This window comes from Ovis canadensis, chromosome 10 (assembly GCF_042477335.2).
Source record: "Ovis canadensis isolate MfBH-ARS-UI-01 breed Bighorn chromosome 10, ARS-UI_OviCan_v2, whole genome shotgun sequence".
NCBI lineage: Eukaryota > Metazoa > Chordata > Mammalia > Artiodactyla > Bovidae > Ovis > Ovis canadensis.
This window is the reverse complement of record NC_091254.1, coordinates 39,359,724-39,481,619: the sequence shown is the minus strand read 5'-3', so window position 1 is coordinate 39,481,619 and position 121,896 is coordinate 39,359,724. Positions and strand designations below refer to the sequence as shown.

Here is a 121,896-nt window from a genome sequence, read left to right as displayed (position 1 = left end):
TCTTTCCACCGTCAAGTCTTTCTTCACCCTTCAGTTTGCAACTCTCAGCACTTTAATTTCCACCCCACTTACACAGTTACAGACTGAATCCTGTCATCAGTGTGGTTTTGGTTCAAAAGCCTTAATTTAAAAATGGCTGTTTATCTGAAACAGCAACCCACAAACAAGTGAACAGTATAGAATGAAGTGAAAGGGACAACTAGGTTTCTGTTGACAACCCAGCTTTGCTGACCTCTGCTTTAAGATAATTTTTTAAACTTCAGGCTCCATTAATTGTCATTCCATTTCTTAAATAAGGCAGAGACTGACTGAAAGCTACTTACTAATTCAACTTTATTTCCATTTCAACCAGAACATTATCCTTGGCCCCAGGAAAAGGCTCCAATTCTGTGTTTCTGAAATACAAGCCCATGAATACATTTGAGGCCAAGGAAATCAAAGACAGTTTATTCACAAAGTGCACTCTTTAGTTTCAAAGTCTAAGGAAGTAAATAGCAATTGGAGATTCAGAAATATCAGGAAGGACTATAGTATGAAAACCATCTTTTAAAATCAAGAAACAAAAATAAAATGCCATTAGCTATTTTAATTACATGTTTGTAGCTTACAGGTCTGTGAATATCCTGTCTTCTACCAAAGTGGACACCATTATGCCATCGTCGATGGAAAAATGCCTAAAGTCTTCACATTCTTTACCTGAATTATGAAAAAGTCTTTCTAATAATTTAATTCATTGGTTTTTTAGTATATACAATTTTAATCACTGAATCCCAAAATAAAAATTTTTCATACATTAACTCAACTGTTTATATTTTAGTTTTCACTAAATTTTAGCCTTTTGGAAAAACTTACAATAGAAGTGATTACATTTTTGTCTAACTGAACTGATAATAATCACTTTGAATTGTTACAATACCAACCACAGTCCCAAATTTCCTAGGCTCCTAATAGATCAGTAACAGGATAAATCTAGAAGACTTAATTCTAGAAGTTAAAAATCTGTTTGTAATCATTTAAAATCAAAAAGACTGTCCCATTTTCTAAGAGATAAGCTATCAAATTATTTTATAGACACTCATTTTAATTTTCATGATTAGTCTATTCCTTGTTTTGAAAAAGTCTTTTAAATGTTATGCAAGAATTCTTTTCATTTAGGATCACAGTTTTTGTTTAGCTTACATACTGACAATTCTGACAAGCACCCTAAAAAAAAATCCACAATTAGTGCAAAAAGAGGAAACATTTTAAGTCATTCCTTCCCAGTACACACAGAACTAAGGTTACTAACTGCCAATTTTATGTATATGTGAATATATATAATAATTTCCTACTTCATTTTCTGAAAGACAGCAAATACAAAAATAGTTTAACAATAGGTTTAATGAGGTTTATAGCACATCTATTATTAGTCTTATTTTAACTGCAAAAATATTTTAGCCACATTTAGAAAAAAATAAATTCACAGAGAATGTTAACTATATTTCTAAAGATCAGATGCAAGAATACTGATTCTTTTCCACAGAAGTAGAATACATGAAATAAAGCTTATGAAATAGTCACTCTGTAGGAATGAATACATTTTTAAAATCCTGGTTAGCCTGCGAGGATTACCACATTAGCATATTTAACAAAACTGCATCCGTCTGTAAGGCTTTGGTATAGGCAATGCATAGCACCTCCATCACTTATCTTTCTTCTTTGCTCCATTCTCCTCTGGTCCCTCTTTCTGCTCATCTTTCTCCCCTTTCAGGTCTGCACTTGCTCCTCCTCCTGGATTTTCCCCCTTAGAATTATCAATGATTTTATAGTCCTCAAGCAGTGTGTGTCCTGTTTGTTTTGCAGTTTTCTTCACCATTGCTTTGATGCCAATGTTGTCAATATTATAGGCAGTTACACCAACATTGATGGCAGAATCTACTGCGTTGTGCGTAGCTTCTCCTGCAGTATGTCCATATCTTTAAAGGAAAGATTAGAGAAAGCACAACAAAATTACAAATATAAATCAAAGTCTTCTGAATTACTGTTAAATAGGTCACATGATTCGTATGTTATCCTTGGAAGCAAAATCAAAGATTATGTTTCAATTTGATTAATAATGTAAAACAGTAAAAAATAAAATCACACTGTGCCAACACTATTTTCTCCTTCAGTAAAAATAATATGAAAATAAACTGAGGCTGAGATTAATGCAATGAAGACTGTTTATGCTGAAGAACAGAATGTAAATTTTAATAAAGGTTGTTAATCAGACATTATTTCCTTTTTTGTCTCTTTCTGGAAATACAAATTTTAACTGAAACAACTATCAGTTCAGTTGCTCAGTCGTGTCTGATGCTTTGCGACCTCATGAATCAGAGCACACCAGGCCTCCCTGTCCATCACCAACTCCCAGAGTTCACTCAAACTCATGTCCATCGAGTCAGTGATACCATCCAGCCATCTCATCCTCTGTCGTCCCCTTCTCCTCCTGCCCTCAATCTTTCCCAGCATCAGGGTCTTTTCCAATAAGTCAACTCTTCGCATGAGGAGGCCAAAGTATTGGAGTTTCAGCTTTAGCATCAGTCCTCCCAGTGAACACCCAGGACTGATCTCCTTTAGGATGGACTGGTTGGATCTCCTTGCAGTCCAAGGGACTCTCAAGAGTCTTCTCCAACACCACAGTTCAGAAGCATCAATTCTTCCGCACTCAGCTTTCTTCACAGTCCAACTCTCACATTCATACATGACTACTGCAAAAACCATAGCCTTGACTAGACGGACCTCTGTTGGCAAAGTAATATCTCTGCTTTTGAATATGTTATCTAGGTTGGTCATAACTTTCCAAGGAGTAAGTGTCTTTTAATTTCATGGCTGCAGTCACCATCTACAGTGATTTTGGAGCCCCCCAAAATAAAGTCTGACACCGTTTCCACTGTTTCCCCATCTATCTGCCATGAAGTGATGGGACCAGATGCCATGATCTTCGTTTTCTGAATGCTGAGCTTTAAGCCAACTTTTTCACTCTCCTCTTTCACTTTCATCAAGAGGCTTTTGAGTTCCTCTTCACTTTCTGCCATAAGGGTGGTGTTTCTGCATACCTGAGGTTATTGATATTTCTCCTGGCAATCTTGATTCCAGCTTGTGCTTCTGCCAGCCCAACATCTCTCATGATGTACTCTGCATAGAAGTTAAATAAGCAGGGTGACAACATACAGCCTTGATGTCCTCCTTTTCCTATTTGGAACCAGTCTGTTGTTGCATGTCCAGTTCTAACTGTTGCTTCCTGACCTGCATGCAGATTTCTCAAGAGGCAGGTCAGGTGGTCTGGTATTCCCATCTCTTCAAGAATTTTCCACAGTTTATTGTGATCCACACAGTCAAAGGCTTTGGCATAGTCAATAAAGCAGAAATAGGTGTTTTTCTGGAACTCTTGCTTTTTCCATGATCCAGCAGATGTTGGCAATTTGATCTCTGGTTCTTCTGCCTTTTCTAAAACCAACTTGAACATCTGGAAGTTCACGGTTCACGTATTGCTGAAGCCTGGCTTGGAGAATTTTGAGCATTACTTTACTAGCATGTGAGATGAGTGCAATTGTGTGGTAGTTTGAGCATTCTTTGGCATTGCCTTTCTTTGGGATTGGAATGAAAACTGACCTTTTCTAGTCCTGTGGCCACTGCTGAGTTTTCCAAATTTGCTGGCATATTGAGTGCAGCACTTTCACAGCATCATCTTTCAGGATTTGAAATAGCTCCACTGGAATTCCATCACCTCCACTAGCTTTGTTCACAGTGATGCTTTCTAAGGCCCACTTGACTTCACATTCCAGGATGTCTGGCTCGATCACACCATTGTGATTATCTGGGTCATGGAGATCTTTTTTGTAGAGTTCTTCTGTGTATTCTTGCCACTTCTTCTTAGTATCTTCTACTTCTTTTAGGTCCATACCATTTCTGTCCTTTATCGAGCCCATCTTAGCATGAAATGTTCCCTTGGTATCTCTAATTTTCTTGAAGAGATCTCTAGTCTTTCCCACTCTATTATTTTCCTCTATCTCCTTCCATTGATTGCTGTGGAAGGCCTTCTTATCTCTCCTTGCTATTCTTTGGAACTCTGCATTCATATGCTTGTATCTTTCCTTTTCTCCCTTGCTCTTGGCTTCCCTTCTTTTCACAGCTATTTGTAAAGCCTCCTCAGACAGCCATTTTGCTTTTTTGCATTTCTTTTCCATGGGGATGGTCTTGATACCCGTCTCCTGTACAATGTCATGAACCTCTGTCCATAGTTCATCAGGCACTCTATCAGATCTAGTCCCTTAAATCTATTTCTCACTTCAACTGTATAATCGTAAGGGATTTGATTTTGGTCATACCTAAATGGTCTAGTGGTTTTCCCTACTTTCAATTTAAGTCTGAATTTGGCAATAAGGAGTTCATGATCTGAGCCACAGTCAGCTCCTGGTCTTACAACTATAGGTCACTATAAATGGTTTTGAGTTCTAACTTACTAGATTCTAGTTAAGCCTTTCAAACTACTGGAATCTGAGTTTGTCTCTAAACAGAAGTTCTGCAACTTTCTCTCTCACTCCACTCCACCTCACTGCAGACTCACTGGCCTTCCTGCTGTTCTTTGAGCCCACCAAGCACACATGTAGTGGCCCTATGACCTTTGTACTGGCCGGTATCCAGGTAGACTACTCTCACCCCAGGTATCCACATGGCTAACTACCTCACCTTCTTCAAGTCAGCTATAATCCTCTTAGCATTTAATCTATTTTAATTGCCTCATCCCACAGCCAATCAATCCTCCCTTAACAGCTCTTTCTTCTCTAACTTAATGCCTGTTTCTTCTACAGAACTGACTCACTGGAAAAGACCCTGATGCTGCAAAAGATTGAAGGTAGGAGAAGGGGATGACAGAGAATGAAATGGCTGGATGGCATCACCGACTCAGTGAGCAGGAGTTTTGGGCAAGCTCTGCAAGCTGCTGATGGACAGGGAAAACTGGCATGCTACAGTCACAAAGAGTCGGACATGATAACTACAGAACAACTTTCTAAACAACAAAACAAAAACGCCCATTGTTTTTCTTTTGCGTGTTTGTCCCACTAGAATATAAACCCCATTATAAAAGGATCTCTTTGCTTTATTCATTAATGTATCTTAAGTACTTAGAACAGTGTCTAACACCTAATATGTGTTGAATGAATAAAATAAGTGAGCCCTGCCCTAGCCATCTAAGAGTTTCCTGGGTTCTCAAGTAGAGCAAAGGACTTGGGAAATTGTAAAACATCACACAAAGCAGTTATTCCTGACCATAATCAATACAATTGATGGTGTTTAATACCATTTCCATAAGAAAATACAACTTGAGATGTACACAAGGACACTAAACCTTATTCTACTTTCTGTTTTACTCTTTACCTTTTTCTAAGTACCAGGCTTTAAAACCTTTTCCGGTCCATCAGTTCAGTTCAGTTCAGTCACTCAGTCATGTCCGACTCTTTGTGACCCCATGAATCGCAGCACGCCAGGCCTCCCTGTCCATCACCAACTCCCAGAGTTCACTCAGACTCACGTCCATCGAGTCAGTGATGCCATCCAGCCATCTCATCCTCTGTCATCCCCTTCTCCTCCTGCCCTCAATCCCTCCCAGCATCAGTCTTTTCCAATGAGTCAACTCTTTACATGAGGTGGCCAAAGTATTGGAGTTTCAGCTTTAGCATCTTTCCTTCCAAAGAAATCCCAGGGCTGATCTCCTTCAGAATGGACTGGTTGGATCTCCTTGCAGTCCAGGGATCCTGTCCATAGGTTTCCCCAAATAGAGGACTGCTTAAACAACAAACTAGAACAAAAAGGCAAAATTTTACAGTCTTTTTTCCAGAACATACTGAAGTTTCCTAGATGCTTTGTGACCAGTATCTGGACATTTTTTCTTATACTGGATCAGACCTCCAAATTAACAAGTCCTCTATTACTACTAGCCTGGCCTTCTGTGGTTTGTGACCCTATTGGTTTATTCATGTTTTCTGTTTTATTCCAACTTCAGTGCTAAAAATATGCAATAATCTTATAATTCTTCTGAATATTTCATTCAGAATGTTAATCAGAACCAGAGCACAGCAGAGCCTACAATCTGTCAAACCTTATGTCTATACCACTCTTGATTGGGGCTTTCGCAACAGTCACCCAATGGAAAAGCTCCTGACTGCTTTCTGCTAGTCCCTGCTGCTTTGCAACCCCTCATAATTCCACAGAATTGCTGATGTTGCAAAAGACATGGGGCCTTCTCACACTCAATTAAGCCTCAGTCACAAATACAGTCATCACGTGGCAATGGCTCAGGCTCAATGAGAAGAAAGGGGAGGAGGCAGTTTCAGCACTAGAAGGGTGCCCAAAACTCTTGGTTGAGCAGGTCCCTCTCAGGGCCTCTCTCTCCAGGCCTGGGTTAACTGCAGTCAAGTGACATGATGACTGAAGAATGTGGCCATGTTAGTGTTTGGAGAAAACTACTAAACTGGGAGTCAGGAAATTAAGATTCTAGTATCAAATGGGCCAACAATTAGCCACGTGACACAGGTGAAGTCCCCACCTCTTTGTACCCCATAAAATTTCCTCTCCTTTATCTTATGAGATATGTATGTGAAAGCACTTTGAAAATTCCATACGACTAAAGATATTTTTAAAGACCCTAAGAACAGTTTTTCAGAAGTTGTGTTTATTTTTTAAATATCTCCTCACTCATCACCTCTGCTTCTCAACATGCCCAGGAGCCAGGATTCCTGGCAGACATCCCTTTTTCCTCTCTTGCCTTAATAACTGTTCAGTTCTTCTCTTTATTCAGACTAAACTAATTAATTTAATTCAATTAAACTACATTGTTAAAGACTCCTAGAAAGCCTATCTCTGGCAAAAAAAAAAAAAAGCTTATTTTTTATTCTTCCTTTTAAAAAAGTTAACTATAATTAGCTAATTGAATTACATTTTATCTACTGAATACTACCAATTTAACAAAAATAAAAAATGAATATAAAGAATGCTCTAAATAAGTCAATGGGATTCAGATGTCAATTTGAATGAGACTTTTCAGGAATTTCTCCAGTGTATTCAGTAACATATAGCAAAATAGCACCCTGGCAGTGATTCCAGATTTTACTCATTATAGCAAAATATCATCACAACTTTCTAATAAATCTGCCTAAAATTCAATTTACATGCAACCTTCAAAGTTATTTTTAGAAATGTTAACCTTAAATATTTAAAACAGAAATATCTTCTTAATAGTTCTCAAATACAGATGGGTTACAAGCAACCTTACAGGTGAAGCTAAGGAGTTTAAACTTTATCTTGAAATCAGTAGGAATGGTATGACCAAATTTGCATTTCAGACGGATCTATCACAGGTTGCATTGTGAACTGAAAGGGTTTAAGACTGAGGAACCAGTTGGGAAACAAGTTTTGAGCTAGATGAAAAATGACGAAAATCTATTCTAAGGTAATGTTAACAAGGCTAGAGCTGAAGGGATTTTAAAAAAAAAGACTTGTGGACTGAATGGCTGCAGTGGTATGCAGTTGGGATGTATGAGCCTGTAGATTAAAAGTTAAGAGGAAATATAGATCTAAGAGTTGCTGAGATATAGGTGATAATTGTGGCCACGGGGGGGGGGGGGGGGGGGGGCGGAGGTAGTGATGGGTGTGTGAGTGTGTGTGTGTGTGTGTGTGATATCCACAAAGAGCAGAAAAGGGAGTACAGAGTAAAACCATAGGTAGACAGAACCATTATTTAAGAAATGAGTGTGGAAGACAAATCAGGAAGAAAGGCTACAGTAAGCATGTGATTTGACTTTATCCACACACACACACAAACACCTGTGGAAAAAAATCTCAAGACGTAAGAACACATCTTTCAACCTACAGGTAACTCAAAATGTAAGGCTAACATGGCACACATCAAAATCTGAAGCCAAAATGATAAGACAGAATTAATGATGAGTCAAAATCAAAATCAATGAGGTACAATTAAGCCAGAATAAATGTAAAGTTTTTATTTAGGTACAAACATCAACTACCTAAAAATAAGGCAAAGGTTCAGATTGTAAAGCAATTATAATTCAGTTAAGAAAAACAAGTTTGATATGGGTCAATAAAGTAACAGCTACTATAAAGACATACCCTTTGTCTTCTATTCCATATTTATCACATGCTAAATATGACCAAAACAAGGGAGACAACCCCACTGTATTCAAGCTGGTTACGATACCTCTAGAATATTAGATTCAACTCTGGGTTCCATATTTTGAGAACAACATTCATGAAGGAAAGATCTGGAAACCATACTATATATGGAATTGTTAAACTGGGAGTATTTAGTAGAAAAGAAAAAATAAGCGAAAGACATAATGATATTTAAATATTTATACAGTTACCATATTGAAAAGACAAGACTGATCCTACACAACTCCTGAGTAGATGTGATATAGTTTTATGTATAATATGACATCTGCTAAAGGGGATACCCTCAAATGGATTTGAATTTGTCCCTTCACCCAGTGAAAATTTAAGGGAAACTTTAATTAAAATTTACTAAATAAATCAGTTAAATATTACACCTTAAAAGAGTTAATTTGCTACAGGAAAATATTTTTACTAAGCTTATTCCTCACAAATATATGTTCTAAGATAAAATATTACTGAGGGGGAAACAAAAATGTACCTAACTTACTGAAGTTATATTATTTTCCTCTAAACAATTTAAAGTGGAAAAAAGGAACTTAAAGGTGAACGTTAGAAGCTATGTAGAAGAGTGATGAATTATTTAATAGATACTATACTGCAATTAGGTATAGTAGATTTAAAGTTACTCAATTGCTTTTTCTTTATTCCTGTAGGTCTTCTTGCTCCTAAATCTATATAACAAATGTAGTAATATAACTGACAAAAAATAAAGTCTTAACAAATTTTTCTTATATATTTACCTCAAAAAATTAGTAGGAGTGTATTTAATTATATAGGTCATTAGGTTGGAGAAGGCATTGGCACCCCACTCCAATACTCTTGCCTGGAAAACCCCATGGACAGAGGGGCCTGGTGGGCTGCAGTCCATGGGGTCGCTAAGAGTCGGACACGACTGAGTGACTTCACTTTCACTTTTTACTTTCATGCATTGGAGAAGGAAATGGCAACCCACTCCAGTGTTTTTGCCTGGAGAATCCCAGAGACAAGGGAGCCTGGTGGGCTGCCGTCTATGGGGGTCACACAGAGTCGGACACGACTGAAGCGACTTAGCAGCAGTAGCAGCAGGTCATTAGGTAAGTCATTCATAATGAATGAACACAGTCCTGAATCAGAATCAAAACCATAAAAGGCATGGAGAATATACTTATCTAATACAACCTGCCTTTAAATATACCTAAATTTTTTAAAAAAGAAATTCTTTGTATTTGTTTATATTACAAAAAACCTGATATGGAAATTTATGTAACATATTTTTCTCCTAGGCATAGTGCAAATAATTAATGCAGACTTGAAACAACTACTTGGGAAAGTAATTTCTCATAGGCAATAAGAATACCCATGTTCAAAAAATATTAAGTTTTCATTATACCATCATCAGTTGGATTAGAGTAGAAAAATACAAATGTTCCATGTATCAAATAGCTTTCATAGTGTAAACAGGTGTAAATTCATAAATGTAAACAAATATAAATTTATGTCAATTATGGAGAGCTAAACTATGGGAGAATTAGATTTTCCAATTCTTCAGTGATTAAATATGATTGAATTATTACTGGTTTAATACCTGCAGTTTCTTCTCCTAAAAGGCAATTTCTACTTCTGGGCAAGATTATTCTTAAGTGAGAAAACAGTATTACTTGGACAAAACCTGTTATTTCCCACTGTCCCCCCCATCTTTCCAAGTTTCTAATTAAGTTACTGCTAACACTAAGGTATCCTGATAACTGGAAATACAAATCTAATTAACTAAATCCTCACCTGCTTCTTTCCTGAAAAAAAGACCTGAATCTTTGGAGGAAAGGATAAAACTAGCAATATACACCATAACAGAAATAAATTAGCTCCAAACCACAGTAAAAATCCTCTAATATCATATTAAGTTCTCCTCACTAAGGACAAGAAATACAAAATCTACACCAAAACCTTGTACTTCCTAGTTAGGTGAATTTCAAACTTTTTAAAAGACTCAACTTAATTCAAGTACTTAGGTACATTTTTTTTTTTTAAAGGAGTAGGAAATGGACAAATCCAATAAAGCAATTCCTACTTACTCATGTGACCACCTACTTAGCCATGCTAGCACATAATAATCTAAAAATAATCCACTTTTGCTCTAAAAGACACCTGTGAGTTTCTCCTTCACTTGCAACAAAAAAAGAAGCCATTTTTCTAATGATGACTAATCCATTAAAAGTAACCTAAAAGGCATAACAAAAAGAGTATTATATTAGAGGTCAATGCCAAGAGTGACAAGAAGTCAGCTGGGAGACTTGGGTTTTACATTTCCATCAAAATTTCAGATCTACTCTGCATCTGCTTTTCCAAATCCTCTGGTAAAACTGACCCTGCTTGATGACATACCATGTTACTTTTTCTCAAAGGTATGTTTGCCCTGGACTGAGCAGACCAAACCAACTTAGGCTGGAAATTAAGTTAGTAATTTACTCGTTAGCTAATTTACTATGATGGGAGGGAGTCTCAACATATTGATGTAGTGCTGGAAAAGAATTCCAGATACTAAACTCACACAGATATCCCATCAAGGAGAGCGTTGGCCCAGCACTGTTCCCTGACACTGCATGACAAAGACCTGGCTTACATCTCAGCTCTACCACTTACTAGGGTGCAATTCTTAATCAGGTGTTTAATGCTCTATGGTTTTGGTTTCTTCATTTATAAAATGGAGATAACAGCATTAAAAATTAAACACTACATATGGAAAGCACTGAACACAATGTCTGATGCAGAAGTATGAACTTGAACGCTGTCAGTGGGTAAATAATTAACACATAACCAACAGCTGAGAACACGATTAATTTTTGCTTCTAAATAAACATTAACTATTAAGATCTAAACAAACTCAAAGTTAAAAAAAGCAACTCAAGTCCTTCATACTAAATTTGAGTTTAGCCTTCTAGTACTTATAAAGACAGAATAAAAAGCTAAAATCCTATTTTTAAGTCTCATCTTTAATACCACTTATCAGATGAACTTGGATAAATAATTCAGTTCTATGTTTGTTCATTTCTTAATGGCATGTCATACCATCTGTCTGTTCCAATACCTATGCACAGTGGTACATTCAAATAAGATGTGAAAATTTAATATTCTTTGTATATAGAAGGGGCTAGTACTAACAAAGTGTAATACTTTAAATATAATTCAACTTTTTCCCACCAAAATCACAGACAAGAACATGAAGGCATATAGAAACTCCAGGCATTAAAAATAACGTGAATCTATTCTTTCCACTGATGATGAACAAATACAACAATTAGTAATACAAGGCAAAGTCACAGTAATACTATTGATTTCTAGAATCTTTATTCTTCTATTTAGAAATAGCAAGTGAAAAAAAAACTTTTATCAGATATTTAATTAAAAAATAGCTATACAATCATTTTAATTATCCCCAGAGTTTAACAAATGCTATAAGAGATCTCATTATTAAAATGATAAAATTCAACTTACTTGTATCTGACAGTTTGTACAGTTTCTGCTGAAACATTATTAACAATGCATTTAGCTGCACATTCCAATCCTTGCCAGACAGTTGAGAATCCTGAAAATACATTCAAAAGTAAGTAAAACCAACCCTTGGCAAACAGACCATCCTAAGTTTTCAGAGTTTTATGTTACCTTGAACACTACTTGCTGCTACAACCATAGCGCCATCCAGGGTAGATTTTCCATTTCGGTCTTTTTTAAGAGATTCTGGAACAAGTTTGCTTCCGTGCTTCTTGACGTGTGGAGCTAATTCCTTTCCAACACAATTTGCCACAGTACAAACTCCATCAACTAGTATAACCATTTAAAAGAAAAAAAAAACTTAGAAAAACATGTATTTTCCCCTTGATTTTACCATTCTCACTAAGCGAAATTCTTTCATGAATATCTAAAGTTGTTTCATTGTATAATGTTACCATTCCTATTTTAAAAGGATGAAAACAAGGCTGGTTATTTTTTTAAACAAAGGCTATTGTTTGGTTTAAGGATGTGTTTGCAGAGCTTCAGTTCAGTTCAGTTCAGTCGCTCAGTCCTGTCTGACTCTGCGAGCCCATGAATCACAGCACACCAGGCCTTCCTGTCCATCACCAACTCTGCGTCTTAAATATAATGTTTCATCACTTTGCTTAGAAGAGAATCATTCACCTTTTCTATTTGCAGTGCAAGACTGGTAGATCCAACTATCATGTTTTCCAGCTAAGCGAATTTGTACTTTTTCTCCCTATCAGCAAATACTCAACTGAAATAGTAATACAGTATTTAAGTGTACATAAAAGTAAACACACCAAAAATCTGATTCAAATGCAGTTACTTGTCCTTCAAAGCATGTGTCATACTCCAGGATGGTAAATACACTTGGCAAATACATTCCCTTTCAAAGGCACAGATGCTCCACTCTCCAACCCATCAAAGTAACCTTTAACCAGTGCTTCTCAAGCTTTAATAAGCAAGTAAGAATCACTGAGACAGCTTGTGAACTGGAAATACCCAATCAGTAGGTGTGTCAGTGCCTGACGTACTTGTAAGACTGTCAGGTGGGTGCTGCTGATCTACAGATCCCACCACAAGTAGCAACGTAAAACTGCTTTGTGCGAATTCTTTACCCTCAAAGTTAAACCATCTAAATGAGATTAGATTAATCTGGACTAAAAGAAGATTTTTAATTTAAGTAAAAAGTAGTAAAGGAATCTAAAGTCACTTTACCCAGAAACTGACTGACTTTGGCTGCTCCTCCAGTCGCCTGCTTTGCCATGTAAAGTCCCTTGGTCACAGCTGGACTAACTTCCACAGGCTTTTCTTCTGGTTGAATCCGTTCTCGAAGTTTAGATGCTCCTTTCTGGATGGCTTTGCCAGTAAACTCAGCACCTTTGACCAAACCCCAACTCACCCAGGAAGCACCTTTTAAAGGGAAAAATAACTGGATAAAATTAGGACTGATCATCTGGGTTAGATCCCTGGGTTGGGAAGATCCCCTGGAGAAGGAAAAGGCTACCCGCTCGAGTTTTCTGGCCTTGAGAATTCCGTGGACTGTGCAGTCCATGGGGTCACAAAGAGTTGGACACAACTGAGTGACTTTCAATTTCATACTTTCATTGTATACATTTAATACCTATACCAAGATTAAGAGGGGATTTCCAAGGGGAAAGGAAAATAACTGATTTTATGTTTAGGGTTATTCTGAAAGCTTCGGATTTCTTGAAGCTTTTCACTACCAACTCTCCCAAGAGTAAAAAAAGAGAAAAATAAACCAAGAAGAACTTACACCAATATGACAAAATGCAACATTCGAAGAGATAAGTTCTATTTTTAAGTATTTATAAACTGATCATTTAAAACCAAAAGATAAAACAGTATCTTTCCAAGTATTCTCTAATGGGACCCACCCAAAAGCTTCACATCATAAGCAAAAAAAGTTATCATTACTGTAATACCTGACAAAATGTTGTGAGCCACTTTCTCACTCCATTCAGGTAACTCCTTTGCTTTTTCTTCTGAAACTGGCTCGCAGGGTACCATGTGACTCAGATTAACTTCTTCACTTGAAGTACCTTTGGTCTAAATGGTAAAAATGTTTCAAGAAGTGAAAATAATAAAAACTAAGATGAAGGAAAACCATAAGCATTTTGTAATAAAATACTAAGCCAATAAATACTAATGAATGAAAGTATTTCCAGCCAACCTAACTATTAGTACATTTTAGTACACAAAACACAATACCCACAACCACCATGAAGCTGAAAACTGTTCTGGTCTTATGTTAGGTCCCGCTGGTAAGTAAGATTTAAATACCAACATACCTCCAATACAGCATTTATCAGATTATATTTAAATTGACTTTTTTCTTTCCTTGACTAGACCGAGTTCCTTCAGAGGGCTATCATTCCCCTAAATACCCATACTCATACAGTCCTCACTAAGGTTAAAACATGTGTTAAATAACTCAATCAGTAATGAAGAATGCATCCAAATGAACTAGTTTTGATAGACTTCAAGTAAAAGCAAATAAAAATACATAAACACAGAATCTGCCATTCCATTTGAATGGAAACAGGAAACACAGAAATACTTGCTAATTCAATGGCTAGGGCCAACACTCAAAATGTCAAAGCTAAATTTATTTTTTCATTATAAATACTTAGCAGTAGGCTAACTCAGACCTCATAATATGATAAAACAACTTGAAACTCAAAATTTTACCCAACAGAAATATAACCTGATTTAAAATATAAAACATTAAAAACAAAAACTCCTACATGTGGGGAAAAGCTACTCATAAATAAAACCTAAAGACAAAATGAACAAAATACTTGCAAGTTCTATCTTTGACAATGGGCCAATGTCCATAATATATAAAGAGTTCTTAGAAATTGAGAAGGACTGGCAACCCAGTAATAAAAATGGACATGCCTAGACATCACAGAGGGAGAAGGCAATGGCACCCCACTCCAGTACTCTTGCCTGGAAAATCCCATGGATGGAGGAGCCTGGTGGGCTACAGTCCATGGGGTTGCTAAGAGTCAGACATGACTGAGAGACTTCACGTTCACTTTTCACTTTCATGCATTGGAGAAGGAAATGGCAACCCACTCCAGTATTCTTGCCTGGAGAATCCCAGGGACGGGGAGCCTGGTGGGCTGCTGTCTATGGGGTCGCACAGAGTCGGACACGACTGAAGCAACTTAGCAGCAGCAGCAGGAGACATTGCAGAGAAAGGATATGACTAGACACCACACAGAAAACAAAACTTGAACTACCCTTATACCTCTGCTCAACTTTACTCACAAAAAGAGCAATGCAAATTAATATATTCCAGTATATTTCTCTCATCATTGCACTGCCAAAATACAGAAAGCGCAACCATCCACTCTGCTAGCAGCCTGTGGGGAGACAGGTGTTCATTTACCCCTGGTAGCATCTGAACTGTGTAATCCTTAGGAAGGGTAATGCAGCAAGATCTATCAAAATCACAAATGCATTTATCTGTTGACAAAGTAACCCCACATCTAAGAAATTGATGAATTACCTACAGATGTATGAGTCAATAGCTCTACAAAGCTATTCACTGATGCACTGTTTGTAATAGCAAACAACCACATCAAATACCTCTCAATAAAAGGCTGATTAAATAAACTGTGATCTATTCATACAATGAAATACAATGTAAAAAAGACCGAGGAAGTTCTAGGACACTCTATATGATGCCACCTTTTGTATAAGAAAGAGAGAGAAACAATAACAGATTTTGTTTGCTTTTATCTACCTCAAAAAACCCAGAAAAGAAACAGAAGACACTAATAAAATTACCTACAATGGCAGAAGGAAGGTGTAGAAAGGGATGAAGGTGGAAGTAAAGCTTTTCAAAGGTATCTACCATCTTATGTAATTTGATTTTTTTAAATCAAAGAATTAAATTTTAAAAAATGAACTTCTAACTTCCATTTTGAATGCCCATGTCCTCATAAAGCTGGTCTAAGATGCTCAACATAACCCATAGTGACAGTTGGTGTGTGAAAGTACAATATTCATGTGACATTCATTAATTCCAAAGACAATTACCAAGCACTTATGAGTTACAACAATGAACAGTGCCAAACTGTTTACAATTCAATACTCACACAACGGTACTTTCCTTCCTCATAGGTTTGCTTACTTCACCTCAGGACTCATCTCAGCCATAATGCCCTCCGGGAGGAGCCTCCTCAATCGCTTCCCACACCACACATCTTGGAAGGTACAACTGAGCCTTCTATACAACTTGTGTACTTTCATCTAACCATCACGTTGGGTAGAAATTCTCTCTTTGCTAATCTATCCTCCCCACTAGATGGTAAATATTTGAGATGAGGAATTTCAACTTTTTTCTATTATGCTCAGTTTTCTCAGTTCAGTTCAGTCGCTCAGTCATGTCCAACTCTTTGCTATCCCATGAATCGCAGCACACCAGGCCTCCCTGTCCATCGCCAACTCCTGGAGTTCACCCAAACTCATGTGCGTTGAGTCGGTGATGCCATCCAGCCATCTCATCCTCTGTCGTCTCCTTCTCCTCCTGCTCCCAACCCCTCCCAGCAGCTTTCCAGCACTCAATAAATACTTACTGACCTCTAATCCAAATTCAACATTTGGTAAATAACACAGGATCTAAGAAATGAATGAAAAAAATGCTAAATATATATTTTTTAAAGCCCATTTTCTCTGTTCTGCTGACTACATGAAGAAATAAGGAACTGAATAAAAATGGCAATATAAGGAAAAGTACACCTAGACCCAAGATCTTGGTGTATATAGGAAGGTAGAAGATAATACAAAACAAAAAAGCATATTCATCATTAACGTGAATATAAAAATCTTTCCAATATTTGAAAAAGATGTATCCTCCAAACACAGACTATCGTTTAAGACAGTTTAAATGAATACCTGGAAAGGGAAACATTAACACTGATTCTAATGATCTGACCAGTGATCACTCTGTTATCTGCAAGCTGCTCTGCTTTAGTAAATGGGGATCTTATAAATAATTTAAACTGGTGAAAGGTACCTTTAGGCTAGAACACACCCTCATACCTTGTTGATTTTTCACTTTACTTACCTTTTTCCCTCGTTTTCCCTTATGACGCACATCTTTATTGCCCGGGTCCAGCTGTCTCAAGTCAGTGCCGCTGGCTTCCTTCAACTGGTCAGAGGCAGATCCTGATCCTCCAGGAATCTGGAATTCATTTTCTCCTTCTGCCCGGTCCCAGTTGGTCTAGGAATAAAGGACTCAGTTTAGTTCAAATTCACATTTCTTCTAAGCTATGGTATACATCATGCTGCAGTAATATACTTATTCAAATGTCAGTGTTTTACAACTACTTTTGCTAGTCTTTCTCTATATTTTTATCTCATCACCAAATCTCAAACCTTTTTGAGTTCTCTGGTTCACAGGACAGGGCCTAAAGTAAATTTCAAAAGACAAGAAGGTATTCGAGATAAACTTATAGCAGTTGCTGGTATAAGTGACCACAAAATCAGATGCAGACACATTTGAATTTAGTTAAATAATAAGTAAGTTTTAGGAAACACATATAGGACTAAATGAGTTTAAAGGAACTCATATCCGGTTTAATTACTCTGCATTGTTGGAAGGCTGCTTTTGTTTTTTTCACTTCTGCACTCAACACTCAAGGTAATCTACTTACATACACTTTGCTGAATGAATGCTTAAGAGTAAAGACAAGTCAAAAGTATAGCGAGTAACTAAGCTATTTTTTTTACTGTTGGGAGTTCTAGGACAATACAGAAAACAAAATAACACGCAACTGAAAAATAAAACTGAACAGAGGACATAAACAACTAAACTAAAGGTCAGTTTAATTTCTTGCCTAGAGCTTGGTAATACAAGTCAAATGAATGTAGGGGTGAAGAGTAACAGCTCCATAAAAAGTCTGGATCACTTAAGAATGTCACTGTCTTCAGCTAGGAAACAGCAAAGCTTAGATTTGAACCCATACCCATTTGACCACAGTGCTGTCTTTGTAAACTCTCCTGAGCATACTGAGGCTACACACACTTCTGTAGGGGGGTCATAGGTTTTGTTTGCCTACCTTACTGGCATTTTAGTTCATACTGATCATCAGGTCACTCTCATATACAGTTCTTACAATCTAAAGCTGAGATAACTCTCTGACCTATCTCATACCTGGTGATCTGCTCCCATCACCTTTGCCCTTAAATGTCTGACATACGTATAGACTGAAGATATATTCTACTTTCTGAGATAAAAGGAACAGATCTTTCATAACTGAACTCAAAACTATTTTGTGAAATCCTCCCTGACCTCCTTTCACTTTTTTCCATCATCGATTACACTATACTGTTGTTATTTAATGGACTATTAACATGCTCAAGAACAGAAGCTGTTATATATGTCTTTTTATAGCCCTCTCTATTCTTTCTTACCATCCCATCATTTAACACAGAACCAGGTTAAATAATGAATTTTAAATATCTGTTGATGGAAGGAGAAAATACAAGGTTTTCTATATATACTATATATATCTATTACCAGGCTATCAATCTTCTTCAAACTCTAATAACTGTCAATATGCACAATCAAAAATGGTTTCCTCCCTTGTCCTACATTAGGATGGGCAAGAACACTTCAAGAAAATATCTCCATTATACTCTATTTCAACTTCCTAAAACAGATCAGTATTGGGCAGAGAAAACGGGTTAAATGAGGCAAGTTCACAGGATGACCAACCACTTTTTAAATCACATTTTGCCTTCATTCATCATAAGAACAAAGACAATTTCCTCGGATAAAACCTATTCCTCATACCCCTAAAATGTCTAACACTATCCATCTGCTAATGCTGAAATTAACTTCCCTGGTGGCTCAGACAGTAAAGCATCTGCCTGCAACACAGGAGACCCTGGTTTGATCCCTGGGTCAGGAAGATCTCCTGGAAAAGGAAATGGTAACCCACTCTAGTACTCTTGCCTGGAAAATCCCATGGAACGAGCAGCCTTGTAGGCTACAGTCCATGGCGTCGCAAAGAGTCGGACACAACTGAGCGACTTTACTATCAATGCTGAATTACCTCCACTTCACCACTGAGTCCCATTTTTGGGCTCTTTGAGCCCAATTTTCCAACTGAGAAGTAAGACAATGGTCATAACAAGAGCTAATACCCACACTACTTGCTAGCACTGATATAAGTGTCTTAACGCATTAACTTTTAATCTTCATCATAGCCCAATAAAGTGGATGTTATTATCTTTATTTTATGATAAAGAAACTAAAGCATAGGGAAGATCAACATTAAGGTAACATTCAGATATAAATTAACTTGAATTAGACAGCTATTAAGTTCAAGAGTTCAAATTCAAACCGAGACAATTTGATTTCAGAGACCACCATAATCACTATTTACAGCCAATTCCCAATGTGTAGTAAATATTTGTGAAGACACAAGCAAATTATGTACTATTTCCTGCCGATCAAACTGGAGCTTATTACAATTTCTTTGAAAGCAGGAGTGATTATGTTAAAGTAGGTTTTCATCCTGAAGGCGTCACACAAGTTACCTGGAGCCGAAGGTCAGACATTTGTCTTAATAGATCCTCGAAGAGTTCTCTGTCATCTTCTGGTAATTCAGATGACAAGACGACCCCCACAAAGCATCCTGATGCTTGTAACATCGTATCAGGAAACATGTAGGCACCTACAGTACATTTAAGAACTGGAGACCTATCAGGAACTAGAGGATACAACCAGTCACAAACCTGAAAGGATTAATTGAAAATAAATCAATTAACAAAACAAGGTTTTCACTGAGGTTTTAAATATTGTTTCACTAGCAAATACACACTTGAAGGCTTGACATGCATTTTATAAGGCTTTGTAGAACCATCGGCATCAACAAACCCCCAATAAAAATCAATCATTTGCTAGTCTGATCCCCCTGCGAAACACAGGAACTGTGCTAAAAATCTTACTGCTCCTCTAATTAAACAGTCTTAAAACCAGTGCCCTGAAATAGCCCCCACTGTTAACCGATAATGAGTCTAGCTTTAAATAAATAATGGTCAAAGTAAATTAAGCTTTTATTATTAAACATCCTTTTGTGGAAATTAAATAAAATCAAACTGTTTCTAAGTACTCCACATATATTTACTGATTTAATCCTCAAAACAATTCCATGAAGTTGGTTAGTGTCATTTTTTTTGTTTGTTTGCCACTGTTCTTTTATTATTTATTTTTTTAAATTTTACTTTAATTTATAATACTGTATTGGTTTTGCCATACATCAACATGAATCCGCCACGGGTGTACACGTGTTCCGAATCCAGAAGCCCCCTCCGACCTGCCTCCCCATACTGGGTCATCCCAGTGCACCAGCCCCAAGCATCCTGTACCCTGCATCAAACCTAGACTGGCAATTCGTTTCTTATATGATATTATACATGTTTCAATGCCATTCTTCCAAATCATCCCACCCTCTCCCTCTCCCACAGAATCCAAAAGACTGTTCTATACATCTGTGTCTCTTTTGCTGTCTCACATACAGGGTTATCGTTACCATCTTTCCATATATATGCATTAGTATACTGTATTGGTGTTTTTCTTTCTGGCTTACTTCACTCTGTATAATAGGCTCCAGTTTCATCCACCTCATTAGAACTGATTCAAATGTATTATTTTTAATGGCTGAGTAATACTCCATTGTGTATATGTACCACAGCTTGCTTATCCATTCATCTGCTGATGGACATCTAGATTGCTTCCATGTCCTGGCTATTATAAACACTGCTGCAATGAACACTGGGGTAAACGTGTCTCTTTCAATTCTGGTTTCCTCTGTGTGTATGCCCAGAAGTGGGATTGCTGGGTCATAAGGCAGCTCTATTTCCAGTTTTTTAAGGAATCTCCACACTGTTCTCCATAGTGGCTGTACTAGTTTGCATTCCCACCAACATTGCAAGAGGGTTCCCTTTTCTCCACACCCTCTCCAGCATTTATTGCTTGAAGACTTTTGGATTGCAGCCATTCTGACTGGTGTGAAATGGTACCTCATTGTGGTTTTGATTTGCATTTCTCTGATAATGAGTGATGTTGAGCATTTTTTCATATGTTTGTTAGCCATCTGTATGTCTTCTTTGGAGAAATGTCCATTTAGTTCTTTGGCCTATTTTTTGATTGGGTCGTTTATTTTTCTGGAATTGAGCTGCAGGAGCTGCTTATATATTTTTGAGATTAGTTGTTTGTCAGTTGGTTCATTTGCTATTATTTTCTCCCATTCAGAAGGCTGTCTTTTCACCTTGCTTATATTTTCCTTTGTTGTGCAAAACCTTTTAATTTTAAGTAGATACAATTTGTTTATTTTTGCTTTTATTTCCAGTATTCTGGGAGGTGGATCATAGAGGATCCTGCTGTGATTTATGTCGGAGTGTTTTGCCTATGTTCTCCTCTAGGAGTTTTATAGTTTCTGGTCTTTAGATCTTTAATCCATTTTGAGTTTATTTTTGTGTATGGTGTTAGAAAGTGATCTAATTTCATTCTTTTACAAGTGGCTGACCAGTTTTCCCAGCACCACTTGTTAAAGAGATTGTCTTTAATCCATTGTATACTCCTGCCTCCTTTGTCGAAGATAAGGTGTCCATAAGTATGTGGATTTATCTCTGGGCTTTCTATTTTGTCCCATTGATCTATATTTCTATCTTTGTGCCACTACCATACTGTCTTGATGACTGTGGCTTTGTAGTAGAGCCTGAAGTCAGGCAGGTTGATTCCTCCAGTTCCATTCTTCTTTCTCAAGATTGCTTTGTCTATTCGAGGTTTTTTGTATTTCCATACAAATTGTGAAATTATTTGTTCTAGCTCTGTGAAAAATACCGCTGGTAGCTTGATAGGGATTGCATTCAATCTGTAGATTGCTTTGGGTAGTATACTCATTTTCACTATACTGATTCTTCCGATCCATGAACATGGTATATTTCTCCATCTATTAGTGTCCTCTTGGATTTCTTTCACCAGTGTTTTATAGTTTTCTATGTATAGGTCTTTAGTTTCTTTAGGTAGATATATTCCTAAGTATTTTATTCTTTTCTTTGCAATGGTGAATGGAATTGTTTCCTTAATTTCTTTTTCTACTTTCTCATTGTTAGTGAATAGGAATGAAAGGGATTTGTGTGTGTTGATTTTATATCCTGCAACTTTACTTATTCATTGATTAGCTCTAGTAATTTTCTGGTGGAGTCTTTAGGGTTTTCTATGTAGAGGATCATATCATCTGCAAACAGTGAGAGGTTTACTTCCTCTTTTCCAATTTGGATTCCTTTTCTTTTTCTGCTCTGATTATTATGGCCAAAACTTCCAGAACTGTGTTGAATAGTAGCAGTAAAAGTGGGCACCCTTGTCTTGTTCCTGACTTTAGGGAAAATGCTTTCAAATTTTCACCACTGAGGATAATGTTTGCTGTGGGTTTGTCATATATAGCTTTTATTATGTTGAGGTAAAGTTATGACCAACCTAGACAGCATATCCAAAAGCAGAGATATTACTTTGCCGACTAAGGTCCGTCTAGTCAAGGCTATGGTTTTTCCTGTGGTCATGTATGGATGTGAGAGTTGGACTGTGAAGAAGGCTGAGCACCAAAAAATTGATGCGTTTGAACTGTGGTGTTGGAGAAGACTCTTGAGAGTCCCTTGGACTGCAAGGAGATCCAACCAGTCCATTCTGAAGGAGATCAGCCCTGGGATTTCTTTGGAAGGAATGATGCTAAAGCTGAAACTCCAGTACTTTGGCCACCTCATGCAAAGAGTTGACTCACTGGAAAAGACTCTGATGCTGGAAGGGATTGGGGGCAGGAGGAAAAGGGGACGACAGAGGATGAGATGGCTGGATGGCATCACTGACTTGATGAACGTGAATCTGAGTGAACTCTGGGAGTTGGTGATGGACAGGGAGGCCTGGCCTGCTGCGATTCATGGGGTCGCAAAGAGTCAGACATGACTGAGTGACTGAACTGAACTGATGTTCCTTCTATTCTTGCTTTCTGGAGAGTTATCATAAATGGATGTTGAATTTTGTCAAAGGCTTTCTCTGCATCTATTGTGATAATCATATGGCTTTTATTTTTCAATTTGTTACTGTGGTGAATTACATTGATTGATTTGCGGATATTGAACAATCCTTGCATCCCTGGGATAAAGCCCACTTGGTCAAGGTGTATGATCTTTTTCATGTGTTGTTGGATTCTGATTGCTAGAATTTTGTTAAGAATTTTTGCATCTATGTTCATCAGTGATATTGGCCTGTAGTTTTCTTTTTTTGTGGCATCTTTGTCAGGTTTTGGTATTAGGGTGATGGTGGCCTCATAGAATGAGTTTGGAAGTTTACCTTCCTCTGCAATTTTCTGGAAGAGTTTGAGTAGGATAGGTGTTAGCTCGTCTCTAAATTTTTGGTAGAATTCAGCTGTGATGCTGTCTGGACCTGGGCTTTTGTTTGCTGGAAGATTTCTGATTACAGCTTCAAAATCCGTGCTTGTGATGGGTCTGTTAGGATCTTCTACTTCTTCCTGGTTCAGTTTTGGAAAGTTGTACTTTTCTAAGAATCTGTCCATTCTTCCATGTTGTCCATTTTATTGGCATATAATTGCTGATAGTAGTCTCTTATGATCCTTTGTATTTCTGTGTTGTCTGTTGTTATCTCTCCATTTTCTTTTCTAATTTTATTGATTTGATTTTTCTCCCTTTGTTTCTTGATGAGTCTGGCTAACGGTTTGTCAATTTTATTTATCCTTTCAAAGAATCAGCTTTTGGTTTTGTTGATTTTTGCTATGGTCTCTTTTGTTTCTTTTGCATTTATTTCTGCCCTAATATTTAAGATTTCTTTCCTTCTACTAACTCTGGGGTTCTCCATTTCTTCCTTTTCTAGTTGCTTTAGGTGCAGAGTTAGGTTATTTATTTGACTTTTTTCTTGTCTCTTGAGGTATGCCTGTATTGCTATGAACTTTCCCTTTAGCACTGCTTTTATAGTGTCCCACAGGTTTTGGGTTGTTGTGTTTTCATTTTCATTCGTCTCTGTGCACATCTTGATTTCTTTTTTGATTTCTTCTGTGATTTGTTGGTTATTCAGCACTGTGTTGTTCGGCCTCCATATGTTGGAATTTTTAATAGTTTTTCTCCTGTAATTGAGATCTAATCTTACTGCATTATGGTCAGAAAAGATGCTTGGAATGATTCCAATTTTTTTGAATTTACCAAGGCTAGATTTATGGCCCAGGATGTGATTTATCCTGGAGAAGGTTCCATGAGCACTTGAGAAAAAGGTGAAATTCATTGGGGTGAAATGTCCTATAGATATCAATTAGGTCTAACTGGTCTATTGTATCATTTAAAGTTTGTGTTTCTTTGTTAATTTTCTGTTTAGTTGATCTATCCATAGGTGTGAGTGGGGTATTAAAGTCTCCCACTGTTACTGTGTTATTGTTAATTTCCCCTTTCACACTTGTTAGCATTTGTCTTACATATTGCGGTGGTTAGTGTCATTTTAACCACAAGAAAATTGAGGCACTGAGAGGTTCATTAAGTTGCTCAGAGTCAACAACCAAAAAGTGAAGCTAGGGTTTAAACACATGCTATCTGCCACTGGAGAAGCTAAACAATTATTTTACTTAGAAACACAGTTGGTTTTTTTTTTTTACTAAGTCCAATCTGATCTGATAGAGCAAGAACATTAATTTAAATTTATGGATTCACTATCTATTGTGAAGTTAAACCAAAAGCTGCCCAGCAACATCATACGGGGAGGTCAGATTATCAACTAAGACTTAAACTCACCGCCTGGAGATCTAAATTCAGAAGAAATTAAGTTTAAATCAGAATATCCAAATGTATTAATTTCCATTATTTTTTGAGTAACCAGAATATAATTTTGCCCCTCACCAAGATATTCTCTAATATTAAGAAACTTGGAAGAACAATTATTATCAAATATTATGTGATGTATATGAGTCAAACAGATGAACAATTTTATATAAACAATGGAAAATTCTGGTGTACTATCACATCTCTGACCAACAGAATACAAATATGTAGAGATAAAGTGTGCAAGTCTGACTCTTTCCTAGAAAAGTGCTTAACATTTTCAAATTCTTATTTTAGTGGAGTCTTTGTTTTAGTCATTTCAAAAGCCACACTCCAGCTTTCGTAAAAATCAAACTTCAGACAAGTTACAATAAAACTGAAGGCTGTATTTTCCAAAGTATGATATATAACCATCTCTAGTATGTGAAATGACTTCAAGTAATGTACCAACTATTAAAATTTGAGTAGCTACATATTTCAATATGTATTAGGGAAAAATACAACATCTTTTCCTCAATTTCACAGTTGTTATTGCTTAGAATAAAGTTAAAAATGAGACATTAAAAAAAATATGAATAACAGGTGGTATATTTAACAAAAAAAAGTTGTAATGGTTACACTTAAATGATGAAAGTTAGAGAAAGGTTTCTTTTACTGTGTCATTATTTCTCTAAGATAAACTACATTCTGGTCACCTTGACTGAAATGGAGTATCCTCAAATCTTCTCAAATAAAACTTATAGACCTTTCTCAGGGCAGAGTATTACAGACTGGTGAGCTAACCTACCACAGGCTGACTTCTCCCAGTTTCACTTTCACAGAACAATTTCATATCCAAGTTCCATATGAATTGACTACAAATCTGACAGGTTTAAAAAGTATATTAAAAATAAATTCAAGAGAAAATTAGTTTTTGGAAGCCACAGAATTCTAGTCTGCCAATTTTAAATTAATTTCTAATTTCCTAAATAAAGCAATAGTGATTTCTAAGAGCAAAAAATTCAGTAAACACGTGGCAACTCTCTTTTAGGACACTGTTATAAATAACTGAATACATGTAAATGAGAGTCCCTTAAAAAGACTCAAATTTTGGGTACAATTTTACTTTTTTATTTAGGACTCAAAATAGAAGATACTAGAAAAACAAAATTAAATCTACAGAACAAATTTTTACTAAAGGACAAGTCATTTTAATGGTTGAACTCATGTAATCAATAGAATGTTTCAAATAGTCATTCCCTGCACCTCCAGTAGCCCAGGACCCAAAGGTTTTTTAAATTCCACTCTTACAATGCCACTTTATTACCAGTTCAGCAGAAAATATTTTACCTTTTATCAGACCCCTCAGAAGCAATAAGCTTACTCTTTTCAACCTTAAGGCTTCTTCTTAAAAAATAACTTATGATTCACACTATTCTTCCTGTTTATTAATGAAATCTTCCTTCCAACAACGCTCCCAGGTATCTCCTTCATACACTCCTAGTAAATCTCCAACTATCCGTAAACAACCTTTAAGTGGACTTCATAAAGTAAAAGCTGCATAAGAATTGAAAATATAACATATAATGAAAGAAAACAAATGTAGATAACTAATACTGTAGCTAAACCACATCACCTGGACTTGTGAAAGCACCTGCCTTGCTCAGTCATCTCCCTGCCATGCATATCCTTTTGTTACATCCAATGAATACTGAATCTGTATTTCCAGAAACCCATCTCCCCATACTAAAACAGACTGATACTGGACCATTACCTTCAGAATACCTCAGGAATTCCCTAACAGTGTCCTAACCTCAACCTTTATTTAGCAACAGTCTTTGCTCTTGGACCAAGGTGTATCCTGGTAAATGTATATGCTTGGAAAGTTAGAACTGCTTCTCAGATGATCATCATCAGAGTCTATACTTGTAGACCATGGTTTCTTAACTTTGGTATGACTGACATTTTCAGTTATTTTTTTTAATTGATAAGAGCTATCCTATTTAATGTTTAGCAGTATGCCTGGCCTCTACCCACCATATATGCCAGGAGCAACAGCACACACCCCAGTCCCAGCTGTGACAACCAAAAATGTCCCCACGACTGTTAAAATATCCCAGGGTGTGTGGAGATGGCAGGGGTGATTCCTACTAGTTGAGAACCACTGTTCCAGACACCAGGCTGCATCTAGCCCTGTCTGGCCCCTCAGTGGGGTCTTGACAACATTTGTGGAAATTTACAGTTACACATGCACACAAGAGTTACACAATTCCCTTTTGAAATTAAAGTTATTAGGGTTCTTGTTCAGATAAAAAACTAGAAGGATGAATATCCCAATCTCCTTCAGGCCCTGTCATCACAAATTTAATACTGAAACAAGACTTTATATATAAAGAAAAAGAAATGTTGTCAAATACAAACACAGATGCTGAAGGAGCATAAATTTCATGAATTTAAAAAGGAACTAGAAATTATAGTAACCTTTTTGCATTCACTGTCTTGGACACATCATAAATATTATCAAATAAAAGTAGTATGTTCTACACATATTTCAAATTTGTTTACCTCTTTCTTTGGCTTACCTGGAGAAATCCAGGAGGACGATTTAGAAAGGTATCAAGAGAATTATCCAAGAACCTCACGATTCGAAGGTACCCAGGATATGAAGGTGCACTAACCTCCCCTGCGGGATTTACAAAGAAAATTTGTACTCCGTTTGGTATCAAAATCAACTCATCTGCATCCAGCCCTAAGGTCTCAAGAGGAGGTGGCTGAGAGTGATTCCTATAGAAGTTCTCCCCAACTGACGAGAACTCCCCAGATTCTGTTCCATAGGATACAGTGTAGTGACCCTCAGCAGCCTGAGGAGTGTAAGCAGGGGGTGCTTCGGACGGATGACTCTGACACGGCAAGGACAAAGTAGCAGGTGTACTACTCGATTCTGCACTTGCAGCTGAAGTGCTTCCATTTACTTCACTGTGTTGAGGAAGTGAACTAAAGCACTGAGGCTCTGGTGACTTTTCAGACACGTCTTTAGGTGGAAATTCTGGATACAACTTGGGCACCTCCTGAAGATCATTCCGTAGAGAAGTGGCAAGACCCTTCTCTAGAATTTCCAACCTGGTACGTACATTCTGTAGCGTTTCTTTCATTTTCTGTTGCATCTGCCTAGCAGACTCCCACTCAGGACCTGTGTACTCAGGATCCGTTGATGAAATGCTGATTCCTCTAAGCAGGTGTCCTATTCCTTGCTTATAGTAGTTCTTTGCTTCTTCCTTTTGACCTAATTCATCTGTATTCAGTCCTTTATTAACAAATACAAAGGCTTTCTTGTATGCTTCCTTGATGATCTTAATTTCAATAGGTTCTCCATCCTGGGGTTTTTGTTCCATTTCTGCAAAACAGGAAATATATTTTTAATTACCTTAGATATTTGTTTACTTATTTAGTATCAATTCCTCCCACCTGAATATACTTCAGAGGACTGGAGCCTTGCTTGTCTTTGTTCACGGATGTATTTCCTAAGCCTATTTAGATGTGACATACAGAAAATACTCAATATGTATTTGTTGAATGGATGAATATTGCTCTTGCTCCTAACTATCTTTTTAATTAAAAATGTAAGAGAACAAGCCAGAATATAGCTACTGAATAATTTTCTTGTTCCAGTTTCTTAGAAGAAAGAAAAGTTTCCTCTATCTTTTAGGTTGGAACAAAAGAGTCTCATTCTAAAACTCATTATACTTCTGGATTACAGTAGCTAATTAAAAATGAAGTTGAATTACATACTGGAGAGGACAGAAACGCCGGGGGGAAAAATGTATCTGAATGAAGCTTTACAGTTACCTTACTTTCATTTAAAGGTGGCAGGTTTCTCACATGCAGTTAGCCCTTTTCCCTCCCCAAACTCCATTAAAGTGACTCACAAGATTATTTAAAAGGCATAACCATTCCTTTCAATGAGAAAGAGGCATGAACAGATACTTCACAAATGACCATGTGAAAAGGCATTCAACACATGATTCCTTCATGGAAATGAAACTAAAACCCAAAATATGACTACAGCTGACCCTTGAACAGTATGGATCCACTTATACATAGATTATTTTCAATAAATGCAGTACTGCATTTTCATTTTATGGCTCTTTAATTAAGTGTGGGAAAAGTTTGTGTTTGATTAGAGTCATCACAACACGTGGAATCAAAAGAAAGAGGGTCTGTGTCCTGATTCAATCCAAAGTGTTTCAGTTTTCTGCCCTTGTTATTTATCAACTCCTTTGTCTGAGGCAGAGACAGTAATACAGAGATTTTTAACTATGTGGTGATTGGCTCCTCTAATCCCATTGTTCAAGGTCAACTATATATACTTTTCAGGTGGATAAAATTGAATACTGGCAAATGTTAGAGAAGACGGAAACTGGAACTCTCATATACTTTGCTGGTGTGAGTGAAAAATGGTACAGCCACTATGGAAGTCTGGCATTTCTATCTAAGGTACGTTCACCCACTCTATGATCCAGCAATTCCACTTAGAGGTATATAACCAAGAGAAATGAATAAATACACACCAAAAATATGTACAATAATATTCAGAGCAGTTTTATTCACAAAGCCAAAATCTTGAAACAATCCAAATGCCCACCCACAGGAGAAGGGATAACAGTGGCATGTTCATATTTTGCAGTAATACACAGGATTTTTTTTTTAATTGATGCCTGCAATGTGGATGACTCACCAAGTCTTTACACAAAAGAAGTTACATACAAAAGATTTCATACTGAGACTACTATCCTGTATGATTTTGAGGAACAGGCAAAACTAGTCTTTGATGACAGAAACAAAAATAATGATTACAGGTGCTGGTACAGACTTGAAAGGGACACAAGGGGACGACCTAATAGCATATGGAAATGCTCTCTATCTGGATCTGAGTGGTGATTACATGGGTGTATGCAGATATTAAAAATCTGTAAATTTAAGATTAATGCTCTATATTTCACATTATATCCATTAATAAAACAAATAACGAAGCCAAAACTCACAAAAAGGGAGGACGGAGGGAGTCAACAGTGCTTCGTTTCTGAAAGATGTAGCAGACACAGCAACTCAGGAAACAGATCTGAGAAAGTGGAGGCCTACACTGTCAATCAAGAAACCAGAGAAGCAGCCCCACATATATTTCATGGTAGAACCTCCAAAAGGCACAGGGACTGATGGGATTCAGTCCTCCTTTGGAAGAGAGAGTAGAGGACTGAATAAGGGACGGAGTCAAAGCTAATTTACAAAGTAGACCCTCAGATCTCTCCTAACCAAGCCCTAGAACACTATTTCTCTCCAGCCCGGAAAGAAGAGTGGGTGCTTTAATTCAAAAGAGCATAAAAAAGAATACATTTGAATCAGTTCTAAGGAGGTGGATGAAACTGGAGCCGATTATACAGAGTGAAGTAAGCCAGAAAGAAAAACACCAATACAGTATACTAATGCATATATATGGAATTTAGAAAGATGGTAACGATAACCCTGTATGCAAGACAGCAAAAGAGACACAGATGTATAGAACAGTCTTTTGGACTCTGTGGGAGAGGGTGAGGGTGGGATGATTTGGGAGAATGGCACTGAAACATGTATAATATCATATATGAAACGAATTGTCAGTCCAGGTTCGATGCATGATACTGGATGCTTGCGGCTGGTGCACTGAGACGACCCAGAGAGATAGTACGGGGAGGGAGAAGGAAGGGGAGTTCAGGATGGAGAACACGTGTATACCTGTGGCGGATTCATGTTGATGTATGGCAAAACCAATGCAATATTGTAAAGTAATTAACCTCCAATTAAAATAAATAAATTTATATTTGAAAAAAAAAAGAGCATAAAAGAAAATACCTAATGTGTTCTTAAGTTTTCAGAAGAGATCTATATTAACTGTGGAAGGACTCAGGGTTTAATCAGCAATAAGTACACAGTAAACTAAGGAAATAAAAATCAAGACAATTATTAACTCCAAAGAAAACAAGATGCTGAGCTAGGAAGAAAAGTAATCAATGTACTGAATGTTTCAATTTTGATTAATATCATAATAATATAAATAATGAATCCTGATACAAGCCAAATTATAATACAACCATCTTGAGAAGATGGGAAGATGAATGGTAGAAAGTTTATGTGCCTGTGGTACAGCATGGGAGACCTAAAATTTCATCTTTCCTACTAGAAAGTTAACGGACAATGAATGCCTAACGCCTAACACTGAAAAATAAAGTAACAATATAAGCATCCTATTTATTACAGATTCAGACAGAAAGACCAGAAGTGGTAAGAAAATGGATATAAGCTTTGGGAGTAAGGGATGAGCCCAGGGTGGTGGGATCTCTGATTTTCACTGCAGGCCTTATAAAAATATTTAATTCTTTATAGGTGCAGGATAAAAACAATTACTAATTAAAAAAAAATTAAACTAAAGCTTTAGAGCAGCACTGTCCAACAGAATTATAAATGTTAACTACATATGTAATTTAAAATTTTCTAATAGCCACATTTAAAAAGTAAAAACTTCAGTGATAGCATTTTATCAAAAAACATCCAAAATATTATTTTACCATGTACCCAATATAAAAATTATTAATGAGATAGTTTTCCTTATTTTTGGCATTAAGTCTTCAAAACCTAATGTGTATTTTACACGAGGCATATCTCAATTTCAACTACCTTCATCTCAAGCCCTCAATACCCACATGTGTCTACTACAGACACTGTGGTTTTATTTTCCTGTGATTTCAGTAAAAATTATAATGATAGGATAATTTAAAGGACTTAAGGCTCTTTTAGCAACCATTTGCACTATAAAGGCATCACCAAACTAGCCTAACCATACTTTCTAACCTGAAAAATAAACCACTGGTCAGTCACATACAGGGACTTGACGGTAGTTGAGACAGAGTGTGTGTGTATGTGTGTGTGTACATTTACGTATATCTGTCCCCAATTTAGAAAACATCACATACAATCGACTATAATTAGAGATCTTACTTGTCCCACCTTGAATCCCCTGTGAAAACTGACAACCCCACACTGGAATCTGTCTTAAGAACAGAATGCCAGTAGAATGCTTTCTTTCCTCAGACATCATGGGATAAGAATTCTGCATTCCACCTTCCTTAAGATACAAGCAGGCTCAGAGTTCAGAAAGCAAGACAGCAGAGGTTACACAGGCGAGCTGACCCAGGAATTTAACCAGCACTCTTAAGTTTGTTCAAATGACTTGAACAGGGTCTTGACAACACTGTGACTTGGCATTTTTTGCTCTGTGCTATAGGATACAACATGTTCTTCCCTGATAGCTCAACTGGTAAAAAAAAAAAAATCCACCTGCAATGCAGCAGACCCCGGTTTGATTCCTGGGTTGGGAAGATCCCTTGGAGAAGGGATAGGCTACCCACTCCAGTATTCTTGGGCTTCCCTTGTGGCTCAGCTGGTAAAGAATCTGCCTGCAATGCAGGAGACCTGGGTTCAATCCCTGGGTTGGGAAGATCCCCTGGAGAAGGGAAAGGTTACCCATTCCAGTATTCCAGCCTGGAGAATTCCATGGACTGTAGTCCATGGGGTTGCCAAGAGTCAGACAGGACTGAGTGACTTTCACTTTCACAGGACACCATGACTACCAAGGACACCATTTACAGAGCTTTTAATGTGTGCTGGAGACCAAGCTAGATGTTCATTTCATTCAGTCCTTACAAACAACTCTTGAGACATTGTTACTGTTACCAGTACTTTGCAAGGAAAAATGAGGTTTAAAGGCCATAACTGCTTTAGATCACATGTTTCTGAAAGACCTTGGAGCTAAGAATTACTTTCATATTTTTAAAAGGTTATAAAAACAAGGATATCCAACAGAGGTTATATGTGGCCCACAAGCCTAAAACATCTTACCATCTACTATCTGGCACTTTACAAAAAGAGTTTACTAACCCATTGCCTTAGATTACAGAGTTAGATAGTCTGACTCCAAAACGAATCCTCTAAATCAGGGTTTCTCAATCTCAGTTGGATTCACATTTTGGGCTGGCAAATTCTTTGTAATCGGAGGCTGTCCTGATCACTGGAGGATGTTTATCCCTACTCTGATCTCTATCTACTAGGTGCCAGAAGCAGCGACCCCCTCTACCTACCACATGACGATCAAAAATGTCTCCAGGGCTTCCCTGGTGGCTCAGTGGTAAGAATCTGCCCGCCAGTGCAAGAGACACAGGTTTGATCCCTGATCTGGGAAGATCCCACTTGAGGCAAAGCAACTGAGCCTACACTCTAGAGCCTGGGAACCACAACTACTGAAGCCCAAGTGCCCTAGAGCCCATGTTCTGCAACAAGAGAAGTCACAGCAGGAACTCGAGAAATGCCAGCGAAGCAACAAGGACTCTGCACAGCCAAACATTTAAAAAATAAATAAGTAAAGTTATTTAAAAAAATAATCTCCAGGCATTGCCAAACGTACCCTGGCTGCAAAATCATCCCCTGTTGACAACCACAGCTCAAATGGTCTTTAAATGAGGGACTGTGTACCTAGGGGAACATGAAGATTTGTCAAGGAACATGTAACAACAACATATACAATTTTAAGAAAAAGGCTTTCAGATCCCTCCTGACTAAAACTGACCTATGGGCAACAGACCTGCAGTTTAGCTATCATGCTATTGCTTTTCCTCTTTCAAGCTCCTTTCACAGTCTTCCCAGTTTGCAAAACTTTACCAAATATACCACACTCCTATTTCTGTTTTTACTATGGTATATTTCCCAGCATGCAAAGGCAGAATTCATGGTAGAATGAAACAGCCCAAAAGTCACAGGTGTCGATTTCAATTTTAGGCATGACTCCAACCATTCATCTCCTTAAGATATAAATTTCCACTAAAATTCCATTTTTATATTGAATTATCCTTTATCAAAATCCATCGGGTATTATGCTGTTCTATTACTACTTCTAATAATTCAATCCAGAAGGAAAGTAACTCCTAGAGCTATAGTCAAAGAAAAATTTTAAAACTTAGTTTCAACTTACACAAGTATTTTTATTAAAGACATGTATGACAGAAAATAAAAAGCTTTTGAGTATAAATAAATGACATTAAGAGAATACTCAGGAGTGGGTACAAGTAGAAGTGATTAAAATCAAAATACAATTTCAAGAAAAGGACCCATGTAAAATAGCATATATTTTAAAACCTGATGGTGATGTATATATTATACCCCATGAGATACAGTTAGGAGTGATGAACCAATTTTATATTAAAATGTATCTATACTATGTGGGATACTGCATCCTTTCCAACCACCTGAGAGTATAATGCAAAACATTATAAACCAACTTAAACCTATGCAAGTGGAACTGTTTTACACAAATTATTTTGGGGGTTCACAAGTAAATTAAAAACACAGTTTTAAATCCACTCACTATGATATTATACTGCAAACATGAGACAAACATGGTCTGTGACACTTAGAAGCACCGTAATTTACTACCTTTTATTAAGCTCTCTGGATATGCTTGGCGCTGTTACATGCTCCATTTACTCCTCATATCCTTGGAGGGTTGTTCTGATTTAGAAAATGTTTAACAAATACTCAGCAGCTTGCTCAAGGACTAGTCAATGAGGTGGTAAATGGAAGAGATAGATTCAAAGAGTCAGGCTCAATAGGTATTTGTCAAGAAAATGACCTGTCTGACTCCAAAACTAAACCTCCTGCTATATGAACAAGTGAGCAGAGTGAAGGAGGTGTGAAGGGTAACTCAAGTGTTTCAGTTACTTAGACTTCAGGCTTAAGTCTTAAAGGGTAGATAGCATTTGAAAACAGAAAGAATGCACAATAAAGGAACCCTAGGTAGAAGCAGTATTACCTTGCAAATGTCTTTATTTAAAAACTTATTTCACACAGGGAGCTGAAAGATTTCCTAAATAATGTGTCACTGGAGGAAGGCGGGGGAGGTACTATTCACAGGGAAGACAGGTGTGTGTGCACACGTCCGTGTGTGTGCGTGTGTGTGTGGGGGGTGGTTCCATGGGTCAGCTGCTGCTGAAGAGCCTTCCTTGCTGTCTTCTTCACTTTGAAGAGGAAAATTATTTATATATATATGGCAGTGACAGCCTGGAGATCTAAAGGATGAAATGTACTTGGTAATCTCATCACAGAAAGAAGAAACTTTCTACTAAAATATTACATTTTTATTCTGTGGTTGTTACAGGATTTGCTTTTTCTCAGTACTCTCTGAGAAGATGCATTTCACAGAAAAAAGGACTATACGATGGTGACTTAAAACAAAGAAGTCTATCCTACCCCTAACCATAGTCAAGTGCTCATCAAGTGTCTTGAAAAGATAAAAACTATTGTTACATGACTTCACACTTTAATTTTTAAAGTTGAGAACAGAAAAAGTCTTTGAAACGTTAATCAAATATAAAACAATATCTACACCACTGCATTCATCTTCAATCACAAATCAAAACCTGGCTCCAGATACCAATGGCGCATTTAACTTATTTTTTAAACGTTCTAATAAAAGTAAAATGCATTTATTTGATAAAACAGTGTGTGTGTGTGCGCACGCGCTCAAGTGCGCTTTAAAAAAACACTAGGAGCAAAGAAGTTCAATTCTGAACCAAACACTTTGTCTTTATTAGTTCAATCTCATAAACACTTGGAGAAGGCAGTGGCACTCCACTCCAGTACTCTTGCCTGGAAAATCCCATGGATGGAGGAGCCTGGTAGGCTGCCGTCCATGGTGTCGCGAAGAGTCAGACACAACTGAGTGACTTTACTTTCACTTTTCACTTTCATCCATTGGAGAAGGAAATGGCAACCCACTCTAGTGTTCTTGCCTGGAGAATCCCAGGGATGGGGGAGCCTGGTGGGCTGCCATCTATGGGGTCACACAGAGTCGGGCATGACTGAAGTGACTTAGCAGCAGCAGCATAAACACTAAAAGTAGTAACAATCATGCTAACAATCAATATCACAAGAAGTCTTTAATAATATAACCATTCATCTCCCGAGAAGGAGGAGAAGCAGAAGCTGTTGGGATGCCCACCCATCTGGCCCTTTACAAAATAAAACCAAGCTAACAAACAAAAGGAGCAGGAACTTTCCCCAAGTAACTGCGTTCTGTAGCAACTCGCCCTATTTTCACTTGCTAGAGGAACTATATATAGTGACATTTCACAAAGCCTCCCAGATAAGAGAGAGCACAAGACAGAAGAGCTTCTTATTCCAAATACGTTTCACATAAAGTCACCAACTTAAGTCTGCTAATGTAAAAGACAGCGAAACAAAAAGTACCTCCACTTATAATGGCAGGGGGGCCTTCTCATTACTTTTACTTTAGGAAATTTCAAAGAAAATTGTTGAATTCCTAAACATTTAAGGCTACGCATTTCAGAGGCAACAACAATGAAGACAAGCTCATTAAATTACAGTGCAATAAAGCAAATCTCGAGCATCCTCAAGAGACAGAGTAAAGCAATTCATTTACAATTAAGAGAGTGGAGAACTGGGCCAGCCCTACAGTAACGCAATAATGCCGTGTCACGAAACTGCGCATTCCAAGAGCAACTTTCTCCAGCCAGAGAAATTAAGTCGGAGGGATCTTCTGCAGTGCTCAGTACCGCCCCCCCCCACCCCCGCCAAAACACGAACAACTGTTTTCGAAGGAGTAAAATCGCGAGCTACCCACCCCCATGTGGCTGACTTTCTGTAAAGAAAGGTTTCGGAACTTTCACTAAGCTGTAAGCGCCGGGTGAGGGTGAATAATCGGTAAACAGCGGGGGTGGGGAAGCTAAAATGGTCCACAGATGCTCCGGGAGGACCGCCACCCGAGGGGGCCAGGCGGCGCCCTCCAACCCAACAGTAAATAGGGAGGGGGCGTAGCGAGCTCGAAGGTGCCGTAGATACAGGAGGTGAGGGTTAACTAAGAACTTCTCCAACGAATCCCTCCCAAAACCGCTCCCTTCCACGAAAGTTCCATCTCTGAGACCTGGATGGGGGCCCGAGGCCTTCTAGGCCCTTCCCGCCCGGCCAGCGCGCCGCGGGCCCGGGGCGCCGAGCCACCCGCCCGCCTTTGCGGGGGTGGGGTCCGCGCAGGGGCGACTCCTTCCCTCCCTCCGGCCGCCGCCCCACCTGTGCCTGCCAGACCGCCCGGCCCTTCGGCCGCAGCGCAGAGTCCGCTCCCTTAGACGCGGTGCCACCGCCGCCGGCCCCCAGCGCTTCGCGCGGACTGGCCCGCGCGTCCCGGAGCCCCGCACGCCGGGGCTGACAAAGCCTGAGGAGGCGCGCGCTGCGGAGCGCACCACGTCACGGCCGCGCCGCCCCGCCCGCCGGCGCGGCTCCCGCGTGACCCGAGCGCGCGGCCCCCGCAGCTCGGCCCTCACGTGACGCCCACGCGGGCCCGCTGCCGCGCGGACTCGTCCCCCGCCCTCCCTGCCTCAGTTTTGTCCGCTCAGACCTTCTAAATGGCCTCTGGGGCGACGTCAGTCCACTTGGAACGTCTGAGTCACCGTAAAACTCTAGGAGGAGAAAAAGATAAAGGGCCGAAGGCCGGAGGAGAACCACTTGAGCCAGGGACTCAGCGCGGACTCCCGAACTAGGGTCTGCCGGCCACGTCGACGGTCCGGCGCTTGCGCAGTCTCTTAGTCTCTGGCGGACCCCAGGCCGGGAGGGAGTGGTCCAGAGCGGTGGGCGTTGAGGGTTGATGGTTAGGGGGAGCCGTGTGTGCAAAAAGTTTGTAGCAACAGCATGGTTAAAAAAAAAAAAAAAGAAAGAAAATGTTAAGTTCGTGACGCCTAAGGTTAAATAGCAAATGTGCTGATTCCATTTATGTTTATGGAAAGTCAAAAGGGGAAAATCAAAGTAAACATACGCTTCTTTAGAAGTTATTTAAAGTTAATAAGATAGTTTCCGTGCGTGGACAGGGAATGTTGTCTGATTTTCCAGTTCTGCAAGGATCAAGCCAGTGCAGCCGGCCCTGCCCCCGCACATGAGCCCCAGGCGAGTTTAGGATGGGGAAAAACACAGCAGCAGGTCTGTGCTTGTTACTGGTCTAGATAGTGAAGATACCTATCTAAAGATTAATGAACCCAGACTCTTGCATCTTCTGATATAGAGAAAGGGACTGAGATCATGAACTTTAGATAATCTGTTCTTTGTGATTAGCAGTAATCTTTTGAAGCTCCACTTTTTTTCCCCTTAAGGGGAAAACACTCCACAAAACTACATATTCTGGTTTCTCTCTGATTCTTCAGAGCAGTTCTTCAAAATTATCTAAGAGGTTGTCTCCAGGGCAATAGTCTTTAGTAAGAGCCTAGTATAAAACTTAAATCTTGAAACTTTTAGATTGTATGTTTGTCTTCTGTCTGCAGATGGAAGATTTTACAGTCTTGAATAGACTTGCCTTTAAAAACTATGTGTGTGTATATACATATATATATATATATATATATATGGTACCCTGAGCTCATAAGACTAACTAAGTGACTTGTTTGAGAATGGCAGTGACTTAATTCCAGATGAATTGTTACTCCGTTCAGTCAAAATTGGGCTTCCCTTATGGTTCAGCTGGTAAAGAATCTGCCCGCAATGCGAGAGACCTGGGTTCGATCCCTAGGTTGGGAAGATCCCCTGGAGAAGGGAAAGGCTACCCACTCCAGTATTCTGGCCTGGAGAATTCCATCGCAAAGAATTGGACACCACTGAGCGACTTTCACTTTCTTTCAGTCAAAATTAATGATGGGAAATATTGGATGACTATTGGAGGAGGCTCTTAAGTTTAAAATTTGGTAGTTCCATTTGGTATTAATAGTTCTCTGAAATCTCAGAAAGATAACAGCCATCCATCCCAAAGAGAAAACCTATGGGGGGGGGGATGTATACATTAATACAGTGGGTTTAAATGATTTTCCTCTTATACACCTTAAAAAGAATTCTGAAAAACTGTGACTAGGAACCGTCTCCCTCATTTTTGATTGAGCATCAAAAATTTTCATCTCACTTAAAGAGTTTCCCTGGTGGCTCAGAGGTTAAAGCATCTGCCTCCAATTCGGGAGACCCGGGTTTGATCCCTGGGCCAGGGAAGATCCCCTGGAGAGGGAAATGGCAATCCACTCCAGTATTCTTGCCTGGAGAAGCATAGTAGGTTACAGTCCACGGGGTCGCAAAGAGTTGGACAGGGCTGAGTGACTTCACCTCACCTTCACCTAAAGAGTTGTAAAGGATACAAATTGTTTTCTAGTAAGTTGACATCCTAAAGTAAGAGATACATAACTTTTAATTGTAGCCAGTAGAGCCTAAATACCAGATAGTTTTATATCATCATCAATTTTTAAAACTATATAGACAAGCATTTCTTTAATAGGAGAAAATGTTACACCATTCCTTTTCTTCTTTTTATTTATTTATTTAGCTGCACCAGGTCTTAGTTGTAGATCCTGTAGATCTCAGACAGGATCTTTTGTTGTGGCTCATGGGATCTAGTTCCCTGACCAGGGATCAAACCTGTGCCCCCTGATTTGGGAGCACAGAGAGTTAGCCACTGAACCACTAGGGAAATACCCATTCCTTTTTGCCTTAAACTCATATTTCCATGGGGCTTCCCCAGTGATTCAGAGGATAAAGCATCTGCCTGCAATGCAGGAGACCCAGGTTCGATCCCTGGGTTGGGAAGATCCCCTGGAGAAGGAAGGCAATGGCAACTCACTCCAATATTCTTGCCTGGAGAATCCCATGGACAGAGGAGCCTGGCGGGCTACAGTCCACTGGGTCGCAAAGACTCGAACATGACTGAGCGACTTCACTTTCTTTCACTTTCATGTTTCCATATCACTTGATGAAATTTTACCCTGATATTTATTCTGGTTATCCCCAAAATATAAGCAATAAAAAGAGAAAAAAAGTTAAATTGTATGTCATCAAAATTAAAACAATTTGCTCTTCAAAAGGCACCATCAAGAAATCAAAAGTAAAACCTACAGATTGAGAATATATTTTCGAATCATCATATTTTACTTGTATTTCAAGCATATGAAAGTTATTAGGTTAGTTATAACCTAATAATCAACAAGCTAAGTAATAAAATTTTAAGTGGGCAAAAGATTTGAATAGGTATTTCTCCAAAGATATACAAATGTCCATGAAAAGATTCTCAATGTCATTAGTCTTTCAGGAAATGCAAGTCAGAAACATAATGAGATGCTGTTACTTACTCACTAGAATGGTTGTAATAAAAAGACACTAACTAGTGTCCTACAAAAATGTGGAGAAATTCAAACCTCATGCATTACTAGTAGCAATGTAAAACGATGCAGTCATTTTTTGAAAAAGTTTGTCTCTTAAAAGGTTATACATAGACTTACCATTACGATCGGAGAAGGCAATGGCAGCCCACTCCAGTACTCTTGCCTGGAAAATCCCATGGGCAGAGGAGCGTGATAGGCTGCCTCTCCATGGGGTCGCAAAGTGTCGGGCACGACTTCACTTTCACTTTTCACTTTCATGCATTGGAGAAGGAAATGGCAACCCACTCCAGTGTTCTTGCCTGGAGAATCCCAGGGATGGGGGAGCCTGGTGGGCTGCCGTCTGTGGGGTCGCACAGAGTCAGACACGATTGAAGGGACTTAGCAGCAGCAGCAGCAACCATTACTATATGACCTAGAAACTCCTCTTATAGGTGAAATTCTATAGACATATGTTTTCATTTTACTTGGTTCAAAATATTGGGAGATGCTGCTGTTATAAAACTCTTTCCACACTTACATATTTATTAATAGTGTGTTTAGGTGGCTAGAGTTTCTCAGTTTTCATATCTATAAATATTAAAATTGAAATAGGATGTTGAATTCTGTCTAGTTCTGGAAATAGTTTACATATAATACAAACAATAATATAAATACTTGTGCACACATGCAAAGTACACAAGAGGACTTGACAGAAATGTTCATAGCAACCTTATTGAAAACAGCCCCAAAGTGAAACAACCCAGATGTCAATCAACTGATGAACTGATCTTTGAAAATGCAGTATATCACTACAATGAAATATTCTATTCCCAAAGTTTCCACAACGTGGATGACCCTCAAAAACATTATGCTCAGTGAAAGAAGCCAGACATGAACATAAATTTCTTTTTCAATGATTTTTCTTTGAAAGGCAAATATAAAGAGGCAGAAAGTAGATTTATTGGTTGCCGAGGGCTGGGCTTGGTAATGGAATTGACTGTAAATGGACAGGTGGTTTTTCCTTTAGGGTGATGAAGATGTTCTAAAATTAGATTGTGATGATGGTTGTACAGCTCTGTAAGTACAATGAAATTCACTTGAATTGCATATTTAAAATGAGTGCATTTTATGATATTTAAATTATATATGAAACAGTTTAAAATTATCTCCTGGGGAATTCCCTGGTGATCCAGCGGTTAGGACTTCACATTCTCACTGCTGAGGGCTTGGGTTCAGTCCCTGGTTGGGGAACTAAGATTCCACAAGCTGCAGGGTGCAGCCAGAAAAAAAATAACAACTCCCTGATTGACTATTACAATTATCTATATTATATGTATTATACCTGTGGACAAACATTTATTGAACAAAGAGTATATATTTATTGGAAATATACCCTGATAAGTTCATAGAGACTTCTTCAATTAATTCATACATTTGTGGATGACTCATTTATTTTTAGAATGGGACAGGATTTAGCATCAATTCTATCCTAATTTTAATATTTAAAAATGTAAAGCTTGAGAAACTGCCTGCATAAACAAAATAAAATTAACAGAAGGAATTTTATAACAGCATCGTCATTCAGTTCTTTAAACTATCTAATCTTATGCCACATATCACTATGATACATCATGCAAATCTGTATTTTACTCCAATGGATCCTTATTCCGTTTTTTTTAATTAAAAAACTGAAAATCACTTGACAGCCAAAATATCTGTCTCCAAGTAATAATAGTTATTTACCTCCTCAGTTTCTGGGAAGAACAGCAAAAAGACTTTATTAACACAGACCATCTGGTACCACTGAGGTCCCAGTATCCTTAGTAATGCCACATTCAAGGGAGTGCCTGAACACCTCTAGTGGTGGCTGGGCACAAGGGGGGAACCCCCACGTCACTGCCACACTCACTCAGAACTCAGCTTCAGCAACAGATAACTGGGGCAGGAGGAACGCTGGTGCCCCTAACCCTCCTAGACAGAGAGCCCCCCCACTGCCAGGTGTGGGGAGAGGGAGCCCACACCTAGCAGTGGCATGGGAAGCACTCCTAGGTCTGGGAAGTGGGAGAGTAAAGGGTGGGAGGGCAGAGGGAAGGAGGGAGTGACTCTTGATTTAAATACCACAAACTCTCTCTGTTCTTGTGATTTCAGATCTTTTGGGGGAGTGGTCTGCAGAGTGTCTTATGCTGTTAAGGCAGAATTGACACTCTCAATAAGGTGGGTTTTAATTGCCTTACTGAAAATCCACAAAAACTAAACATATTAAAGTTTTTCTGTGTTTTATCTTGTATAACTTGATTAATTTTGTAGCCCTTTAAACATTACCAGTCTATTTTAAGTGATCACCATATGTGGGTTATTTGGTTAACTATTAAGGTCCTTTATTTGCACAGGCTATTTGCACAGGCTTCTTCCACGGCAGCACTTGATATGTGCTCACCTGTATGTTTTACTAAAATTTGCAGAAAGAAAAAAGATTTTAGTCACAATCAGTTAAGATCACTGACTTCCCTTCCTGTCCTTGGTGTTTACATGACTGCAGCACATTTGTAATCTAGGGCTTCCCTGGTAGCTCAGAACCTACCCACAATTCAGGAGACCTGGGTTTCATCCATGGGTCCCTGGAGAAGGGAATAGCTATCTACTCCAGTATTCTTGCCTGGAGAATTCCATGGACTGGTGGGCTACAGTCAATGGGGTCTCAAAGAGTTGGACACAACTGAGCAACTTACACTTTCACTTTCAAGGAGAAGTGGAGTTGGTGGTTGTTGTTGTTGTTGTCCAGTCATTCAGTTGTGCCCAACTCTTTGCGACCCCATGGACTGCAGCACTCCAGGCTTCCCTAGCCTTCATCATCTCCGAGAGCTTGCTCAAACTCATGTCCATTGAGTCAGTGATGCCATCCAACCATCTTATACTCTGCTGTCCCCTTCTCCTGCATTCAGCCTTTTCCAGCATCAGGGTCTTTTCTAATGAGTTGGTTCTTCCCATCAGGTGGCCAAAGTATTGGAGTTTCAGCTTCAACATCAGTCTTTCCAATGAATATTCAGGACTGATTTCCTTTAAGGTGGACTGGTTTGATCTCCTTGCAGTCCAAGGGACTCTCAAGAGTCTTCTCCAACTCCACAGTTCAAAACCATCCATTCTTCGGCATCAGCTTTCTTCACAGTCCAACCCTCACATCCATACATGACTACTAGAAAAACCATATCATTGACTAGACGGACCTTTGTTGGCAAAGTAATGTCTCTGGTTTTTAATATGCTGTCTAGGTTGGTCATAACTTTCCTTCCAAGGAGTAAGCATCTTTTAATTCCATGGCTGCAATCACCATCTGCAGTAAAAATAAAGTTAGCCACTGTTTCCACTGTTTCCCCATCTATCTGCCATGAAGTGATGGGACCGGATGCCATAATCTTCATTTTCTGAATGTTGAGCTTTAAGCCAACTTTTTCACTCTCCTCTTTCACTTTCATCAAGAGGATCTTTAGTTCCTCTTTGTTTTCTGACATAAGTGTGGTGTCATCTGCATATCTGAGGTTATTACTATTTCTCCCGACAATCTTGATTCCAGCTTCTGCTTCATCCAGCCCAGCGTTTCTCATGATGTACTCTCCATATAAGTTAAATAAGCAGGGTGATAATATACAGCCTTGACATATTCCTTTCCAATTTGGAACCAGTCTGTTGTTCCATGTCTGGTTCTAACTGCTGCTTCTTGATCTGCATACAGGTTTCACAGGAGGCAGTTAAGGTGGTCTGGTAGTCCCATCTCTTTAGGAATTTTCCACACTTTGTTGTGATCCACACAATCAAAGGCTTTAGTGCTGTCAATGTTGTGCATTCAATTATGAGATATGTTTGTAGTTGCTTCTGTGTGTGATTGTGTTATTGCTAGCCATCCTGCTGTAGCACTGACTTTCAGGAAAATTCCTATTCTGCTGGCTTATCTGTTGCCATTTAACATAAAGATGCCAGCTAAGGGTAGTCATGTATGGATGTGAGAGTTGGACTGTGAAGAAAGCTGAGCGCCAAAGAATTGATGCTTTTGAACTATGGTGTTGTAGAAGACTCTTGAGAGTCCCTTGGTCTGCAAGGAGATCCAACCAGTCCATTCTGAAGGAGATCAGCCCTGGGATTTCTTTGGAAGGAATGATGCTTAAGCTGAAACTCCAGTACTTTGGCCACCTCATGCGAAGAGTTGACTCATTGGAAAAGACTCTGATGCTGGGAGGGATTGGGGGCAGGAGGAGAAGGGGACAACAGAGGATGAGATGGCTGGATGGCATCACTGACTCGATGAACGTGAATCTGAGTAAACTCCGGGAGCTGGTGATGGACAGGGAGGCCTAGTGTGCTGCGCGATTCATGGGGTCACAAAGAGTCGGACACGACTGAGCTACTGAACTGAACTGAAGGGTCATATTGCTCTATGAACGTGTCCTACAGTACACAGCATCAAAAGACTGATGGAAGAGAAACACCATTTGAAATATATGGGGCTAGAAGCAAATCTATTTCAAATGATTCCAGTCATCAGACACGAAAGGATGCCTGCATGGGTGTGTGCTCAGTCATGTCCGACTCTGCCACATCATGGACTGTAGCCCACCAGGCTCCTCTATCCATGGAATTTTCCAGGCAAGACTACTCGAGTGGGTTGCCATTTCCTTCTCTAGAGGATCTTTAGTTGGTTTCTTTAGCAAATACATAAATACCTTTTTAAAAGAACCTATTAATTAAGCTACAGAAAACAATTCTTTTAACATTTCTTACTAACTTGATTTGGCTTTGCTCTGATCAAGTTGATAATTTTTATATTATAAAGAGGTTAATGAATGCTCAGTAAAGTACCTTATTTTCTATATATTTATATGTATAAATTGGAGAAGGCGATGGCACCCCACTCTGGTACTCTTGCCTGGAAAATCCCATGGATGGAGGAGCCTGGTAGGCTGCAGTCCATGGGGTTGAGAAGAGTCAGACATGGCTGAGCAACTTCACTTTCACTTTTCATTTCCATGCATTGGAGAAGGAAATGGCAACCCACTCCAGTGTTCTTGCCTGGAGAATCCCAGGGACGGGGGAGCCTGGTGGGCTGCCATCTATGGTGTTGCACAGAGTCGGACACAACTGAAGCAACTTAGCAGCAGCAGCAGGAGCATGTGTATAAATATATGTCTCTGTTAAAAAGCAGAGACGTTGCTTTACTCTCAAAGGTCCATATAGTCAAAGCTATGGTTTTTGCAGTAGTCATATATGGATGTTGAGAGTTGGACCATAAAGAACGTTGAGCACCGAAGAATTGATATCTTGGAAAAACTCAAAGAACTGATGCCTTCGAACTGTGGTGCTGGAGAAGACTCTTGAGAGTCCCTTGGACAGGAAGGAGATCCAACCAGTCAGTCCTAAAGGAAATCAGTCCTGAATATTCACTGGAAGGATGGATGTTGAAGTTGAAGCTCCAATACTTTGGCCACTTGATGCAAAGAGCTGATTCATTGGAAAAGACCCCAATTCTGGGGAAGACTGAAGGCAGGAGGAGAAGGGGACAACAGAGGATGAGATGGCTGGATGGCATCACTGACTCAGTGGACTGGAGTTTGAGCAAACTCTGGGAGATGATGAAGGACAGGGAAGCCTGGCGGGCTACAGTCCATGGGGTCACAAAGAGTCGGACATGACTGAATGACTAAACAATAAAATATGCATAGTAGGGTGGGGGTTAACACAAGACACTAGAGTTCTTACTCTGCAGGGCTTCAGTAAGCCACTTAGAGAGGCTTCCCAAGTGGTTCAGAGGTATAATGCAGGACATGCAAGTTCCATCCCTGGGCGGGAATATCCCCTGGAGGAGGTCATGGCAACCTCCTCCAGTATTCTTGCCTGGAGAATTCCATGGACAGAGGAGCCTGGTGGCCTACCTAGGGTCCATAGTGTTGCAAAGAGTTGGACATGACTGAAGCTACTGAGCAAGTACACATGAGTTCCTAAGGACACAGGCAAATAAGAGACAAATAAATGAAAGAATACCCAAAGCATTTTGTAATACTGTTACTAGATTAGAAATGAGCAGAGATTGGCAGCAAGTGGAGTGAAGAATGAGAAGCAGTGCACATTCAGAAGAGAGGAGAAGGCAAGCAACCCAGTAGTCTGACAAAAAAACTCAAAAGAAAAAAAATTTACCTCATATTGCATTTGATTCTATTTTGATTTGTGATCAATATACCTAAATTTCCTGAATCCTTAGTGTAGTTTACCAAAAAAGGAAAGAAAGAAACAAAATGCATTGTGCTTTGTTTTTGTTTAATTTGAACTACAAATTTTGGGAAATTTCTCTAAAATTTCAATATCCATCTTGCTTACACTGTCCAGAACAAGACAAATATACAATTGATGCTGAACAGAACTAAACTAGGGAAGGCATAATCTCAGAAACAGAAGTGTCCTGTAGACTGTGAATGCCTTGGGAATGTCTGGACATTTGGATGAGAGTGTCGGATTTTCTACAAGAGGTGGAGATGGAGGCTCAAAGGAAATGTCAGCACCCTTCAGTCTAAGACCATCAAGGATACATACGAAGTGTAAACTTCTATTTAAACACTGTTTGTCTTTTTGTAGGAGAAACCTGTGCGTGGAATGTGAGAGAACCCCTTGATAAAACAGTGAAGTTGTTTCATTTTCTGCATAGCAAAAATGGTGGTTATATTTAAGGACTCCACGTACATGTGTAAAGGTCTTCCAAGTTCTGTGTAATTAGGGATAACAAGCATAAAGGGAAGAGGGTATCTTTAGTGCTGGTTGGCTAGCTGTATGTTAGCCCCTTCTCCTTCTTGAGTATATCACCTATGGGGAAGCTGAGAAGAAAAATGTGTGATGACTCAAAACCGATATAGTTCCATGTATTCTGGCATCTAGTATTACTGCTAAAAGTCTAGAAAGCTTATCATCTTAGTGATTTTCAAAAAAAATTTTGAATGAGGCTTAAAACTTCTAATCCAGTTCTGAGAATATAAATACAGTTGTTAAAAAAAAAGAACAGGAAATAAATGATATACAGTGTTATTAACTAAAGTACAGAGTTTTGTTTAAATTTCACAAAATGTCATGCTAGTGTCCATTATTTGTTCTCATATCTTATTCAAGATTCTGCATTGTATTCAGTTGCATTGAGTAGCATGCAACAAATTCTAGTAAATTCCCTTTTCATTTTTATACTGTTACTGTACATTTCTATACTGTTCTAATTTTCCTTATTATGGCTTCATAAATACACTCATCATTCAAAAGTGGACATTTAATTTCCAAATGCCTGGAGTTTTAAAATTATCTTTCATATTAATTTTCTCATTTAAATGTTTTCTTCTCTGCAATCACCCCCTCTTGGTTTTTTCAGTCTTCTAACCAACCAGTCCATTTTGAAGGAGATCAACCCTGGGATTTCTTTGGAAGGAATGATGCTAAAGCTGAAACTCCAGTACTTTGGCCACCTCATGCGAAGAGTTGACTCATTGGAAAAGACTCTGATGCTGGGAGGGATTGGGGGTAGGAGGAGAAGGGGACGACAGAGGATGAGATGGCTGGATAGCATCACTGACTCGATGGATGTGAGTCAGAGTCATGCTGGGAGTTGGTGATGGACAGGGAGGCCTGGTGTGCTGTGATTCATGGGGTCGCAAAGAGTCGGACATGACTGAGCGACTGAACTGAACTGCACTGAACTTCATTGAGACTTTCAATGACTAAGTCAAAGATCTCTCTTGGTAAATGCCACATTGCACTTGAGAATATGTGAGCTGTTTTCAAATATATTTTGATATTGATTTCTACCATAATTCCACAGCGTTAAGAGAATAGACTCTGACTTTAGTACCTTTAGACCATGCAATTTTTGCACCTTGTTTTATGTCCCTGGATATGTTCCAGTGCCTCCTAGTTTATAGTATATGGCACTTGAATAGAATTTGTATCCTACTCTTCTGTGAAAACTGTATAAATCTGAATTATGTTGAATTGGTTTAAAATTAAAAAAAAAAACAACTGTGCAATGAGTTGCTACTAAAATCCGCTGAACACCAGGAATTCATTATTGGACATCCTTGATTGTCTTGGGGGGATTCCCCTTATAGAACAGCTAAGTCTTTTCTGGCAATATTCAGGCAATTTGAATGGAAAGATCTAGGTCCAGAAATTCCATCCTCAGCACTTTCATTACTTGGGGCAGATCCATCCTAGCCTGATTGTCCCCAAAACTGATGTTACAGCAGATGACACAATACTGGACACAGATTTGAATGCATCAGTTCACAGAGAGTTCAGAAGAAAAGATGCTATTCATGGGGGGAAAAAAGGTCTACTATTTTTTGAAATTTTGTAAAAATACACCAAGGATTACATTTTACAGTTAAAAACTTCAAACAGTTCTATCCAGAAATTCTTTCTTTATTGTTCAATCATATTTATTTCCTGAACAGCCTGTGTTTCTTAGTCTTTTTTGCATGTTTGGATTTCTAACTGGTGATGTTGCTTTAAAAATAAAGTTTCTTTTCCTAAAGTAATGCAAACTTTAAACAATATTCATCTTCCTATAATACAGCTGCAATGACTTGGTGTCATAATTAATATGTGAAGATAAGAAATCCAATAAATTTGGATTATTTTCTTTTCCTACAGTCCCAGTTTTTCTGGAACACTTATTACCAACAACAAAGTTATTGGCTTTTACAAAATCATATTCTGGATAGAAGGTGATCTTGAGGATGCTTATTTCTTTTAAAAGAGCCAGTTCTGCCATCCAAAACATTTCTTTAGTTTAATTTGCATATAGACAAGTCCCTGTGTTGTCAGCTCACAGCATAACTAAGCATCACTGATCTTTATTTCGTCACAAGGCTTGATTGTAACAGCAGGGTGCTTCTTAGGCAGTTCTAAAGTAACAGAAATTAAAATGCGAACAAAATCACGTTTAAACCAGTCCATAGAAAACTGTGTATATATATTAAGCCTACTCTCAGGGTCTATAAATTACTCCTTCAGAGTAATTTAAGAGTTTCTGGAATTTGATTAACTCAAATAAAAAGTTTCTGTTAAATTTTTTGAAAAAATAAATTTGGGGCTATAGTAATAAATATCTTTTTTGTGTAGACCAATTCTGTGGAAGGTCCTCTACTGGCCATTTTACCTACTTCATTTTATTTCACCTTCTATGAACCAGGAATAAGAAGGCAATTGTCAGATGAAGAAATGGAAGCTCAGAAGGTTCATATAATATATTCTAAACCACACAGCAAGTACCTGACAAAGCCAAGATTCCCAAAGATTGTTTTCAGAATTACTTTGTTGAAATTGACATTTTCTACTACCGTATTTCAGTATGAGTAGTTTCCTTATTATATCTTTGAATTCCCCCAAACAGGATGGAATGAGGTTTATTAACATTCAGTAATATGTTCTAAATCTCAAGGCTAGTAAGTGGTAGACTACAATTGAAACTGGAAGTTTTGACTTTAAAATGTTAGCATTTCTGGGACCTTCCTGGTGGTCCAGTGGCTAAGACTCTGAGCTCCGAATGCAGTGGGTCCAGGTTTGCTCCCTGGTCAAGGAACTAGATCCCGCATGCAACAACTAAGAGTTCTCATGCCACAACTAAAAGATCCTTCAAGCTGCAAATAAGACCCGGAGCAGCCAAATGAGTAAATGAAAATAAATATATATATCTTTAAAGTTAGCATTTTCTACTATAAGGTAGTGTCTCGTTGGTTATCTAATTCCCAAGAACATATTTTGGAAGAATCTGAAACATCCTAGTAAAGAAAATTTTACCAAGACTAGAAATTCAGGGGTTTCTTCAATTTAGTTCCAAAAATAAACATAGAATCATGAACTATCAAATGTGCTTATGCTTGAATCCTTGCCAGTCTGACCTACTACCTACATAAACAGAGGCAATTTACTCTGAAAGCTTCAGTTCTCACCTTTACATAACTGGGATAACAATAACTACTTTGGAGGACTGTCCTGGCCAGTAAGAAAGATATTGTATGCCACACTCTGTACCCTACAAAGAGGCCGCAGTTTGGAGTGGTTAAGAGCTCACACCCTAAAACCAGCTACGCGAGTTCAACCTCTGAGTCCCCACGTCAGCTCTGTGATCTTAGGCAAATTTACTTTACCCATCTGTATCACCATTTTCTCACAAGTAAAACGAGGTAATGGTAATAACTACTTTATGAGTTACTGTGTGTAAAGTGCTTAGGAAAAAAATGGTTCCATTAAATTAAATGTGCCTGGCATATTATAAGCACTATTTAAGATGTTGTTAAATTTTAAAAATATCTTGATCATAATAGATGCTGAATAAATGGTAGCTACTTTACTTGGCAGTTACTTGGGTGATTTTAATATTATACATATATACACACATGTATGGCTGTGAGACTTGGACTGTGAAGAAAGCTGAGCACCGAAGAATTGATGCTTTTGAACTTTGGTGCTAGAGAAGTCTCTTGAAAGTCCCTTGTACTGCAATGAGATCCAACCAGTCCATCCTAAAGGAGACCAGTCCTGAATATTCATTGGAAGGACTGATGCTGAAGCTGAAGTTCCAATACTGTGGCCACCTGATGTGAAGAACTGACTCATTGGGAAAGACCCTGATGCTGGGAAAGATTGAAGGCAGGAGGAGAAGGGGAAAAGGGAGGACGAGATGGTTGGATGGCATCACCGACTCGATGGACGTGAGTTTGGGCAAGCTCTGGGAATTGGTGATGGGCAGGGAATCCTGGCATGCTGCAGTCCATGGGGTCGCAGAGTCGGGCATGACTGAGTGACTGAACTGAACTGAGTAAGTTCCCTGGAGTTTGGGAGTGGAGAGGAGATATGGAGGAAAAGGGATTAAGCATAGTTTTCAGACTGGGGATTAACCAACTGGCTGTGCCTCCAGGTGCCATTACTGAGATAGGAGACACTGGAGAAGGACTGCACGTAAGAGAACTACCAACTGTTAAGTGTTTCCCAGGAACCTCACACTGTGCTGGGCACTTTGTATATATATTATGCCGTTTCCATCTCAGAGCCATCCTGTGGGTACCACTCTCCATTTTATAGATCTGTGAAAATCTTTGAAGAAATATGCTGTGCCATGTAGGCAAGTGAATCAACTTGTCAAATGAAAAAAGTTTTTTTTTTTTTTTTAACATAAAGTGGCAAGAGTACAGCCCACCTCCTCCCGTTGCCCTTAAGTTCTGAAATTTCACATCTATATTTGTATTGTTGTGTTGGAACAGACTACTTTCAACCCAAAGTGACCCTTTTCCTATTATTCCCTGAAGTCCTTTATTTAATACCTTCATAGACAAAGAACATTTTGAGATGTCATGCAGTCTGTAAAAGTTCACTAACAACTTGGAAATCTATAATTAGATTACTCTGCCCAGAAATATCACGCTGCTGCTGCTGCTGCTAACTCGCGTCAGTCGTGTCTGACTCTGTGCGACCCCATGACAGCAGCCCACCAGGCTCCGCCGTCCCTGGGATTCTCCAGGCAAGATACTGGAGTGGGTTGCCATTACCTTCTCCAATGCATGAAAATGAAAAGTGAAAGTGAAGTCGCTCAGTCGTGTCCAACTCTTCAAGACCCCATGGACAGTAGCCTACCAGGCCCCTCCGTCCACGGGATTCTCCAGGCAAGAGTACTGGAGTGGGTTGCCATTGCCTTCTCCGAGAAATATCATGAGAGTTGCTGTATTTCTCTAATACTTACTTTAGGCACAGACACACTAACATGGAGCTAAAATGCATGTGTATGTATGTGTGTTAGTTGCTCAGTCATGTCCAACTTTTTGTGACCCCATGGACTGAAGCCTGCCAGGTTCCCCAGTCCATGGGATTCTCCAGGCAAGAATACTGGAGTGGGTTGCCATGCCCTTCTCCAGGAGATCTTCCCAACCCAGGGATCCAACTGAGTCTCTGGCATTGCAGGCAGAGTCTTTACCATCTGAGCTACTTAGGAAGCGATATTGCATATTCACTTAGTAATGTTGCATGTTATCAGCTTCAATACTAATATAATACAACTGGTTTCAACTGAAAGCAAATAAAAGTACATTTATACTCCAGTCTTTTGAATAATGCATACCATCTGCATTATCTCAAACTTCTGGAAAAAAATGCGTCAAACTAAGCATAACCTCAAATGGTCAAAAGAATTTGTCTTTTTAAGGGAGATATTCCTTAATTTTCTGACAACAACAAAATAATACAAGTCCTGAATCATATAACCTTTTATATTTTTTAAAAAAGAGCCCCACCAGAGGAAATTTTAATTCATTTTTGAATTTTACTATAGTGCAAACATTGGGTTGTTGTTGTTGTTCAGTCACTAAATCACGTCTGACTCTTTGTGACCACATGGACTGTAGCACGCCAGGCTTCCCTTTCCTTCACTGTCACCGAGTTTGCTGTGTAGAACCATACGCAAGCACTGATACAAGCACTTTAATATGGCTCCACCTAATAGTTCACAAAGAGCACAGTTCATACAATTTTGTTCCTAGACAATTTAAAAATTAATCTTATTCCACTGCTTTTTTGCATATGTGAGGTTATTCTTCCATGGTGGCAGGAAGTACCCTCTTTACTAATTTTCTATTGATGATTATGAATGTGGTGGAAGGGCAGGATTGGCTGGACCAGAGCTTTGAATTCTTCAGCTTGCACAGCTTGAACTCTCAACTGCAAAGCCTTCCTCTGAAGACTTTAAAAAACCAGATTCAGATTCCATAGGTCTGAGGAGGAGCCCTGAGATTCTGTATTTCTGGCAGGTCCCCAGGGAATGCCAATGTTGCTGGTCCATAGACCACATTTTGAGAGCACAGCACTAAATCAAACAATCCTTACATCCCTAAGGATCTGTGAGAGTAGGACACATCCACAGATGATTCAGGGCTTCCCAGATGGTGCAGTAATAAATAATCCACCTGCCAGTGCAGGAGACACAAGAGATGCAGGTTCAATCCCTGCATCAGGAAGATCCCCTGGAAAATGGCAACCCACTTCAGCATTCTTGCTTGAAAAATTCTGTGAACAGAGGAGGCCAACAGGCTAGAGTCCATGGGTTCGCAAAGAGTTGGGCACAACTGAGCGACAGCACATACGCAAAGATTATTAATGATTCTATTTTTCTGAAAGCAACAACAACCCCAAAGAAAAACTAGCTGAGTTTACTTTTTCTTTGTTAATTTTTCTATGGAAGTGTTTCTATTTCTTAATATCTGGGAATAAACCAAGTGTTGGGTTGAACAGGTGTTTTTCTCTCTCTCTTAGATCCACTCCCTTCTAGAATTTTCCCCTCTAGTCTTCTCTGCCTCTACCAGATTCTTTTCTTTTTGTTCCTATAAAGACTTAGGGTTATTGTTGACCTGAGACAGACTGTAGCAGGAATGTCACAGTTGTTTTAGCTTGTGCAGTTGGTTGCATTCTTTAGAACTTAGCCTGAAATGAGATCGCTGCTCAAGAAAGCCATAAAATAGTGTCAGCACACAATATCTTATTCCAAATTATCCAACAACTTTGGATCAGCCTTATCTATTAATAAGTCTTCCCTGCTGGCTCAGATGGTAAAGCGTCTGCCTGCAATGCGAGAGACTGGGGTTTGATCCCTGGGTTGGGAAGATCCCTTGGAGAAGGAAATGGCAACCCACTCCAGGACTCTTGCCTGGAAAATTCCATGGACCAAGGAGCCTGGTAGTCTACAGTCCATGGGGTCTCAAAGAGTCAGACACGACTGAGCGACTTCTGCTGCTGCTACTGCTGCTAAGTCGCTTCAGTCATGTCCAACTCTGTGTGACCCCATAGATGGCAGCCCACAAGGCTCCCCCGTCCCTGGGATTCTCCAGGCAAGAAAGTATGTCCGTCACTATCTGCAATGAATCTGTTGCAGTCAAGGCTCTTTTTTTTTTTAACTTTTTCTCATTTTGAAACAAAAACAAAGAAGATGCAAAAATAGTGATTTCATGGACTCTTTACCTAAGTTTCCCCTGTAATAACATTTTGCATAACCATAATGCATGATCAAAAATGAAATTTACACCAGTACAGTACTATTAACTCAACTTCGGACCTTAATTGGATTTCACCAGTTTTTATATGCACTCTTTTTGTAGGGGAGGGCTGCTGCTGCTAAGTCACTTCAGTCATGTCCGACTTTGGGCGACCCCATAGACGGCAGCCCACCAAGCTCCCCCATCCCTGGGATTCTCCAGGCAAGAACACTGGAGTGGGTTTCCATTTCCTTCTCCAATGCATGAAAGTGAAAAGTGAAAGTGAAGTTGCTCAGTCGTGTCCGACCCTCAGCGACCCCGTGGTGGAGGGCAGTGCACAGTATTTTGAAATTATATAGATTTGTGTAACTACCACAACAATGTGACTCATTCTTAAAGATTGGTGTCTCCCAGGATTCTGTTCTGAGCCCTCTTCAATTTTCATTCTACACATGCTCCCTGGACCTTCTCATCCATAATTGTGAGGTTAACTATTTTTTTGTATTTGGATAATTTTCAAATTGACATCCTCTCTCTTGAGCACTCTGGGTTTCCCCGGTGGCTCAGTGGTAAAGAATCTGCCTGCCGATGCAGGAGACACAGGTTTGATTCCCACAGGTTTGGGTCAAGAAGATCCCTTGGAGAAGGAAATGGCGACTCCCTCTTGCATTCTTGCCTGAAAAATCCCCATGGACAGAGGAGCCAGGCATGCTACAGTCCATAGGGTCACAGAGTCAGACACAACTTAGAGCCTGGACAACAACTCTTGAGCTTTCTAACTAACCATTTCACGAACTACTTCCTTCTGTACACTCACTGAATATTTTATCTTCACTTTAAATTTCAACATATCCAAAACTAAACCAGTATTCCTTCATTTTAAAACTAAATAGTCTCTCTATGGGAAATTAGCATGCTGCAGCCCAAGCCAGAATACTCAGGGATCATCCTAGATACACCCACCATCCATATTCCACCTCCACATAATCGAAGCAGCTGACACTCCTATGGAAAGTACCACGTGTCACACACTCAGCACAGATTAGCTCATTTCACCCTGAATGCAATGCTAAGCCTTGTCAGAAACGGCTCCAAGTTTCCCGAGGCCTGAAACTTGTATGGCTTTAGGGGTTGTAAAGAAAAAGAACAGAAAAGTACAAGTACCAAAAAAAAACCCCCTGAAACACAGAGCAACGTGGATGAAACCTGAAGACAGACATTATTATAGAAGTGAAATAAGCCAGTCTCAGAAGGACAAATACTGCATAATTCCACTTCTATGAGATTCCAAAATAGTCAAATTCATAGTCAGACAATAGAATGATGTTTACAAGGGGCTGGCAGAAGGGGAAATGGGGAGTTGTTAATCAACAAGTAGTTTAAATTATGCAAGATGAGCAAATTCTAAAGATCTACTTAAGACGTTGTGCCCATGATTAACAGTACTGTGTTGTACACTTAAAATTTTGCTAAGAGGATAGATCTTATGTCAAGCGCTCTTACCACAAGAAAATAAAATTAAAAAAATAAAAAGGAAATCACAATAACCAACATTAGTACTTCTAACAGTGAAGAGTCCTGAAAACTGACCTTTGTTAGTTTCACGATGCATCCCCCTGTAAGGCAGCTGCTATTCTTATTTCCATTGTACAGGAGGCACAGGAAGGGTAAACATTTAACTTGACCAGAGTCCTCCTGCCATGGGAGGTCCTGTGATCTCCCAAACACTAAGCAGCCCCCCTTCAGTTCATGCTTACTCTAAATGGATCTGTGCATGGGACCCGGTCTTTCTCCTGATTGGGAGCTGTACCTAGTTCCCTATTACCTTTTTTTTAACCTATTTCTTCTGACTTTTTATTTATTCATTAAGATTTTTTAAAGTCTTTACTGAAGGCTCCTGCTTTATGTGTTTTTTTTTTTGGCCCCAAGGCATGTGGGATCTTAGCTCCCTGACCAGGTATCAAACCCACACCCCCTGCATTAGAAGGTGAAGTCAACGACTAGACTGCCAGGGAAGTCCCTCCCTATTACCTTTTGCAGGCACGATGTCCGGGCTGTCTCTTGCAGGTGATGCTGAACTGCTAGTGACTCTCTCCACTCTCCAAGCTTTCAACCCCTTTCCACTCACCTTTCCTGCTCCCAGGACTGTTGTCTTACTATCCTCTTAACTACCTATCAATGCTCTTGATCATTTTTTCCAAAGCAGAAATAGCATTATTAGTTATTTTTAGCTTATAGGGTAATACATAGTTAAATTAAAAATATATACAGATAAATGCAAAAAAAAAAAGCACAAGAAATTAAATAGGAACCACCAGACCACCACCTCACTATCTGAGAAGAACCATTATAAATAATTTAGTGTATACATTTTCCATTTTTCTGGCACATTAGTGTTTGCGCGCGTGTGTGTACGTGTGCATACACTATTCTATAAACCTGGGATATGTTACTGTGATATTATTATTCTATTCCATCTTTATCAATTTGCCAGTTCTCCCCCCAAATGTTTTTTGTTGTTGTCTTAATGGACAACGTTGATCACTAAGAAAGCCACGCATCTCTTCATGTGTTTCTTCTCCCAGGAACTGCCTATCAATATCTACCCACTTTTTTACCTCTTCAGCACCAGAATCTAGCACAAGCCTGCAAAAGAATAGGTGGCTGATGAATATATGTGGAATGAGTGGACTAAAGACACATCACCTCACTTTACAGTGCCCAGTGTTTTGGAGGTGAAGTCTCATCCTCTGATTTCTTTACTCCCTGCACAGGATCAAGAGCCAAACCTTGTGAATTCTACTTTTGAAATGTCTTTAAACCTCCCACAACCGCCGCCCTAGTTCAGACTACTGTCATTTCTTACCAGGATTTTTGCAATAGCCTCCTCTGTCTAGTCTCTCTAACCCATTTCTTTCTCCAACTATGACCAGAGTTTTCTAAAACATAATTTGTTCATTTCATTCTTTCACTTAAAAGGTTTAATATTGCCTGGAGAATAAATCTAAACTCTTTACAAAGGCATCCAAGACCTTCCATAAAATCTGGTCAGACTTTCCATCTCAGCCTCAGCCCTCTTCCCTTCCTCTCTTCCCATCTGTGTTCCAGCCATATCACACTTTCAGCTGTTCTAGGATGGACTTTGCATTCCACCATTCTTTGCTTTTCAGATCTATTTCAAATGTCAGAAATACTGTGGAAGCTCATCCTATCCCTCCACCAGAATTATCACACTGCAATCACACCACCACAGCCACGAACACCCTTGTCTTGCATACCTCTATACTTCCTCATTGTTTTATATCTCTCTCTTTATTCTAACTTCCTGCCTGCATGGGAATTCTGGATCAGCAATTTTAAAGCATCTGTCAAATATCTGAGTATCTATTATGTGTAAAGTTCTGATCCCATTTATGATACTCAATTTCCAGCTAAACTTTGGAATGCAGCTGAGTTCCAAAAATGAATTAGCTATAAAAGGCTGAAAACTTACATGGACTTTGGAAGGCCCCACAGGGTCCTGCTTTATTCAATCTCCACCCCCCCCCGCCACCTTTTTTTTTTTTTTTAAATACTTTAATCCTGAGGGGACCAGGGGTGGGACAAGAGAAAGAATGCAATCTTGGATAAAGAGCCTAAACTCTGTAAGGGAACTCATAAACTCTGTAAGGGAACTTGGTTTTAGGACTCAGTTTCAAAAACACTACCTCCCCACAATCTTTATGATTCTCATCCAAGATATTTTACTTGTCTTTATTTTTAAGAATTTGCCCATAGAAAGTTATTTCTAATATGTCATTTAAATGCCTTCCCTAAAAGATTTGCAAATCAAAGTGTTAGAACCTAAAACATCTTGTCAAGATAATCAGTTGGTTACTATGTGTTAAATTTAATACTTAGAGATATTTAATATTTATACAAGTCCAAGTTATTAACATACTAAGGATATTTGTTTTAATTTTCCAATCAGTTATTTAGTTCAGTTCAGTCTCTCAGTCGTGTCTGACTCTTTGCAACCCCATGGACTGCAACACCCCAGGCTTCCCTATCCTTCATCAACTCCCAAATCTTGCTCAAACTCATGTCCATCAAGTCTGGGATGCATATTACTGAAGCTAAAATATAAAATCTTAATATGTTGCATGTAAGTTTTTTGAGCACAAATAAGATGATTAAGAAAAAAGAAATCGCAGAATTTGTTCTTGAAATACTCTATTTTTTCTAAGTTAAAGCGGCTATTGATTTGCTTCCAAAGTCATTTGCCTCCCATCTTTTTTTTTTTCTTCCAATGGTCCACATATTTTTCACTTCACTGTTTATTAAGACTTTAAATAGCAAGAGGGCCAGGCAAAATGAGAAACAAATTGTATTAATTCATTTAGTCACTTAAAAGCTATCATGGAAGTGGTAGTAGGAAAAATAATAGAATTATTAGGAGTATTGCAAGAGAAAGTTTATCTGACACTTGAGTCTAACACTCCTCAGAGTAATAGGTATTGGGCTCTCATAGTTTTGATATTAGCAAATGCCTTCTATGTTTATGATGGAATATAACATAATTGTCTCAAAATCCTATTGTTATCTCACTGTTCCTTTTTTGTTAGCTCTGAGTTTTCATTTTCGACTGGAACCAAAGTCATCCCAGTTTTGAAGATTGTCTGGACTCTGACTTGAAACATTTCCAAACCCAAGGTACCTTCCTTCATGAGAATGCAGATCTCTTTGCCCAGACTGGGAGACACACATGGATCTGGCTTGCTGTGCTTTATTCCAGGGCGATCCTAACATGACTCTGTGTACTCTTAGAATCTTTACTCCTCAAGGCACAAAACAAAGGGTTCAACTCTTAGGAACTTATCCTCATCTGACAAATGGGAACATTTCCCTATGCTTTCCATTGCCAGTTCCCTCATTCCTCTTTTACATCCATTCAGTGATTCACCGAATATTCATGGACCTCCTAATGTGTTCAAGGCAGTGAACTCAGCACTGTAGGAATGACTGAGACACAGGTCCAGGGCTGACTCTCCAACCCATTGCTTTGTAAAGATGTTGAGGTCTGGAGAGGATGGGACAGATACCCATCCCTTAAAAACAAAGTCTCCCCTTACATACCTTCTGAAGGAAGGAGGGATATTGTGCATAAATAAAATAATGGTGGTTAATAATTATAATAAAGTTTATTCTTTCACTCACTCAAGAGCAATTCTCCCTGGGCAAGTTGCTTAGGATTTCTTTCCAGAATTGAGGCATGCATTCACAGAAGGATGGTGGGGGCTATAGCTGGTGCCATGCCTGGCATGGGGGAGGGAGAAGTAGAGAGTGAATAGGCTCTTTCATTTCCTTGGCAGAGGGAGCCTTGCAGCTGGGGCCACGGTCTGCTCTGCTGATCCATGGCCTCCAGAGAGAGCAAGTGTTCCTCTAAGGATCTGAGTCTTAGCCACCACCCTCCGGAAGCAGCCAGGAGATGGGAAAGACAGTTAATTAAGCCATTTAATTTCATAGAATGTGGTTAAATATTTTATTTTTCTTTCAAATCAAGAATATCTACTCAATTTGAACATTTACCTGTGGTCCCTCTTCCTCAGAACCCGGATTATAAATTTCTGTTTCACAGGTGTGTCAGTAACTCCTTACCCATATAAGTTGCTCATCTGTACAATGAGAAGGTACCAGATGTTCCCAAGGTTCTTCCAAATGAAAATAAATATGATTTTTACATCAACAGATTTTCCAGGGCCTCCGACTTGATAAGAAAAAGAATATATAAAATAATTTGCATATTTTCCTATTGACCTTTTTCTATCATTTTAAGATTGTTGTTGTTCCCTCGCTAAGTTGTGTCTGACTGTTTGCATCCCCGTGGACTGCAGCACGCCAGGCTTCCCTGTCCTTCACTGCCTTCAGGAGTTTGCTCAAATTCATTTCCATTGAGTCGGTGATGCTATCTAACCATTTCATTCTCTGCCACCCTCTTCTTCTTTTGCCATCAGTCTTTCCCAGAATCAGGGTCTTTTCCAGTGAGTCAGCTCTTTGCATCAGATGGCCAAAGTATCATTTTAAGATCACTGGTTGTTATTTACTGACGCCACTTTCATTTTTATTATTCCCTCCATTCATGGATCAAAACAAGCAAACAATTAAAGGTTATTATCTTCTAAGATTTTAAACACACATGCACACAAACACACCATGGGTGGTACAACATGGAAATGAAAGCCCCACCAAGATTTAACTCTGCTGCTGCTGCCAAGTCACTTCAGTCATGTCTGACTGTGCGACCCCGTGGACTGCAGCCTACCAGGCTCCTCCATCCATGGGATTTTCCAGGCAAGAGTACTGGAGTGGGGGTGCCATTGCCTTCTCTGAAGATTTAACTCTAGTGGTTCTCAAACTTTTGCAAGTATTGGAATCATCTACCTAGGGAGGTAAAGAAGAGCCCCAGAATGAATGTCTCTAAAAAGTCTCAGGTGATACTGATCGAGGTACCAGTCCAGCTGATCCAGGACCACACATTTAGAACCATTGTTACTGAGCACAATCACCTTAGAGACAGTCCCTCCGTCTGTTCTCTTCAAATACCTTAAAGTCATGATGTGTCTCAGGCAATCTTTCCTCCCTTCTATTTCTCAGTTGTCAGAAAGTCCTGAGGATGGTAGTGTTTTCCTTCATGTCAAAACACTTTCCACCTATTTCTAATCCATTGCCTACTAATTTCTCTGTTTCCTTGACTGTTTCCTTGAAAGGATTTCAAGCCACTGTAAAGCCTGCATTTTAACATCTAACATGAAACTTTTATGAACTATCATAAAAGCATGAAATATCAATAACCTCAGATATGCAGATGATACCACACTTATGGCAGAAAGCCAAGAACTAAAGAGCCTCTTGATGAAAGTGAAAGAGGAGAGTGAAAAAGTTGGCTTAAAACTCAACATTCAGCAAGCTAAGATCATGGCATCTGGTCCATCACTTTATGGCAAATAGATGGGGAAACAGTGGAAACAGTGACAGACTTTATTTTGGGGGGCTCCAAAATCACTGCAGATGGTGACTGCAGCCATGAAATTAAAAGACACTTGCTCCTTGGAAGAAAAGTTATAACCAACTTAGACAGCATATTAAAAAGCAGAGACATTACTTTGCCAACAAAAGTCTGTCTAGTCAAAGTTATGGTTTTTCCAGTAGTCATGTATGGGTGTAAGGGTTGGACTATAAAGAAAGCTGAGTGATGAAGAACTGATGCTTTTGAACTGTGGTGTGGAGAAGACTCTTGAGAGTCCCTTGGACTGCAAGGAGATCCAACCAGTCCATCCTAAAGGAAATCAGTCCTGAATATTCACTGTAAGGACTGATGCTAAAGCTGAAACTCCAATACTTGGGCCACCTAATGCAAAGAACTGACTCATTTGAAAAGACCCTGATTCTGGGAAATATTGAAGGCAGGAGGAAATGGGGATGACAGAGTATAATATGGTTGGATGGCATCACCAACTCAGTGGACATGAGTTTGAGTAAACTCCAGGAGTTGGTGATGGATAGGGAGGCCTGTTGTGCTGCAGTCCATGGTGTTGTAAACAGTTTGGACATGACGGAGCGAATGAACTGAACTGAACTGATGAAACTTTTCCTTTGTTTTGCTTTATTTTTTTCAGCAGATCAAGAACTACCACTAGTGCATATGCCTTTTTAATCCCTCAGCCACTGTGGTCTGAAACTCTTTGCAAGAACTTTTGTGCTGCCCAGAACAGGAAATGAATGGAAGGACAAGAGGACATTCAAGTCAGGGCAGTAATGCAGCATGTGTGCAGTGATTCAGTGTGTGCTCCTACAGGTACAGGGTCTATACCAAGTCTCCATCTTTGCTTTAAACAGGATAGGAGCCCAAGATTGTAGAAGGAAGGAGTCTAAAAAATTTATTTTGTGGTATTTGGATAGACTACTACTGCTAAGTCACTTCAGTCGTGTCCGACTCTGTGTGACCCCATAGATGGCAGCCCACCAGGCTCCCCCATCCCTGGGATTCTCCAGGCAAGAACACTGGAGTGGGTTGCCATTTCCTTCTCCAATGCATGAAAGTGAAAAGTGAAAGTGAAGTTGCCCAGTCGCATCTGACTCCTCACAACCCCATGGACTGCAGCCTACCAGGCTCCTCCATCCATGGGATTTTCCAGGCAAGAGTACTGGCGTAGGTTGCCATTGCCTTCTCCAATTGGGGTAGACAGTCTTTATTTAAAAAGAAGCATTTTATGTCTACAGGATTAACTACAGGAAATATCCTTCAGTTAATGCTTCTTTTCATTTTTTTTGGCTGTACCATAAGGGATGTGGGATCTTAGTTCTCCAACCAGAGATCAAAACCGTGCCTCCTGAAGTGGAAGTGCAGAGTCTTAACTGCTGGACTACCAGGGAAGCCCTGATATTTCTTTAGAATCAATGTGATCTCAGATCTTCTGTCTTCTAAGATCTAGAGAATAAATTACCCTGGCAAGTTTGTGGTATAGCACAGGAGACGGAAGAAGGGATGTTGATTTGCATAAAATAAAATTCATAACTTTACCAAAAAAGTACTTAGATGGCTTAATTTCTTAAAAGGCTGATACCATATGCTAGAGATATCAGTACATACTCTATTCATTTACCATCTGCCAATATAAGGAGTCAAGCCCGATGTCTTGTTAGAGTGAGTGAGTGAGTGAAGTCGCTCAGTCGTGTCTGACTCTTTGCGACCCCATGGACTGTAGCTCACCAGGCTCCTCCGTCCATGGGATTCTCCAGGCAGGAATACTTTAAAGAAAATAACTCTAGAGACTTATTTAGCGACCCTTTTCAAGATGATGAAGCAAGGCCCACTGTTTTGTTATGTGCTCCTTTTTTCCATTCCCGCCGTCCCCCCGCACTCACCAGCCAGTCCATGAAGAGGAGGAGGCCAGTGGGAGCAGAGAGAGCAGAGGGTTTTCCAAGTTCAGGTCACCCAGTGGATCTTCCAGGCACTGAAACATTTCTTTCCCATTCATGGTGGTTGATGACATACTTAAAAAATTGCATGTTTGTTTGTAGTACATGGTGGTGGTGGTGGTGGTGGTGGTGGTGGTGGTGGTGGTGTGTGTGTATGTGTATTTGGGTGGGTAAGGGTCACTATGCTTCAGGACTTGACCATCTTAGATGTTGCCCTCTATCTCACGGTTTCAAAATTATTTTCTTCTAAATGTTTCTGAATTAAAACTTTCTGTCAAATTTAATCTACTCAGTAGAACTTCAAACTTCCCTTTAGAATGGTTTAAATCTGTCAAATTATTTCTTTTTCAAAGCTTCTCACTTCATGACATCCTTGACACCACATTTCCAGAAACATTTATCATATCTCACTGAAGAGATTCCAATGTCACACAAAACTTATTCAACACATCGCTTTGACTTTAGAGGCTATGTTGTGAATTATTACTGTACTCAGAAAGGATACTATTACTCCATGACTTCTGTTAGTAAAGACTGACCTAAATATTTATTTTTCTAGATTTCTTATATTTTATTTTATGCTTTAATTAGATTGAGGTACTAGAGTGGCCATTCCTTTTGTAAGTGTGAATATCCTCATTTCTATTGCCATTTATAATACAAAGATCGATGCTTCTTATTTATTCACCTTGGCCAGGGGCATTATTTATTTACAGAACTGATAATGTTATATGACCCTTGTAAACTAATCTGTATCAGGGTCTTATTGTTCTAAATTTTGCTTTCTGTTTAACTGCAATCTTGAGCTAATACAGATGTTTGTTTTTAGCTTTTCATTAGGTCCTGTTTGAACGCTGTGTGATAGCACCACTTCTCTGAGGAGCTTCTAAGAATTGGATCCCTTCAAGACTGAAACTGCTGTTCTTATCACTTTGCTAAATCTAGATTCAACCTTTGTTTTTCCTTTGGTGATTTGCGGCGTGTTATGTACATGCACTACGGAGTTACTGAGACTCTTGAGAGTCCCTTGGACTGCAAGGAGATCAAACCAGTCAATCTTAAAAGAAATCAGTCCTGAATACTCACTGGAAGGACTGATGCTGAAACTGAAATTCCAATACTGTGGCCACCTGATGTGAAGAACTGACTCATTAGAAAAGACCCTGATGTTGGGAAAGACTGAAGGTGGGAGGAGAAGGGGACGACACAGGATGAGATGGTTGGATGTCATCACCGACTTGATGGACATGAGTTTGAGCAAGCTCCAGGAGTTGGCTGGTGATGGACAGGGAGGCCTGGCATGCTGCAATCCATGGTGTCGCAGAGTTGGACACGACTGAGCGACTGAACTGAACTGTGATGTAGTTGTGTACATGTACTACAGAGTTGCTGAGACAGTGAACGTGAAGGATTGGCCTCTAAGCTATGACTGCCAGAGGAGCCAGGGAAGGGCTGGGGAGACAACAGCTGTCAAGCGCTTGCTTTGCCTTTACCGCTTATGGAAAAAAAAGAAAAAGCCTCTCCGGTTACCTCCCTTCTCCTGAAATATCCTGTAAGTCCCCTCACCCACAAACCCAGACTTGTACTCAGGTTTCTAACCAGACGCTTGGTGACCAATGTACCTCAAACAGCTGTAGCCCCAGGGACATAAGACAAATTCTTTTGAAAGGGAGCCAAACCAGTGTTAACCAGAGTAGCCTTTCTAAACAGAAATATGTTATTATTAATGTCCATGAAACTTATTTTACCCAGTTCATCCTATAATCTCAAGTCTGTGAGTAAATACTAATAATGATGATAATAAGGATGAGGAAGTCAATGATGATGACTTAATTCCTACACATCAAGAGATCCACATTGCTTATTTTCAGAACAAAGACACATTCCAGAGGCAGAATTCAGTAGTCAGGAAATTTTAAAGAGTGACTATATTCTTTGCTTTTATTCACTGAAGAGGCTTAGAGGGATATAATTCAGAACCCAGGGCAGGATCTTTTAGTAGCGCCTTCCTCCAGGGCTTCCCTGGTGGCTCAGACGGTAAAGAATCTGCCTGCCAATGCAGGAGACTGGTGTTTGACCCCTGGGTCAGGCAGATCCCCTGGAGGAGGGCATGGCAACCCACTCCAGTATTCTTGCCTGGAGAATTCCATGGACAGAGAAGCCTGATGGGCTACAGACCATGGGGTCATAAAGAGTCAGACACGATCGAGCAATGAACACACAACATAATCCTCCAGTTTTCCTGGACCCAGTATCTCTCCTGTGTCAATGCTCTAAAACTATCCCTCTAGCTCTGCCTTTCACTGAACCCTTTTCTCTTCTTTCCTGCTCCTATTGTAGTAGGCACCTTGATTTCTATTCCAGCAATCCAGTAAAAAAAAAAAAAAAGTCTTCTGTCAGCAGACAAGAGGAGACACCTGGGCAGGCATTGTTTTTATTGGATTACTGGCTGGACTGGGTTTCAGAAGTGGAGAACTAGGAAAGGTATTCTACTTAATAATTTTGAGAGTTAATAATTATTGCTGTAGCACAACAGCTGCCCTTTATCATGCTATTACCACATCGCTACCATGTGTCAGAGGCTGTATTTGTGTTTTATCATTTAAGTCTCACTAGGAGAAGGAAATGGCAACCCACTCCAGTGTTCTTGCCTGGAGAATCCCAGGGACAGGGGAACCTGGTGGGCTGCCATCTATGGGGTCGCACAACTGAAGTGACTTAGCAGCAGCAGCCTCGTTACAAAGAAGAGATGACTGAGCTTCCTAAAAAATAATTAATATCCCCACAGAGCGTTGCCTAAATGCAGTCAAATCAAGATCTGAATTCAACCTTTATTCCTCCAAAGTTTATGCGTCTGCCACTAGTCACTATGCCTGTTACCTTAAAGAATTAATTCAAAGGGAAACAAATCATTCATCTACGTCATTTAGATTAAATACCGGTCAAAGTGTCAAGGTACAAAACTCTGATTAAGTAAATTATTATCCAGCAACTTAACAGACCTATGTAGCCATTGAAACTTTGATTAAAAAAAATTTAAATGACATTTAGAATACATATAATTATAACCATTTAAAACTTAGCATACACAGAATTAAAATTCATTAAAGTTATAAAGATGAAAAATATGTCTCTTAAAGGGAAGGGAAGTGGGTTATATATTTTCTCTAAGATTATTTAAATTTACAGGACTTTTGTTTGTCTTTTGAAAGAAAAGATTGTCATACCTCAGACTGTACGTTTTCGCTGACTATAAGCTTTGCAAACTCAAATCCAAGCTGGCAAAGCTAAATTCCCACTGTTTTGGAAGATTAAGAGAATTCACAGTTTTATCTCCTTATTTCTAACAAAATAGTACTTGACAGTAGCATAATCTAAAGCAAAACAAAAAAACCCCCAAATTCCTGTCCTTCTGCCCTGCAGGGGGCACTGTGGGCTTGATAACATTGAAGAGGCCTGGTGCCAGTTCCAAGCAAAGTGGTAGATTAGAGTCTGACCTCAGCCCACCTTCAGGCCCATTCCTCTGATGTCAGACTCTAGCTCCCTGTCCCTCTGACCACTCTGATAGTTGTCCTAGTAGAAAAGGTTGGTATCATTTCAAGTGTGACTTCTCCCTGGGAGATTTGTGTTAATTTCAAAGCCTCACTCTCCAAGGGAAATGGAGACCCTTACTTAGCTAAATGGAACACAGGCATGGTTAGGAATTCTGGAAAGATACACTTAAGGCCAGGCTCACTCTGCTGGCCCAGATCAACTTCTTTGCTGGTGTTAAGACAGTCTTCCTGAGGGTTGTATCCTCAGAGGAAAATGTTCTTCTTTTTTTCTTTTTAAGTAGCAATTCTGCTGTTTATAACTTTCACAAAAGATGATGTTCAAAAGAGAGACTTACCAGATATAAAATAGCTTTCTGTGCTCATGTATCAATTCATGCATTTTTTTCTAAGGAAGTACCTCTTTTTTTCTGAAGCTGCATGTGGAGTCTCTTAACTAGACAACTGGTATGAAAGTTCAAGATTCAACAACTCTACCATCCTCTTGGGAAGATCTATTTTCAGTTCTTGTCTTTCGTAATTCATCACAGGATGCCTCACTGGACTCCAAACGTCAGGCTTTGTTAGGACTCTGAGCTTCTGGCAGCCAAGGTATTCTGTGTCCTGGGTATGGACTTCTGGTTGATGGTGTGGATTCAAGAAGGTATAAGCAGAAACATTTCATCCTCTGCTACTCTCCTTCTTTTATTGCATTTTTATGCCCATCATATTTAAGAAGGTGCCTAATATCAAGGAGTCAACAATCCCATTCTCTCATCTCATTGCTTGTACCTTTTATTTCATGTATCAGACTATGTACAGAGCCCTCTGGCATGGTTCCAGGTCAGCAGTTACTAGCAAGCTATTCAAGGAAGAAACTCCCTTTCTATTCATGCACTCATGCATGCATTCCAGAACACTACTGAGGGTCTACCACGGGTCCAGGACGGTTCTAGAGGCTATGGTTACAGTGGCAAACCCATGGAGGTGAGTTGGAGAGTCTCTGTATTTCCTTTTTATCCTTGGGGTTTATATTTGATTTCTTTTTGAGTTAGTTTTCATCCCAAAACATTAATCTCTGGAAGTTGTTTGAGGATGGTCAACAAGGCCAGACACAGTGGGGACCTCTTCCACCCTCAGTCCAAACAGTCCTATTTCTCTCCTAAAAACAAACAGAATTATCTGGCTGTGCTGGGTCTCAGTTGTAGCATGTGGGACCTAGTTCCCTGATCAGGGATTGAACCCAGGCCCCCTGCATTTGGAGTGTAGAGTCTTATCCACTGAACCACCACAGAAGACCCCTATTTCTCTTTTTTAAGAGGTTTCTCTGACTCCTGAGACAATGTTCCACATCTATCCTGAATAATGACCATCAGTTCAGTTCAGTCATTCAGCTGTGTCAGACTCTTTCCGACCTCATGGACTGCAGCACGCCAGGCTTCCTGGTCCATCACCAACTCCCAGAACCTACTCAAACTCATGTCCATCGAGTCAGTGATGCCATCCAACCATCTCATCCTCTGTTGTTTCTTTCTCCTGCCTTCAATCTTTCCCAGCATCAGGGTCTTTTCCAATGAGTTGGTTCTTAGCATCAGGTGGTCAAAGTATTGGAGTTTCAGCTTTAGCATCAGTCCTTCCAACGAATATTTAGGACTGAATTCCTTTAGGATGGACTGGTTGGATCTCCTTGCAGTCCAAGGGACTCTCAAGAGTCTTTTCCAACACCAGAGTTCAAAAGCATCCATGCTTCAGTGCTCTGCTTTCTTTATCTTCCAAATCTCTCATCCATATGTGACTACTGGTAAAACCATAGCTTTGACTAGATGGACCTTTATTGGCAAAGTAACGTCTCTGCTTTTAATATGCGATCTAGGTTGGTCATAGCTTTTCTTCCAAGGAGCAAGCGTCCTTTAATTTCATGGCTGCAGTCACCATCTGCAGTGACTTTGGAGCCCCCCAAAATAAAGTCTGTCATTGTTTCCATTGTTTCCCCATCTATTTGCCATGAAGTGATGGGACTGGATGCCATGATCTTAGTTTTCTGAATGTTGACTTTTAAGCCAACTTTTTCACTTTCCTCTTCCACTTTCACAAAGATGCTCTTTAGTTCTTCTTCGCTTTCTGCCATAAGGGTGGTGTCATCTGCATATCTGAGATTATTGATATTTATTATTGATATTTCTCCCAGCAATCTGGCTGAAATCTGTGTTTCAGCCAACCTGGCATTTCTCATGATGTACTTTGCATATAAGTTAAATAAGCAGGGTGACAATATACAGCCTTGTACTCCTCTGCCGATTTGGAACCAATTTGCTGTTCCATATCCAGTTCTAACTGTTGCTTCCTGACATGCAAACAGGTTTCTCAGGAGGCAGGTCAGGTGGTCTGGTATTCCCATCTCTTTAAGAATTTTCCACAGTTTGTTGTTATCCACAGTCAAAGGCTTTTTATTGTGTAGTCAATAAAGCAAAATCAATGTTTTTCTGGAACTCTTGCTTTTTTCATGATGCAGCAGATGTTGGCAATTTGATCTCTGGTTTCTCTGCTTTTGCTAAATCCAGCATGAACATCTGGAAGTTCATGGTTCACCTACTGTTGAAGCCTGCCTTAGAGAATTTTGAGCATTACTTTGTTAGTGTGTGAGATGAGCACAAATGTGGGGTAGTTTGAGCATTCTTTGGCATTGCCTTTCTTTGGGATTGGAATGAAAACTGACCTTTTCCAGTCCTGTGGCCACTGCTGAGTTTTCCAGATTTGCTGGCATATTGAGTGTAGCACTTTCACAGCATCATCTTTCAGGATTTGAAATAGCTCAACTGGAATTCCATCACCTCCACTAGCTTTGTTCATAGTGATGCTTCCTAAGGCCCACTTGACTTTACATTCCAGGATGTCTGGCTCTAGGTGAGTGATCACACCATCGTGGTTATCTGAGTCATGAAGATCTTTCTTGTATAGTTCTTCTGTATATTCTTGCCACCTCTTCTTAATATTTTCTGCTTCTGTTAGGTCCATACCATTTCTGTCCTTTATTGTACTCATCTTTACATGAAATATTCCCTTGGTATCTCTAATTTTCTTCAAGAGATCTCTAGTCTTTCCCATTCTATTGTTCTCCTCTATTTCTTTGCATTGATTGCTGAGGAAGGTTTTCTTATCTCTCTTTGCTATTCTTTGGAACTCTGCATTCAAATGGGTATATCTTTCCTTTTCTCCTTTGCCTTGTGCTTCTCTTCTTTTCTCAGCTATTTGTAAGGCCTCGTCAGACAACCATTTTGCCTTTTTGTATTTCTTTTTCTTGGCGATGGTCTTGATCCTGCCTCCAGTACAGTGTCACAAACCTCTGTCCATAATTCTTCAGGCACTCTATCTATCAGATCTAATCTCTTGAATCTATTTGTCACTTCCACTGTATAATCATAAAGGATTTGATTTAGGTCATACCTGAATGGCCTAGTGGTTTTCCCTACTTTCTTCAATTTAAGTCTGAATTTGGCAATAAGGAGTTCATGATCTGAGCCACAGTGAGCGCCCGGTCTTGTTTTTGCTGGCTGTATAGAAGAGCTTCTCCATCTTTGGCTGCAAAGAATATAATCATTCTGATTTCGGTAGTGACCATCTGGTGTTTTGTGGGGGAAAAAAAAAATCACTTTCTTTAAACTAATACAATGTATCTGTCGCCTAAAATAGAATTGGCTGCTACTTCTCTTTCTGAAGGGCTATCAGGAAACCTAAGTAATCACTAGAATTCTGAAATTTGAATACATATAATCTTTTAACTGTGGCTTATGTGACTCATACAGCATTAGAGAAATTAGCTTGACAGTCTTCCTTGCAGAAAAAATTCAATTTTCTTTTGGTCTCAGTTGCATAAACTGGAAATTTGCTGAAGGGATTTTAGCAAAAGGCAAATCTATCATTATCACATTAGGATTTAATAGAGACAAAAATGGGACCATTAGTTAGAAACTACAGCATAGAGTATATTTTAGCTGTTTATACTTTCAGTGAAACTATGTTAAACAAGAAAATCCCTATTGGAAATAAGATTTTAGAGTAGCAGGATAATTTCAAGATCTATTCATTCCATCCCACTTGAGGGGTTTTTTTTTCTTTAATTTTTTAATGAAATTCTAATCGTTATTAACATGGAAATGCTAATTAGTCTAGGAGTAATTTAAAATTTGCCCAAGACCAAAGAGATTGCCTATTTGGCAACTTAAAAAGAAGAAATTTTCCTTTGTAGCTATTCATTTGCTTCCCTGGTGGCTCAGACAGTAAAGCGTCAGCCTGCAATGAGGGAGACCCAAGTTTGATCCCTGGGTTGGGAAGATCCCCTGGGGAAGGAAATGGCAACCCACTCCAGTACTCTTATCTGGAAAATTCCATGGATGGAGGAGCCTGGTGGGCTACAGTCCATGGGGTCGCAAAGTGTCGGACATGACTAAGCGACTTCATTTTTCGTTAGTTTGCAAAGACATCTTGCATTCTTGTCAGGAAAATACTGAGACTTGATAGAAGATCAACTTTGATGATATAAGCAGTATATAGTACTACTATAGTAGTACTTTAAGTAATACTACTAGTACTACTATACTAAGTACTAGTAGGGTACTAGTACTGGAGGTAAAGAATAGCTCAGCTGGTAAAGAATCGGCCTGCAAGGCAGGAGGCCCCAGTTTGATTCCTGGGTCAGGAAGAGCCCTTGGAGAAGGGACAGGCTACCTACTCCAGTATTCTTGGGCTTCCCTGGGGACTCCTTTGGTAAAGAATCTGCCTGCAATGCGGGAGACCTGAGTTTGATCCCTGGGTTAGGAAGATCCCCTGGAGAAAGGAAAGGCTTCAGTATTCTCCATTTCAGTATTCTGGCCTGGAGAATTCCATGAACTGTATAGTCCATGGGGTTGCAAAGAGTTGGACACAACTGAGTGACTTTCACTCACACTTCACTTGATGATATAAAAACGTTGAGATTTTTCTGCAAAACAGTAATAATATAAGCACCATAGGCACTGGGTACCAGGAATATCAATCCTACCCTAGCACTGAAAACACTTAACAGGAACATTTCATAGCTTTATAGGTTAATATGTTGCTGCTACAACAAATTATCACAAATACAGTGGCTTGAAACAGCATACATTTATTATCTCACAGTTTTGGAACTCAAAAGTCCAAAATGAGGCTTATAGGGCTAAAATCAAGGTCTCCACAGGGCTGGTTCCTTCTGGTACCTCCAGGGGACAGTCCACCTTGCCTCTTGTAGTTTTTAGAGGCTTCCCACATGCCTTGGCTCATAGTCATTTCCTCCCAATCACTCCAGTCTTTTACTATCCTCATCATCTTCTGGTTTCTCTTATAAGGAACTCTGTGATTCCACTGGGCTCACCCAGATAAATCCAGGATAATCTCTCCACCTCAAAATCTTTACCTTAACCATATTCATGAGGTCCTTATACCATGTAAGGTCTCTTTTACTATTCACAGGTTCTAGGGATTACGCTGTGGGCATCTTTGGAGCATCATTATTCAGCCTACCGCATTCTCAGGTCTCATATTAAGTCCCAGTCTATTTAAGTCCGAGACATCTCAAATGGAGAAAAAATTAAATGAAGATATTTCGTAAACTCTAGAAAGATGATACCCATATTAATAATTAATGCCATATATCTAGTTCTGTGGGTCTAGGAAAATCTCACCCAATCAGAAGAGCTTCATTACTCTTTATTTTTCAGCTTTACTGAGATATGACTGACATGAACAACATAATTATTTGACATAGGGATACTTTATAAACCTATGGCAGAAAGCAAAGAGGAACCAAAGAACATCCTGATGAAGGTGAAAGAGGAGAGTGAAAAAGCTGGCTTGAAACTCAACATTCAAAAAACGAAGATCATGGCATCTGGTCCCATCACTTCATGGCAAATAGATGGGGAAACAATGGAAACAGTGACAAGACTTTATTTTCTTGGGCTCCAGAATCACTGCAGATAGTAACTGCAGCTATGAAATTAAAAGACATTTGCTCCTTGGAAGAAAAGCTATGACAAACCTAGACAGCATATTAAAAAGCAGAGACACTACTTTGCCAACAAAGGTCTGCATAGTCAAAGCTATGATTTTTCCAGTAGTCATGTATGGGTGTGAGAGTTGGACTGTGAAGAAAGCTGAGCGCCGAAGAATTGATGCTTTTGAACTGTGGTGTTGGAGAAGGCTCTTGAGAGTCCCTTGGACTGCAAGGAGATCAAACCAGTCTGTCCTAAAGGAAATCAGTCCTGAATATTCATTGGAAGGGCTGATGCTGAAGCTGAAGCTCCAATGCTTTGGCCAACTGATGTGAGGAGCCAGTTCATTAGAAAAGACCCTGATGCTGAGAAAGACTGAAGGCGGGAGGAGAAGGGGACGACAGAGGATGAGATGGTTGGATGGCATCACCGACTCAACAGACATGAGTGTGAGCAAGCTCCGGCAGATGGTGATGGACAGGGAAGCCTGACTGAACAACATACTTCACAAGCAGGCTAATTTACACATCCATTGCCTCATATAACTGCATTTTGGGGGGTAAGAATGCTTAAAATCTATTCTCTTAGGAAAGTTCAGTTACATAATGCTGTATGCTGTACTTTCAATCCCCAGAGCTTATTTAGTTTATAACTGGAGGTTTGTACCTTTGACCAGCATTTCCCTATCTCCCCAACTCATCAGTTCTTGGTAACCACCATCCTAGTGACTGTTTCTGTGAGTTCAGCTTTTTTTTTTAAAGGTTCCACATTTATAAGTGAAACAGTACAGTATTTGTCTTTATCTGGCCAGTTTCACTTAAGATAACATCTGCTAGATTCATTCATGTTGCTGCAAAAGGCAGGTACTGCTCATGCTGCAATTCTTCTCAGCTGGAGATTCTCCTGAAACTCTTATCAGTTATAATCAAGGATATGAGTTGGGTGGGGGTGGGTCTGTCCTTGATCTTAAAAAGAGAGAAGATAACATCTCCACTGCCCAGAATGCTAGGACAAAGCTGCACAGAGAGTGGGGCTCAATAAATGCTTGCTATCGAATGGAACTTCACACTGCTTGCTCTTGTATCATCTCTGCTTCTCTACAATCAAGCCCTGTCCTATGCGGGAGCCAAGGGATCAGAAGTAAGAAATCACCAAAAGATGTGGTTGGAGCAGGAAAAATATCCTTTTTCTTCTACTTAAACCACAACATGTTCAGATATCGCAGGGAAAAAAAAATTTGTTCTCACCATTGCAGTATGACAACAGTTCTTAAAATCAATGGCAGTTGACCCAGTTTGGAAATATGAGGGTAGATATTAACCGAATGGAACAAAGGGACTCGTAGGTAAGGGAGTCAGTATTGAAAATGGTATATGGATTGGAGAAGGAATTAAAGGACAACGAAGCATTGACCAGAGGTGAAGCTGCTATTTGCTAATTAATACTATAGCTGTGAAATAAGAAAAGAAATACAAGAACGTGATAGCAAGTAAGTGATGATTTCAGGATGAAAGACAATAGTACAGTGATTATGCAAGTGTTGGTTTTTACAGAATATCATGCTCATTAACAACTTTAAAAAGTGACAAGATTCAAGTACAGTCCAAAGCTGATAATTGATACTATAAATATCTTGTAACATAACTAAAAAGAAATGTGGATTTAACTATAGAAATGTAATTACACATAAGGATCACAACTTCTTCTGGGAGGTTGACCAATGGTGTTTGAAATGCTTCCAATTATTTTAAAATCTGTTTTTGGCTATAATATGACAAATTTGAGAAAATTTAAAAGTAATATTAAAGTTTTAAGGTATAAGTCAACCGAAATTCTAAAACTGCCTCATTAACGTTATTAAAATATGTGGAATGCTAATGTATTTCAGCATTCTGTTATTTTAAAGCCCTCAGATCCAAAGCCCATAGATCCAAAATACAAGTTTATAAAAATCTCCCAGTGTGTTATAAAATGTCACCATTGGTTCCTTGGGTAAAAGGAAACTAGCTGTTCAATCAATTAAAATTTGAGCATGGTATTTCCCCAGTGGCTCAGTGGATAAAGAATCTACCTGCCAATGCAGGAGATGCAGGGACGAGGATTCAATCCCTGGGTCAGAAAGATCCCCTGGAGAAGGAAATGGCAATCCACTCCAGTATTCTTGCCAGGAAAATCCCAAGGACGGTGGAGCCTGGAGGGCTACAGTCCAAGGGGTCTCAAAAAGTTGGACTCGACTGAATGACTAAGCACTTTAGGAACAGAAATTCAGAGATTCATCTCTTTAAGCTTTTCTTCATGGTGAGTTGGATGTAGCTTGGAGGATCTCAGAGGAGGATGGATGCTTCTTAGGACATTAGGTAATCATAACTATTATTGCAATAGAAATATTGCCAAGGAAAAACTTGCTGGTGGGTGAGAATTACCATGGATGAATCCATAGTCACCAGCTTTCTTAGGCTGAGGAAAATAAATATTACCAGTGGGTTTGAAGTTGAGGGAATTCTCAGGGGTTGATTTATTCAAACCAAAAGTGAGACTCATAAACTTGAAAATTAAGGTATTAATTTATATTGGGAGCAATAACTCAGGATACTTTGGTACCTGCCACTTGTTAAGGGCACTCTGTCCTGGAAACCACTCCAGGGAATAAATATGAAGCTGAGAGCAGAGGTGGAATAAAGGGAATGAGGGGTTGACCAACAATGAATGCTCTATGCAACACTGGAGACAGATCTATCTAGGTATCAGATCCTCTTCATCAACCTGCTGTCATCTCAGGTAGCTGAAGGGCTGTCTGGTCCTTGACACATCACATCTCTAGTCAGCTCATTCGGGTGATGATATATATTTAAAATATTTTGAGGCTGACTGATCTCTTTATCATTTTATTAATTCTCTACATTTTTCATGTTGGATGACCATATTTTCTGATCTTATCTCTAACTTTTTAGACATTTTCTTGGACAGCTCTACAGACTGACATTCAATTGTATCTAGTGTTCAACTGGAAATCCCATCTTATGATTTACCTACTGCATAGATGGCATGAAATATATCTAAAGGCAAATCTAACCATGTAACTGCCCAGCTTAAAAACTCTTCAGTAATTCCTGCTGTTCATCTACTGAAATGGGCTTCCCAGGTGGTGCAGTGGTAAAAAAAAATCCATCTGCCAATGCAGGACACCCAAGTTTGATCCCTGGGTTGGGAATATCCCCTGGAGAAGGAAACGGCTACCCGCTCCATTTCCTTGTCTGGAAAATCCTAAAGACAGAGGAGACTGGAGAGCTATAGTCCATGGGGTCACAAAGAGTTGAACACGACCAAGTGACTGAACGTGCACAAAAGCTTCCCAGTTATGGCAGACCTTCTGAGCTGACCCTTGCCTTTCTCACCGGCCCTGTCTTTAGGGGTGGCCCCTCTTTTTTTCATGCCAAGGCCATGTGAAATTTTTTAGCAGTTCCTCTAATATGTTACATGATTTCACTCCAATCCTCTCTGAACACACATGTATCCTCTTGCCTGGAATGCCCTTGATTCCCTTGCTGGCTTGGAAATACATTTTCTATTAAGTTGTCGCCAGTCTCCTCAGGTTTCATAATCAATTACTCCCTCTTTTGTTCTCCTAAGGGTCTAGGATATGTTGGTGACAGCATCTCTAACATGGTATTTCCTGTCCTTATTCGTCTATCTGTCCAGACAGTAAGCTGTTTGGTTATTTCCAGTTGCCTGGCACAATCCTTGGTGAAAAGCAAGTACTCAATGAATGGTTGCTGAAAGCATGAATAAAAGTCTTACATTTCTAAATTTGCAGCCTACAGTACTGAAAGAGACAAAAAAAAGGGGAGAAAGAAAGGCCACATGTTAAAAATCTTTGAATGATGAAGCCAAGGACTGATCATGTAACAGGAGAAACGAATGTGATGGAGGAGAAATTTATGATGTAGATTAAATGCTTTGATAACCCCGCCAAATGTCATTCCCTAAATTATGTTACAATATTTGTATATATTTATCCACATTTGCAAATTTCTTTGTTTGCTATTCATTCTTTTATCTCAGTTTTTCCTTGTGGAATAATTTTACGTATTTCTTAAGTAAAGGAAAATGTCTTTCTTTTGTTCACACTCCCGAGTCACATTTTAGCCAGGTAAAGTACTCTACTTTGATGTGACTGTCTCCCAGCGTCTTGAGGATATGATATTTTTCACACAATTCTGGCTTCTATTAAGACCTCAGTTGATTGTCAATGCTTCTGTTTTCTCTCATTGTACCTTTCTTTCTACTTATCCTATGTGGGATATATCGTGCTTCATTCATCTGATAAACATATGTGTGTGTGTGTGTGTGTGCGCTTAGTCATTAAATTGTATCTGACTGTTTCCCGCCAGGCTCCTCTGTCCATGGGATTTCCCAGGTAAGAACACTGGAATGGGTTGCCATTTCCTTCTCCAGGGGATCTTCCCAACCCGGCGATAGAACATGTGTCTCCTGCATTGGCAGGCAGATTCTTTCCCGCTGAGCCACCAGGGAAGCCCTAAGATATGTATCATATATATTAAATTCCTTAATGTGTAATATGTATAAGAGATTATATATGTTAAGAAATAATATTAAATAATTTATTGAGATGAAGAAAAATTAACCATTTGAAGTGAACAATTCAGTTCCTTAACTCTTATATTTTAGAACATCATTTCTGCCCTATTCTGCCTATTATCTTTCAGGAACTCCAAGTAAAATTCAATTTTTTGTCCTATTCTCTATGATTCTGATCTCTCTTTTATTTTTCTCTTTGTGCTATATCATATGTAATTTCTTCAGTTCTGTCTTTGACCTCAGTAAATCATCTGTGAATATATTTTTCTTGTGATGAGAACTTTTAAGATCTACTCTCTGAGCAACTTTAAAATATAAAATGCAGTATTATTAACTATAGTCACCATGCTGTTTATTACATCCATATTACTTACTTTATACATTTATACATTTTGACCCTCTTTATCCCTTCACCTACTCCCTACTCCTATTTCCGGCATCCACCAATCTATTCTCTGTATTCAAGTTCATTAAAAAAAATTCCATATATAAATAAGATCATACAATATTTGTCTTTCTCTGCCTGACTTATTTCACTCAGCATAATGCCTTCGAGTTTTTTATGGCTGGATAACACGCCTTTACACACACACACACACACAAATGTACACCACACCTTCTTTATCCATTCATTCACCTATCCATGGACACTTAGGTTGCTTCCTTCAATGACAAAATTTTTAATTTTAGAAGTTATTTTTGGTTCTTTTCCAAATATCCTGGTCATTTATGATACTCTGCTATTGTTAACTCATATTTCTGACACCTTTAGAGGAATCACATGGAAACTGACGGCTGGCTTCTATAAACATTTATTTTACATTATCCATGAGACAATTTCAATATCGGAAGTTCTTTGGCATCTTATTCAGCCACGACTTTTTGCTCATGGTGACTCATTTCACCATTTTTAAAAATTTTTGCTGTTTTATGTTGGTGTCACTGGCAAAGTCCATTACATAATTCCTGGGGAATAAAATCAGAAGCTGGGTGATAAAGTCTAACCTTTTTTCTTTTTCCTATTGTGTTCAGCCTAGTGTCACTTGCTCTTAGGTGCTACATGCATTGGCCTTGAACCTGGCACATCAGACCCAAGTTCCTTGGGTGAACGGCTGTGCAGGCACCTCAGCTCTGTGGGCAGACGCGCGCTCTGGGACACTCTAGCCAAGATGGCGGGGGTGGTGCAGGGAGGGGCAGGTGCAGAGAGGATGCACCCCTGGCACTGGGATGGCAGCCTGCACAGAACAGCTGCACCACCCCGCTGAACCTCTCCCTGAGATCCCTATAAAGCAGTCCTGCCCATGGCCTGTCAGGGAGAGTGTGTCCTCTAGAGCCCAGGCTTCTGCCTCTCCTTCATTTGGTCAGAGAAGAAAGCTTTCCTTTGCTTCTGAATCTAATTCAGTCTTGTTCCATTGGCTCCAACAACACCGGGCAGGCAGACCTTGGTCAGGGACTGACTTGGGAGGCTTGGTAATACTGGGAGCTCACATTTGGCTGATTTGGGGAATCCTAAATTCTGACTTGAGGGTATATTTTCCTATAGAAGGCCTGGATAATGGAGGTAGTGTGATTTGAAACACAATTCCAAGTGAAAGGGCCACAGTTAAAAATTCTCAGGTGGGAATTTCCAATTTTTATATTACTCTTTGACCCAGAGCAAGAATCAGAATACAAAGTTTCCCGGTTTTCTCCCTTTTCCCAGGAGACAGGGCCAATGTCTGCTGGTGCCTGGATTCTAATTCTGCTTTGCTCAAGTCGAGGGTTTTCTTCTTATTCTAGAATGGTCATTAAAAACCTAAGGTTCTGGGGACTTCCCTGGCAGTCCAGTGGCTGAGACTTCATGCTCCCAAAGCAGGAGGCTCAGGTTTGATATCTGGTCAAGGAACTAGATCCCACATGCAGGAACTAAGAATTCACATGGCTCAACTAGAAATCCCACATGCTGCAACTTGGACCCAGCACCCAAATAAATAAATAAAATAAACAAAAATAAAGTATCAGCACATTATACACAGCTCAGTGGTAAAGAATCTGCCTGCAATGCAGGAGACTCAGGAGACATGGGTTCAATCCCTGGGTCAGGAAGATGCCATGGAGGAGGAAATGGCAACCCACTGAGTATTCTTGCCTGGAGAATGTCATGGACGAGGAGCCTGGTGGGCTATAGTCCATGGGGTCACAAACAGTTGGACACGACTGAGCGCGCGCGCGCGCGCGCGCGCACACACACACACACACACACACACACAGAGTATACATTATAAAAGCCTTATTAATCTTCCAATATTAAACTATAAATCTGCAGAACTGTCTTTAAAATAAAGAAAAACAAAAAAAGCAAAAAACCTATGGTTCTTTTTCCTATATTTGAGGTGTTTTTGTGGAGGAATAGTTAATTTTCCAGTATGTGTGTTATCACTGAAAGGAACTATCATCTTTGACAGTGGAAACACCTCCTGGACCATTTCATATTAAACATATAAAGAAATCAGGAATTATGAGTTAACCATGTAAAGTCTGGTAATAATTTTCTTAGCAATTTTTGATAAAGAACAAAAATACAATCTAGTTGACATATGATACAAGTTGAGATATATAATGAAATTCTAAGAAGAGTTTTATTATAGGATAATACAGTGTTTATTCTAACATGATAGCTGAAAGATTAATAGTGCAATTTGGAACTTACTAATGAAAATCATTACTCAGATTGAAGCATTCAGTTAGCACCCTAAAAATCTATCTTTTTATATGTTGTTAAAGGAAATTGGCTTTGATCTATGAGTATGTATGATTGCATCAAGAGTAGTTCACAGTAGAACTGTCAGTTTAGATCATGAGAAGCCAACACATATTTTTCCTTGAAAAGAATTCCACTAAAAAGGAACTGATTGGAGCTTAAAGGTCATTTAGTACAAGTTCCAGCTAACATGAAATGTGTGGTCAGTTCACCTCAGTTGAGTTTAGTCGCTCAGTCGTGTCCGACTCTTTGCGACCCCATGGACTATAGCCCACCAGGCTCCTCTGTCCATGGGATTCTCCAGGCAAGAATACTGGAGTGGGTTACCATTTCTTTCTCCAGGGAATCTTCCCAACCCAGGATTGAACCTGTGTCTCTTGCACTACGGCAGATTCTTTACTGTCTGAGTCATCAGGGAAGCGCCACAAATAAGAGAAATAACATCAAATAGTCCTACATGCCCTTTTAATTTTCTTTCAAAAGCAAATTTAGATAATGCACTTTGTTTTTAATCTGTTCCTTTCTCTGGAGTGTTTTTCTTTGTCTTAGTAAATAAATAACAACAACAACAAAATCTCTGAAGCCTCTAAATATTCTATTTTTCTTAGAGCCTGTATGAAATCTCTGTAGTGTAAGTTAATTTGAAAAGCTTTGAGGATGTTTGAAATGACTTTTATATCATTTCTAAAAACTGGCAAGGGAAATTATCTCTAAGATATCAATCTCATTGACTTGGCAGTTTTATTAAATTTTAATTGCCTTTTCAATATTTCCATTGTTGAGGAGTACATGTTCCCATAAGGTAATATTCAGCCATCTAGAGCTCGAGAAATAAACATATGATTTTCATAAAGATCCTTTAATCCTTAGACACTGGTTGAGCAATAACACAGAATTAAATAGAGCTGTCAGCACCGAATCTATGACGGAGTCATAGCAGGTGACCTGTGCTCTAGACAGAGGCGGTTGGGCCCTTGTGCAAGAGCAAAGGTATTTGAAAAGGTCACTGCTTCAAATCTAGAGTTCAGTAGAGACTTTAAGACAATGGGTAGGATTGATTCACAGCCACTATTAGAAGAGAGTAGATCAGAAATTCTGAGGACAGGAACTCACATTGCTCTTGTGACCTGTTGCAAACCCAATACCTAATAAGCTCCTGGCACACAGTAGGTGCCTAATAAATATTTGATGAAAAATAATGAGATTAATACACAAACAGGAAGGGGCAATAAAGCTTTATGGTTTTAGGTACAGTTCTGATTCTCAGCCAAGAGCCTTTCCATGAGTCCAGACTCGGCTTACTTATAGCTTAACAAAAGTCTGAGAGATTGTCAGAAAGAAAATAGCAATCATTATTTCACCTTCATTCTAAATATGTTCTAAAAAATACTTACATAGAGATTCAACGTGGATAAATATCAGGTTAATTTTTAAGAATCAGCTACAAAAACATAAACTAAAATGTTTGGTAATATATACATACATATATATATATATTGCAAAACACATCCTAACAACAGCAAAAATATAATTAATTTATAAATTACAATTCAAACTTATCATGGTAAGGCATTGCATGCAAGAATATATTCATTCAAACCTTTGAAACAAATTTTACTTACTTACATATTCAGCCATGCTGGGTTTTCATTGCTGCGTGGGCTTTTCTCTAGTTGCGATGCACTGGCTTCTCATTGCGGTGGCTTCTCTTGCTCCCGAGCATGAGCTCTAGAGCATTTGGGCTTTGGTAGGGCTTCAGTAGTTGCCGCATGTGGGCTCAGCAATTGTGGCTTCTGGGCTCTAGAGCACAGCCCAGTAGTTGCGGTGCATGGGCTTAGTCCCGCAGCACATGGGATCTTCCTACACCAGGGATTGAATCCGTGTCTCCTGCATTGGAAGGCGGATTCTTTACCACTGAGCCACCAGGGAAGCCCTCATTCAAACTTTCAAAAATTTCTACAAATAAGTTAAAGATAGTATCTAGATTTGAGGTATTTTAGAGGCATATCTAGAAAGCTACTAAGGAAATCAGAATTTGGAACTATGCCTATTTCTGTTCTGAAAAACAATATTTCATAATAGTAAAATAATTCTTATTTATTATATACAGAATATAATAAACTTCAACACTATTTATTATAATAATTTTTTTAAATTATATTAATTTTATTATATTATTTATTTTTAAATTTAATTTAAAAAATTTAATTATATTAATTTTTTAATTATAATAAATTAAAAGCTTTTTCCAAAGATAACATGTAATGTATGCTTTTCTCCTCCCAAAGGAACATAGGAATGATCAGAAAAAAAATTTTGGTGTGCAATTTTGGTTTTACATAATTCAGATCCTTATTTTTTCCCCACAGTGCACTTTTAAAGTGGAAAATGAAGAGAGGGGTGATTTACAGCTCATAGGAACAACAACAAAAAAGATTAAACAAAGTCTTTTTGATCAATGATTTAAATCAGAATTTAAATGGATATGTTTAAATGAGTTCCACTCTGAAACACCTTAGAATACACTATAACAGATGATTACTCAAATGAGTTAGAATTTGCATTTTATTTATCACATGAAAATCACTGTTATTGTTGAGCTGACAGATGGTCAGTCCTCAACAGATTGCGGTTTATTAGAAGGAAAGAGAAACATTACACCCCTCATATCTGGGGGACATGCCTGGCCCTGTTCCTCCAACTTCAGAAGCTTTTCTCCTTTTATTTCCTCCAGTGGGATGCTCTCTCTCTCTCTCTCTCTCTCTCTCTCTCTCTCTTTTTTTTTTTTCCGCAGTGTTTCTTCCTCACTACTGCTTTGGTCTTTACATGAAATCAACAGAAATTTTAATCTGAATGCCGGAAGTTTCCATACTTCATATTCTGTTGACAACAAAACAATTTCCCCCTCATATTTCTTCAGTAAAAGGGTCCAAAGTCAGCTTCTTACATAATGAAGACAACTTAAAAATGGTTCAGTTCTAGTGGGATAAAATATTGTGTATTCAAAGTAAACAAAAAGAAACAAAGAAAATATCTATTATTTTCAGTACCACGGATATTGCTCAGAGTATTCCCTTATTTCCAAATCCCATTTATAAATTATGCATTACATTATCACTGTTTATTTGAACTTGTTTTCATTAACTGTGTAAGTAAGTTTCCTGGTTATTTTCCTGAAGGGTTGGCATAGCAACACTTGTTTAGACTGCTCTAACTCCCTATAGCTTCCTGTTTCTCCCCTGGACCTGAATTACAAACTCTCCATTTCTCTTCTTTTTCATCTTCAGTGAAAATTTATAATTTGTTCTAAATGAATTCTCTTGGATTTGAAAGCCAAAAATAACTCATAACTCTAGTTGTATACCTTCTATATTCATTGAAATCATAAAGCTTTCTCTCAGAAAATTTCTACTTGAAAAATCTATATCATCTTAATAATGTTCCTAATGTTATTCCCAGCACAATTCTGGAATTTTTAATCACTATAGTGCTCTTGCTTTATCAAGTAAATTAATAAGAAGGAAAGTGCTATGTGGAATCTATTAAAAAATAATCCTACTCAGTGAAAGGAATTAGAGAGAGAAATGACTAATTCCCCATAATATCAAGAAGCAGAATTGTGAGCAAACTGTTGCATAAATTAACTCTTATCTTCTGGAAAGCAGAATTTTGTTCCTACAGATCAACTGTCTCATCAGTTGGGAAGCAAGAAACAAAACAACAGATCCCAAATAAGGACAGATCTTGGGTGCTGATCAAATATTGGTAGAGAGAGGAAGATTTCATAAACACTGGTATCAATCCAAGAAGGGAGTTCTCAAATCAGGGAAAGACAGTATGAATTTGGTCATAAAATCCAAAATACAACTTTAGTGAAAAACATAAAGCTTAAGCTGAAATTTATACCAACTATTAGATAAGTCCAGCATTCAGCATACCCAAGTAAATAGTTATAGCTATAAGATGAAATGGCAAAAGTTTGATTAATGCACCAGGTGAACAGAATTCAACTTGATCTTTCTGTTATTTTGGCTCTGTCTCTAGATTATTGCCTGATTGGGGGAAAGGGTGAACTTTTCATTTTAATGAGGGAAAATGCATTTTTTCCCTTGTTCATGTATTAATGGGTGCTCTTTGTGAATTGCATGGTGAAATCAATGCTTCTCATAGAACTGGCACTAAACAGATGGCTTTGTGTCAATATTTATCAGTGTACTTTATCCCAAAGTATGATATAAGGATAACATAGGAGGAAGTGAGGCCAGATATTCACATTTGCACACACAGTCGAATTAGATCATCCACGATGCCTCAACACTCTGTAACTGTTCTCAGCTACCAAAACATAGTCTAATCCTACATTGACCAATATGGTAACTGCTGGCAAGACGTAACTGTGTGTGCTGTGTACCAGGCGGCTTCAGTTGTGTCCGGCGCTGCAACCCCATGGACTGTAGCCCGCCAGGCTCCTCTGTCTATGGGCTCTCCAGGCAAGGATACTGGAGTGGGTTCCATTTCCTCCCCCAGGGAATCTACCAGCCCCAGGGATTGAACCTCGTCTCTCATGTCTCCTGCACTGGCCAAGTGGGTTATTTACCTAGTGCCACCTGGGAAGCCCCATGACTATGTAAACTAAGTTAGAAATTCAGTTCTTCAGTTGAACTGGCTATATTTCAATACTCAGTCACTACACTTGGCCACTCGTGATATTGGACATCGAGAATATAGACTACTTCTATCATTACAGAAAGTTCTATTGAACAATGCTGTTGGTCTGATCCTGAAACTCTCCCTGATAATTTACTTCTTCAATAATGATTTTTTCTTATTAAGCAATCAATATTATAGGAAATTAAAAAACTATAAATATGCCAAATGAATCTAAATATAATCAGTTAATCCTATAATGCATAACTACTTAATACTGTTTATTGGTGCTTTTGCTAAGCATATAAACATTTTTAAAAGCAACACACTACACAGTTTTTCTTCTTTATATCCTAAATTTATGAACATTTTTGTATGATATTTTAAAAATCTACATTCTTTTACATAGCTGCATAATAGTGATTCAGACTACTGCTATGAAGCTATTTATGGTCACTTTCTTAGGTAAAGTCCTGGAATTGGACATCATGTGTGTTGATTTATTTCTGAAACTTCACTTTCAGGAGCTGAATTTGGAAAGAGAGAGAAGTCTGAACCTGTGTCCTCATTTGTGTAACACAGGATTTAATGAAATAACTTCCAAGTCCTCTTCCAGCTTTCCAAGTCTAAGAAATTTTTCAGTTAGTGTCAAACTCTGAAGGTACTAAAAAAGAAGAAACAAACAAACACAAAGGCTTGAGAAAGTAATTTTAAGAAAATTTTTCTCTGTTAGACACATGAGTTCAAGGATTGGGGAGAGTAGGGGAAAAATATAACCACATGGTGGCAGTAACATATAGTGAACTTTATTGGGGTGCTGCTTTGAGGGGTTTGGGTGGGGGAGTGGCTCAGTGGCTAAGAATCCACCTGCAATGCAAGAGCTGCAGGTTCAATCCCTGGGTTGGGAAGATCTCCTGGAGGAGGGCATGGCAACCCACTCCAGTATTCTTGCCTGGAGAATCCCATGGACAGAGGAGCCTGGTAGGCTACAGTCCATGGGGTCGCAGATAGTCAGACATGACAAGCAACTTAGCATGCAATACAGGGGCAGTTGGGAAGTTCCTCCAACCTTCAGGAGACAATGGTGTGGGAAAGAAAGTGAAAGTGAAAGTCGCTCATCTCTTTGCAACCCCATGGACTATACAGTCCATGGAATTCTCCAGGCCAGGATACTGGAGTGGGTAGCCATTCCCTTCTCTAGGGGATCTTCCCGATCCAAGGATCGAACCCAGATCTCAATATTGTAAATCAACTGTGCTGTGCTATGCTTAATCACTCAGTCTTGTCTGACTCTTTGCGACCCCATGGACTGTAACCCACCAGACACTTCTGTCCATGGAGATTCATTCTCCAGGCAAGAATACTGGAGTGGGTCGCCATGCCCTCCTCCAGGGGATCTTCCCAACCCAGCGATCAAGCCCAGGTCTCCCGCATTGTGGGCAGATTCACCAGCTGAGCCACCAGGGAACCCCCCACCCAAATGAATGAATGGACAGTAGACTTTGGCTACTTTCACATATGTATTCAAACTGCTTTCATTCACAGAAAGTGACTTTACAAACATACATACATCATGTGTCATGTATTAAGAGATCTACTTCATACCACCCGAGAATGTACACTTCCTAAAAGGTGGTAAATTCTTGGCTGCTTCTCAAACTGGACTCACTTGATCCTTTGGTCAAGTGGGCTAAAATATCACAAATCTCCTGTGATCCCCAATATCTGTCCCTCATCTTACAACACAGTCATGTTCTAAATTTAAATGTATACTGAGAATGGGAAAGCCACGTCTGTGAACAGGTAAAACATGTCCTTAAAAGGACCTCAGTCCTTAAAATAAAATTGGCTCTACTTTTTCATCTCTTTTCCATCCCTATGCTGAAGATCAACTTCATTTCATACAAATTAATGAAAACTGAAATGTTTGAACAGGAGGTTAATTACTAGCTACAATGAGCAAATGGAATAGAAGTAATAACAGCTTCTGAACTGCCAGGTAATTGCTGGCAAACAGAAAAGACTGTCTTTGAATTGAAATTTGGAGCGGGGAGGAGTCAGTTTTAATAGAACTTTGAGGTTTTAAAAATCCCTAGTAAAGAATTCAACTGTCATCCTTATTATGGAAATCCAAAACAGCTGAGCACTGAATATCAGGCAGGAAGTGCTGACCAAGTCATTTGTTAAGCTAAGAAAGTGTTATATTAGCATATAAGCTATACCAAATATTTTAGAGATTAAAGATGTATTTATAATAAAATGTATTGTTCACGTCTCAATATATTAACAGGTTATGTAAAACATGCAGACCTTGAAAATCTACTCAACTTTGATTTCGAATCCTGATTTTGCTACACTAATAGCAAAATAATGAGTCTCACTAAAAATGCATAATTTGTAAGGAAGTCTTTTGTATTTGCTCTGCTCCAATTTTTCCTAAGTATAAGGCCAAGTTTTCCATTAACATTTTTTATAAAAATTGTGATTTTATTAGTTGAGTTTGTTTTTATGCCATAAATCATTACTAGTTCAAATATTTAATGATTTTTTTAAAAACCCAGGAAAGCCATAAGTATTGTGCAAGTTATATAAATATCTGAATTTATATGTATACACATATTTTAAAAATGCATAAAGTTCACCTCAATTACTCTCCAATTTAAAATCTCACCAGAGAACTGTGATGTTTTAATACTGAATTTGAAGGCAGTACAACAATAAACTCACAAGCCACATATTGGTGCTCTTTGTCAAGTTTAACGAAGTGGATGGAGAAAGAAGAAAGATGGTAATATTTAATGATAATATTTCATATGCATTAAGGTTGGATTAGGCTGCAGCTATTCACTTGAGCAAACTCCAGGAGTTGGTAAAGGAAAGGGAAGCCTGGCGTGCTACAGTCCATGGGGTCGAAAAGGGTCAGATACGACTAAGGCACTGAATGGCAACAACAACAAAATTCACACGAGAAGGGGTAGGGGAAGATGTGAAATAACCAGAGGGTTTCATCTGGTTAAGAGTTCTTTTCTCTTTAAAAGGCATTTTTTGGACTAGAGACAGCTGAGAGGTACAGACTCCTTAGTAGCCTCCTTCTCTGGTCCTGACCAGATGTGTGAGTCAGGACAGCCAATTTCAAAGACCTGCCTCTGCCCAGGGCCAGCGCTACCCTTTTCCCACTTGAGCTTCAGTCTCAGAAAAGAGGATCAAAACGACAGGCTCCAGGAACAAACACTGCACTGGCTTCTTTTGTTTTGGAAGAAAGGATGAGTATGAGGTTTCTGGTCACTTTCCTCAATCAAGTAAATCATATCAAAAGGGATGTACAGAGCATCAGGTCACAGGAGGGCACAGAAGTGAAAGTGAAAGGCACTCAGTCGTGTCCAACCCTTTTCGACTCCAGCGACTATAGTCCACCAGGCTCCTCTGTCCATGGAATTCTCCAGGCAAGAATACTGGAGTGGGTAGCCATTCACTTCTCCAGGGGATCTTCCCAACCCAGGGCTCAAACTGGGTCTCCAGCATTACAGGAAGATTCTCTACCGTTTGATCCTCTAGCTCCTGCCAAAGTAACCCTGGCTCTTGGAAAGACCTGCTCCTGAGTCCCTAACAGAGTCCACCCCTGACACCTTTAGAGTCTCCAGAAGTCACAATAGTGTGGTCAGATGATGGAAGCCTCCCCAGAAGACTTCCAAAAGCAGCACCAGATGAGAAGGAGGCAGAAAGGCTCTTTTCCTCACCAGATAGCAGCACCTTGCAAAACCAAGCATTTGGGGCCTACCTACATATGTTGCCACAATTTGAGTTGTTACCAGAGCTGCTGTGTTGCCTTCATATCCGAAGGCATAGGAATTCCAGGGTGCAAAGGGATCGCTGCTTCCCAATGAATGAAAGTGGGTAATAAATGTGTAGAAGTTAGTTTCACATTAAAATCCATTTCTACTTTCCTTGGGCATCCAGGAGTGATTTGCAAGATGCCTCCTAACTGCCTCTTAACACCTGATTCAATCGCTTTCATCCTCATTTCCTGTAGAATACTTCAATTTTCCCATTAAAGTAATGCATACACATCGCTGAGTGAGCCCATTAATAAAGAATACTTAAGAAAAAACTGGGAGAGGTGTAAGATTAGCAATTATTTTCATTCAAAACAAGGAAGAAGGAAATAACGAGTTCTTAAAACGACCATTTGAATGGTTTCCATTATCTGTTTTATGGATGGGAACTTAGAGATGGGAATATTTAAAAATTAAAAACAGACAAAAGCAGTAACATATATATAACGTGTGTGTGTGCACAACATTTTCAAAAAAATAATAAAGGTAAAGATTCTTATACCTGGCTCTCTAGTTACCTCTGCAAGTTCCAGGGCTCCCTAGTTTCCAAGGACCCCCCCTTCCCTTCCTGCGTGGCCAAGGCCCCTTCTCCCTACCCTCACCTCTTACCCCCAAATTAGGCCCCCCGCTTCCACCCTACCCTGCCGCGGACCCCGGATCCAAGGATTTCCTTCCCACGTGACCAGGCCACCTGCCCAGTCCCTAGTTCCCAGCCTCCCCGCTATCCCCTCTCAACGTCCCAGACCCCGTCGCTGCCACTCGCGTTCCTTCCTCTTCCTGGGCCAGCTTCACGCTGGGGCTGCCGGAACCGTCGAGGAAGGTCTCTCTCCTGGGGACCTAGAGCACCACGTGCGACCCTAAAACCCCAGGTCTCCTCTCCCGCCCTGTCGGGTTACATGCACCGGAACCCAGGTCGGCCAGGCGTGGCCTCCGGTGCGCAAGGACCCAAAATGACCGAGAACACGCCGCCACCACGGACTGAGGCCGCGACTCCAACCAGAGGCCCGCTCGCTGCCACTTGGCTTTTCTCTGGGAGTAGGCTTAGGTGTGTGAGCTGGGGGAAAGGGGAGTGAGCCGCGCTGTCTGCCCGGCGCGGTCAAGGCGCCGCGGCCTCAGCAGCCCCGAGGGCCCCGCGTCGCCCTCCCGGGCCAAGGTTCTCAGGAGCGGGCCGCGGAAAAGACGTTAGCGGGAGGAGTTAGCGGCTGTTGGGGGAACCGGTTCAAGTAAAAACAGTCCCTTCCAAACCCCGGCCATCGCGGGGCGGGCCTGCTTCTTCCCTTACAGATATCGGCCACAGTGGGGGCGTGGGCGCCCACGGCAGCCGCCCGCCCAGACACGCCCGGGCAGGGCCGCTTAGGAGGGGCTCAGGGCCGCCGCCGGTTGGCCCCACCCAGCCCTGAACGCCCAAGGGTCGCGGTGCGTCCTCGGGTGCTGAGGTAGCCATAGAGATGAGGCCGCAGAGCGCGCACGCCCCCCTGCGGTTGGCATGGAAACGGCCCCCGCGAGGCCCGGGAGCTGCGCTGATTGGCCGATTCAACAGACGCGGGGGCCGGCGAGGGGCGGGGGGAGTTGAAAGTAATTAGCTCTGAGCTGGGCAGCAGACGCTGGGAGCCCAGCGCCCCGGCTAGAATCTATTAACACCTCCGTCCCCTTCCGCCCCGCCCCGCCCCGGCCCCGCCCCCTTCATTGGACCCTTATTCCCAATCCTCGTGTGCATTTGCTAATTGTTCGAGACTTATGTGTAAAGAGATAAGACTGAGAAGAGCGAGGTCCGCTGTGGGTTCCAAGCAGATTTTGGGGCCTTCTGTCTTGTGGGAGGAAGGCCGCGGAAGAGCACTCTGCTTGTCACTTGAGAAGGGGACGTACTTTCCCACAGTGATGTATCCTGGGTCACTGGTTTGCAGGGAAGGGGGTGGTGGAGTAATGGATAAGCATCACAGCCAGGAAAGACACGGGCTTGTAGGTTTGGACTCCCCACTAATGTGGGGGTTAGTGTCTTGGCTTGGAGGTTTGTCATATTCTTCTCTTCTTCCAGCCATCAGCCAGGTATTGGAAGAAAGGCTGGAGAGATTCAAATCATCGTTTTGGTTTAAAGCGGCTTTGATCACTTGCACTGTGGCTCAGGCCCTTTCAACCCTAATAACAGCAAGGAAGATCATGTGTCACAGGGCTGTGTCTTCTAGAGAGTCTCAGCATCCTTGGATCCTTATCCTTGGTGGAAGAGGCTGACTAACTGGCTTGTCTGTTTCTCCTTCCTTGACAGCAGTAAGCTGTGGAGACTGAGGCTATGCATCTCAGCAGCTCCAAGAGTGGAGTAGTGCTGGCTCCAGTGTCCCGAGGTCCTGATAACTGTCAGATGATAACCAGAGGCCAGTTCGGCCAGGATCCGCCACAAAGAACAGTACTAGGAGTGCTAACTGAGAATGGGCAGTACAGGAGGACCTGTGGCCAGGTAATGCCTGGGAAGAGCTGGGAAGGCCCCCGTGTCTTGGTGGGAAGTGGGATCTCTTGAGATTTTCTGCACAAACTCCCCTTGAGTATTCAGCCCTGGAATCTGGCCTATAGGGGCACTGATTTTTTAAAAGAGCACTTTGTAAGGTCCCTTTTTCAGCTAGCAATATTAAATAATTTTCTTTGTTATTAGGAACTGTTTAAGTCAAATATGTGTAAAGTCACTTAAAAGAAAGTGAAAGTGAAGTCGCTCAGTCGTTTCCAACTCTTTGTGACCCTGTGGACTGTAGCCTACCAGGCTTCTCCACCCATGGGATTCTCCAGGCAAGAATACTGGAGTGGGTTGCCATTTGCTTCTCCAGGGGATCTTCCCGACCCAGGGATTGAACCTGGGTCTCCTGCATTGCAGGCAGACGCTTCACCCTCAGCCACCAGGGAAGCACTTAAGTTCCGGGCTAAAAGGACATTGTGAATGCACCAAAATAAACTATTGTTGTTCAGTTGCTAAGTTGTGTCCGGCTCTTTGCGACCCCATGGACTGTAGCCTGCCAAGCTTCTTTATCCATGGAATTTCCCAGGCAAGAATACTGGAGTGGGTTGTGATTTCTTTCTCCAAAATTAACTTGTGGTACTGGTGTTTCTCTAGATCAGAATGGTATTCAGATTGGCCTAGGCTGTGCCCTGAAGCATCTCCGATAACCTTTAAGTTCATTGGTGATGGTATTAGAATCAGGATTGGATCCCAGTATACTAGATTACTTCCAAATGTGTGCTTTGAAAGTCAGCTTCTCCCCAGGACTGATAATGGACAGTTGGGCAGAAGATCATGGGCCATCTAATGTCTGGTTGCTTGTGCTTAATTAATCATAGGTACCTCCCTTAACAGACTGTAAACAGAGGGTAAATAAATTCAACACTTAAAATGCAAATAAGGAGTTTGGATCCTTAAGAATGAATTTTGAGATTAAAACAACAACAACAACAAAACTTCCTCAAGTCTGTCATCACACCAGCTTCTCATAAGCTTGTACTGCATATCTATTGGCAGTAGTATAGTGGAGTAGGTGGGCAGGTATCCTTTCCATTGTACAGGTGAGAAAATTTGAGAGGTTTGAGAAAGCCTTCCCACCCAAATAAAAGTCATGATGGAGGCCAGATCAGAAGCTTCTCCTCATCTACTGACTACTCCTACTCCTCTTCTACACAATGACACAAGTCATTTGTGTCTTGGTGGCATCTGGTTAGTGGGAGAAAATTACCCAAAGTAATCTGTTTCAAGCTTTGGAAAAAGCTGAGTAAAGGTGGTTTTAGCAAACTTAATTTGCTTAGCGACACGGTGTACTTCTTTAAACATGAAGTCTAACACAGTGGGGGAAGGAGAGAGTGGGATGAATAGAAAGAGTAGCACTGAAACATGTACATCACCATATGTAAAAGCGAGAGCTGGTGGGAATTCGCTGTGTGACGCAGGGAGCTCAAACCCAGTGCTCTGTGACAACCTAGAGGGGTGGGCTGAGGTAGGGGGTCGGAGGGAGGTTCAAGCGGGAGGGGACATATGTATGCCCGCGGCTGATTCATGTTGATGTATGGCAGAAACCAACACAAATTGGAAAGCAAATACCCTCCAATTAAAAATAAACAAATAATTAAAACAGGAAGTCTAAAACCTCTCCTGAATGGGCAGTTACCCCTGTGCTTAGCGGTTTCACTGTAAATTCATAACTGTTAGTTACCCTCTATGTTGCTTGGTGCTACCTCTGCATTTCCCGGTTCTATTCCGCTACAACCGTCCTATAGAAATCTTTTATTTTATACTTTCCCTTCTCTCTTTATCCTCTAAAGCCTCTATCTCCATCCTGCCTCTCAGCTTATAACTTTATATCCTATTTTCCTAAAAATATAGATGCAACTGTGAGTTTCCACATGCCCCCAAGTATCGTATGCCCTGCCACCCTCCTCCCTGCGTGACCTATGTGTTCCTGCTCTTATGCAAGGTGCACCCCATGTGTGAGGCACACCTGATGCCCTCTTGCCTCTTCAAGGTTATCATTCCATCAGCTCTTCTTTCTCTACTGGGTCAAACCCAAATGCAAATATATTGTGATTTTTTTTTTTCCCAACCTTAAAAACATTTCAACTACAAAGCTCTTTACAGCAACTGTTCCACGTATGGTGGTATTTCTTGAGAATTTTTCTACTATAAACTCTATCAGGATGGGGATTTGTGATACCAGGTTTTCTGCTGTACTCCCAGTGTTTAGAAAAAGCATGCCCGGCCAGGGCCGCGTGCAAGTATTTGCTGAACAGATACTCTGTCTTGATTTCTCCTTCTGTTCTCTTAGACTCAATTCTTATTTAAAGTTGTAAATATTTGTTTAAAAATTATTGTCTATTTGGCTGCAATGGGTCTTAGTTGTAGAATGCAGGTTCTTCAGTTGCGGCATGCACACTCTTAGCTGTGGCATGCAGGGTCTAGTTTACTGACCAGGGATTGAATCCAGGTCCCCTGCATTGGGAGTGCAGAGTCTTAGCCACTGGACCACCTGGGAAGTCCCTCTCTTTGCCTCAATTCGTAATCCTTTCCTTACTTGTCTGAATGGCAGTGTTTGACACTGTTGGTCATTCTCTCTTTCTGGAAGTAGTTTCTTCTGACTTAGCCCAGAGAACATAGCTCTCTTCTGGTTTCTCATCTAGCTTACTGGCGACACCTCATTATCTTGGTTCTTCTTCATCCACTCTTTGAAAGTTAGAGTGTGCTAGAGCTTAGTATTTGATCTGAATTGGCACTCACTCCCTTCACAATCTGTTCAAGTCTCCTGGCAACAAATACCATCTTTCTGTTGATGATTCCTTCTTCTGTCTCTGGTCTGGAACTCTCAGCTAAGTTTCAGGCTCAAGTTAGCTATCTACTTGACATCTCTACTTGGATCATGCAGTAGGCACCTCAAACTTAGGTGAAACCAAACACTGACTCCAGGCCCAACCTGCTCTTCCCAAAGTCTTCCTCATTTCAATAAATGGAATATCCATTCTTCTCATTATTTAACCCCAAAACTTTGTCATCCTTGACTCTTCTTTTTCTCCCACCCCACACCTAACTTGCTGAGAAGATGCTGTTGATTATACTTTTAAAAATGTCTAGAATTTCATTTCTCTTTCTCATTATGTCATCTAATAGTGTTCCATAGCTTGTAAGAGAACTAACTCACAGTACATATTTCTAAAAGCATCATGTTTCTGAATAACTGTGTATAAATGGGACCTTTCCAGGAGCCTGTTGACTAAAAGTTGACTTTAAGGAGGACTCTGTAACTATGTGTCAAGAACCTTGCTGGGTTGTTATAAAAATCTGGCATGCTACAAGCACAAAAGCTGATTTACAGTCCCCCTCCACCGCCTCCCAACGTATGGTACCTAGTTCGCTTTGGAGAAGAGCTGTAGTTTTTCTTTTTTTCTATAATTTTGCATTCCTTTGATAAATATATGAGGAAGATGACAAATTTTAGGTTAGCTCCTTCCCCAGACGTCACATATAGACAAAGATAAGGGCAAAGTAATCCTCCGGAAGTTTCAGGTTCTGAAATTCAGTTGCAGACATGGATATTTCAAATTCAGATTCCTCTCATCTTTCCAGCCTGCTGGTTTGAGTCACATGTGTTCTTAGCACCTATGCGGGCTCTGGGGTAAGCCTCTAACACAAAAACTTCATCCTTTTCTAGGGGCTCACCACACTCAGGTGTTTCTCTGGATCAGAAAATGCCTTCCCTCCAGCTGGAAAGAAAGCGCTGTCGGACAGTAGGGTTCAGGCACCTGCCAAGCAAGGATTTGACATCTACATGGATGAGCCTGAACAGGGGGACAGAGATAGCTGCCCAGGGCGAAAGGGGATGGCATTAGAGGATGCATATGAAGTAGACACCAGCGCACTCAAGTCAGACCTTCACTTCCTGTTGGATTTTAACACAGGTAATGGGACTCGCCCATGGCTGACCGTACCCTGTCTTCGCAATCGCCTGCAGTGTTCAGCAACGTAGAGCTAGCAAGAGAACTCCCTGGAGCAGTAACTGTGGAGCTGGAGCTGCCTGTAGAGGGTTAGTGGATGGAACTAGTTTTGAAATGAAATGTCTTACCTGATAATGTTGCACCCCCTGCAGTTTCCCCTATGCTGGTAGATTCATCTCTCCACTCCCAGTCTGAAGATGCATCAGATTTTGGTACAGATGTGATAAATGTGACTGAGTATGCTGAAGAAATTCATCAGTACCTTAGAGAAGCTGAAGTGAGTTTTCCCAACTTCTCCTTCAATTTCCAGCACCCCAAGCACTCTGTATTAACATAATTATATGCTCTTGGCCATGACCACTGGCGAATGGCATTCTTGTGACATCTAAGCATGAGAACGTTTATGAAAAATAATAGTTGGGTGCGGTGAGTAGCAGTTACTTGGACTGTTTCTCTGTGTCTCAAAAGAGTTTGAATATTAAGTATTTCACTCTTGGGAAGAACCATTATTGCCATGTCCCTCCTCCTTGAAGTTACTCGTTAACTAAATTGCATTACAGAGCCAGAATTGCACAGTTTGTTCCATATCATGCATGATGTACAGATTTCTCTGGCTTTTGACTGAGTTTCCTGCTAACCTTTGCTCAGGAGCTTTTTAAAAATAGCAACTGTACTGTGGAGTGATCCTTATAAGATAACAACTATTTAAACATCAAAAAAAAACTCTCTCCCCAAACAGATAAGACACAGGCCCAAGGCACACTACATGAGGAAACAACCAGACATCACAGAAAGCATGCGGACCATTCTGGTGGATTGGCTGGCTGAGGTCGGAGAGGAGTACAAGCTCCGCGCAGAGACCCTCTACCTGGCTGTCAACTTCCTGGACAGGTTTCTTTCCTGCATGTCTGTTCTTAGAGGGAAACTACAGCTTGTAGGAACAGCAGCTATTCTCCTGGCTTCGTAAGTCCTTCAGCTCAAATAACATGAAATGTCAGCCTGTCTAAACACTTGATTTCTGTTCCCATTTATTGGAGAAATACAGTGCTTGATAATTAAAACTTACTCATGCCTCCTTGGATAAAATATCATTATTTTTACACTGTTTACTGAGAAACTGAATCTCACCACATGTTCACTCTTCAACTTGGATGTTTAAGATCCTCTTAATGACAAGTTCAGTATCATGACTAAGGCAACCATCAGCTCAAATTCAGAATCTAATTTAATTATTTTGTAGTAGTCTTTTGACTATATTCTACAGTGAGTAAAAGCCCTGTTTAAAGAGATTTGGGTTTATGTAAGCCTTCTCCAGGCTCTAGCAAGTGACTCATAATAACCCAGTGTATTTGGTTATAGTGAATAAACTATTGTAGCTAATTCCTGTTACTGTCAGTCATTCATAACAATATCTATTTGTGTAGAAAAGTTCTGGGTTGTGGCTAAAAGTGAAAGTGTTAGTTGTGTCCAACTCTTTGCGATCCCAAGTACTGTGGCCCACCAGGCTCCTCTGTCCATGGCATCCTCAGGCAAGGACACTGAAGTGGGTAGCCATTCCCTTCTCCAGGGGGTCTTCCTAACCCAGGAATTGAATCCAGGTCTCCTGCATTGAAAGCAGATTGTTTACCATCTGAGCCAATAGGGAAGCCTTATTTGTGTAGAAAAGCCCTGGGGTTGTGGCTAAGTTTCTTTTAAATAAGTGACCTGATGGTGAATAGTAGTTTCCTTTCTATTCTTCTGGTCTCAGACTTTATACGTATTAATTACTATAATTTTGCAAAAATTTCCCTGTGGAAAGGAGAAACAAAAGCAAAAGCAGAGAATTGATATCAGTGAAATGATTATCTTTCTCTCGGATACAGAGCATCTTTTGCTAATTCAATAGAAAAAGCTGAGTACAGTCTTTAAAAAAAAAAAAAAAAAATCTAAGGCCTAAGGAGATATTTTTCCCCCCATCATTATGTTCAACATAAAATTCTTTTCCACAAGATGAAGTCTGTAGAATTAAGAGGAATTTACCTTCATGTCTGTCATTCAGAAACTTTCAGCTTATCAGACACCAAAACCTAAAATCCCTAGTTGAAAATTGTCTCTTTACTACTCATAGCAGTATGTATGACATATCCTTGTCATACTCATGCTCTTTATGGAAAAAAGCTTCTGTATTTTTTCACACCTATACCATTTCATGATTTATAAGTGATATTTAAGTTGACAAGGGCCACGTGACAAGCCTGGTTGGGATAGCACAAGAAAGAGAGTCAGAGGAATCAAGCTTTACTTTCCCAAACTGTTTCTCTTTTGTAGGAAATATGAAGAAATATATCCACCCGAAGTAGATGAGTTTGTCTACATAACCGATGACACCTACACAAAACGACAACTGCTGAGAATGGAACACTTGCTCCTGAAGGTCCTGGCTTTTGATCTGACAGTGCCAACTACCAACCAGTTCCTCCTTCAGTACTTAAGGAGGCAAGGAGTGTGCATCAGGACTGAGAACCTGGCCAAGGTAGGCCACGTGACTTCCAAGAACCTCAGTGCCAACTGGATAAAAAAAGTAGCCTCCTTCAGTTCTTCCTTCCTTTTCAGTTCTTTGCCTTGGGCCCAGAAAAGCTTTTTAGCAATTGGAAGAGAACTAATTTGAAGAACATGACTTCTTCATGTTTGAAGAAACTACGAGACATTTCCATTAATCATGTTTGGCAGATGTGGGTTGTCTAATCACCCACAGGTCTTAGAAAAAAAAAAATGTAAGCTTGGAAACTATTCTCTTGTTGTATACAGACCACAGGCAAGCAGTACCTCTTAGGTTTACAGAAAGGAAACAAGATAAATATGGTTTGATTTGGCTCTAATCTCATTCTAACATGTTAAGTAAAGAAGCACTATTTGGTCATTTTGGAGTCCTAGAACTTCAGTTCAGAGAAGGCGATGGCACCCCACTCCAGTACTCTTGCCTGGAAAGTCCCATGGACGGAGGAGCCTGGTGGGCTGCAGTCCATGGGGTCACGATGAGTCGGACACGACTGAGCAACTTCACTTTCTCTTTTCACTTTCATGCATTGGAGAAGGAAATGGCAACCCACTCCAGTGTTCTTGCCTGGAGAATCCCAGGGACGGGGGAGCCTGGTGAGCTGCCGTCTTTGGGGTCGCACAGAGTCGGACACGACTGAAGCAACTTAGCAGCAGCAGCAGCAGCAGCAGAACTTCAGTTAGAGTCACTGAAGTATTGGTTTGGAGAACCTGGTTCCCATCCACTATGATCTAATATATCTGGTATTTATATGCTATTCAAAGAGCAATAAGAACATCTCTATAAATTTCCTAGTATGTTTCTTTTAATCTGATAAGTCCCCCCTGGTACTGTTCTAGCCAATGAACTGCATGCATTTGCCTGATAAATTTTTAATTGATTTTTTTTACTGGAATATACTTCATTTACATTGCTGTATTAGTTTCTGTTGTATAGAAAAGTGAGTCAGTTATACATGTATGTATATCTACCCTTTTTTAGATTCTATTCCCATGTAGGTCATTATAGAGAATTGAGTTAAGTTCCCTGTGCTCCCTCACAGCTCAGTTGGGAAAGAATCTACCTGATCCGCTGGAGAAGGGACAGGCTACCCACTCCAGTATTCTGGCCTGGAGAATTCCATAGACTATATAGTCCATGGGGTCACAAAGAGTCAGACACAAAGGAGCGACTTTCACTTTTCGCTTCCCTGTGCCCTACAGTAGGTTATTAATTATCTATTTTATATACGGTAGTGTGCATATGTCAATCCAAATCTTCCAGTTTATCCCTCCCCACCCCCACCTGATAAATTAATAGCTATAATATGGACATATTTTTGCCTTTCACTGAAGACTCTAGCCTACTCCTGTGGCTAGAGGAATGTTATTTGACCAGCATAAACCTACAGTACTAGTATAGGTAACCTATCACGTACACTGTATAGATAGGCCAAATATTGATCCTTGCCTATACAATACTGAAATTTACTTGTAATTAAATGTATTAAAACATAGATGTTATTCTGGTTATGGACAGGCATGATGATCATTGACTCAATGAATACTTTTGAGCATCTATTTCTGTGCTTATCACTAGATACACATTGAACAAAGATGACAGTTTGTTCCCTTGACATTTCTAGGCTTACTTGGAACCTTAGCCAGATTCTTAATTCCAATGAGACTTTCTCTCTTGTGCTTAGTACGTAGCAGAACTGAGTCTCCTTGAAGCTGACCCGTTCTTGAAATACCTTCCTTCACTGATAGCTGCAGCCGCTTATTGCCTGGCAAACTATACTGTGAACAGGCACTTCTGGGTAAGATTCTAACTGATTCTTTCTAGACGATACTTGGGCTTCCCAGGAGGCTCAGTGATAAAGTATCCTGCAGTGCAGGAAATGTGGGTTCAATCCCTAGGTTGGGAAGGTCCCTTGGAGAAGGAAATGGCAACCCAGTCCAGTATTATTGCCTGGGAAATGCCATGGACAGAGGAGCCTGGCGGGCTACAATCCATGGGGTTGCAAAAGAGACTTAGTGATTAAACAACAACAAGATGATCCTCAAGGCCTGTCTAAAGTCTATTCGGTAACTCAAGGCTTAAAACTGGTGGGCCTGTTAGGAGGGAGAGTTAGTTTTATAAGGAACTAGTTGCCTAACCCCCAGATCACAACGTGTAGCTGGCCAGTGTTCACGGCTTGGACTCTGTGGCTTAGCTCACTGGGGTGCAGAGGGTGCAGGAGGTCAAGGAGATGGTGGTGACACGCTCGTTCAGTGGAAGCTGGCCTGGAAACCCCAATGCCCACACTTACATAGGGAGTTCCCTTGTAGTGTAAGTGCTGACCACTTCAAGGCAAAGGATGTTGACTCTTCATGTAAAAGAACCTCGGTCCAGTTAGGATGGTCAGAGGTTGTATGAGGCTTTCAAGGGAACAGGGAATTATTGTTGCTTCTTGGCTCGTGATAGCTGGCAGGATTAGAGATGGGCCCCTAAGATTTGGTTCTGAAGGCTCACTTTTGTGCTAAGAGAGCAGGGCACCTACTTTTATTTTCTAAAATTCTTATTTCTTATTCTGCATTTGGCTAAGAATCTTTCCATATTCTATCTAAATAGAGTGTTCAAGTAAGTTGAAGCTCTTAGGGGCTCATAAGAGAATAAATTCCCCCTAAATTAGGCATTTATAATTGTACAATATGAGCAAATTTAGAACTCTGACTGTTCTTCCTAATATCTTATTCCTAAAGGCTCTGAAGGATTATGGTTTCTTTTGAGATGAACATGGATACTTACTAAGTATACCTATTAATTCCCTTCAGTTCACAGTTTTATCTTCAGATTTCTGATATCATATGTTAAGATCTTCAAGCTCTATGATACAAATTTCTTCTTTTTTCTTGATTAGCCAGAAACCCTCGCCACATTTACAGGCTATTCATTAAGTGAAATCGTGCCTTGCCTGAGTGAGCTACATAAAACATGCCTCAGTATACCCCATCGACCTCAGCAAGCAATCAGGGAGAAGTACAAGGCTTCAAAGTAAGTTCCAGAAATTCTCTTATCTAGGCTCACTACTTAAAACTTTAGTAAGTGATAGTAATTTCAGAATTAAAAAACAGAACAAATTGTACATGGTGCTGGGCTGGAAAAGTAGGTTCTCATGTCAAACCAAGAATATCAGTTTGGCAGGGCCTAGATTTATAATTTGTCACCTTGTAGAGTAGCAGGTGGCTCAGTAAAGAATCTGCCTGCAATGCAGGAGACCTGGGTTCAGTCCCTGGGTTGGGAAGATCCCCTGGAGAAGAGAATGGCTACCTACTCCGGTATTCTTGCCTGGAGAATTCCATGGAGAGAGGATCCTGGCGGGCTACAGTCCATGGGGGTGCAAAGAGTCAGACACAACTGAGCAACTAACACTTTCCAGAGTACCTCTAGTCAGCCAACTCGTTCTTTCCGTTAAAACTACCAGGCGGTTTTCTGGGGCCCATGTGAGATTTTATGAAACCAAAGTCCTCGGTGCGTGCTGAGCTTGCCGTGGGCCTCGTTTCAGGTACATGCACGTGTCTCTCATGGAGCCACCCACGGTGCTTCCTCTGCAGTGAGTTTCAGAACTGAAGTGCCTTCGGAATTTAACCTCCTGACCAACAGACTCGGTCGTGATTTTTACAGGTTTTCTGCAGGTTGTGTCAAACTAGTGTTGCTGTGATATAGGTGACATACTTTTTAGAATGTAAGTGTATTTAGGTTCTCTTAGACATAGTAGCTTGTAATATAGTCTAGTACCTTCTAAAGAATAAACCTGCCTTCTGACCATGTGTTAGACTTATTTGCTGCTGACTATGGGTGACATGCTTGCCTGGAATTTTAGTTGAGAGTATTACAAATGTCTTTTCTATTTTAAGAGTGCTTCTACATTGGTTTTATAAATCCGGTATGCTGTTAGGATTAAGTGTTCTGAAGAATCCAGAGATTTTCATGTTTGGTAAATTGCTACCCTGAGACTTTTCTCTTCCTATCTTTTTACTCCTCATGTAGCTCTCCGTAAACTGGCAAGGGTGAATGCCAAGCCTAGATGGATTAGCGAAGGGGCGTAAGCAAGCACTGTCCATTCTAGTGTCCCTGTCGGGCCCTGGGAGGTAAAGACAGTGGGTTGAAGAATAAATGTTATCAGGTACCTCAGAGGGGTAATTTACCTAATTTAATTCTAATTGAGGGTTATGATGCTTATTTTGTAAAGGACTTTTATTTCAATGTCCAGTTTTGATTTAGTCACCCATCAAGCATATATTCAGCTTTAGAAGATGTTCGGAGAGGTAGAAGAAGAAAATTTTACCGTACGATGGGACCTCATAATAATTAAGCTAGTCCTGGGCTTCCCTGGTGGCCCAGTGGTTAAGCATCTGCCTGCCAGTGCAAGGGATACAGGTTCAATCCATGGTCCAGGAAGATTTCACATGCCTCGGAGAAGCTCAGCCCGTGTGCCACAACTACTGAACCTGAGCTGTAGAGCACACTAGCCGCAACTGCTGAAGCCCGTGCACCCTACAGCCTGTGCTCCACAACGAGAGAAGCCACTGCAGTGAGAAACCCGCACACGCAACGAAGAGCAGTCTCCACTCGGCACAACTAGAGAAAAGCCCGCGCAGCAAGGAAGATCCAGCACAGCCAGAAAGAAATAAGTAAATAAAATTTTTTAAAATTAAGCTAATCCCTCATGTTCATCCTTGGAAGATATCCATGCTAAATGCAGCTGAAACTCAAAATATGCACGATCCTACAGTTAACTCACTATGCACTCATACATGGTCCCTTTCAGCACATATATAGTATATGGGATGAGGAAAACTGGAGCAAAAATGCACTCATTTTAACTTTCTTTTAAAGATTGGAAGGAAAATCAAGAGTAGACTTGGCCCTGAGGCAGAGTGGTGCTTATTGGGGATTGCACAGAAATGTTGCTAATCTCCAGCTTAGTAGCCCTGGGCCAGCAGGCCTGGAGGCCCTGGAGCCTCTGGCTGTGTTCTGCCTCCAGGCCTGCCCCTGGGCTCAGCCCACATGGCTCAGCCCACATGGCTCTGCAGAAATGAGAATAACAGATTTCCTTTACACAGAAAATATCAGACCCAGGTGGAAGAATGGGAGTAGATGAAATTAACTCCAAATCAGATGTTTGTTTCAAGCAAGTAGGAAATGGCAATCCACTTCAGTATCCTTGCCTGGAAAATTCCATGGACAAAAGAGCCTGGAGGGCTAAAGTCCATGGGGTCACAGAGTCGGACATGACAGGCATGCACCCTAATGGAATTATAAGTATAAAAATATAGCCATACTTGACATGTTTTGTGAAACCTTTTTTTTTTTATTTAAGTTTCCACAAGCCCTTAAAAGAGTCTGGCATAGCCTTTTTTTTTTTTTTTTTCCTGCAGATAAATATTCTCAAGGTGTCTCCATTTCTGATACCACTGAAGAAATCAACATTTCCCTAAATGGTTTTGTGGTTTATGGCATAAGTTTCACAAAAGGGATTTAGGACCTGTATCAATACTAGATTCTCTGTTTGTTTTTTTTTTTTTATGTTATTTTGCAAAGGAGGCTTTTGTTTCTAAAGTTGGATCTAACATTTGACCTTGACTTTAGGTCACAAAACCATGCTCCAGGCCACAGAAGTCCGAACCCACAACTTTCATGTTCCTGGGGGCCGGTGGTTTGTACACAACCTGCTCCCACCCTGCAACACACACATTGACAGATTGCACAAAGGTGGTCTCCAGCTTGGCTTTCCTTTCTTATTACTTTTTTGTGTCCCTGAAATACTTTATTAAAAATATACGATTATGACTGTCACCTGTGTACCTCCCACCCAGCTTAAGAGAGAGTAACAACCTGCGGTGTGTGTCCCTCCATCCCATTCTTTGTCTTCCCCAAATTCAGTGTTGACCATGGTTTTTATATTTTATAAGAACATGTCCATAAACAATAATGCTTGTTTTTAAAATTTCCTGAATATTGACCATCTTTCAGATTCTTCAGTGATACATGTTTTAGGCAGCATTGTATTTTGAGATGATCTGTGTGGACAACTAGGATTCTGGTTATACTATTATATAGTTTTAAGTGAACATACGTATCTGTTCTTATATCTGTTCTCTTGGTTTTTTCCCATCTTTCTCTTTGACCCGCTCCTGCCCACTGCCTGTCAGCCAGTAAAGGAAGCCGGTCTAGGCAGGGCTGTGGATCTGGGAGGGCTACCTCTGTTTGCCTCTGTGGGCTTTTTGAAAGCCTATGGTGACTCAGAGAAGGCTGTGAATCAAGGGGCCCTTGTTGAAATGGGCCATGAGAAAGGACTAGGGGGACAGCATTTGCCTACATGTTATCAGGACCCCAAGAGAGAAGCTCAGTACACCCAAATGGTTCCTCTGTCTCCTAAGCTGTCACCACCAGAATGAAAACGTGTTATTCGAATGTACACTCAAACCTTGAAATTGAAGCCCACACTACTTATATGAGAGTGGCCTTGCCTTTCTGATGCTTGTGTCCAGATTGGTTGCGGGGGAGGTGGGTGGTGGGAGTTGGGGGGTCGGGCACATGGGACACTCTCCTCAGGGCTCCTGGCCATGACCCCATTTATTTTAGCATCCCGGCTCCAGGGCAAGGCCCAGTGCATAAAACCTGATGTCCCCATTACTCCGGGAAGATCTTCACTGCAGTCTCACAGGATGTGTGTGAGCTTGCTTTAGGCAGCAAGCTAATTGTTGACTTCTAATATGTCTTTTATTAGCGATTGATAGTATTCTTCAAAAACAGAATGGTCAACAGGTCAATAGCTAGAGTAACGATGAGGGAGGGGAGGGGAAACGCCCAGGGAGAGGGGATATGGGAAGGAGGTCATGGGAAATCAGATCAGTTAAAATGAGTCAAAAAAGGATGAGCAGATGGAAGTTTACCCCCGGAGGTGAAGTTTTCTGAGGCAGGTAAGTTGAAAGACTGTGCCCACAGTCCTATTCACCTTCCAGGACAGATGTTCACCCAGGCTACCTGTGCTCACTGCTCCTTCGTCCTCCTGGTGTGTGTGTGTGTGTGTGTGTTACCCCTTGGGAAACACCAGCTTCAGTGATCTTAGACTCTGCCCAACTCCGTAGAAAGTTTGTATGTGTGAAAAAGTAAACGCCAACAAAAATTCACTTTATTTTTTATGCATCTTAAACTTGAGGGTGCTTGGGCAGAAGGTTTGAAGGTTAGTTGTGAACTGAATTCTCTGCTGAGAATGGCAGAATCTTAGGATGATGAACCACTAGCTGGGAGTGATATGTATTCAGGTCTTCAAAATAATGGGATGGTATCTCATTTCTCCTCTTTTCCTCCCCTGCAAATAAGAGCCAGGGAAGTGGGAAGATTAACTGCATCTGTTTGGAGTGGACAATTCAGTGTGGCGGTTCTGACGCTGAGGGCGAGAGAAGGGCTGGGAAAGGTGCATAACACTGAGATGATGTGTCAAACTAGAATGTCTTCTAGAAGTAAAACATAATAGGGGTTATTTCCCCAACACCCAGATCCCTCTCTCCTCATGCTCGCCCTGTCACTGCCTTGGCTCAGCCCCCGTCATTTCTCATATACACCCATCACTGTAGCAACCTCCTCATGGCTCTTCAGTTACCTTTTGTCTGCTTCCAGGGCTTTCTGAAATGAAGTGGATGGCATCTCTTTCCTGCGTCTGACTCTTTAGTGCTGCATCACCACTGGGATAAAATAGGGGGCGGGGATGCAGGCTCGCGAATGAGCCAGGCCCTGCCCACCTGGAAGGAAGAGCTTCTGCTTTGTAACCCCCGCCTTGTCCCTTCTAGTTCCCCGGTGGCCCTTGTTCCCCGTCCCTTTACTCACTCACAAACACTCATTGCTCTCTCTAAACACTTCCCACTTTACTGTACTGCTTGGCAAACTCTGACGCGATTCTTCAGATCTAGCCTTTGGCCTTACCTCCCTGTCAGCCCCAGGGTAGGTGTCTCTCACTCCCACTGGCTGTTGCTTGTCTGTCTCTCCTCTTTTCATCCCTGTCCTCCTAGCATCTGGCTTCATCCTAGAGATTCCATCATATTTTGTTATGAGTGAATGAATGGGTAATATTTTTTACAATCACTAGCCCTCAATTTATTCAAATATGAAGTGATATTGCTGGGAATATACAAAGCATGATGCTTTTCAAAGTACATTTGAATAGGATGAGTTTAAAATGAAAAATCACAGTCAGCGGTAACAGTGTATGGTATACACATATTGTAAAAAGTTCACTCTCTTTGTCATTCTTACATTAATCCAGTGTAAGAAACTGGATAATAAAGGAAAACTTTCATTAGGGTCTTGAAACAAAAGGCATGTCTTAGATGAGAATGAGGAACACAGTGGCTTTTTTGAGAAGTACATCCAGGGCTCTGCTGTCTTCACGTATTCCTCTATCTGCCTTAGAGGATTCACAGGGAAGTCTCCTGGACAGTCTTTGAACACTTATCACTGTACCATAGTGGGAGACTCTTCGTATGCAACCCTCCTTCCCCTTCACTCCTCCACAGAGGTGGGGCTTGCATCCTTGTCTGAAGGGTCTCCATGTCTTCTCTAGCTCCTCCCCTTTTATCTCATTTGTGATCCCCCCAATAAATCTCTTGCATATCTACACCTGTCTCCACGTCTGTTTTGGGGAGGCCCCAGACTCACCCAAGAAGCCTTGTAAACCCTAAGAGGTGGGAATAAATGTACTTGTCTAGAGAAAATGTTCCTTACATAAACCTGTCAGTGTTTAAAAGGATACTAATGTTTATAGGAACACAGATCAGATATAATGCCCTAGGGGAAAAGGATAAATAATTACCCAAGCTAATCTACATTTTAATTTCTATGTTATTTACAATTTGATTTATACAGATATATTTAAATTATCTGTTAGTATAATAAATTTTATATAATCCTTTCATAGTCAATTATTTCAGTGTTCTGAACTTAAAGCATCCCTCAAATTATATTAAGAAAGATTCCTAACTGCTTAGGTTCAATTACAGCTATTGTCATGGTACCCAAGCAGAGGAGGGGCAATTTAGGCAAGCAATAGCTTTCTTCCTTGGGTCCCCCGGGGGCAACCTGTTAAATGCCGTTAATGCAAATCCCCAAGAAGGTCACTGACAGTATATTAAATATTGACATGAGGGATTTCTGGAATACTAAAAACTGTCTGATATGTTATTAGGCTTTTAGTGATTCTATTATCATTATTGTTATTTCAGGAGAAACTAAGATTCTGATTACAAACTTCTGATAGTATAGCATGCTAAAAATTTATAACTCTTTGACACTGGCTTTTTGAGAGGAATTGAGCCCCCAAGGTAAATGTAAGTATTATATATCAGAGAATCATTCAGGCATGTGTTTTGAAAAGTATTAGAAGTTTCTTAGCACTTGTGTTTGGTTTTGTTTAATTTGTGGACAAAGACTTAACAAACAAGTGCGAAAGTAAATCCTCTTTTGCAACCCACAACTCATTGTTCAGTATGAGTTTTGATACAGATAAGAAGGAACATGATCCATAAAATGGGTGTGTATTGATGAGCATAAAGATTGCTTCCAGGGCTGTAAAGCTTCTGAATTACCAGCTGTATTGATCCTAGTACTCAGTTTTCATGTTGACATAAAACAAAGATAGGCTTCTTTTTTAGGCTTTTATCTTCGGAATACAGCGTCTGGATTTTGCAAAGATATGTCTAATGCTTTAGGTATTGGCACATCCCAATGATCTCTGTCAAGTTTTAGGGTGTGATAACTTGGGAATTAATATGATTTGAACTTGGTAAGTTTTTAGAGAAACTAGACAGATCCCATCTCCTGACCCTAAACAGGATCCTATAGTAAACTGCTTGAGGAAATTGGATCTGGAAGATTACAGGTGGCAAACTTTGAAGTGAACTCCACTGAAGATCTAAGAGGCCCCAACTAAAACAACTGTGGCATCACAGGTGTGGATTGAGCAGAACATTTTGAAAGGGCTATCTTGAAGATGGCAACTATGGAGGAGCTATGGTGACTGGCGGTGCAATGAATCAGGAAGTGTGAAAATTGTTAAAAATTTATTGACTTAAATAACTTGGCCTATGTTATGAATAAAAAGAAACCTTTGTGCAAAAAAAAAAAAAGAAAAGTATTAGAAGTTTCTTAAAATGATCTGTCCATTGACAAGTAAATGGATAAAGAAAATGTAGTGCATACATACAATGGAATATCATTCAGCCTTAAAAACTAAGGAAACTCTGACACGTGATACAACATGGGCTAACCTTAAGGATATTATGCTGTGTGAAACTAGCCATCACATGAAGACAAATGCTGATTCCATCTCTGTGAGGTATCCAGAATAGTCACATTCAAAGAAATGAAAGTGGAATGCGAGTTGCCAGGGGCTTGGCAAGGGGAAATGGAGAAGTTGTTGTTCAATAGATATAGAGTTTCAGTTTTGCAAGATGAAAAGGTTCTAGAGATTGGTTGTACAGCAATGTGAATATTTTTAGCACTAGTAAACTGTACAGGGCTTCCCTGTTGGCTCAGTCATACAGAATCCGCCTGCCAATGCAGGAGACGCTGGTTTGATCCCTGAGTCAGGAAGATCCCCTAGAAAAGGAAATGGCAACCCACTCCAGGATTCTTGTTTGGGAAATCCCATGGACAGAGGAGCCTGGTGGGCTACAGTCCATGGGTTTGCATAGTCGGACACAACTTAGTGACTAAATAGCAACAGTAAAAATAAGCAGTGAGAAAAGATTTACACAGGCTCCCCTGGTGGCTTAGCCTGTAAAGAATACTCCTGCAATGCAGGAGACCTGGGTTCCATCCCCTGGAGTAGGGAACGGCTACTGACTCCAGTATTCCTGCCCGGAGAATTCCATACACAGAGGAACCTGGTGAGCTACAGTCCATGGGGTCCCAAAGAGTCGGACGTGATTAAGGACGCACACAAGATTTATATACATTAAGATAGAGGTTTTAAAAATTAATATTCTATTTGCTTCCCCTTCCTGCATCTGAAACAACAACTGAACTTGGAGGTGGAGCCGTCTCTGCCACCCTCTCACTTTCTCTTGACTACTTAATGACCTTTATATGGCAGTATAACTCAGAGAAATGTGCAAAAAATCAGCATTTAGTCTCTAGGCACCATTCCTGTCCTCTGAAATGCTTATTCCACATCACGCAGTGGGAAAAGACCATGGGTGAGGCCTTTGTTTATGGAGGGCAAGCCCTCAAGGCTCTTCCTCTCTCTCATTAACTCAAGAAGCCAAGCTTCACAGATCTGATGCCTTGTTGCCATTCAGTCGCTCAGTCGTGTGTGACTCTTCGCTACCCCAGTGACTGCAGCATGCCAGGCTTCCCTGTCCTTCAGTATCTCTAGAGTTTGCTCAAACTCACGTCCATTGAGTAGATTATGCCACCAAACCATCTCACCCTCTGTCGCCCCCTTCTCCTTCTGCCCTCAGTTTTTCCCAGTAGCAGGGTCAGTTCAGTTCAGTTCCATTCAGTCGCTCAGTCATGTCCGACTCTTTGCGACCCCATGAATCGCAGCACGCCAGGCCTCCCTGTCCATCACCAACTCCCGGAGTTCACTCAAACTCATGTCCAACGAGTCAGTGATGCCATCCAGCCATCTCATCCTCTGTCATCCCCTCTCCTCCTGCTCCCAATCCCTCCCAGCATCAGGGTCTTTTCCAATGAGTCAACTCTTCACATGAGGTGGCCAAAGTATTGGAGTTTCAGCTTTAGCAACAGTCTTTCCAATGAACACCCAGGACTGATCTCCGTTAGAATATACTCGTTGGATCTCCTTGCAGTCCAAGGGACTCTCAAGACTCTTCTCCAACACCACAGTTCAGAAGCATCAAATCTTCGGTGCTCAATTTCCTCACAGTCCAACTCTCACATGCATACATGACCACTGGAAAAACCATAGCCTTCACTAGACGGACCTTAGTCGGCAAAGTAATGGCTCTGCTTTTGAATATGCTGTCTAGGTTGGTCATAACTTTCCTTCCAAGGAGTAAGCATCTTTTAATTTCATGGCTGCAATCACCATCTGCAGGGATTTTGGAGCCCCCCAAAATAAAATCTAACACTGTTTCCACTGTTTTCCCATCTATTTCCCATGGAGTGATGAGACCAGATGCCATGATCTTCGTTTTCTGAATGTTGAGCTTTAAGCCAACTTTTTCACTCTCCTCTTTCACTTTCATCAAGAGCCTCTTTAGTTCCTCTTCACTTTCTGCCATAAGGGTGGTGTCATCTGCATATCTGAGGTTATTGATATTTCTCCTGGCAATTTTGATTCCAGCTTGTGCTTCTTCCAGCCCAGCGTTTCTCATGATGTACTCTGCATAGAAGTTAAATAAGCAGGGTGACAAGATACAGCCTTGATGTACACCTTTTCCTATTTGGAACCAGTCTGTTGTTCCATGTCCAGTTCTTACTGTTGCTTCCTCACTTGCATATAGGTTTCTCAAGAGGCAGGTCAGGTGGTCTGGTATTCCCATCTCTTTCAGAATTGTCCACAGTTTATTGTGATCCACACAGTCAAAGGCTTTGGCATAGTCAATAAAGCAGAAATAGACGTTTTTCTGGAACTCTCTTGCTTTTTTGATGATCCAGCGGATGTTGGCAATTTGATCTCTGGTTCCTCTGCCTTTTCTAAAACCAGCTTGAACATCTGGAAGTTCATGGTTCACATATTGCTGAAGCCTGGCTTGGAAAATTTTGAGCATTACTTTACCAGCATGTGAGATGAGTGCAATTTGTGTGGTAGTTTGAGCATTCTTTGGCATTGCCTTTCTTTGGGATTGGAATGAAAACTGACCTTTTCCAGTCCTGTGGCCACTGCTGAGTTTTCCAAATTTGCTAGCATATTGAGTGCAGCACTTTCATAGCATCATCTTTTAGGATTTGAAATAGCTCAACTGAAATTCCAGTTTTGTTCATAGTGATGCTTTCTAAGGTCCACTTGACTTCACATTCCAGGATGTCTGGTTCTAGGTGAGTGATCTCACTATCATGATTATCTGGGTTGTGAAGATCTTTTTTGTACAGTTCTTCCATGTATTCTTGCCACCTCTTCTTAATATCTTCTGCTTCTGTTAGGTCCATACCATTTCTGTCCTTTATCGAGCCCATCTTTGCATGCAATGTTCCCTTGGTATCTCTAATTTTCTTGAAGAGATCTCTAGTCTTTCCCACTCTGTTCTTTTCCTCTATTTCTTTGCATTGATCGTTGAGAAAGGCTTTCTCATCTCTCTTTGCTATTCTTTGGAACTCTGCATTCAGATGCTTATATCTTTCCTTTTCTCGTTTGCTTTTTGCCTCTCTCCTTTTCACAGCTATTTGTAAGGCCTCCCCAGACAGCCATTTTGCTTTTTTGCATTTCTTTTCCATGGGGATGGTCTTGATCCCTGTCTCCTGTACAATGTCACGAACCTCATTCCATAGTTCATCAGGCAGTCTGTCTATCAGATCTAGTCCCTTAAATCTATTTCTCACTTCCACTGTATAATCATAAGGGATTTGATTTAGGTCATACCTGAATGGTCTAGTGGTTTCCTACTTTCTTCAATTTAAGTCTGAATTTGGCAATAAGGAGTTCATGATCTGAGCCACAGTCAGCTCCCGGTCTTGTTTTTGTTGACTGTATAGAGCTTCTCCATCTTTGGCTGCAAAGAATATAATCAATCTGATTTTGGTGTTGACCATCTGGTGATGTCTATGTGTAGAGTCTTGTGTTGTTGGAAGAGGGTGTTTGCTATGACCAGTGGGTTTTCTTGGCAAAACTATTAGCCTTTGCCTTGCTACTATATATTGACCCCTGCCTCAAGCTAGGATCTAGAATGCTTCATGAGAAAGGAACTCTAGAAACTGTGGAAAACTCAAGTTTAGGATCAGGAAGCAGCTGTGATTCCTGCCAGGGATCACACAACTAATGCGTGATTACGCTGGACCTGTGACTCAAACAATCTGCTTCTGGTTCAAAGTTCAACGGTCTGCCCATTGTGCATCAGCGTGAGAAATTTTAGACACATCTCAGACTTCATCTTCATTAAGAAGTATTTTCTGGTCCCATCCCCCTTCCTGGCCACATGCCCACCTCTCTTTCCTAGTTGCATTCTGTACCTCACTAGCTTACCACACTGTGTATGGATCCCCTAGACTTTAAGCTCCTTCAGGACTTGGGACCACCCTCTTTTGTCCTGGTATCACCAGAGCTGGATCATTGCCGCACATGGGAAGCACAGTAAATGTTTGTTAATTTTAACTCAAGGATGGCTCCTGGTAGGAATTTTGATAAGAAGCAGTCTCCTGTTCAACCTTTGCCACGGAGACCACACTGTATCTATCTGCCTGTGTTTCTTTGTTCTGTTTGACCCCCTTCTGTCTTTTATATCTTCTTCTAGAGATCTATTTATTAGCTATGCCTATAATTCTCCAGCTTTCATGCAGTGTTTGAATAAAATCACAGTTTAGCTCCAGCCGTGTAGATTTCTGCAACCCAATATGAAGCTCCTGCCTGCTGCTGAGAAGACATACAGATGTGATTTATAATCAGATTTCAGGGGGATATGGAAGATTGTCAAGGTTTAATTTCTGGCCAGACAGGAGGGAGGCACTAAAAATGGGGCTGCCAGAAGATGAAAATGTCAGGTGCTTGAAAGGAAGCGTGAAGCTCAAGTCTCTAAATGATGCTATGATGGTCTTTGTTGCTGCTGCTGTTGTTTTTGCTTTACCTGTCTAATTTGAGACCAGTGAATCATACTTGACCAAAACAAATTCATTGCTGATTATATATATGAATGAATAATGCAAATATACAAAGATATACATGCATATAAGGAGGGATGGGTACAAATGCCTTTGTTTTCTGGAATTAGAAATTTCCATCCTATGTAACAAAGCCTTGATATACAAGCCCATCTTCTTATTTAATCAGTGTTATTAACATTAATAAATTATTCAAAAGTCTTACTATGATATAATAAAAGTCATAATCATTAACCCATTCTACATAACACACTGAATGATATGACCATTAGCCATTTAGTAAATGAAACTCCATTCTAATAAATTAAACAATTTAAAAGAGGAATTTCATAAGCGTAGGGGAGCATTTCAAGACAACAATACATTAGCTAAATATAATCAATCTTTTTCTTCCATATTAGAAATCTTATTGTTTGGGGCACTATATTAGAAAAATAATCTTTGCTATTTTTGCAAGTTGTCCAATAGCTGCCTAATGTCCAAACTTCCAAAAGGATGTAATACAATATTTAAAGCTACTTTAGTATATGAAATAAGAATAAGGGCTCTCTGGATTGGTATAACTATTTTTAAGCTCTTCTATCCTTATGAGAATAACAACCTTGTTTAATTTAAAACATTACACCCCCTGTATTTCCTTGGTTTGAAAAATATAAGCAGATTTGTCTTCACATTATTTTGGCAAAAGCTGATGAAATGTAGGATGTGACATGTTAGTCAATGACAACCGGAGCTAACCAGGAGATAGCCAGGGTGGTTTTGAAATCAATTGGTGACGCAGTCCCTCAGTTAAGTCGAGGGGTAATTTTTTTCAGACGTTTAATGGTGAAAAAAAAAATGTCACGCTATTAATTTTGATTATAATTGTAATTCAAAGTGGCTCTCCAATTTTGATTATATAAAAGCATTGATTTGGTGCCTAAAACACATTTGCTCAGGTGTGAAGTGAGAAGTTTTTAAATGAGCTGCATACATTTCCTTCACTTTAGAAAATAGCGAGAGATGTAGCCTTCTCTTACGAATTCTGCTAACCCAAAGCTTTGATACATTTGTCTTACGTTAATATAGTTTCTGATTCTAATATTAGCTGTGCCATAGGGAAAAAACTAGTAATTCTTTTTTGTGTGTGTGTGTGAGTGACCTCAGCAACTGAAAAAGAAATGATGACAGCATCAGCACCCCAGTTCTGCATCCAGGCCTTGAACAGCCCTGCTTTCACTGCCTGGTTAGAGAAACTTGGCTGAGAGGGAGAAGGGCTTGTAATCCTCTCAGTTGTCTTTTGCCTGCTGTTTGCCCAGAGGCTCGGTTCAATTTGAGTGATGGCTCCTGCGGTCTCAGTTTATGCAACTTTGATTGAGGTAAGGGAAAGAAGGAAGAAGCATTCGGCCAGGCAGGTTAAGGAGGAAATGCCTCAGCTTTAAGTCACCTGGGAGATGTTAGAAAACAAAAATTCAACAGAGGAAAATAAATGTGAAGGTCTAATTGGGTTTATTCAATGATTCATGAATCTGGGAGCATCCCATCTAGCAAGTAGAAATATACCCCCAGGAGTTAAACAAAGTAGGAGGTTTTTATAAACAGAAGGAGGGTGCAGCAAAGAGGTTAGCAAAAGAAATGAGTTTTTTTTTTTTTTTTTTTTTTAAGACAGGACATCATCTTTTCGGGAAAGGGAATGGTAAGGGTCTAACCTTGCAGACCACCTTGTTAGTGCTAATCGAAATTTCAAACTGATTGATTACAAAGGTCATAATCAAAAGAGACTGAAACTGTAACAAAGTCTTGGGATGCTGTCTGTAGGAGGAAATGATTCCATTTGTAGTCTGTTTTTTTTTTTTTCTTTTAAACAGGGACTATCAGGAGAGTTCTATGTTTTAGGAGTCCTGAATGACAGGATTCCAGGCCAGTTTAGAGAAAGAAGAACACGGAAAGAAAAAAAGGATTCCAAATGAAAATAATCTAAGCCAGAAACTCTGATGAGAAGCCAACGGTACAGAAATTCTGTTTAAAGTATGACTAATAGGTTGTATTAAAGCTTAGCCTTAATTGGAAAACTCTCAGAGGAGCCCTGACCTAATCTTCATTTTAGACCCATTCCGTTCCTAGACCCCTGTGTGTGCGTGCATGCTAAGTTGCTTCAGTCGTGTCCGACTCTTTGCAACCCCATGGACTATATAGCCCACCAGGCTCCTCTATCCGTGGGATTCTCCAGGCAAGAATATTGGAGTGGGCTGCCATTTCCTCCTCCAGAGGATCTCCCTGACCCAGGGACTGTACCCACGTCTCTTTCTCCTGCATTGGCAGGCTGATTCTTTACCAACTACGCCACCCAGACCCCTGAGTTGCTGTCATTGTAGGATACTAGAAGGACATTGCTACAGAAGGAATGGTCAACATTTCACTGAATCAACTGGGATTTTCTCATTTTCTAGGGGAGGTAAGAACATGATGAGGTGAGGAAAGGAATTTAGCCAGTGATGTGCTCTTGTTTAATGACTGCTTTGTGGGCAGGATGCCTATATATACATATATACATTTATTATATACATTGTACAGGTGTAAAGAATATGTTTATTGTGTTTAGTAGTTAAGTCATGCCCAACTCTCTGCAACCCCATGGACATAGCCTGCCAGGCTCCTCTGTCCACGGGCTTCTGCATGCAAGAATTCTGGAGTGGGTTGCCATGCTCTCTTTCAGAAGATTTTCCAACCGAGGGATCAAACCTGCATCTCTTATGTTTCCTGCATTGGCAGGTGGGTTCTTTACCACCAGCACCACCTGGGAAGCCCCTATTATCTATTACTCCTGCCAGAAAGAGCGACTTATCAGGGAGAATACCAACCATGAGGACTGTAGCTGAAGTACATGAGAAATGCATCTGCTAATTGAAAAAATAGGGAATTCAGAATCCTTAGACCACATACATTTTCAGGGTCTGGTTCCAAATACATGTAAGCAGCTTGAGGAGTACTTTTCTCTCTGGAGAAAAGAGATGTTCACCTCGGCCATGTGGCACAACCTGGGGGGTTCGGTTCCCACCGTACAGTATCCTGTATTGTGCCCTGGGGTACAATGTGGAGGGCCTCTCCTGGAGCTGTGCAACGCTCCAAGAGTTTGCTGCTCTTCTCATTGGTATCATATAATTAATGGGGTTGGGAAAGGAGTAAGGAGGAATCATATTACCCTTTGTTCTCCATTTTAGGCAAAGCTAAGAACCTAGGTTTTCAGATCCTTAAATTATCAAAGAGGTAAAAAATTATCAGTGCTATAGATACATTCCAACATTATTCTTTTAGAAAAAATATTGCCATTATAATATACTGATATAATACTAGTCAGGGATTCAAGGATTTCTGGGATAAATTCTCTTCTTATCAGTGAAGGATAGAGCTGTCACTGCTGCAAAGTTCTATGGGGGTAAGCATATCCTGCATCCGCTTGTCTCCTCCACAAAGGGGCTTATTTATCTAGAGAAGGTGAGGCTGTCGGTTTGAGAAGAGGAAGATTGTAAATTCTCATTACTCAGTAAAGGATGAGTAATTTTAGATCCTAAGATAACGCAACAAGAGAGTGATGATAGTGTTTGTTATCTTAGGCTGTTGGTGTGTGAATACGATTCATTATAAACTTAATCCCGATATCTTGGGACTGCAGCAGAGTTCTAGGACTTCATTTCTTAATGTCTTCGTTACAGCTGCAAATCTCAAAATAAATACAATTCTTACAAGGAAAGCATCAGCAGTTGGGGGTAGTTACATGCTACTTGCCTTCTGCTGCTGCTGCTGCTAAGTCGCTTCAGTCATGTCCGACTCTGTGCGACCCCATAGACGGCAGCACACCAGGCTTCCCTGTCCCTGGGATTCTCTAGGCAAGAATACTGGAGTGGGTTACCATTTCCTTCTCCAATTGCCTTCTGCTAGGCAGACTCAAATTAAGCAAAATGTGTGCTCTTCATTACAAAAGGATTCTTTACAGGTAAACATTTCATAGTAAAAATGCTACTCTTTCTGCCAAAAAGAGCAACTTATCAAGGTGGGTATCACCTCTGGGGCCCCTGGGCATCCAAATGGAGATACTCAAGCTCAAATGCAAAAGTTAAATGGGACCTGAAATTTTTGGACTCCTAGAGCCCCACTAAGCCAATGACTGGGGACAAAGATGGGTTTTTTGTTTTTTTTTTTTTCTTCTCAGATTGGAAATAGGTCTGCCTTGGAAAATCAACCAAATAATCAAATTTGTTGTTGATGAAAACAAACCATCATCCTCATTGTTATCAACTACAGCAAACATTTATTTATGTAGGTAACACACACACTGGGGCTTCCCTGGTAGCTCAGATGGTAAAGAACCCACTTGCAATGTGGGAGACCTGGGTTGGATCCCTGGGTTGGGAAGATCTGCTGGAGGAGGGCATGGCAATCCACTCCAGTATTCTTGCCTGGAGAATTCCATGGACAGAGGAGCCTGGTGGGCTACAGGCCATAAGGTCACAAAAAGTCAGACACGACTCAGTGATTAAGCACAGCACACAACACATGCATTACCCATACATGGGGTGAAAGAACCATAAGATATGGATTAGGCCACAGAGGACCAAATATCAGGACTCTAGTAGGGGAAACTAAAATGTAAATTTCAGGAACTTTCCTGGTGGTCCAGTGGTTGAGAATCTGCTTGCCAATGCAGGGGACACGGGTTTGATCCCTGGTCCAGAGGATCCTACGTGCCCCAGGGCAACTAAGCCCGTGGGCCGCAACCACTGAGCCCACATGCCACAACCACTGAAGTCTCGATGCCCTAGAGCCATGCTCTGAAACAAGAGAAGCCACGGCAAGGAGAAGCCTGTGCACGGCAACTAGAGAGTCACTCCTGATTGCCACAACTAGAGAATTTCCATGCGTGGCAACGATGAGCCAGCACAACCAAAAAACAAAAAGAATCCATTTCAACGGAAAGTATATGGTAAGAGATAACAGAGAAAGCTCCGCTTTAGTGAGCATTTTTCTAGATTCCATAATACACTTAATAAGAAGTGTAAGAACCCCTCTCTGTGCTAAGGGAAATCACAGTTTACCCAGCAGATGGGCTAAACATGATACAGTAAGAAAACAAGAGGATATTATGCTATGAGGAGCTAAGCTATAAGATGCAGAAGGAGGATCTGTGAAGACTGGAAGGAGAGAAAGTGAGCAAGCAATATGACATCATTATTAACCAGGGATGGCTCCCTACTGCGGGCGGGGGCGGCGCTTCATGACACCTTTAAAGTCGGGGAGAGTTTGAAGATGTGAAGGGGAGAAGGGAGGGTTCATTTCAAGTGAAAATCCCTTCAGTTTTGCTAAAGTTTGAAATGTTGGTATGGAAAGCATTTAGCCAACATTTATTCAGCATCCTGATGGGGAGACAGGACTATTCTGAATAGGAAGCGAGGACCAGTGTAGCATCGTGCCTACAACTGTAGGTTCCTCTGGTGGGTACACTCTTGTGTTTGGGAAACAGACTTTTGTTCATTCAGGAAATACTGACCAAGGCCTTGTAATTTGCTAATGTCATGCCGGGTGCTAGGATACACAGGCAGGACAAGATACACACACATCAAGGATGCGTTAGAGTGAACAGGTCTGATTACAATCCAACGTGATCCATACTCCAACAGGGATAAACGCAGAGGTTTACAGGAACACAGAGGAGAATCTCCATAATCAGGCTTAGGAAGTCAGTAAGAGTTGAGATATGGAGGATGAATAGGGGTTAGTCAGGCAAGGGATGTGGGATTCTGGAGGAGGGCATGGCAAGTCACTCTAGTATTTTTGTCTGGAGAATCCCATGGACAGAGGAGCCTGGTGGGCTACAGTCCATAGTTTCACAGAGTCAGACATCACTGAAGCTACTTAGCACGCACGCACGGACATGGGATTGGAGAAAGCATATCCAGGCGGCATGAACAGAGTGGGTACCAGTCTACCTGGCTGGGTTTGAGAACCCAGAGTTGTTCTGTTTGGCTGGAGTGGAGAAGCAAGGGTTGAGGCTGGTAATACTGACAGATGTCAAATGGTAAAATATTCCTAAGCTGTGTTAAGGAGTTTGGACTTAATCCTGAAGATGGTGGAGAGTCAGTGAATCATTTTAAACTGGAGATCAACATGATAGCATCTGTTTAGAAACCTCATCCAGGCTGTGGTATGGAGAACAGATGGATGGGCCAGGTTCAAAGCTGATGCTACCTACTGTAGCATGTTCATACCCACGCAAAATAAGAAAGGGAAAACTACGTATGGTTGTCTCCTCCATCCAGGTCTATTGCCTATTCTTAGGACCATGGAATTCTGACTGTCAGTTTCTACTGGAAGGTTTTCCTGATTCTACCTGGGTCCATCCCAGCAACAAGTAAAGGCTGTTCAAATTTATGTCTGCTCAACTTGCAAGCACACGTAACAATCGTGGGATTCAGTCTGATGACGCTATGGAGGGAAAAACACCAGAGAGTTGTAGTAACTCAATTTAAAGTCTACTGAAAGCTTTGCTAAAGGCTTATGTGACTCTTCAGAGAAATTGCATGCGGTAAGAAAGTCATTGCTCCAGCCACAGAAGAACAGCCGGTATTTTGACAAAATTAAAATATTCTCTCAGGAAAGGCTCTGTCTTTACCTTGAATAACCTTTGAGATCTTGAGGCAAAGTCAAGGGATGTGTGCGGTAAGGAACTATGTTCTGGTTATACACAGTGTTCAGCTTATGATCCAGGAGCTCGATAGTTCTTTCTTTTTTTTTCTTTTCTTTTCTTTTCTTTTTTCATCTTGGGTAGGATTAAGAGCAAAATTGATCTAATTTCACAGTCTGTGAAATTGACAAGCTCTAGTAAATTTTTAAAACACTTAAAAGGTTATTTTGAAAATGAGATAATAAAACAGGACATCTGTGCATTATTTTTATTCTAGGATTCTGAAATAGGCAGCCCAGCAGCATTCCAGGTTAATAGAATCTGTGTGTGACTGCAGTTGTTAATATGCACAATTAAATGCTGATTTCAATCATCAAGCTGCCAGATATAAATACTATCTGGGGAGGACTGTGTTATGAGATGGCAAGACTAATAGTGCAAACGTTGCAACACCATTCAAAGGAGAAAGGAAGCCATTCTGGAGTTCTACTATAAATAGGACGCTTGTAACAAGAAAGGAAATTAGAAGAGGATGCTCTATCCATGGCAGTTGACCATCCATTCCATTCCAAACAGCAGGACTCATCTCCAAACTGCTTTTTGAGGTAAAAGGAGCTTCAGTGGAGGAAGAATGAGAGACTGCTATATATTTTGTTATTTGCACAATAGATCCTTTCTTCCTTCCCTTCATGTAAGTGTACAATTTTAACCGAATAGACGAGAAATTAGTGGAACAGATAAAAGAGGACCTAAGCATAAGAAACTATGGTTGCATTATGCAATATTGAACATGTTTTCTAAAACCAACATGCACACTTAATTTTGCTCTATGAACAGATTTTTTTCAGTTGCATTTGATAAGTTATATTGTTGTTTTGATCCATTACTTTTAGGTTTTTAGATTCCTTTTTTTTTTTTTTTTTTTGGCAAAGTCATGGGGCATGTGGGATTTTATTTCCCTGATCCCTGGTTGAATCCAGGCCCCCTGCAATGGAGCACGGAGTCTTAACCACTGGACCACCAGGGAAGTCCCAACTTTTAGATTCTTATCCCAATTGCATGAAACTATTTAAACAGAAAGGAACATGATCTTGGAAAGCAAAGACAGTCAATGAGTATAAGTCTGATATCCACACATAAGAAAAAGCATCATATTGGAGAGCATATCTCACTGAAAAAGCAATTTATTTCTGGCATAGCAAGAAAACTTCTTTCTTGTTGGCACATTTAATCCATTTTTGGAATCCTTAGTAATTTTAAATTTCTAATGCTTGAAGCCAAACTCAAACCCGAACACTTTCAGGGGGATATGAGTTGAAGTGGATAAAGCACTTTGGAAAATTCTGCAGCAAGTCAGATGAGAGATGGTGGTGGCAGAAAAGGAGATGGTGAGAAGTCGGCTGACTCAAGTTACATTTAGGAAGATGTGGTGCAGAAAAAAGGGAAGAATCAAGGATGATTTCCATTTGAGTGGCTAGATGGTGGTGGTACTGGTTAAAGAGATGGGAAAGAGCTGTGGATGGACAAAGCTTACAGGAGAGTTCAGATAAGAGTTCTCTCTTTAAAAAAAAAAAAAGGATTAGAACTAGGCTACCTGACAAAGAGAATTACATAAGGTATTATTGATTAGAAAACTCAGAAGTGGGAAATATGTATAATAAGAAAAATAACCTAGAAGATAAGGTCCCATTTGGGAAAGTAAAATTGGCAAAAATCCCCATTTGGTCTTGCATACACACCGACACACAGATGTGTATTAGTATGTGTATACTGGTGCCCTATGTGTAAGCATGGGCAAAATATGAAGGATACCTCCCATGTTGTTATGCATGCTATCTTGTGAGAAGGAATGGGATGGTGGTGGTGGTGGGGAACAAAATGCAAAAAGACTGCATAAAAATGATGTTATTCTATCTATGTAAAATAATATCTTGGTGTATATTCAGGTGAAGTAATTTTAAAAAACCATGAATAGTGAAAAAAAAAAAGGGAGGGTTTGGTCTTGACCTCCCTCTCTCCTTTCCTTCCTCCTCTCTCCCACTTTCCCTTCCTTACTTCTTTTCTTTCTTCCAAGGAAGGTGGATAGAGGATGGAACCCACACAGTTGAAGGCAGTTGAGTATTTTAGGGGATTGGGGGCTTTGTTGGGGCTGGGCCTGCACAAGGAGGTTGTGGAGAGGCAGCCTGGTGCGGTCATAGGGAAAGAGTAGGGACCCGAGGAGGATTAAGAAAATAGTAAATACATCAAGGAAACCTGGAGCTGGGTTTCTCCAGGAAGAAGATACAAATGTGGAAAGGGTGAAAGCTAGAATGAACCCTGTGGCTTTGGAGGGCAATTGGCTATAACTATGTGAATTCTCAGTGTGTGCATGTGCCTATGTGTGTACATATACAGGTATGCATACATCATATGTACACACAAATGTGTATATGTGTATGTAGGTATATATATGTAGGCTTCCCAAGTAGCTCAGTGATAAAGAATCTGCCTTCCAACGCAAGAGATGTCAGAGACATGGGTTGGATCACGGGGTCAGGAAGATCCCCTGGAGGAAGAAATGGCAACCCACTCCAGTATTCTGAGTGGGTTGCCATTTTCCATTTAAGTGGCTAGATGGTGATGGTACTGGTTAAAGAGATGAGAAAGAGCTGTGGAAACCAGTACCACCACCATCTAGCCACTCAAATGGAAAATGGCAACCCACTCAGAATACTGGAGTGGGTTGCCATTTCTTCCTCCAGGGGATCTTCCTGAGAAAATTCCATGGACAGAGGAGCCTGGAGGGTTACAGTCCATAGGATCGTTAAGGGTCGGACATGACTGAACACACACACACATATATGTGTCTGTTTGTACGTATATATTTCCTAGATCTGTCCAACATCCATGCTGAAAAAGATACAAGACAAAAGCCCCACATTTCCCTATGTAAGGCCATATTGTATAGTAACTGGAATACTGTTCACAGCACTGGCTAGAATTAAATAGTACAATTATATACAAAGAAAGAATCTAGTAGAAGTGATGCCAGGCAGCAATGAACACATCTGACACTTAGATCTTGATTTCTAAATAGCACTCTCCACTAAGACACTCAAAGAAGACACTCCTTAAAGAACTGGCTGACTCCAGGGCTAGACAGGGAAAAGAACAAGATGAGTTTGTGACACCTTTTTTTTTTTTTTAACCAAAAAGTAAAGAAGTACTCAAAGAATGATGTGCTAGGTCAAAAAAACACAGAGGCTGTCTTGAAGTGGCTTTTCCTGGTCAAATATGGGATAACTTGAGCATCAAAATAA

At 40.2% G+C, this 121,896-nt stretch overlaps 2 protein-coding genes and 1 non-coding gene across 13 annotated transcripts; 2 read left to right on the top strand and 1 right to left on the bottom strand.

The window, feature by feature from the left end:
* Positions 1–316: 316 nt before the first annotated feature.
* SPART (spartin) lies at positions 317–37,304 on the bottom strand. 6 transcript variants are annotated; one of them, XM_069601555.1, is made up of 10 exons: positions 36,712–37,044; positions 33,038–33,105; positions 27,129–27,940; positions 19,285–19,482; positions 16,805–16,960; positions 13,650–13,773; positions 12,922–13,116; positions 11,851–12,009; positions 11,683–11,773; positions 317–1,955 (listed from the first exon to the last, which is right to left on the bottom strand). In XM_069601555.1, exons 3-10 carry the CDS (start codon positions 27,936–27,938, stop codon positions 1,682–1,684), a joined length of 2,007 nt encoding a protein of 668 aa, XP_069457656.1. In that variant the 5' UTR covers positions 27,939–27,940; positions 33,038–33,105; positions 36,712–37,044; the 3' UTR covers positions 317–1,681. The 6 variants fall into 6 exon arrangements, with proteins under 6 accessions (XP_069457656.1, XP_069457658.1, XP_069457655.1 ...); XM_069601557.1 differs by lacking the exon at positions 36,712–37,044 and adding an exon at positions 34,063–35,464; XM_069601554.1 differs by lacking the exon at positions 33,038–33,105 and having other exon boundaries at positions 37,037–37,304.
* A 51,757-nt stretch (positions 37,305–89,061) lies between these two features.
* On the top strand, positions 89,062–101,819 carry CCNA1 (cyclin A1). 6 transcript variants are annotated; one of them, XM_069602235.1, is made up of 9 exons: positions 89,062–89,196; positions 90,415–90,603; positions 94,322–94,568; positions 94,757–94,881; positions 95,344–95,567; positions 96,912–97,116; positions 98,825–98,938; positions 100,022–100,155; positions 100,667–101,819. In XM_069602235.1, exons 2-9 carry the CDS (start codon positions 90,439–90,441, stop codon positions 100,716–100,718), a joined length of 1,266 nt encoding a protein of 421 aa, XP_069458336.1. In that variant the 5' UTR covers positions 89,062–89,196; positions 90,415–90,438; the 3' UTR covers positions 100,719–101,819. The 6 variants fall into 6 exon arrangements, with proteins under 6 accessions (XP_069458336.1, XP_069458338.1, XP_069458341.1 ...); XM_069602237.1 differs by having other exon boundaries at positions 90,418–90,603; positions 100,667–101,816; XM_069602236.1 differs by lacking the exon at positions 89,062–89,196 and adding an exon at positions 89,723–89,920 and having other exon boundaries at positions 100,667–101,816.
* Positions 101,820–106,552: 4,733 nt separating this feature from the next.
* On the top strand, positions 106,553–106,680 carry LOC138447031 (small nucleolar RNA SNORA40). The gene has a single exon (XR_011259663.1). It is a non-coding gene; the product is annotated as a small nucleolar RNA SNORA40 (small nucleolar RNA).
* The last annotated feature ends 15,216 nt before the right edge of the window (positions 106,681–121,896 follow it).

Bases quoted from the DNA above. Each gene is read 5' to 3' on its own strand.
- SPART (XM_069601554.1), bottom strand. From the start codon at position 27,938: ATGGAACAAAAACCCCAGGATGGAGAACCTATTGAAATTAAGATCATC. The intron at 16,961-19,284 runs GTAACTTGTGTG...CTTTATTCCTAG, and splicing joins TGTCTGACCTTCGGCTCCAG to ACCAACTGGGACCGGGCAGA. The intron at 1,956-11,682 runs GTAAGTTGAATT...TTTCCTTTAAAG, and splicing joins GTACAAACTGTCAGATACAA to ATATGGACATACTGCAGGAG.
- CCNA1 (XM_069602235.1), top strand. From the start codon at position 90,439: ATGCATCTCAGCAGCTCCAAGAGTGGAGTAGTGCTGGCTCCAGTGTCC. The intron at 94,882-95,343 runs GTGAGTTTTCCC...CTCCCCAAACAG, and splicing joins AGTACCTTAGAGAAGCTGAA to ATAAGACACAGGCCCAAGGC. The intron at 98,939-100,021 runs GTAAGATTCTAA...TTTCTTGATTAG, and splicing joins CTGTGAACAGGCACTTCTGG to CCAGAAACCCTCGCCACATT.